This window comes from Alosa alosa, chromosome 13 (genome assembly GCF_017589495.1).
Source record: "Alosa alosa isolate M-15738 ecotype Scorff River chromosome 13, AALO_Geno_1.1, whole genome shotgun sequence".
NCBI lineage: Eukaryota > Metazoa > Chordata > Actinopteri > Clupeiformes > Clupeidae > Alosa > Alosa alosa.
Window position 1 is genome coordinate 18451271 of NC_063201.1, and position 132816 is coordinate 18584086.

Sequence of the window (132816 nt, forward strand, 5' to 3'; positions counted from 1 at the left end):
GATGCCTCTGAGCTGGAGCAGCTGCTGCCTCCTCTAAAAGAGGCCCTTTCTCTGCAGCTTGGAGTGGCTGATTGAGGGGATGCAGGGCCCCTCTCTTCCTGTCATCGGGCTAATGCGAGGACAGCTAATAGAGGACCCCTGCTCCTTACTCGCCCCTCTGCCCTCAACTCACTTTTTCACACAGCTCATTGGCATGACATAGTGCCTCTCATCATTGCTTACTCTGATCCTGCTGAAAAGCATATGCATGTTTGTCCATATTTGATCTATTTTAACTTTAATCAATTTTTCATTGAATATTTTATTTTTTAATTTTGATTGAATTACATCATTATTTTGTACATACATCATTATTTTATACATACATATTTCAAAGCTGGCTGGCTATTTCAGACATACAGGGCATCAGTATATTAAATAGACTCTCTTTTTGCCTTCCGAGCGATAGTAAATAAAATTGTGTTGAGGCATCTGTTTACATCATGTCATTCATCGCTAGATGTTCCAAGACCGTTGCAGTGTCTATGTTTCTCGGAGGAAGCGAAAGCCCTTCCAGCAATTTGTTGCATAATGGGAACTCTTGTTTATTCTATTTCATCTCTGAAATATCATGGCCTATAACATTTTCAAAGAAAAAGGGACTGATTGAATGAATCAGTAGCTGATGAAGGTTTGTAGAAAAAAAGATCAAGTCATGTGTGTGTGTGTGTGTGTGTGTGTGTGTGTGCAGCTGTTTCTGTTTGTGTGTGTGTGTGTGTGCGTGCGTGTGTGCGAGTGTGTGTGTGTGTGTGTGTGTGTGTGTGTGTGTGTGTGTGTGTGTGTGTGTGTGTGTGTGCAGCTTTTTGTGTGTGTGTATGCATGTGTGACACTGTGGTCCTGAAATGAATGAGGGTGGTGAGTTGAGGACGAAACAGTGAGAGAGGAGGCATAAAAGAGGGGCACAGCCAAGATCGAGTCCGACATGAAAGACTGACGTGTGTGGCCCCCCTCCACCTCCACTTTCCTCACCCAACAAAGACACAAAGGATGTTCGAGCAAGTGGGGACTCGTGCTGGAGATGGGCTGATTGCATGGCTTGTGACAGAGAAGCCCAGGGAGAACTACTTAATGAATAACTTTCAGGTGGCTAAGAGGATTGGACCCAGTGTTATTATGTCTGCTGAGAAACCACAACAATCTGATAAACGCTCTGATGAGAAGTCCTTCTGTGTTCAGGTTCAACAGCTGAGGCCATGCAGCAACATGCTTTATGAGTTCGAGTAAGATATGTTGACTAATATGATCTGATGTACTGTCGTTAGGTTATATATTCCTTCTAAATGATTGTCACTCATCAGTGTTAACTTATGTTTTGTATGCTTGTTTATATAGTTGTGCTAATGTAATTAAGTATTACATTAATAAGTATCTCTCAATAACTATAATTTGGAAAAAACACTGAGCATGAATACAGTATGTTGGGCACTTTAAATTGGTTATATTCACCTAAGTGAATAAAATGTATAATAAACAGTTCAAACTTCCAGATCTCCTAAAGAGTAACTGGATCACCCTGAGTCAGGCTAAAATGGATTTTCAGCTTTCTGAAGTATGAATGAGTTGTGCTAAAATCTGCATTTTTTAACCTCATAACATTTTCATGTGATTTCAACTCTAAAAGGGTATATGTAGCTATTTTTAAATGTAAAGTGTAACAGACATTAGCTCTTACCGGTACAAGAAGCTCCACAGTGGTCCCATCTCCCTAAAATGTAACCTTTTATTCATTTAAAACTCACTCACGATTATAAAAAGTATTTTAGCCCTGCTCATATTTTTCCAAGTTTCCAATTCCAAGTGGTTTCTGGTTACACGGTTAATTACAGGGCTTGTGGACTCTGTGCCTCCCCTATGTCTCTTCTACTTCCACACAGGCAATGAAGCAGAAGGAGCATCCCCTTCTCTCCCACGGCTGGTCATTCACAAATCCAAACTCCCATCTCTGGCCTGAGTGAGAGGCACAACAAACAGTGTGCTCTGAATTGAGAGAAGACTTAAAGTGATTGAATAGATTGCTTATTCCTCTGGGATCTGTGTGTTATCTGCTGTGTGGAGGTTTATTTTCCAATATCTCTGACCTCTCCGGACAAATTTGTGACTGTGAGAATGCAATTGGCTGATTTATTTGTAATTGTTTTTCCATCGGAGGGCAATTATATGTCAAGCTTTTTCAAGATCATTCAGCCATAATATTTGTCCCACCAAAAAGTATTTATTTCCAATATACGTCAGTGTTTCAGCTGCTTAGTGAATGATCTATGATACCAAATGTATACTCTTCAAACCTCACAGTTTTGGCATGCATTTCAGAGTATTGCTGGGTTGTCTTTGTCTCCCGTTGTACTAAAATTCTGTGTAACCACATTTCGCATCCTATGCAAAATACTGCAAAACACACAAAACACACATTTGATAGATGAGCATAAACACAAACCACTTTGTGACAACCAGCCAATGACCCAGTCCATTAGCTGTTCCAATCATACCCTGTAGCACCTGGAGAAAATAGAGTGTGGTGGCTTAAGTATCTGTCTGCTTTGCAATCCCCTCCTCGTCCTCCTCCTTCTCCGGCTCACCCCCAACCCCCCTCCTCCCACCCCCCTACCCCTGTCCAGTGGCTGCAATGACAGGTGGCTCCTAGGGCCTTGTGCTTGCACAGCTCAACAGCTGCACAAAGGAGCCCCACTGGGACTTTTTGGAAGGGGGTATCCTCTCAAGTGTGCCACCCCACCCTCTGCACACACACACCCCACCCCAACCCCCATCGCATAGCCCTGGCTCCTTGGCAGATGCTCTCTCTGTTCTACAGGTGGCAAACAGGCTTCAGGAATCTAGTGAGCTCAAACACATAGGAAGGACATGAAAGGACAGATCAACGTTGTTTTGGCCTATTGGCTATGTTGATTGCATTTTCAAAAAAGCAATTCAATACTCTCAATACTGTTAATGGTTGACTGTACAAAAAAAAACAGTTGGCACCCTATAAAATGATAAAATACTTAACCATCTGTTAAAGTAACCATTCGGTGTCCTTTTAAGAAAGACATTTGTCATTGCCCCAACGTTTTTACACCAAAAATGTAATGGAAGCTTATAAATATTCTGTTGAAGGTTGAATTAAAGATGATCACTGAGAAAGCTTTCAGACTGCCATAACTCTGGAGAACTAGCAGTGCCTCAAGACTCCAGCTTACTCTGGAAACAAATCAGGCCCTGATACGCTCTTGGAACAGGGCCAAATCCAATCCACTCACCCACAGACTAGACCCCCAATCCCCCAGCAACCCCCACCAGTGTCGCCTCAAAGCCCTGCCTCCCACTCACTCAGGCTTGTCTTTAATCCAGGAGACAGGAACAGTTGACTTCAGCATCTTCTGCATGCTTTGATGAGATTCCTAATTGAAGAGAGCGTGTCACCCCCTTTTGGGTCAAAGTGCAAGAGCTTTACGGTCGGATGAAAGTTCCTCTCACTCTCCTGCCGCCCCCTCTATCTGTCTTTTCTGCCTATTTATCTGTCTTTACATTTAGCACTGATAACCTTTCTAATCCCCAGGGTAAGCCTGTTCATGTGGTGAAAACATATCATTGGTTAGCTGAGAGGAAATAATGTGTTTGATATAAGCTATGTCTGTGCATTTGTGTCTATGAACACATAATTAATTGTACACAATTCATATAAGGATGTAGGCTGCCGAACTCTGGATTTCTTGAGCCATGGTAGACAGTTGTTTTACTGTTGATGTAAGACAATCTGAAACCCACACACGTAAAGATAATGACCACTGGTTGAGTCTATGAAGTCACTGACAAAAATAACATTTCCATAACACTTCATTGACTACAGCCAGGCACACAAAATCAAAGTCAAAATGGCAACACATAGGAGTAGGTAAAACTATGCATTCTTGAAACTGCGGGCCCACAACACAACAATTAAATGTAGTAGGCTTAAAATGCGGTATTCCAAAAGGGCTAGATATTCTTGATATTTGTTTTTATTACGACAAAATTACACAGCATTACAACGTGTCCAGTCTGAACAAGCAGAGCAGAGACCACAGGCAGGTTGTACCATTTCAGAGGAAAGGGCGAGTATACCCTTTTGATTTTCAGTATTTCTTTGTATTTATTTGTTTTGGTGGAAAGGTCAGTAATATTTTTATGAATTATTTTCTTCAATTATTTCACAATAATATGAACACGATATTAGTACAGGGGAAGGAATCGACAACTCTTCATGCTAACGTGACGACCCCATGATGACATATGGTATGGTCGATTGAGGAGGCCGAGTTAGGACCGTCCGTATGAGTAACATACCATCAGCTGTTGTGCCACTGAGTTAGGATCACCTCATTCCCCTGGAAGTTTTTCCGATTCCACCAACCCGTCACACCGAGGAAAACTGCCCTCGGTTACGGGAGAATTATTATCTATATCGGACATACAGTATCGTTTCCCTCCCTGTGACTACTTTTATTTAATTTGTGTATTTTGACTATCCATTTTTTTTGCAACACCGGCTATTTTCGCCCTCTTTTCATCTCCAGCGCTTTCCATTTTAGAGGCAGGGGAAGACTTGGTGTCCTGAGCAATTGGAGTGACTAAACCAAGTTTTTCCCCCTGCATTGCAAGAGGAATGAATAGCTACACGAGCTGAGAGAGAGGAGGAAGACACTACACGCGTATGGTTGAATGATCGACATGGAATGCAACAATCTGATCAACGATTTGGGAGAAAATGGGTTGCCTTCAGCTACATGTGAGTCTTTAAAACGTGTCGCATTTGATTTCACTTCGGCGTGGGGTGTCGGCGAGAGCTTTGGTTTGGTTTGGGTTTTTTGACCGGGCTCAATTGTTGGTAACCTCTTTACGCAAGAGATAGACTGCATTCACTCACGGGTGTTGTATTTCAACCAATTGAAATTACGTGGAAAATGTTACATTCTCACTCACTCACATCTGAGTTAGTTTGTTAAGTGAATGTCAAGTCATTACATTCGTCGAAGTCATCCAGGAATCGTAGACCAACCATCAACAGATGTGATAGCCTATGTCCTCACGTGGTTGGTGTTATAGCTTAGATTTCACACCATTTATATTAATTAATGGTAAAGCTTATGCGGATTTTAAACGGCTGCTGACATGGGTAGGCTGATGTTCAAGTTGTGCTACAATGTTGCAATGCTGAAAACAAGCTTTTGTGTGTGTGTGTGTGTGTGTGTGTGTGTGTGTGTGTGTGTGTGTGTGTGTGTGTGTGTGTGTGTGTGTGTGTGCGTGCGCGCGCGTGTGTGTGTGTGTATGAAGTGTTGCCCGTGCACTATGGATTAAAAAGGAAATGTTACAATGGGCCAGTGGGAACAAAACACAGCTGTGTTGGCCTGTATTATTTACAACGTTAGAGTGGATCATCATCACAGCAGGCAGCAATGAACTCCCATTGTATATGGCGTGCCACATCACTTAAAGCAAATTATTAAAATTGTGTGGTGTTTACGCATAATGCTGAGGCCACCCTTCCGCCCCCCTTCTCCACATAGGGTTTATTATCCATGTTTTGATCCCTTTGGCTGAAAGCTTCCACATCCAACCGCAACTATAGTCTATAGACTTACACATTTCATATGTCGAGTTGAGTTTAGATGAGTTGCAGCTGATCCATCAGTTTTGTCACTTGTTTACTTTTTTAGAAGATGTCATTCATAGACCATGCGCTTGATTGAGTCTGAAAACAGATGGAATGAGTAGTCGACCAGTGGCTGACCATGAGATAATCCTGGCCCCGCCTCCTCCTCGGTTCATGTTTGACATGCGGTAGGTCTGATATCGTGGTTGTTGCCCGCGGATCCACGCGTGAAAAAAAATAAAATGCTGTCATCAATATCACGTGACTAGAGCCCGAACGATATGGGATTTTAAAGACTGATACCAGTATTGATATTTGAGGATATGGTAGCCTAATTTTCATTTTTAACAAACACAATGTAAAAAATCCCTAATATTTGGCATATTAAACACGTTGGAGGTAAGGCCTAACCAAAGATTCTAGAGCGGCGCTGTTCTAAAATCTTTGGGCCTAACTATCTGGTAGCTGAGAGGCTCTGATGCAATAGATTATGAAATAATTGTTATGAAGTAATGTCTCCTTTTGGAACCTCACAATTGCCACGCCAGCCTATTTGTTATATTCTACCTCTGTGCTTATAGTGACATGTTTCAGTGTGCATCCTATTACTGTACCTCAGGCAAGACCTTCCTTTAGAGGCTATAGCCTATTTGACAATAAGCTAGAAACTGATCAAATGATGTATGTATGTCTTCTGGACCCTACTTTGCAGAAACAAACAGCACTGAGTTGTGATACTTATGGAAATGTGCATGGAGTGGTGTGGACCCAGGAGGCACTCTGGCTGCTGTACGTAGAATCAGTCATGTTCATTGCCCACCTTCCTCTCTGCGGTATCCACCATGGCTAAACACCTCTTGTTGCACTACGGGTGTTTAGAGCTAATATGACTGCATGTTTACCTGCAGTAATCAGTTAGCTGTACTACACTGCAGTTGCCAAAGATGTACTATCATCCACAAACATGGAGCACATCCTGGCATTCCCCAGCCTCTGAATTTCTAAGCTCTGAATGTGTGTCTTTGACAACATGAAAGCTTTTACAGTTGGCACAGTTAGGTGGTAGTCATGGTCACGGTTGACCAGATGCTGATATGTTATCAGAGGTTAGTCAAGTAATGCTCTTCAGAGGTCTAAGTCTGGCTTTACTGCCAAGTTTGTTTACCTTGCGCTGTTGACCAGCTTTTTCAGTAGTTGTGATGGTATCAATTGAGACAAAAGGTCGGAAAAGTCACTGACTGCTTGAAGAGATTTCCGTTTGCTTTCAAATGTACATGGCGGGGCCTTAATTTGTCTGGGCCACAGCATGCCCTCTTCAGACTGACTTTTACCGCTTTTACAAAGTCCTGTCCTGTTGAATTTAAAGCAAGTCATTCAGAAGAGGAAAAATATATCCCCAGATCACCATCTCCTCAGCACGGTGTGTGTTGACCCACACCCACGCAGCACGAGGCCTCCTCCGCCGACAACAGAAGATTGGCCTTCCTTCCTCTGGCCTGGGGGGCGACTGGGTGGGTTGTTTTGGCCCCAGGTTCCCCCTGGAGGACAACGGAACCCCACCCTGGCGGTGGGAAACATTGCGGTGGAAGCCTCCTCCTGTGATGGCACCCCACAATAAAAACACACCTACAAGGCAAGGGCAATTGGCATGATCTCACTGGACAGGAAGGTCTGACTCCAGCACTGCGCTACTGCCCAAACATTTGTGACCACGGGGAGTAAAGATTGGACAAACTCTCTTCTTACATATTTGTTAATTAGCTAGTTTCTTCCAAGGCATGCACAGTTCAATACAGTATGATCAGAATCCTCCAGCAGATGTGGGTATCGATTAGAAAAAGTACGGACCTCCTACTGCCACCTCCAATTACACTGCAAACCAACCGCTCATAAAACAAGAGCAGTTCACATGTAAGTCTGTGGAGCAGAAGCACACATATCATCCTTCTTATGATTAACAATACTGGCTAGAATGCAGCACGACCTGTACAACATGTACATGTGTCATTTTCAGAAGAGTATTGATTTGGACCATTTTTGGGCCTAGTTTTTTTCCAGTGTCATGGGATAGGCATGTTCATGCATGCAATGTTGAGTTTCACTGTGGTTGAGATCGACTGAGCAATTAACACCTTCTGATTCTCCAGTAGCTGACTCTCATAGGGGCATGTCAGCATTTTGTCATGTGATTCATTACAGTGTGACAGAACAAGAGACTCAACTCTGGGTCAAGAGAGTCAAGTTTGGGAACTTTTATTCACAAATCTCAAGTATGAGGAGGCGTGTTTGTCCAGCTCCAGAGTATTTGCAAAAATGTTCTCATTTTGGGTTTCTAAATTAATCTTTAGTATTTATTCACCAAGCCACTCTCTCTCTTTAGTTTGTGTCCTTAACATTTGACCTAACATTTGACATTTGACCATTTGTTTTGTTTCTTGTAAGAGGGCCTACTGTTCTTTGCATGCTGTTCCTGTATAAGAATGGATGCTTGGTTTTCTCTGGTCCATAGAGAAACATGAAGTGGCTAAGAATGAGCTCTTCAGACAATGGTGACAGTGACTCAGTGGCATGCTCCTTTGTCACACAGGAGAGCACAACCTCTTCTTAAAGCAGCAAGACTTTTTTTGGGTCAAAGTAGTTCAACATGTCCACTCTCCTCAAGAATAAACCTCAGCTCATGTGGTTCTAAATGGAGCAAGGCCCGATATCAAAAGAAATGGTAATCCACCGCGTGTGGGGGGTTTTGTCTTTTTAAATTCGAATTTCATCGTCTGTTTAATAATGGAGAAGATAAACCTCCGCTCTCCCGCTCCCGTTCTGAGGTTTTCTCTCAGCTTTTGTGCTGGCCGAGTGGCGCTGTCAAAATGTCCTCGTTCAGGACTTTCTGAAGAACATCTTCTAAGCCTCCTTTTGTGTGGACCTTCAGGCACAAGGCACTCGGATGTTAGTAGTTGAGTCTGGGCCACATCTGCCCCAGATCAAGGCCTAATCTGTCCATTCAGAATTAATTTGTGCTGCCATCCCCCCCTTGGCTTCTCTACCACTCTCTCCACAAGCCCATAAATCTACACTTGGTGACTGCGACCAATCAATAAAGCATTTTTTTAAAAATCTATTCACTCCACCCCCTTTTATTCTCTAGTCATCCTGCGCAAGAGGTTTGTTGAAATGAGTTCTCAGTCCTTGAAGATGAGATATGGTGGAGGGGAAAATCTGATTTGGGAAGCATAGGGATGTGTGGAATTGAATTTCATTGCTTATCAAAATGGCTTTTTCTGAAATGAATTAATATAAGAAAGTGACGTTGCCACGTGGAAACAGGAGGAGTAACTCTCCTCAGTCCATTTTGACACAGTGGAATGCTGAAGATTAGATCGGTGTACTCTGCTACTCTCTCTGCTACTTGGCTTTAAACAGAAGGCCTGTTGAAAGGTCAGTGCACAGTTTTCAGAAGGAGGGCACTTTGCAGCACAGGTGTGTTGCTAATACCAACCTTATTTATGCATGGCCCAGGTGATGATCAGAAACATCAGTAATGAGTCACACCTTTTAAACCCACCGAGGAACATGATCGCATCGGGGCCCAGCTTCAGCTTTTAGTGGAAACTGCTTATTGACTTTTCATACCAGTTTGCATTGATCAGGCCGCCTCGGTGAGATCGATACATTTGTCCTGAATAAACGGCATGATTTCCATCCTGGTGAGGCCATATTGGTGAGGGCTTTTAGCCAGACTGATGAGTGCTTTTAGCCAGACTGATGAGGGTCTTTAGCTGGACTGGTTGAGGGTCTTTAGCCGGACTGGTTAGCTGCTGGTTGTCTGGTGATTGAGCGGAGAAGTGAGTGGAGCAAGGCGCTACGTCACCTTCGCCTGTCTGAGCACGTCTGTCAGTGGGAACGTAGAACGATAGGAAACAGACTGACTGCCTGCTCTGTGTGTTTGTGTGTGTGTGGGGAGGTAGTCATGCGTGGCGGGGCGTTGTGTAACAAAGCGAAGCCTCACCACCCACCCCTGCCCAACCCTGTGATGCCCATGGAACAATATCACTCGGCTGCCTAGCTCCAGACCAAGGAGCAGTTGCGTAACCATCAGAGAATGTGAGCAAGCCTCCCTGTTTTTTTCCCCTTTTCTTTTTTTTTGGTGTGGGGTTTGAGTAAGGGGGGTCAGGGGGGTTGGTGGCAACATTAGTGGCTTTGTAAGGTGGCACTGGGCAGGAACCCAAGGTCTTCCAAGATATGCACTCCTGAAAGGCACACTGTTCCACACCGCTAATGAGTGAGAGAGGGGAGAGGGGAGAAAGAAAGATCATGGCTCTCCTACATCTAGAGAGACAGTTATCTCATGCTGTTTATGTGTGTGTGTGTGTGTGTGTGTGTGTGTGTCTCTCTGTCTCTCTGTGTGTGAAGTATGCCACCAGACTAGGCATGGGCAGTTCGCGACTGATTTGGTCAGAAAGAACGAATCCCGAAGGTGAACGACGAGAACTGATTATTTTTTAACATACAAAAATATGGTCATGTAATAAAAGATACTAACAAATAGAGCTTCATCTCCCTCGACTATATATCGCAATTGAGTCTAAAACGTGAATGAGAGTACTACAGCAGGTAGCAACCGCGTTGCCATGGGTAAACAAATGATAGGCCTGGCTTTACTTACGTGCCTCCCTGCCAGCGCTATTTGATTCTTACTGCATTCCATTCAGTATATTTATGAAAAAAGGCGCGTATGTGCTTGATATTATGCTTGATATTTACATAAATGATGTAACAGACCATATGACAACCAGATACGGCGTTCTAAAGGATATTTGACTTAAGACAACCGAGACGGTGTTCTAAAGCATATTTTGACTTAGGGAACTGAAGGGACTGAAAGAACGAATCAAACGAACGATTTGTGAAGGTGAAGGGAACTGAAAGAACTGATTCCCGGAATAGAATCATTTGGCCCATGCCTACACCAGACCTCAAGGCTATCTTGCATCTCTGGCTAGCTCAGTGTAGACAAGGTAAGGTTACTAACAGCTTGATAATGTCTAAGCCTATGTGTTCATGCGCTGAATGTTTCACTGAGTCTGTCTTCTGAGTAACAGCTGCTAAAGTGTGGAACGCACAACATTGATTCCCATATCAAAACATTCCATGAAAGAAATGAGTATTGTGGGGTTTTATGTAACGAGATTCCAGTTTGGGAATAAAGGAATCCTTCTGGAGCAATTGAATTTGGGATCAGAATAAGAAAAATATTATCAATGTCGCTACTGTGAGAAAGCGAGCTGTATAGAACTGAGAAGCTCAGAAGAGCTTTAATCTCAGAGGTCTTTATTGCGCCTCTAATCTCATTTTTTTCCTGCATGAGTTTCTCTGTTGACAACCCAAGCAAACGTTTCTGAGTAATCCAGTTATATCCATATGCAGTGTGTCAGCTTCAGAACATGTCGCTAATCAAGTAGCCTACAATTTTATTAATCAAATAGACTAAGGCTATATTATGTGACTAAATTAATCTGTTTAGCTTTAAGAGGGAAAACGTTGACATTGCAGAAAGATTACAGAAACATAAAATCCTGTCAGTCTCTTTTTGTCAGATAGTGTATTTGATATGTAAGGTGCTGCAACCAAATCCTCTGTGAATGTGCATTTATTTTTCATAAGAAAACAGTAGGCAAGATAATACTGATATTTGCTTTCTGGTTGCTCTGTCAAGCCTCTGGTGTTCCAGAAAAAGACCGACACATGAGGAGCAGGTTAGCTTTGCCTGCTTCAGAGTTCCCCATGGTCCCCTGGTGTGGCTGTGCTCTGTGATTGTGCACATGCGAGGAGAATGCGAGGGACTAGAATGCGAAGTATTCCTTTCATGAGCCGAACCCCCGTCCTGTGGTGGCCGAAAGCGACGGAAAGAACGCGGCGAGCTGCGTACGATGGAGTGGAGCGAGGAGCCTCGAGGCCCTTAGGGCTGCGCTCACATGCAGATAGCATCACGTCAGCACTGGTCTCCTATGTGGAGCCCAGATGGTGTAAATCACAAAACACCATGGAGAGATGCTCCGGCCTCTCTCTCTCTCTCTCTCTCTCTCTCTCTCTCTCTTCTCTCTCTCTCTCTCTCTCTCTCTCTTTCTCTCTCTCTCTCTTTCTTTCTCTCTTCTCTCTCTCTTCTCTCTCTCTCTCTCTTCTCTCTTTCTTTCTTTCTCTCTCTCTCCTCTCTCTCTTTCTTTCTCTCTCTCTCTCTCTCTCCTCTCTTCTCTCTCTTTCTTTCTTTCTTTCTCTCTTCTCTCTTTTCTTTCTTTTCTCCTCTTTCCTTTCTTTCTTTTCTCTCTCTCTCCTCTTTCTCTCTTTCTTTCTTTCTCTCTCTTTCTTTCTTTCTTTTTCTTTCTTTCTTTCTCTCTCCCTCCCCCTCTCTTTCTTTCATTCTCTTGCTGTCTTCCCCCACGCTCTGTCTCCTTTCTCTGAAGTAAACATAGAGGGTCAAGTTTAAAGAGCATGTATGAGGAGTAGAGAAACAGGAGGTTAAAGGGAAAGATTGGGACACAAACTAAAAAACTAAAAGAGAATACATGTCCTGTCTTGAGTAAACATAGTGCTGTTCACTGCTTTCACTGCCCTGTTAGTTTGAGCATCATTAAACTCAAGCATCACTCATTACGTGATAATTGGTTTGCAGTGTTTCAAATGCATTAATCACAGCAATGGTTCCTACATTTCAACCAAGTTACTTATCTGTTAAGATAAGCCATAAGTAATAGCTATAACCTTTGTGAGGCAAGAACATTCTGAACACGTGATTGTTCATATTCGGCGTCTGAGCAAATGTTAGTTATCATTCCAGACTTGGTTTAGCCCCAGAGCACCTTTCAAATCTGACCCTGACATCCCGTTTGGTTAATGAAGAATTATAATTTTTGCTCCATCTCTGGTCAATTCATTACGCCCTTACACCTCCAACCTACAGCGCGCAGTAAAGACTTCTGTGATATACGCTAATACATCTAATAAATTACTGACTCCTCTTGGGATTGCAGGTCAGTCAATGACAGTGACTGACTAGACTTCAGGTTTCTGTGTAGAATTCCTTATTTGATTAGTTAGTATATAAAGTGACATCCAGATGACCACCACTACTGATAATTTGGTAATCATGTGCACAACTTGCATGTCACTGTAGGACATGTCTAATTTTTGGTGAAGTACTTTCATACATAGCAATGTCTAGCCTGTTTATCCTGTAGCCGTTTTGTCCACAATTAGTTGACTGCAGCACCAGCTAGTGATTTTAATAGTTGACTAGTTCATGAAACCCCTAGTGTGTAGCTTTTCTAGGGGGGAAGGGGGTGACGGCCTAAATGTTAATTTGTTACTTAAAGAACAGTAATTATACACATTTAAGGATGGTTAGTGATCCATAACATTAGTAATTAGTCACGGCTGTTGAAGATCCCTGAAATGCGTAAGAAAAGGATTTGTGGGAAGCCCAGTTAAGCTTTCCAGGATGGACATGGTGAGTTTGCGGATTTCCAAAGCATCCTCTCAGGGCTACATTGATTCCTGTGCTCTTTTCTCTTTGAATTGAAACATGCTTAAAGATGCACAGGCCTCTTTACCTCCTAGCTCAATAAACATTTAGACACTTCCGCAAACATTTTGCCAAGCCTACCCATAAGCTGTGTCCCAGCTTGTCGCCTCACACTTGAAAAGAGAAGATAACCCACCCATTTAAAGAGGGTTTGTTTCTGTTACAGATCAGCCACAATTAAGTGCAACTGGAAAGTACGGAAGGGTGCAGTTAATTTAAGTCGATCAATACTTTAATTAAACCTCTCTTCGAGCCAATTTAATTTGTACAAATAAGAGCAATGGTGCCATATCCATTTAGACCACTAAAACGGTAGCTGGGTGCCCCAGATATGATGTGTCGGACAGCATACGGCTACTTTGGCTGTGCTGTGAGTGTTTGGGATTACACTAAAACACTTGCTGAACACTGGTGCCACATGCTGCCTCATGGCTGCCCACGCCCTCTCAAATCCTAAGAAAGCCAGAAAAGCATTCGTCAGCTGTTTTGACGGCTCCTTTCCGCCCTATAAAATCCAGTCTTTTAGGCTGTGGTGGCGTCACTCTTTTCTCTTTCTCTTTCTTTCTTTCTTTCTTTCTTTCTTTCTTTCTTTCTTTCTTTCGCTCTCTCTCTCTCTCTCTCTCTCTCCCTATTTCTACCTTTCTTGCTGTGCCTCACCCTATTTACTTCTCTTTCTCAGTGGCTCTTTCCTCTCTATCTATCCATTTGTTTGTCTCTCTCCCCCTCTCTCTCTCTCCCTCTTGCTCCCTGTCTATCGGTCTTACTCTCCTTTTCATGCTCCATCCTCTGCCATGTGTCCTCTCCCTCTGAGGTCTGTGCAGCCTCAGTGCCTGTCCGTCCCATGCTCATGTTGTCATAGCCCCGGCCTAATTTTAGGCACTGACAGCTGCACCCCCCAGTTTCCACTTTCTGGCTCACGCATGGGTTAATGAGGAAGCAGGGATTTCACGTGCCCTGCTGTCCTGGAGGCTGCTGAGCCCACAGTGCCTGGAGCCCAGAAAAAGTAGACATGGCACCAGACGTAGGCACAGTCAGCAGACCCATCGCCTGATATAGGGCCGAATGTGGTGGTGGTGGTGGCAAAGGACCGAGGCATTGTTCCTTTGTTTTGATTTTTTTACAGAATAAAGCACATACCATAATGCTAGTAAATAATCAGTTTGAGAAATCACTGCATAAGTGGTATGGCCGTCTTTTCGAATGAGCATTACCGCTTTTTAAGCCCTTGTGGCTGACAGAACTCAATCTGAAAGGTTGGGGGAAATGGCTTAGAGTGAGATTTTATACTATCCTCCTGAGAGACCCCAATTCCATCCCATTTGACACTGCAGACAAGGAGCGCACAAAAAAAGGCGGCAGCCATTTTGAATATTTGTTTTGACTCGGTGGAGTCACACTGGAGGAGCCTTTAAAAAGCTCTCAGCCGAGACTTCAACAGGGGAGTGATGACCGCAGCGCTGCAGCACTTCCGCTGGTTTGAGGAGAATAGAATGTGTGTGTGTGTGTGTTGTGTGATACCCATAATTAGACCCTGTGCTTGCTTGTGCACGGGATGTCCCACGTAGACAAACAGTGCTTTAATGAGGAGCAAGGCTAGTCTGCCTGTGCAGAAATTACACGTTAGGTGAGCAAATCACAACTGCTGTGAGAACCTGTTGTTTCCATGTGATTCTGCTGGACTGGTAAGCTTTGATCAGTTCAATGTGCAGCATTCTGAATTCCATGCCTTGTATTTGTTCAAAGCAATACGGACACATTTTCAATTTTTTGATAAGAACAACAGCAGAATGTCTGATTTATAGGAATAGTGTCGTGTTGCATTTGTGATGGGCAAATGCTGGGTGCAATGTCTTGGAATGGAATGGAATTATATTTTGGGAAAGGAGTAGAGGCCTTTTTTGGGAACTGTGGTGTAGAAAAATTGAGGAGTGCATGAAGTCTGTGATTTCACTGGCTCGGTGGCAAGTCACAGCTGCATTCAAGTCTTCCCCCAATGGCCATTTGCAGATTTATGGCTTATGGAGGCAAACATTTTTGTGTTTTGTTCCTCTGCTCAGCAGTTTACATAGAGAGGCTAGGTGAGCTCGTATAGCTACCAGCCAACCTCTGCTTGGTATATGTGTGTCAACCCTGAATAATTCATATCAGGGTCACTATAAATAGCATCAAAAGCAAAGCAAGTGTCATTGCCCTCATCTACATTTAGGTTGCGCCCCCTGTGGAACCCCGTCATGTGACATTGGAATTGTGACTCTTCAGTCTCCTTAGGAGCATGGGAAAGATTTGGAGAAGCAGGTAATGGCTGGTTTTCAGTGTCTCACGCAGAAGGAAGGCGGCTGCTGTTTGATTGCCAGGGGTGACGGTCCATTTGGTGACAAAACGCTGAGTTATGAATGGTATGCCACTGCAGGCGCTTATTCCCCTGGATCCCCTGACCTGCCCCCGCCCCCACATACATGCCCCACTCCCCGAGTCATGCTGTCATTTAGGGTGGCTGCCCATGGTGTGCATGTCATTTCCTATAGCACTCAGACTAGCATCTCATTACAGGAGAGATGGAGACCATGTGCGTGCGTTGCATGCATGAGTGAACCCTTCGAGACCTACTGCTCTCTCACATTAGCACTACATTCACATAGCACCTTTTGAAGTGCAAAGCAGTTTGTTTGTTTGTTCATTTATTTGTTTGAGTATTCATTTATTGTTAATTTAAGGAGACAGGCTCGGCATGGCAAACACTAATACTTGTCAGTCTGAATCGAATTGCCTAATGAGCCTAAAGGATAAGTCTCCCCTGATGGTTGCATGGGTTTATTACCTCCGCCAAGGAGGTTATGTTTTCAGTACAGCTTTTCTGTTTACTTGCGTTTACATTTGTTCATTGAGCAGACGTTTTTTCTCCAAAGCGACTTACAAAATGAGGATTAACATTCAAGCTACATTGCAAAGGACACTTGTTTACTTATTTGTTCGCCAGCACAAAAAGCACCTGCCAAATTTTCACTAAACTTTTTTGGAAACTTGGTGTTGGAGGAAAACCCATTACATTTTGAAGCGAATCTAACTCACGGGGCGCTTCCTAATTTTGTTCCACATTCGCTAACGCTGTGAGGCATTTGGCCCGTGTAGAAGAGTGTGCTCTCTCAGTGCTTTTTAATGATCCAGAAATGAGAGAGGCCTCGCCCACTCATCCCACAGTAGTCTCCATCCACAGGCCTACGCCTTGCCTAACGGCCCCGGCGACCAGCTCCTTCTCCTGGGAGAGAGTGAGTAGGTGGATGCCCTGAGGTGTCAGGTTGCTGGGAGAGAAAACTGCTGATGGTGGCCTCAGCTGTGCTGCTGGGTCTCTGTGAGTCAGGGCCTGTGGTCTGGAGTCACACACCAGGCATTTCACACCTCTTTCTTCTTGTCTATGCTCCAGTTCTCTCTTCTCCTGTCTCTATCTTTCTTTCTCTCCTTCTTTCTTACTCTCTCTTTCTTTCTCTTTCTTTCTTCCTTTCTTCTTTCTTTCTTTCTCGCTCTCCTGTTCTGACTTATTAGCAGATTTTGCGTCTGAACCTTTGAGTTTGCCCGTCAGCTCATCGTTCCTACAATGGAGTATATGCTGTAATGTTTTGGCACAGTGCTGCTTTGTTGAGGAGTTAATGATATCACTGTGATTCACATCCTTCTTACCAGCATGGAAAAACAAGCCTAACAACAGGCCATATTCTGATTGATGATTGGAGGTTTTGAACTTGCATCTGAACGCCCTCACATGTATGCACACACACACCCCTAACCTACCCATGCACAGTCACACACACACACTCTTCTCTTCTCTCTATCTATCTATCTCTATCTCTATCTCTATCTCTATCTCTATCTCTCTCTCTCTCTCTCACAAGGGAGGCCTAAGCATTCTCATACTCATACCCTGGCAGGCATGGCTTGGTGCGTCTCAGTCCTCCAGTGTGTCTGTGCCTCCCACGGCCCTCCCCTCTCCTCTCCTCTCCTCGCTCAGGGCGCCCCCGATGCTTACATCACCCATTCCAGGGTGACCGTCCATGTGCAGAGAGGGGTGTAGGGTGAAAAAGGGGGCGCTGGATGAGGTCATTCATCATCTCACCCCACCCCCACCCCCACCTCCTGCTCGAGCCCTGCCAAAATGAGATGCACGCCTATTCTCCCATGAGCTCCCAGTTCCTCTTCTCTTTTTGTGTCCCTCTGTTCCGCGCTCTCTCTGCCCTCTTTGATTTCACAGCCAGCCCTCTGTGTAGTTGTCTTAGCTTCCCTGTCTGTCATTTCCATTTTCATAGCGACCTGTTCTGGGTGTGTGTTTTGTGTCTTTGGTTTTAGCCCACTGTTCCCCAGCTTGGGGTGCTGTTGATGATGAGGTACGGTGGTGAGGTATGCACCTGTGCCCTTCTTTACCAGCGATACATGCAGAGCCTTGCATTTGTGCTGGTGTGACACGTGAAGGAGTAATTCTGCAGTCTTTAGTTTGGTGTTAAAGTGGAGTGGATGTGTTCAGGAGTGCTGTTGTTTGCTTGTTACATTATTCATTCCTTCATAATTGCACTTCTTCAGTAGGCAGCCCCAGAATCTAGGACATCACATGGGCCAGTGAAAAGATTAGTCCACAACAAATGCCTTGTGACTATCATGCCACAATACATAATCAACGACGAATCAACATATGTCAACGAAAGAAACTATATTGCTGCTGTTTTTTGTTTTTGCTGCTATAGGTCTTATGTAAGACATGACATAACCCAATGTTTTTTTACTTGGACTTGATATTTAATTACACTGTCTTGTTTTTATCAAATAATAATTATTGAATCTAAATTCTAATATCTACTTTTGTATAGGTACGTATATTATGTCTTCAGTTTTGATCCGTCTTGATTTGGTAGGACAACAGAGGTGTGCTTGTCTCCCTGGTGTTGTCATACCTCCATACCTCAGGTAGCCAGACAGGACGGATCACCTTGCCAGTCAGTTGTCAGTCGTGGTTGAGAACTGAAATGCCTTTCGTTCTTATGGTTGGGACACACCTGAGGAGTAGTCACTTCTCCATGCCTGATATGATCTGTGTTTTGATCCCTTTTAAACAACTCAACAACATCAAAAGGTGTGGACTGAATTGTGAAAGTCTTGATAATCAGTAAGTATTTATGGTAGCATTTAATTCTCATAGTCCAGCCCATCTACATAAATCAGTTTTACCAAATAAATACACCTAATCCTAAATTACAGTTCAGCAACATTGCAACAGATGGAAGATAGTCTAGAATGTAAAGTGTGATTGCAATGACTGAATATTTCAGAGAAGTGCTGTGACTGTTGCCCTACATTACTCACATGAGTGGCGAGAGCTCCACTGTGTTCAACAATGTTTAGTGTGGAGTTTCGGAAGTAACACTGCTTTTTGCTCAGATTTCAGCAGTCCTTTCTCTGTGGAAAATGCCTTGGGATTGTGTCTGCTCGGACAATGGCCCTCAGTGGCCCATGAGAAGGAGAGAGGGAGGAGAGAAAAAAGAAAGAGAATGAGCGCTGAATGTGAGATTTATGGCCACTAGACGCCTATTTCTGGGCCGGTCGGTCTGCCTTTCAGCACAAAGGCTGAGGTTCTGGTCTCCCAATGTCAGAAAGCTCTCAAGATGACGGTCAATCTTAAGGTTCTTTGCTCACCATAAATAGTGCTGTCTTGTGGAAGCATGCACGATGGTTTTAGTCTAAATACATGAGATGCAAAAGTTCTATACAGGAGATAACGGCAAAGTTTAATTTAGCTGACAGCACTTGGGAGCTCCATGACTTGTTGAAATTTTATATAGAGAAGTGTATGTGTTTTTCTCTCCACTTGACCCTCCATTTATATCATCTGTGTTATTGTGGCTTGTGTTGACACAAACAAACAAACAAAAACAAACAAACAAACAACCACAGACAGAGAGGAAAAAGAGGGAGAGAGATACAGACACCGTCCCAAGGTCAGCAATGGAGTGTGATCCCAACAGGCAGTCACTGCAGTCTGCAGATGTTTGCATACCGCAGATTCCTGATGCCCTCTCTGACACCCTTCAGTTGCTCAGTCTGACCCCTTTGCTCCTCTGTCTGTCTGTGTGAATTTGTTTGCTGGGCAGCCAACCAGTCACCCTCACAGATAACTAGTAAGAATATCCTCAGTAGTAGCAGCCAATGAAATAGCCCTGAGACCGACCTTGATGTAGGGTCCTCAGCTGACTAAGTATATAAGTATATATACTCTTTTGATCCCGTGAGGGAAATTTGGTCTCTGCATTTATCCCAATCCGTGAATTAGTGAAACACACTCGGCAAACAGTGAACACACAGTGAGGTGAAGCACACACTAATCCCGGTGCAGTGAGCTGCCTGCAACAACAGCGGCGCTCGGGGAACAGTGAGGAGTTAGGTGCCTTGCTCAAGGACACTGCTGTGCCTACTGGTCGGGGTTCGAACCGGCAACCCTCCGGTTACAAGTCCAAAGCGCTAACCAGTAGGCCACGGCTGCCCCTACTAGTGACTAGTGGGTGGATCCGGCTCTGATCTGGCTCTGATCCGGCTGCAGTCTGATCCGGCTACAGTCTGATCCTGGTCTGGCAGGCCTGCGCTATAAAGTAGTTCATGTCTGGGTCATCAGCATACCTGGCTCCGTAACAAGTCCCCTTTTGCCTGATCCATATAGCATCGCAAGTTATTTCTTTCTTGGAAGCACAATGTTTGGTCAGTGTGTTGTACTTTAAGTTCAGCAAATCTGCAAAGTTAGCTACAAATACCCGAGCATAGTTTTGAGGTTTTGATAACCCGCTCTGCCTTTTCTCTCTAATTCATTCTTTGTCTCTCTAATTGATGGCTCTGTCTCTCTAATTTGTTAGCTGTGCTAATTTGTTTTTTTCATATCAGCTTGCCTCCTCCATATTGTGGGACTTGATTGTCCTGATTCTCAGCACATTTCCAACGATTATGAAAACGTCACAATTGAAATATAATGATTATTTTGCTGCATTACGTTTTTGTTTTGTCTTGAGTTATAAATCCAGTAGAGTTGTTTACAGTGTTACCTGTTATATACATGATATTTTTGTCTTTGTTTTTCAGTTGAAATATATTTAAAATTCAATTTAATTCAGTTATCCCCTTAAGTTTAGAAAATGGATGATGTTTCCAAAATCATTCTGTAATCGTGTTAAAGAATCGTGATATTAATGTTGACCGTGACATGACTTTTGCCATAATCGAGCAGCCACACAAGGCACCGATGAGATTTGTCCCACTTTAGGTAATGTGTTGGCTAAAAATAAGATGTCTGTTGGTAGCATTCAAACACTACAATGCTTCTGTTGTATTGGTCTCTCCTCTATCTTAATGGCAGACAGTACCATGATGTGTTGAATGCCGCTTATGAATGTCTGGCACACGTTCAATTGCCTCGGAAGTCCTAATAATAGTCCCGAAAGAAATAAAGGAAGACCCCACCATGGTTCTCATGGACGCCAATGAGCCAAATCTAATCATTGGTTGCTAAATGCTGTGTGAAACTGAACATATCTGACCGTGTAGGTCACTGTAGGGGCTTTTACACAAAAAAAGTGTCTTTCTCGGTTTTTCTTACTGGATTTGATTCTGGAAAGCAACTTTGCTAATAATTTTACATTAGCTCTCAACTGGCACATGTCCATTAAAACAATGCAGTTATTGTGAATAAAGGTTAATTTTAAACAAATCAGGTGTGGTTTAAATGCAAACTTGGTCAACTTGCTCTCATTGATTCCCTATCTCTTGTCTCTCTAACTGCTCACAGTATATCTTAGAGTGGAAGTAGAGTGTTCATTTGGTCATAGGTCACAGTTGTGTGTCTGAGCTGTGTGTCCCAGAAAAGCTCACTGTGTGTTACTGAAGGGACACTGAAATCAGAGCAGCAAAATTGAGTCACTTTTGGACAGAAAGGTTGTTCAGGGTAGTTTTGAATTGTGTGCTATGAGGGGCGGGACTTTTTAGGGAGTATAAGAATTAAATAAGTGAGATTCTCATTACAGAATCATCATTGTAATGATGTCAATTTTACCTAAATTATTCATTTTAATTCAGAAAGCTCCTGGTCACATGTTTTATTGATGAATATTATTGAAATATATACATTTCTTTTCCTCCTCCGGTTAGCTGCTGCAGGTGAAATGCACACTGCTGTGTAGTGCATCTTCTGGGACTGGCATAAAATTGGTTCACCCTGCAGTAAGATTACACAGGTGATGAGGCAGACCTAACAAAAACAAATATTTTCTTTACATCGTTATCGGTCCTAGAGGGTAGGGTGGGCCCAAATCTCACAATCTCACTGGCATGGCACACGCCATGACTGCCAAGTATGAGTCATGAAGCCTGTATAACTGTACCCAGCCCTTCTCCTCCCCTATATTCACTTTAGTCCTCTCAGGGATAATTTGTGTTTTTGTGCGTGCACAGAGATTGTTCAGACTGCCAGGGCCACCATTATGCCTGGCCGGCAGCTGAATAGACACTCTAAGGTGTAAACGTCTCAGCTGTCTCATCTCAGCTGGAGAAACAGGATGTGGTAGTGGCCCCCTGAGGAATGCTCAAGCTATCTGGGACAGAGTGTATGTGTGTGTGATTGTGTGTTCATGTGTGTTCATGTCTCTCTCTCTCTCTCTGTGTGTGTGTATATGCAAGTGTGTGTGTGCGTGCGTGTGTGTGTATGTGTATGAGTGTGCAAGTGTGTAAGTGTGTGTGTCTGTCTATTTGTGCAAGTGTGTGTGTGTCCGTGTGCAAGTGTGTGAGTGTGAGTCTGTTGGAGCATTTGAGTGTGTGAGTGTGAGGTCAGGCCAGCAGCTTCTCACGGCCGCTCTCTCCCTCTGGATGTGCGGAGCTGTGCTCGTGTGCTGCTGTAGTGCACTGTGTTCGTTCCCTCTCAGGTGATCTTTGCTCAGTGCGTCACGAGGAACGCGCACTGTTTGCCCAAGGACTCTGGTCCAGATGAGGTTCTTATCAGCAGTGGCTGACTGGTGATCACACTGGCTCTCTCTGTAGTCCCTGTCTGTGTAACCAGATGACCGGCCATAAACTTGCCTGTGTCTGTGGAAGTGCCAGCATGTTAAACTCATCCTTGTTTACTCGATATGTCTGTGAAGTAAGACTGTTTTATTTTGTCAGCTCTGGCACTGGTTGTATTCGGTTATGTGTACTTTTTACATGGCTGCACACATTGAACTGCAGAGAGCAGCAAGTAGCATCAGAGTAGGCTGATGCAGACCGCAGTAGGGGTACAAGCAAGACTTGACTCCGATGACTCAAGCGGCCTGTCTCTCAGACAACACAGCCTGTCTGAAGTACTGCACACAATGTGTAATGCAGGCTCTGCCAAGCTTCTCTCTTTTTCCATTTGGCCAAATCAATTCTTTCCTGCCCTGTGAAATCCTGGGCCACCAGCACAAACACCCTGTTCTAGTCGCCTGCCAAGTCACTCTAGAACCACTCAATATTATCGAAATGTCTGGAGTGGAGTCATTTCCCTAAAAGTTGTTCGTCCCGGGGGGTATGTGGGTATGATACTGTACCCACTCTTACACTGGTTTCAGACTCCAGTGTAGTATGTTGTGGGAGCAAATTTCGAATAATAAGCTCCATTAACTAGACTGCAGAATAAAAGGAGTAACAGGTGAACTTTGTATTGGGTACAGTACCTGATATGTACATGAAGGGCAGCTCTGGAGCTGGCAGCAGTAGTTCAGTACAGATTTCTTGATGCATTACATAGCCTTGTGGCCACACACACACACACACACACACACAGCCAGACAGATACAATACAAATTTGAAGATGAACAGTTGGATAGAGAGATGTGAAAACCCAATTGTGCCGTTTGCCAATGACCAACAAAAAACACATGAAACTAGCTTTGCCTCACGTTTAGGGAAATCAAAGAAGGGATGAAATCATAGAGGCTTTGGTATCTTTTCTTCTCTGTTGCTGTGGCATGTTGTCTGGCAGGTTGAAATCCACACGTTGTCTTTGGCTCATTCCTCCGCTTAGTTTGTTGTCTTTTCTTTTCTTTCAGCTTCCATTATGGCACCAGAGGAGAGTTCCTCCAACATGAAGAAGGACGACAGCGATGACGTGAAGAGCCCCCAGAAAACAGAGTCGCCACTCAAAGCCCACACCCCAACAAAGATGGACGCCGAGCAGAGAGCACGTACACCCACTAAAGCGGACAGTGTCCCCAAATCTCCCATGTCCCCAGCAACACCCACACGGAGAACAAGTTCTAGCCCCAGACCCAATAAAGGTAAACCATTTTCTAGTATATGTTTTGGGCTTTTTTGCCTTTACTTGGACAGGACTGTGAAGAGTGACAGGAAGTAAGTAAGTCCCATGGGGTGGGAATCGGGAAATGACCGCGGGTCGGATTCGAACCTGGGTCCCCGTGGGCACTCGGACCCGTACATGGTACGGGCATTGTAGCCTGCTGCGCCACCAAGGTAAACCATTTTCTATGTTATTGTCAACATGAACATTAGAAAATGGTGCATGGCCAGTCGGACATCCAGTACTAGAGGTCCTGTAATCTACTTTACCGTGGGCAGCAAACACAAAGGGCATGACAAATGTGGTTACAATCACGCTGCTGGATTAGAAGGACTGGGGGTAAACAAAAGAGTCAGAAAGCCAACATGGTGCCTGGTCTCCATTTGGGTAAAATGGCTTCTGCTAGGCATTATCTGGGGGCCATTACCCCACAGGTGCAATCTCGGGCCCATTTGGGAGTCCCACAGGCATGATTACTAATACAGATCACAGGCTTTTAGGGTTGTGCGCTTTGTCTAGCAGTTCAATTAGCTTTGCATTTCTCACCACAAAGAGTTGCACAGGTGTGCTTGTGCGAGTGCCAGTGCACCTGGAATCAGATTAGTCTGATAATGCTTCCGTACGAACGGGTGCACATGATCCATTTCAGTGGTAAGTGCTGGACACTGATCTTTTTCAAGGCCCAGTGGCGTATTGGTGGTCATTATGGGAGGAGAGGTGGTGAAACACAATCAGGCATCGCATTTCAGTGTGTAGTGCCAACTTGCCAAGGCTTGTGGTAAGCCCCACGCAGTGCCACAACTAGATCACAATAACCTGCTTGTGCTGCTTGGCTGGGTGGCTGGCACATGTCACAGCTAAAAACATGTGTTCCAGGATTTGGGCCGTTAAATTCCCCTTTAGTCGTTGTTCCTCTTTATCCATTGCTTGAGGTTCTGAAATGTGTCATTGTAGTGTGAAGAAAATGGGCGTGTTTACAGATTCTAGCTACATCTAGGGAAAGGCTGAAAGCAGCCTCTGGGAAATGAATAGGGATTTACTGTATCTCAAGTATTTTGATTCAAATTGAATCGTGTTTGTTGTCAAGTTGTTGTTGAACAAGTTCTGATCCATGTCCTGATTTTCTCAACAAAAGACTTAAAGGCCAATAACATGTGGCATACCGTATTCAGTATGCAAACATGCTAACCACTGGATAACAAAGTGTATTTTGACACATAGGAAAGATAGTTAAGTCTCAGTACAGATAAAATATCTCCAATTCGTACCGAATGTTAAGCTACTGTACATGAAATTGATGAATAATCGGATGAGGGCTATGGAGGTGTGTTGTGGGGGTGAGTGGAGTTGTGCCTTGTGTCAGCCTTTAACTGACATCTGGAAGCGTTTGGCAGGGCACCACCCACACGTCTTGTGGCTAGATGCAGCCCACTCAGGACTTTAGAAAGAGAGGAAATCCCACAACGCTCAGCCTGTCATCTCCTACTGTGCCAGTCTTCCCGAGGGTGTAGGGCTAGTTGTGGTTGCTATAAAGATATGCTAACGCTTGAGTGGCAGTGAATGTCTTGGATTTCCTGATGGGGGAGAGATTGATCCCTTTCCATGAGTATTTTTTATCTTTTCTCTCTCCAATTGAAATGCAGTTCTGTCTAGACATTTCATTTGTTTTTTCTTTCTTTCTTTCTTTCTTTCTTTCTTTTTATCTTTTCTTTGATCTTTCTTTCCTTTGTTCTTTCGTTGATTCCTATCCTCTCTCAAAACTGGTTGTAACTAGGTGGTTAACTGGTTTAAACATTCACACCATGGGCCTGCAACAGACTGCCACTCCCAATTACCTCAGGAGGTACAGGCAAAATTGGATTGCACATTAATATGTCTGTACACATTACTCTTGACAGGGGTTGCCTCCAGTTCACTGTTGTGCCCTCTCCCACAGATGTACAGTTAAAGACATTGTGCAAGTCCACAGGCTTTGTGTGGTGAGCTCCTTTGTTTGGGAGTATGGTTATGATGTTATTATGGTTTGTTGTTAAAAATCGTCCAGTCCATGTGTGCTGGTTTATGCTGTGTGGATTGCAGGGTAGGGCTAAGCTAGGGTAGAGTGAGTTGTGGTGTTGGAGTGGGGGGGGGGTCTCATGTGTGCTGTGGTGCCAGGTTATGTTGATCTAGCTGGTATGCCTGTGTCTCTACTCTCTGCCCTGGTATTTGTCTGGGTTAGTTGGAGTCTTTTTCTGTCTAGCGGAGAAGGAGCCAAGTGACTCATGCAGAGGAACACAAGCTCCTCGTCTCCGACTGCCGCCCACTGGCCCACGAGACAGAGAGTTTTTAGTGCTACCAGCAATATAAATATCTCATGTCTGTTCGTAAGAGGTCAGAGGTCATTCAAAGGCCTCTCTCTCTCTCTCTCTCTCTCTCTCTCTCTCTCTCTCTCTCTCTCTCTCTCTCTCTCTCTCTCTCTGTTTCTCTCCCAGCATTGAGTTCTGCTTTCTAAAGTAGCCTTTTAGCAACTTGCACATGGGACTTGCTATGCACAGACTTTTACGGATTGAATGGATAAAGAGTAAGCTGCTTACTAAAGTGTTAGCTTGTGCTAAGATAATGACTTCAGTTATTAAGTGACGGTAATTGCAGTGGGTTAATGAACAGTGAAAAGACAAAACACTGTTGGATTCTGACCGATTTAATGCCTAAAATTGGGTTGTGCAATAATATGCAGCCCAGTTAACTTTTCTGTTGTGTTGACAGGGCCACTGAAGGGTGATTTATTAGAATTAATCAAACTGTTTTCAATCCATTTCATTTTGTTGTTGAACCAACCACAGCACTGAAGCAGTTTTTCAGAATACTTCAGGGTACTATCAGGTTCTTTTTCATCATGTTCCACTTTCTTTGCTAAGGTTAAATTTTTCCGTGATAATTGCCTCTCTGACGTGTTCTTCGCAGTCCGTAGCCCTTTGTCTGGTTCACTTATGGCCCGGACCCGGCCCAGGTCCCCAGCTGGTCTCAGTCCGAGTGGGATCTGTTCTACTGAAAATGTGCAAATGCACTAGCGAGCCACGCAGTGACCGTAAGAGAGCTGGCCAGCGAGATGAGGTGCAGATTTACTGCTGTGTGATAGAACAGCTGAGTCATCAGAGCAACGTGTGAGCGAGTGTAAACACGAGCCTGATCTCTAAACACAAGGGTGCAGCTTCTCTTTACACACATACATGCACTGAAACACACACACACACACACACACACACACACACAGATGTGTATACACATAGACATGCACGCTCTTACACACACACACACTCACAGATGTGTGCACACATAGACATGCACAGATGCACACACGCACGGATGTGCATCCACTCATATTCACAGATACACACATACACCAACACACAATGATACACACATGCACACTGCAGAATAACACACAATTAGGCCTGCAAATCATGCAGAACAGTCTCTGCTTATCCATCCAAAAGCACTCCATGTCCCAGACTTCACTTTAAATTCTTGCCATATTTGGTCTGAATGAAGTTTTAAGCCTTTTACGTATTTAATTGGAATTTGATGATCCTTCATAGAAAGTCTTTTTTAGAGGCTCTGATATGTCAGTAGAAAAAAATTAAGCTTTGAGTGCTCGTGTGCCGTAACAGAGCTGGGATTGGAAACACTCAGATCTTTTCCATCTCGGCATTTGACCAAGATCACTCCGATGAAACACTCCACCTCCCAAAGGGAAGTGGTCATTTATTCCACTTAATCCCCTTCCTCTTTGGCCCCTTGCGTATGGACGGCGGAGATGTTGAGAGTAGGGAGGTGTGACTGCGCTGTGTTGCGCTGCATGCATGCTAATGGTGTTTAGCTCCACAATCCCACCCCCGTGGCTGCCGCTGGTCGGTGGTTATTTACTGGTGGCAAATGAGCTGTGAGTCCCCCGGCGCCCTTTGTGTAAGACGAGAAGTGATGAGAGAGAGAGCCGGCCCTGTTGTGGTTGCCAGTGGACGCTGCCAGGTTCCAGGGCTTTACGAAGGCTGCAGATGTGGCCGCGGCCGAGACTGCGGCCGCACAATGACCTCTCTCATTCCATCCCATTCCATTCCGTTCACCTCTCTCTCTCTCTCTCTCTCTCTCTCTCTCTCTCTCTCTCTCTCTCTCTCTCTCTCTCTCTCTCGTTATCTTTCTTAATCACTCTCTCTGTGTTACCTTAACTCTTCCTGTCTGCATCTCTGTATCTGTATAACCAGTGGGCCACGGCTGAAGTGCCCTTGAGCAAGGCACCTAACCCCTCACTGCTCCCCGAGCGCCGCCGTTGTAGCAGGGAGCTCACTGCGCCGGGATTAGTGTGCTTCACCTCACTGTGTGTTCACTGTGTGCTGTTTGTGTTTCACTAATTCACCGATTGGGTTAAATGCAGAGACCAAATTTCCCTCACGGGATCAAAAAAGTATATATACTATACTTATACTATCTATCTTTCTCTCTCTCTCTCCCTCCCTCTCTCTCTCTCTCTCTTGTTGTCTTTCTTAATCACTCTCTCACTTCCTGTCTGTGTCTCTGTATCTGTATCTCTCTCTCTCTCTCTCTCTCTTCCTCATCCTCTTCATCTCCTCATGTGTTTCTTTCTGTCCCTCTCCCCACAGACGCGATGAAGTCTGAAGACCGACAGAAACAAGCGAAGGAGCGCCGAGAGGAGCGGGCTAAATATCTGGGTAAGCAGCAGTGGGGTGCACTCGGGAGGACGAGATCGCCCCCTCCTGGTGGGGACTGTGTGTGTGTGTATGTGTGTCGCAGCCCTTAGGCCTCACCTCCAATTAGGCTCTGTGTTATTCGAGAGGCCGCAGCCCCATGGGGGCATTGTGCGGCCCTAACAATGGTGACGGTGGGCGAAAAGAGGAATGGTTGACCTTTGCCACAGAAGCTGCCACTGGAGCTGAAAACCTCAGGGAACATGTGGAGCTCGGCGTTTTGCTGTCACTTTGCATGTGCATATCTAACCAAACCTGCCATGTGCTCTGGGTACAACTCATGTCTCTATCTGCTGTTTCTTTATGCACATGGCTGCCGATGAGGAGTGCACGTTGGTACTTACTCTCTATATGGTGGCAGTGTGAGTGTGACTTGGTGTGAGTGTGTCTCCTCCACAACAGTCCTAAGATGCACTTACTCAGCTCATATCTATGTGCCACATATAGAGATATACCAAGTGTTCAAGTGTGTGTCACCTGTGAATGATAGGACGGCTTCTTACTGTCTAGTGAACCATTACTAACCAAACACTGCAAGGCTTGTGCTTTTTGTTACTATGCCTAACAAAATGTCACCTGAAAATGGTCACAACTTAATGTCTGTGTTTTTTGCTTCAAAAGAGACATGCTTAGTAATTGCTCCAGGAATGATATCACATCACCAATACAGATCAATACCCCTGTCTGCAGCAAAGAGTTCCAGCAAAAATTGAAAATTCAAAAAGATGTGGACTCTGCCCTTTCAATGTGCACTAATTGAACAAGTGCAGTTTTATCCAAAGCCGATTTGCAAATGTTGTGGCTTCATGGGCCTGTGCACTGTTAGCAATAGCCTTTTGCTATCAGTATATGTCAGCCCATCTCTTGTTTTAGTCTAATGATGATGTCATTGAAAGCAACCACTGAGCTATTTGAGGTTAACGTCAAAAACAGACATTTCTGCTGGGCTCCCTTCTGGGAAGGGACAACCCATGGCCTGTGTGGTCCGTCTCACTGCTTGAATGTTGACTGTGCCGTGCCTCACGTGTCGAGCGATCCCCCACCCGGGGCGACTCGCCGGTGACGGTGTGCTTTGCATGATTGACACACGCTCTCTGTCTGTTCTCTCACCCCCTTCCAGACGACCGTAAGCATCTACAAGGTAAGACCCCACGCCTGTGTGTCTGGTGGTGGTGGTGGTGGTGGTGGGGGTGGTGGGGGTGGTGGTGGTGGTGGTGGTGGTGGTGGTGGTGTGTGTCTTTGGGGAATCGTTGATTCAAATTGTCTCAGATTCAAATCTCCTTTCATGCAATCCATTGCATTTTGTCACTTCTGCTACAATTCCACCGAAGGGCCCAGAATGTTCGTGGGCATTCTTAGCTCTTTGGTTCTGCTTGTCCTCCATGTTGTGGATGTGATCATTCTGTTTCCCCACTGTGGATGTGGACAGTGTGGTTCTCATCCTTGCCTGTTTCATCTTCTCTGCCAGTCAATCATTCAGTTCCTCTTTAAATTTTGTCTCTGGAAAATTACATATATGCTGTCTTGGCCAAACTGGCAAGGGTTGTTTTTCTAATAACTAATAACTTGCTTGCTTATGCCCACTCTTAAACTGTCCATGTTAAGACGTTGTGTTTCATTTAGTTTGTTAGACATTTTTAATGATGCCCTCAACTTCACCTTCTGACCTCATCCACAGTAGTTTGGCCTGGACTCAACTTCCTCTTATTGGATAAGACCTTGCACAGTGGATGTGTGCTAGTTTAAGTTAATGCTCCCCAAAAGGATTTAGAGTAATAAAATGACAGCTTTGAGGAAAGCACACCTAGGCGGGTGGACTAGGTCCTGGACGCCTGGTACTAGAGGGCTGTGTAATTAACCCTTATCACCCGGAGAGAAGAAATATTATTTTCTGATTGGCTGGTGTGGTGGATATTAATTCTGAATAACAGGACACCTATGAAGTAGATCTGGTAAAACAAAGTTTAATCACCGTTCCATATCAATGCTTATGAATGGTAACTATAACAACCATAGTAGGACGATGGTTGAGCCTGAAAGCAACAATGGAATCAACTGTAAACAAGCTAACTATGCTATCGCTGTTATAGGGCCAAAGAAAGTTGTACAACAAGTCGGCTTCTTTTCAAACGGAACCGCGTGCTATAAAGGTATGACTATTGCCTAGTGGCTACTGGGTGATGAGCGGGATAACAGCCTTCGAGGTATCCTGTTATACAGAATTAATGGACTTGGGCAAAGGCAACTCCGCTGTGCGTTGGGGAGTTCTTTGCATGTCGCCCTCGTCCATTAATTCCGTATAACAGGACACCTCGGCGGCCGTTATCCCTTGATTAAAGGTGTGGGTTTTTGAACATTCGAACATAAGATTCCGTTCTGCAACAATTCTATGTTGAATTTAATGAACCCAGTTATTCTTTAGAACGCTTTAGAACATTTTCCAACATTCCCGTCACACTGGTGTGAAGGTACACCTTTAAGGGTTAAAAGCCAGAAATTACCAGCTGCGCTCACATGGACGACTCACAGAGGCCCATAGCTGCAATACCAGTCAAGGCTCCAGACGCAAAAACAGCCGCAAATGTGCCGTGCCGATCTTAACAGTTTTAATGGCGACTGGCTGCAATTGACCTCTCCCGAGCAATGAAATTACAGTGCTGCTGTGCATAGTGTGCGTGCTTACTGTGTTTTTCTACCCGGCTCCTCTGAGAATTCATAACAGCTTGACTTCCCTCTCACTTCCATCACTTCCTTCATATTGCTTTTTTCACAGGCACAGCAAATGATTGTGTAAAGAAAGTGTTTATCAGGGTGGGGAAAACCAGTTATACTGTACAGTCACAATACAATCCAAATAACATTCTTCACATTCTTGTCCTAAATCGGCTGACCTAAATTTAATGACCAATCCTTCCAATCCTTATTTTGAAGTATTTTTCCAATGGTGCAACAGTAGCAGCAGCATCCTCAGCAGTGAGACCAGATTGGTCTTTGGTCTCCGCGCATCCTCAGTCTCTCAGGCTGCCAGTCTTCAGGGCCATGAATAGTTGATGCAGTGAGGCGCTAAGGCTGACCCAGCACATGGATTTTTAATGACTCCCGTGGATCCAGGGATCCAGCGCCTGTGGTGCAGAGTATAGGCTCACCGGGGGAAGCTGACCTGCTGTATATTCGGGGGGCATTGATGCTGCAGCAGTTGCTTAATTAAGCACCTCTTTTGCATAGCTAACTAGAGGATTTTGCATTTCAAATTCATCCACATGGCCTCTGTAGAAAACATACCTAGACCCTAACCCTACCTAATTTACAGTCGTGGCCAGAGGTTTTGGCAGTGGCAAAAATGTTATGTTTACCAAGCTACTTCAATTTTCTTGATGGCAATTCACATTGTCACTAGATTATTGTGTCGTCTACAGATGCACATTACCAGTAATTCATTGCAAAGAGCAAAGAGCTGTGATAAAAATGAACTTTAACTTGACTTGTATTTTGACATGGGCATAAATGATGAGCTAATATCATTCCAGTATAATGTTATCATCAGCACAAGGCAAAGTGTGAACACGTCAGCTGAAGTAACTCTTTATCATTCTGATTGAATTATATGAGCAGAATGATTGCTATAAAAGGAGGGAGAGTGTGTTATCATGTGTCTGCTTGTGTTAGCAGTGGTTGCCTTAAAAGAAACACATGCAGCTGAAATGCTAATAATTGATCTTCAGTATACATGTGAAAAATGTAAAAAAATAACCGAAAAACACTGAAGCAGCAAACTAAGCAAAACACAGATATTGCCACTGCTAAAACATTTGGCCATTACTGTTTAGTGGAAAAGTCAAGCAAAGTTCCTCCAAATGTCTTGAAATGAAGTTGTCCCCTACAGAGCTGTTTCATTTCACATGGCACCAGCCTGAAGTCCTTCTCACTAGGGGACCTCAATGCCCCCCACCCCCACACACCAACACACACTAAACACCTTCATCACCTCATCATCCTCAGCACAGTACCCTGTACCAGTTTTAATTGCAATCCAGGCAGATTGAATGGGCAAGAGGCATTGAATCACTTTAATTCACCAATGCCATGGGGGCAGTCAGTGTTAAGCGCGTGCATTTGGAGCCGAACAAGGAGTTTCTACCTTCTCACTTGTCATATACACAGGAAGCCTCTGAAGATTTAGCTATTTGACATATCAAAGCAGACAGTTCATTGAAGTAGACACTGGAAGTTTACGCTTTTAGGGCATTTACGTGTCAATCTAGGAAGCTTAAGATAACCTGTACAATGCCTCTTTGTATACAGTTTCAAGGAATTCCTTTTGCATTTCCAGATACTGGCAAAAAAAGAGCCTTTGTGCAGCGGATTGGCTAGAGCCTTAAAAGTACACTCCAGTATGTTCCTAAAGATGTTTGCTAAGGCCAAAGCAGTATTATCCCCAGAGAGTAAAGGGCTTATACAGAATCAGCTGGAGATAGCCTCAGTAAACTGCAGGGACCTTAGGCATAGAGGAACAACACCAATGCATCTATTTCAACAGATGTGTCTTCTATTGCATATCCTATACCTAGCATGACCAATCTGCATCATAATGTATGGGGGATTATGTCCATCAGCACAGCTGTGGGTCTGGAAATGTAGTCCCAACGGACTAAAGATAACCTTACACTAAATGGCCAACACTAAAAATGTCTGGCTGCCTATAAGTTGCTCAGGCACACATATTTCATCACAGACTGTGCTGGAAGGGGAAAGATTGTCGTCAGTACCCTATGAAACAAAGAAAGTTGGCAGAGAAGGACTGATTATGAAATATGTGTATCCTTTAGATTCTTAAACAATTTCTGTCTGTATTGCCTCCTTTCTCTCCCCCCTTTCTTTCTATTGCACAACCACAATTCATCTCTCTCTCTCTCTCTCTCTCTCTCTCTCTCTCTCTCTCTCTCTCTCTCTCTCTCTCTCTCTCTCTCTCTCTCTCTCTCTCTCTCTCTCTCTCTCTCTCTCTCTCTCTCTCTCTCTCTCTCTGTTTTCTCTGCCTGCCTGTGTCCCTGCTCTCTCCCCCCCTCCAGCGGCTAAGAAGGCCCAGTGGCTGGAGAAGGAGGAGAAGGCGCGGCAGTTGCGGGAGCAGCAGCTGGAGGAGCGCCGTCGGAGGCTGGAGGAGCAGCGCGTGAAGGCCGAGAGGAGGCGCGCCGCCCTGGAGGAGCGACAGAAGCAGAAGCTGGTGAAGAACAAGGTGAGACCTGGCTGCCACCCACACCCACATTACCGCCACCACCACCTGGGAGCACTGAGCACCAATGGGGCCGAGGAGGTGCCAAGGAGCTCTGGAGCCCCAGGCTGGCCACCTGGCCTGGTTTCTCCTCAGATATCCTACTTCACCCTCATCTGTCCTAGCAAAAAAGAAATTAGAAAAAAATTGTTCGTTTTTGAAAACTTTTTAGCTCAGATAGTAGTTAAGCGTGACCCATGTAGCAAGTACATTTAATTTACAATGACAAATGTAATTTTAAGCTAGAGGATTCTTCTTAATGTATACACTCACTCATTGCAAATGGTAAAACAAGATCTAAAATGTAGTATTCAGTATCAGTCCAAAATGTAGTCTTAGTCCAATCTGCTCAGACTGAGCACATGGTGAAATCACTAGAATAAACCTATAGAGAACTTCTTATGAAACTGTAGGAAAGTAAAGGGCTCTCTCTCTCTCTCTCTCTTTTCCTCTTTGTGATTGTGGCTTGCCTCCACTCACTCCCAGAGTTCATCTCTGAATGTCAGCCAGAGTGTTCTCAAAAGATCAAAAGATCCTCAGTGTGCACACGTCTCAGTGTCCAGAGTGTCTCTACACTGAGGTAAAGGCATTTGACAAGGAAGGATGATGAAAACAAGAAAGAAACACAAATTGTCAGAAGGGTTCGCCATGTACAAACAGTGAATTGGGAGCCAGAGAGAGACACTGACAGAGATGGGGAAAGACAGAGGAAGGGAAAAGCCATGAGAAAAGGGATGAAGTGCAGCGAGAGACAAACATAAAGAACTGCTGTGTCACCGGCAGTTCTGTTGCACACGGATGGCACCCCCCCAAGCACAGTGAGCAATGGTGTATGAAATGGGTCTGGCCCAAATGAAAGTAGGCCATGATGTACCAGCTCCCTACCTGCCAGCCTATTTTTCTCTTTGTCAGATCAATATGCAAGCCTCCTTCTCTCTCTCTCTCTCTCCCTCTCCCTCTCCCTCTCCCTCTCCCTCTCTCTCTCATTCTCTCTCTCTCTCTCTCTCTCTCTCTCTCTCTCTCTCTCTCTCTCTCTCTCTCTCTCTTCTTTTTTGTGCATACTTGAGAATGTATTCAATGCACACATAATCTCTGGGCTTTGCCTCATATATGGAGTGCTCTTTTCTCTCCTGACTGTAGTCTTTGTAGTGTGGGTTGAAGTGGGTTTTCTCTTCCCTATCCCTCAGTACAAGTTGCACATCTCCGAGAGGCTTGGGACGGACAAGTGTTATTTGTTTATGGGAGAGGATTTCAACAGGTTTGCCCGTGTGGTGTTTGCCATTTGCTTTTGGAGAAGTATGGAGCTCTCAGAGGATTTTCATGTGTCTGAGGGTTTCATGAAGTCTGCTTGTTTTTGTGGTGCCTTTTATCAGGAGAAATATGAAGCCGCCATCCATAGATCCACCAAGAAGACGTGGGCCGAGATCCGACAGCAGAGGGGATCCTGGGGCGGGGCTCTCCACGGCAACAGCCAGAAAGAGAGTGAGTACACCACAACACCAACACGCACACAGAGATAGCAGATATGTAAGCGCATCATCACACCTCTACACACAAACACTATATCATTTTGTGAATGATTTTATATGAAAGTTTCAGTCTGTGTGTGTCATGGCTGCATTTTTCACCTCAAATATGCATGGACTTATACCCGAATGCAGTGCTCATCCATTAGCCCATACATGTACTTATTTGGCACATAATATTTGCAGCTGTAGCTCCCAACTCCCAAACACACATTAAGAGCTTTTTTAAATGGTATTGTTCCATCAATAACAACAGTTACAAGCCCATTAAATTAGCACAGCTATTTCAGTGTGTTTCTACTAGTTTTACAACACATCCACTCCCAGTGGAAAATATTGCTGCTTACAACAGCCTTGTCTTTGTCTCTCAGCTCTTATTTAAAGAGAACTGAATTCTGACCTATTTCTTCTAAACCCTCTTCAGGAGAAATAAGGTATAAAGGAAAAGGAACTTGAAGTTAATTGGATTTGACATAAGGAAGACTATTTGATAGGAAATTAAATTAAGAAATGTGAGACAGTGGTCAAAAATAATACATTAATATTGGGGATGGACAGTATTGGATTGTTCAATATTCCAGTATTCGATATTTGATATCCCAGTATTTTGGAAGTCATTGTGGCCAATTTTTGATGCCTATACCGGTGTATACACATCTTATTTATTTTATTTATTTTCGGTGCTGGGATATCCTATTTCTTTTGTTGTCTTACCACATGCCAAAGCCTATTAGATACGTAAATATGCTGTCTAAACAATGGGATCAGGGTGTGTTTTCTCAGATGTCCACAGAGATATTGGTTATTCTTAGCTTGTATATTAGTTCCAGTCTATATGTAAGTAATGGAGCTGAAAAGAGAACATGGCTAGCAGACCACAGAGGAACCTCCTGTCTTGTCCCTGAGTACGAATCTTACTTTCTCTGGTCTCGTTGAGGTAGGCACTGCAAGGATGCACTGTCACAGAAGATTAAATATTGATTGTACTTCCACTAGAGGGCTCTCTAATTATGTTTTTGGTAATGACCCCATTTTCTTTCTTTCTCTCTCTCTCTCACACACACACACACACACACACACACACACACACACACACACACACACACACACACACACACACACACACACACACACACACATTCTCATACAGTCTATAAAAAGAATGAAAACATTGGTCTTATGTCCCTCAAGTAAAACATGAAAACCCTTCCTCCTTCACAGATTCTAGATTGAGGTTTGTCAGGCGTGCTATTTCTAGGTGTGTTATGTTCCCTTTTCCATAATAAGGAGGCCACAAAATAGACTTCCTTATAATATAAATACTTGGGTTTTCCATTGTTTGTGGCAGTCTTTCATTAATATCACAAGGACTTTGAACTGCCCTAGGCTATATGTTACAGATCATAAAAGCTCTGTGAGGAAAAACAAATGTTCTGTCTGCTGTTTGCCTGTACTTGTCCTTTTTCCTGGGACCTCCAGGACCAGTGTATCAAACATGTTGTGAGCCGAGTCTTTTCTCTGTGATGACTTCTGTGGGTTTTACTAGGCATCTGCTCGATGTCGGCAGTCAACCTCCCCAAACAAGTGGACTCGTCCATAAACAAGAGACTGTCCAAGTCCTCCGCCACGCTCTGGAACTCGCCCAGTCGAAGTAAGAACCCGCCCGGCACCGCAGGAGGGACCACCTCCTCCTCCTCATCACCTCCATCTGTACCCACCCGTCTGTGGAAGTTCCTCCTCCCACCCACAACTGTGGAGTCCCCTTCTCTTCAGTTGATCTGATTTTTGTTCTTCATTTCTTCATTAGTTTAGTCTTGAGTTTGTTTTCTTTTGCCTCTCTTACCCAAAACTCCAACACACACTCTCTTTGTGTTCTGATGATTTCCTCCAATCATTTTATTCCCTCCAAAAACTTTGGGCTTGATTTTAGAGTGGTTGATTTCTTAAAAATCAATGCCTTACATGATGTTTTATTCTTTCATTCTTTATTTCAACTCCATCTTGTTTTGGGGACATCGATATGTTCATACTGTGGTGTGAAGATATGGGTGTCAGTCGGTACTTCATTATTCCTTTCCTCATCTTTCATTCAAAATAACACTTCAATCCAGTCTATTTGTCTTGATTGGCCTGACTTGGTTTTCTACCTCTTTTGGTGGTGGTGGTGGGATTTTACGTTTGCATGTGCGTCTGAGTTGTGAAATGATGTAGTTCTATTTTCCAAATGTTGTGGTTTTGATGAGCAGTACTTGGGTCTATTGTGAGTGCAACTGAGTAGAAGTGGTGGATCTTTTTAGCCAATTATGTTGTTTGGGGGCATTGACATTATCATAAAATGGAGGAAGTTGAAAAGTTTCTCAGATGACCAACTTCTTAATCGTGACCTTTCCTTAACTAGGTCAGCTCTGTGTGTCTCATGATCGAGCCTCTGAGGCAGAAGGAAACTTTAGCTTCTGTTTTTTTAAAGATAAATAAAGTTTAGAAAGGCAGAATGTGCATAATGCATTCTAAAAGTCCCCCTGAGCATTGCAGAGTGGGCCAGACGACCAAGGAGACTTGTCTCTCTCTCAGTCTCTCTCTCAGTCTCTCTCTCAGTCTCTCTCTCAGTCTCTCTCTCTGTCTCTCTCTCAGTCTCTCTCTCAGTCTCTCTCTCTCTCTCTCAGTCTCTCTCTCAGTCTCTGTCTTTCCCTCTCCCCCATCTCCCTGATATCTAATTCATGTCCTTAAGAGTGTAGGCTAGAATATAGATTTGGAGATGAGAGTATGTCCATTAGTAATTCCACAGGCTTCTCTAACCGTGTTCGCTGCCTGAATTAGATTATATACAAGCTCACCAGAAATCTTCACCACATTCTTCTTTCCCATTGCTATTATATTTTTGATACTTCTCCTGTTTATTTTTTCCCTCTGGACTACGTTCAGTACAACTGACCGAGTGAGGACATTGTTGTTCCCACAAAATACTTTCCCATGTTCCGATGTTTCTGAGAAGGAAAGTAGCATATTTTTGGTGACTTCACTATTCTTTCTTCTCGCACACGTACACACACACACACATACACGTGGAAGCCCACTGAGATGTGTGTTATGAGCTGCCGCTGGCGCTTTCCCATCGAGGACTTTCATGTCTCCAGTTAGAGGACGTCATTACTCCTTTCATCTTCCAAGGGTTCTTTTTTTGTGCATTGCATTTTTAGTTTTGCTCCAGTCATATCTCATAAAAGTATTTCTGTTATATCACCATCGTCATCATCATCATCATCATCTCCTTGTGTACTCCTGAATCCTACAATTAAGGTCATTGTAGCCCCTGAGGGTCGAACGACATCACAAACAGTCTAGGCAATTTGCCAGTGCAGTGAAATCATTATCCCTATGGAAAGAGACGTGTGGTGGTGGTAGTGTTTGTGCCAATGTGGATGTTCTTGGGTTGGTAGGATGGGCACTTTTTCTGTGTTTGCCCCTCTTATTTCTGGCGGGGTGGAAACGTGAGGCAATCAGTACAGTGTACAGGAACAAGACTGGGGCAGCACGGCCCTGTGTCTGCCTGGGGTCTCATGTTGAGGTGTTGTGTCCTGCGCCTGACTCTGTTTGTCCCCTCCGCCAGGCCGTAGACGGGAGCTGAGCCCATGGGAGAGCAGCATCGTGGACCGGCTGATGACCCCAACCCTGTCCTTCCTGGCTCGCAGCCGCAGCGCAGCTAGCGTGCTGAGCAACAGCAGAGACTCACGTCAGTACCCATCAGCCACTGCTTCCACACCGCACACACTGGCAACTTTATTATTGTTTTGTTTTTTGTTTTGTTTCTATTTGGTATTGTTGCTCCATATGGAATACATTTTTGTTCTCAATATTTTCTAATTCAAATGCAAAGCAGAAATATTTTTGAAGATGATCTAGAACTATACACTACTCACAAAAATCAGGGATATTCAGCTTTCGGGTGAAATTTCAGGATGAACCTAAAATCCACTATAACCTTTACAGGTGTACTTAATGTGACCTTCTCTAAACTTTTGAATGTGCATGTCCTACAGTTCAGTGTTTCAGTACTTTCTGTACTGAAACTATACATTTCACCCAAAAGCCAGATATCCCTAACTTTTTGTGAGTAGTGTATAAATGAAACTGGACAAGGATGTATGCCCTCTTGTGGCAATGATGATGGCCTATTAAAATACATTAGTGCAAACACTGTGGTTTACTAGTCTTAGCTTAAATGGATAGTGTAGAAAAAAATACTACAGATTCCCGCGGTGAGAATATAGTTTGCTACTAGCCCGGCATGCTTGTGTTTGTGCATTGTGCATTAGCGGTGAGGTCTGGTCGGTGCGGTGTGTGTTAATGCTTCCCCTCTCCTCCCCACAGAGTCCCCCGTGTGCCCTCGCTCTGCCTCCGCCAGCCCGCTGACCCTGTGCGCCCACCGGCCGCACCACCGCTGCTCCGACCGCTGGAGGGTCACCACCAGCACCCCAGACATCGCTCAGCGCACCCCTCGACGAGACTCCACACCGGTCAGTACCGTCACCAGCCACCTCGCTCCCACAGACACGGATCACGATCGCTCATGGAAATTAATTCCCTGGCAGGGATCAATAAAGCTCAGCGTATCTTATACGGACCAATACTGACCCATCCTAACCGGTCCTATACTGTCCCATAATGAATAGTCTATAGCAAATATATGTTCAGCGATATTTACTCTCACTCCCTGAATGAGGTCTCTAGCTGTTTGTTTGATGGACATTTTGTCTGCATGACACCATTGGTGGAATGTAGTGCTTTAGCTGACTAAATTTAAAACTGAACCACATAGAGCTAGAGTCTAAATCCTGCTGATTTTAGATAAGTGAAATCTTGGATCACTGGAAATAAGAGTGGGACTCATTATTAAAATGCTGTTTTGCTTTGCATCCTCAAAGATTGATAGAAGGAAGAAGGAGAAGAAGGACAAAGAGCGAGAGAATGAGAAAGAGAAGAGTGCCCTGGCCAAAGAGAAGGTGCTGAAGAAGAGACAGTCTCTACCCGCCATGAGGATCAGGAGTGAAGCCAGGTAAGACTCTCAGTCGGACACACCACACCGCAGCTCTTGACCGATTTAAGCTGGACACTGTGACCTTCATATGTCATGGCATATTAAATCAAAATCAATTAATTGATTGAGTTTACCTTTATGGGTCATTCCGTGTAAAATCAGATAAGGTTGTTGCAGCACCGTCTTAGATTTTTCTCACATCACAAAATCACATTGTTGGGAAGCAATGTTTGGGCATTAATATCATATAAAGTATTATTCATAGGCAGCCCAAACTTTGTAGGGTGGAAGACAAACATGTTCTCAGTATGACTGAACCATTAAAAGTTTGTACCCCATTCTCATTGATTTTCTACAAGGCCCTAGATTTGGAAAAATGTGCAAAAAGAGTGACATTAAGGGTAAAGTTGTTTTTTGTACACATTTGGTATCAATAGTTTTTTTTTTTTTTCATACTACATTTTAATAATGTACCAATATTTGAGCTCGCCACATGTAATGGGGCTTGGCAATTTTAAGGCTTAAACAAAGGGAGGTTGTGTTTTTCGGTCATTTTCATAAAATGAAAATGGTATGTGGGGTAGCTAGTAGGCACTTGAAAATCTATGTGAAAGTAGCGAAAGTAGTGAAAGTACCATAGATAAATAATATAACAAACTTTTAAAGGTCCAATCATACTGATAACATGTCTGCCTTCCACCCTAAGTTTGAACAGGCTGAGAATAATACTTCTCAAGATATTAATGCCCAAACATGGTTTCCAAGATAAGGCATTTCTGAGAGTGTAAAAAGGACACAAATTCAAGGGTGAAAAAAAATTATGAAAACATTGGACTTTAGCAAACACATTTTACAAGGTCTTAGTTTTGGGACCTAAATATTAGGTAGACAAAATCTGAGACTGTGCAGCAACCATTTTTCTGGATTTTGTCTGATTTGACACGGAATGACACTTATGTATATTTGCACTGTGTAGACAATAACAATGACAGAGACACAATTACTAATTTATCATTATACAGCATAAATAAGTCATCATAATTGCAATATGCCCATTGAGGAGTTTGTTGTAGCACCAGTGATTGTGCAGTAATCGTGAAGATAGGGCCTAAATAAACACAACTAAGGAAAATACCGCCCTCTAGTGACCAAAGTGTTAACAGACTGAACAGACTCTTAACACTTGTGACCTGGACAGTCCTTTTAGGCAAGTCCCTCCACTCGGATGCCATATTGCAACGCTTTTTGGGCACTCATCGGGCATGCTATTCAGCAGAAATGCGCGTGCGCAATGCTTCACGACACCAATCTCGCTCTAACAGCGAGTTCACAACACATAATTGGCACGATGTCTTCACAACACGCCATATGATTGGCTCGATGTATTCACATGTCAACATTTTGCCGAAGAAGGGGTGGGATATGTGTAGACAACGGCCATATTGCCGTTACAAACTAGCCCCATGCATTTCTATGGAGGATTTTTTGAGTGCTTTGTCTCCACATTAGAAAGTCTCTGACCTGGATACTCCTTCAGCTACATAACTGAAAGTGTTCAAAGCTGCAAAATGGGACAAAGGTTTGTTAAAGTGAATCTAGGTCATATAGACCTCCTTAGTCCGCATAACCAGTCATTTAAGCCCACACTGAGCGAGAGAGAGAGCGATAGTCAAAGTCCTTTCAATGTCTCTGGTGTAGCCTGTCAGTTAAGGTCACAGACAGACATCCACTGGGACAGTCTAGCGGGCAAACTGTCCATCTCTTCTACTGTGTCCTTAAATCAACAGTCTAGCCTGTTGGGTAAGGCCACAGCACAAGAGACAGATAGCGTGTCCTCTTGTGTCTGGCAGACAGCTCTGAGTGCCCGGGGCAGTCTAGCTCAGGCCCAGCGAGGACGCCGGAGCACAGGGCGACAGACTTGTGGATATTTATTCACTGGAGTTTGCACTTAGCCCCCAGGCAGCTAGCATGGCTGAGAGCTGCATACTGTAGCGCCGCTGACTCAACAAAAGCCTGATGAGTGGAAGAGACAGAGAGACGTAGAGAGGGAGAGACAGAGAGCAAAAAGATGGATATAAAACATGTGTGTGTGTGTGTGTGTGTGTGTGTGTGTGTGTGTGTTAGCCTGTGTGTGGGTTAACGTATGTAAGAGTCTAGCCGAGAACCAGGAGGGGAAAAAAATGAGAAAATAAGAAGAATGTAAAAAGAGGAGTGAATCAAGTGTGTGTGTGTGTGTCTGTGAGACAGCAGGAAGGAAAAGGTGAGAGAAGTGCGTTGTGCTCGTTCTTCAGTGGAGTAGACAGTGGAAGTTTATGGTCATGGATGCTGTCCTTGAGAGCTCTGTCTGGGCATGCCCACTGCAGTAGCCCACAGCCTGGCACACAACCCTCTCAGTAGCCCTCCCGCCTGGCATCCAGATCCAACACTCGGCTCTCTTTAGCATTCAGGTCCACTTAGCATTCAGCTCACCTGCCCGATTAACTGCATCGTCCACTCCAACCGCAGGCTAGTCAGTCAATGAATAACTCTGGTCTGTTGGCAGAATAACAAACATTTGAAGCTATGGTGATGCATTTAACTGTGTGAGGGAATCATTGGATCATGCAGTGAAATCCTGTTGAAGAAGGGCCTCTGTGCTAGCTAAGGAGGACTGAGGGAACATCAGCAGCACAAAGGCATTCCTTATGACTAACTGGTGCAGAATAAACAACAGAGAATATTAAGAGAAGGTCGTAAATAAGAGGTTTATGTTTGTACACACAGGGAGATCAAATAGATGTTTTCCTTTATTCTGTGGTCACTGAAGCCAAAATGGGGTACATTTGGAGGTGGTGTATCTACACACAGTGTTTGTTGCTCTTAATTTGGTTCCTGTGGAGTGAGTGAGTCAGTGTGATCTCTCTCTTATTGTTGTTGTAAACTGTGTGAGTCATTAACCCTCTCTGCTCATGTGGTTTCTCCTCCGTCTCCTCTTCTTCCTCCTCTTCCTCCTCCTCCGTCTCCTTCTCTCCCCAGTCCCAGTCCTCTGTCGCGACGGGCGGCGTCCCCGGCCACACCCCCCCGAGGCAGGGTGTCCTCGCCCAGCCCGGCGCCATCCCCGCGGGGCTCCTCTGCCCGCGCCAGCCCCTCCACCCCTAAGGCTCGGCCCAAGCGCGCCAGCACGCCTGCCCGCGTCACCCCCCGCTCCGCCTCACCCGCCCCAATCGAGAGGGTCCGAGAGCGAGGCCGGTCCGCCACGCCCGACTCTAAGGGTAAGAGATCACACAGGGAGCCTCATCTTTCTAAGAAAATGTGAGACCCATGGGCATATTCACACATGTGTTACCTGATTCATGTCTGACAATTATTAATGCTAAAATAGATACTATGTGTATGTATATATATATACTCTACCAGTCAAAAGTTTGGAGACACTTAGAAATTTCCATTCCACTCCATTATAGACAGAATACCAGCTGAGATCAGTTGCATTGTTTTTTTTTTTTAAATCAGGGCAGCAGTTTTCAGATTACATTTATGTGCTTACATAATTGCAAAAGGGTTCTCGACTCGAAAGAAATGGCTGATCTTTAATGCAATATCTACATTGCCCATTATCAGCAATCATTCATCCAATGATGCAAAAGCACATTCTGTTTACTGATCTAATATAATTTTAAAAGGCTAACTGAAAAAACATTGGAGAACCCTTTTGCAATTATGTAAGCACATAATGCAATCTGAAAACTGCTGCCCTGAGTAAAAAAACAATGCAAATGATCTCAGCTGGTATTCGGTCTAAAGCTATTGGGCTAGCTTAGCCTATTACCACAGCTCTCAATTGGTAAGGTTCTCTGTCTGGGCTTTTCCCCACTGATCAGCAATGATGATCAGCCATTTTCTTTGATTTTTGAAAACAATCCAAGCACACTTGGATTTTAGACACAAACAGCTTACTGGTGTCTGGTGCCGATGTAATGCTCTCTCTCTCCTAAATCGTTTGTGGCCTGGCCCACTTTCTCTCCTCTGTAAGCAAATCCCGATCAAAGAAACCAGTCCAGGGAGAAAATCCGAGAGAAACTCCAACAGAAACCAGGCTGACTCAGTCTATGCCTGCCCATCTTTAAACTATTACAGCCTTTGGAGATTAGCATTTCTGCCAATTCGCCATGAAATGGAAGGCAGCCCGGTCAGTGAGTTAGGCGTTCTTCTGCTGTAAGCTGGGGACACACGAGAGCAGAAAAGAAGGAAGCACCGAGAGGGCACTGGAGACCGACTTAATTACAGCAATCCACTTTTCCACTGCCCAAACAAAGCACACACACTCACATATTTGGCAGCAATCAGTGCCCCTGGGAAACACTTTCATTTCTCAGTGTCACTGCTTTCACTAACCCCTGCCACCGTCAGTGACTGCTGATACAAATGCTTTTTCCTCAGGTGTTCTCTTCTATGAGAGAGGAGAGTGTTATATTGAGCCTGTGTGTGTGTGTGTGTGTGTGTGTGTGTGTGTGTGTGTGTGTGTGTGTGTGTGTGTGTGTGTGTGTGCGTGTGTGCACATGAGATATAAGCACAGGGAGGCGTGTGTTGGTGTATGTGAGTTAGTGATGTGAATTTAAGAGAGTAGGTTCCAGTGGCATCAGTTCCATCTTGTAGTTCCACTGCTCACTACAAACATCTCTTTGTTCCCTCACTACCCTCTCTCTACTCCTCTGTCTACTCTCCTATATTCATCTGGACTCGTTTCTCTCTCCCCTCTCTCTCTCTCTCTCTCTCTCTCTCTCTCTCTCTCTCTCTCTCTCTCTCTCTCTCTCTCTCTCTCTCTCTCCTGTCCTCTTTCGTATGATTGGTTCTGTGGTCTACCTTTCCTTCCCCAGTTCGCCTTCATGCTCGTTTTTCTGTCTTTCCTTCGTCAGGATCCTCCCCTGTTCCCTCCATCGTCGTGTCTTCCGCCCCAGTCACGCCACCCCCACCACCACCACCACCCCTGTGGCATCGTCCGCCACCACCACGCCGCCCGTTGCTCCTGGCCAATCGCAGCCAGCTCCCGCTCCGGCTGTCCCAGCATCCTCTGCTGCCCCGGCAGCGTCCGCTCCCACTCCGGCTCCGGCGGCAGCTCCAGCGGCCTCTCCGGGCAAGCCCATGGCGGGCACCAACAACCCGGAGGAGGCGTCGCGCATCCTGGCCGAGAAGAGGAGGCAGGCTCGCGAGCAGCGGGAGCGGGAGGAGCAGGAGAAACGCGAGCAGGACGAGAGGGAGAAGTCAGTACTACACACACACACACACCACGCACACACACACACACACACACCACACACACACGCACACACACACACTCACACACCCCGCAGGAAGGCTGGGATGAGGAGAGAGAGAGAGAGAGAGAGAGAGAGAGAGAGGGAGAGAGAGAGAGAGGGAAAAGAGAGAGAGAGAGTTGTAAGCAATTAGCATTGTTGTCGTTCAAGAGAGTTCTTTACTTCACACACACACACACACACACAGACACACACACACATACAGGAGTAAAAAAAATAATAATAATACCATGGAAAGAGGGGGAGAGAAAGTGAGTGAGAGAGGAAGAGGTGAAACTAAGGTAGGTAGAGTGACATTGAGCTTGTTGAAAAAGAGAAAGAGGTCAGTACTGCAGTGTTGAGAGAATGCGCAGAGCATCAGCAGGAAATGGAAGAGGAGTGGAGATGGGTAGCGAGATGAGGTGAGAGAGTATCAGTGGGCGAGCGAATGAGAGGGGCAGTTTGATTGACAGCCATGCCTCCTCGTCCTGTTAAAATGAGAGGTGTTCATGAACCAGTCTCCTATCTTTTGGCACATCACTGCTTTTTTGTTCAATGATTTAAGGTTCATTCAGCAATATAACCTGATAGACACTTGTTTTATAAGGTCATGCCTGTCACTGAGGTGTCTTTTTTTTAAAGATGATGTATTCATTTTTTTGGAAAGGGGAAAACAGAGAAGTGCCCCCTCTGAACTGTGCTGTTGAACGGATATAGGTCTAGAGCTGGCCTCCTACATATAAACATACAGATGGTCTGTTACCGGTCACTTTCCTGGACATATGCATATGGCCCGTGTGCTTGTGACTGAAGGCATGTCTAGTGAGAATCAACAGCTTCATCGTCCGGGCTTTGCTGTCTGACACCTCGTGGTTGATTTGCGATGCAGACAGGTGGCAGCTGGTGAGAGTGTGTTTTCCTCCGACCGGTGGTCCTTTGGCATTCACACTCTCAGGCTCTGCTGAGGAGGCCTGTACCCCACACAGGCTCCGACATGCACTCAGCCTCACACACACACACACATACATGCAAACATGTCTCTTGCCCAGTCAATGGAGACCCCCAACACACACACACACACACACACACACACACACACACATATGCAGACATATCTCTCGCGCCAGTCAATGAAGACCCCCCGACACGTACACACACAGAAACATCAGACATTTCTCACAACCTATAGCTGAGTAGTGTCTCCATCAGCAGTTGTGTGTGTGTGTGTGTGAGTGATCCCCTTACAGCAGGGGAAGTCCATGGCTGTTGGTGTGTGTACATGTCTGTGTTCCCCCTCAGACACACCCACACCCACACTCAAATATGCACACATGAACTCCCATAGCATAGCTCCATCTGCATTTAACGAGCTGAGAAAGACCCCCCAACCACATGCAGGAGGGATTGCCAGTCTATTGTGCCCCCACCACTCCAAACGCCATCCTGTGCCCAGCACACCCACGTGGTCACTATGTGGGCATTTATTTTTATCAGGGTGGCAGCTGAGGGATGCTGACTCCATGTCTACGTGCCCACCACCCCAAACACAAGCACGCATGCACATACACACATACACAAACACATACATCTCGGGATGGTTTCTTAGCCTTTAAAAATACATGGGCTTGACCTTGCTGATTAAAGGCGGTAAGAATGTTTCCATGACCGGTGACGACGAGAAGAGGAGAGCTGTGTTAAGGAAGAGGAGACCCTTTTTCAAAGAGGAGACGTTTACAGGACCTCCTACCCTGGGGGCCTAAAGGTTAAATGTTAATAGATTTTATGGGATACCATGCAGGGGTTGGCTGACATGGTCATCCCCTCTTGACAAGGACTCCTCTCTGATGTGGAGTTGTGGATATGGAGAGCAAAGGGTGTTTGGTTTTATTAGAGTATGTTGCTGCCCTGCCCCTGCCCCCTGGGCGCTGTGGTGTGAGAAAGGAGAAATGAACATGTTTGTTAGCCTGGGTGAACCTTGACGAACCTGTCGGCACATTTAAATTAGGAAAGAATCTCCGAAAGACGCCTGTTTCTGAATCACTAAGGTCACTTCTGAAACGATTTGGTCCGAGTTTAATGCAGCAATTTAAGTTTAATTCTGCTGCTGGTTATGCCCCTGGAAGCTGTAAAATGGGACGTTCAGACACAGGCCTCAATAAGATCCTTTGGAGACAGAATCAAATTTGCTAAAAGGTTCCTCTGGGTTTCAGGTTCATCTAGGTAAGACGTTTGTAGCAGTTAATGACTGAACTGATGTTTGAACAATGGGATTGTTCTTTACCATGTAGATACAATTTCAATGTAAGCATTACTGTAGCATGGGGAACTGGGCATATAGGTGATAATTCAAATATTAATGTGTGTGTGTCTCCAGGGTGCTCCGTGAGGAGCGCGTTGCGCGGGAGGCGGAACGGAAGGGGCGGGAGGAGGAGGCGCGGCTGATGGCCGAGCAGCAGAAGCAGCGGGACGAGGAGGAGCGCCTCCTCCAGGAGAAGGAGGCGCAGGAGAGAGCGCGCGCCGAGCAGGAGGAGAACGAGAAGCTCCAGAAGCAGGTCAGTGAGGACATCTCACACACACGCACGCACACACACACACACAAAATGCAAACTATAGCATGCACACTACAATGTGGAACAAGACTAAAATACCCAGCATGCGGAGTATCCCCAGACACTGCAGTGTGTGTGTGTGTGTGTGTGTGTGTGTGTGTGTGTGTGTGTGTGTGTGACAGTAGGACTGTGTGCTTTGAGGCGTGTAAAGGCTGAAGTGACAGGACACACCAGTTGGTTTGGGCCACACTCTGCATTCCCTCTGCGTCCTTTCAGCACACACTGTGTCTCCTATTCTCACTCTAATCTTCCCTGCCACACCTTTTACACTCTCTCTCTCCCTCTCCTCTCTCTCTCTCTCTCTCTCTCTCTCTCTCTCTCTCTCTCTCTCTCTCGCTCTCTCTCTCTGTCTGTCTGTCTGTCTGTCTGTCTGTCTCCTTATAAAACATGCATGCACACTCATTCTCTCTCTCTCTCTCTCTCTCTCTCTCTCTCTCTCTCTCTCTCTCTCTCTCTCTCTCTCTCTCTGTCTCTCTCTCTCTCTCTGTCTCTCTCTCTCTCTCTCTCTCTCTCTCTCTCTCTCTGTCTGTCTGTCTGTCTGTCTGTCTGTCTCATATAAACATGAATGCACTCTCTCTCTGTCTCATATAAACATGCATGCACACTCATTCTCTCTCTCTCTCCCTCATAAGCGCATGCACACACAGACAAATTCTCTATCTCTCTCTTTCGCTCATACACATGCATGCACACTCTCACTCCCTCTCTCTCTTTATCTCTCACACATACACACATACACACACACACACACACAGGGACAGAGACAGAGACAGACAGAAGACAGACAGACAGATAATGAGTGCCCATCTCCTGGCGAATCCATAATTTGATAGGAGCAGCAGACAGTACATGTCATCGCGCCAGTCCTCCCCTGTCTGGGACTCGGCTTGTTGTGGTTGGCCCGTCCACCGCCGCAAGGCTTTGTCCTATTACACATTAGTTGTGGATCTGACCTCATTAGGTTAATTTCCACTTTAAAACTGATTTTTCCAACTCGTCATGCCGATGCGTCATTGTTGGTTCCTCAGTATGTTTGTTCTTGCACATGTCCTCATCGTGGTTTGAGTCAGTCATTCAGCTGCGGCTTAGAGTGATGGCCTTCACTAAAATAAAGAATGGTTGGAAGTTGACATTAGGAGGAAGGTTGTATGTGTTTCTTTGGATTGGCCAGTGGCAGTGGTCATGATTCAAACCAGTCCAATGTCATAATGAAACTGAAAGCCTCTTGATCTGAGGGGAAACGGTAGGCTATTTTCAGGAAAAACTTAACATTTTCACATTTTATGGCCAGGAAGTCTAGCTGTGCTGATCTATCTCCCCCTAGTGGCAAAAAATGTAATGAACCGTTGCTTATGCAATTACTTAGTTCTGCAGTGCAGTTCATATCCTGTGTCTATAATGTATATTTTTCTGTGACATTCATCATTGTGTGTGTGTGTGTGCACTGTGTTTGTGTGTGTGTGCACTGTGTTTGTGTGTGTGTGTGACTGTGTTTGTGTGTGTGTGTGTTTGTGTGTGTGTTTGTGTGTGTACACTGTGTTCGTGTGTGTGTGTGTGTGTGTGTGTGTGTGTGTGTGTGTGTGTGTGTGCACTGTGTGTGTGTGTGTGTGTGCACTGTGTTTGTGTGTGTGTGCATTGTGTGTGTGTGTGTGTGTGTGTGTGCACTGTGTGTGTGTGTGCTTCAGAAAGAGGAGGCTGAAGCTAAGTCCAGGGAGGAGGCAGAGCGTCAGCGCCTTGAGAGGGAGAAACACTTCCAGAAGGAGGAGCAGGAGAGACTGGAGAGAAAGAAGGTGAGACAAAAGACACTACTGCATGCACACACACACACACACACACACACACACACACACACACACACACACACACACACACACGCACACACACTCGCACACAAAGCTACACCACAACCACTGCCCCCACCCCCACAGCTGGTCTGCATTTCTGCCATAACTGCCCCTATAACACACACACACACACACACACACACACATTAACACACACATACATTAACACACACATAAACACATCATAAAATGAGCACATTCACACAATCATATAATGTACATTTAAAACATTACATCCCAGTCTGGTGCATGGTGACACACACGCATGCACACACATGCACACACACACACACACACACACACACACACACACACACACACACACACAGATGTGTACACAGACACACACATGCCTCACACAGATGTGTACACCACACTGGAAACCCATCCCCTGAACAAGTAACACATCCACTCAGAGCAGGCATTCCACACATTTGGATTTGAACAAACTTAACAATAGACCCATTAACGCCCTATGCCGCTGCAAGCCTGCAGAGTATCAAAGTCCAAGTGTGCCTGTGTGCGCCGCATGCCTTGTTTACCGAGGCGTGCGGACAGCCGATCCTCCCTGAGCCGACTGGGCCAAGGCTGCACGTTGCTGGGGTTAGCGGATGAGTCACAGGCCCCTCAGCGGAGGCCTTCCTGTGGCGTGATCATGAGTCCAGACCAAAGCAGAGAGTCTGATACAGCTGCAGTTTATGTTCCACAGTGGGGAGGGAGGGATGGATGGATGGATGGATGGACAAGGGAGAGGAGGAGAGAGAGTTGGAAGGGTGGGGACAGTTGTGTGTTTGGAGATAATGTTGACAGATGTTTTCAGAAATTACCCATAATGCCTTTCCCAAAATGAGTGTACAAAATGACATAGCATTAAGTTGATTTTCCTGGTGGTTAGGTCATTTGAGGTAAAGACACTTAACAGTTAACATTTTTGAGCAGTACAGTGAACTAAGGAGTCGGTGTGTGAATGCTTAAGCAGTTGTCCCCAGGACCTCGGCCTGTCCAGATAGCCATTCCTCTCCTCTTGGACCACCACTCAAGTACTGTCTGGTTGTAGGAACAGCACATCCTCCATCACGTCTTCAATCTTCCTTTATCAGTTAGCCCTCCTTCTTTCCATCACAACAGCTCCCAGGACCCATCTCAGTAGAGACCTTTCAGGGGCCCCCAGACCCCCACACACTGGGGCCTCTGTCTGTCTACTGCAGCCATAGGAAGCTCTGCATTGGGCCTATCGGCCCCACTGATCCCCTTTTTAATTGCAGACAGCCCCAGAGGGACCCCAGGGGGAACTGGGGCGGAGGTTGGGATTGTGAGATTGTTAGTGTAGTCGGAGGGCACTGCTGTCCACTGCAGCATATAGCATAGGGATGGCTGTGGTTCCTACACGGGTGCGGCAGGGCTGGTAATGATCAGGGAGGAAGGAGTGAACACGAGAAGGACTGAAGTGGTCAAACAGAAGAGGCCTATCTGTTTGAATATTGGCTTTGTTCTGGCAGCATGGATGTGTATTTATGCCATTAACTAGGGTGTGCACCAGTATGCATCTGTTTCCGTGCATATATTATAGATTCTTTATGCGTGTGTGTGTTCTCGTGTGCCAGAGAGGTTTCGTGGGAATGAGCAGTTCATATGGAATGCGAGCACCATTCTCTCTCTTTCTTTCTCTTTCTCTCTCTCACACACACACACACACACACACACACCACAGCAGTCTGACTCACTCTCTCTGCTCCTGTTTTTATTTCACCACAGCGTCTGGAGGAGATCATGAAGAGAACACGCAAAACAGACGGCACTGGAGACAAGGTACAAACACACACACACACACACACACACACACACAGCTCTCTCACAGTGGAGAGACAAGGTACGAACACACACACACACACACACACACACACGCAAACACGCAGACATCTCTCTCACAGTGGAGAGACTAGCTTCTGCTCACACTCCCTCAGCTCTGACTGCATTGGTTCTGGTAGCAGTTTAGTCTGATGTAAACATTTCTCCTCTCCCTTCCTTTCTCGCTACCGTAGCCAAAGGACTCCAAGCCGCCCTCGCCTCCACAAGTTAACGGCAAAGACGCCATACCAGACCCCGAGAGCACCAAAGGTGAGCCACACCCTTTTGGCTACTGCCATGGGTTCAGTTGTTAAAAAACACAAATATTCCAGATGGTGTGTCCCTGTGTTCCCAGGGTGCTATTCCAGAGAGTTATTTTTAGATGAGAAATGTTGTTAAAAACGGGCGTTTCTTGTCCTGTTTTTTGAGTCCAGTTGTTTTCTTTGGCTTGATCACACCCAAGGCCAGCAAAGCTCCAGCAAGGTTCCCCTTTCTGACAAACCAGCTCAAGCCTTTCAGTGCTAGTGATTCAGCGGGCTTTCTCCCAAGCCTTAGGGGAAGAATTCTTAGGGGATCTCTCTCTTTCTCTCTCTCTCTCTCTCTCTCTCTCTCTCTTTTCTCTCCAAGTGCTTGTGCTGAGGATAATATTGCCAGTTTTACAATGAATCAGCACTGCCACTGTCCCAGATTTTTTTGACATGGAAGCATACTCTTAATGACTCATAAGGCAGAAATGCCCTGAATCATCCCCTTATGCCTCAAAATTGAAAATTGGTGTGTGTGTGTGTGTGTGAGAGAGATTGAGTGAGAAAATGTGGTTATGTGTGTGTGTGTGTGTGTGTGTGACAGAGAGAGAATGTGGTTGTGTGTGTATGGATATGCTAAAGTTTGTGGTTGCTTTGTGAGGCCAAGATGGCACGCTAGTCCCTAAGTGCTGCCATTAGAAGGAAGAGAATGGCCAGTCTTCTCTGGATCTCTCCCCTGTGTGCAGACTGTCCATCTTTATTTATGTCTCTCTGTCCTCCTCCTCCTTCTCTCTCTCTCTCCATCTCTCATTCCCCCTCAGCCCATCTTGGATGTAATTTGCATGTCAAAGCCACAATTTGCAATGAGTTTCAATCGGAAAGAACTGACGCAAAGACCAAAAATAGTGCCTATGTTCTATACACGTGAATCTCTCACCCGCGTACTCACTCAATGGTGGTTCTTAGATTACAGTAAGTTGGAACCCTTGAGCTAGAGAGAAAGGGAGAGATGAAGGCAGAAATGAGGGGGAGGGAGGGATGGAGAGAGAGACCGAGGAAGAGCGAGAGAAAGGTAGACATCCTGAAAGTGTGAAATCAAAAGAGACAAGCAGACATGAAGCAACAGTCGAGTTCAGCAGTTGCCTCCATTCAGAGTGCAGTGGTCAGGCACGCATCTTCTCTACATTGCTGTGTTCCTGTGGTGTCCTTTAGCCGTGGGCTCCAGTTTGTAGTCCAGCGTGAGGGCACTCAGCCCAGTGGTGGCCCTGAGGAAGAGAACACAAACATGGTCTCTTAGCCCGTCTATGAGCTCTGAGGAAGAGAACACACACTCGGACTCTTATGCAACCGTGGCATTTGGAGACGTCGTGGTTTGGAGGGGCTCCTTTCATTCTTCTTATTTGTTCTGAATGATGTTGGTTGTTTAGTGTTTCTTTTTCATTCATCCCTTCCTTTTATACTTTCTTTGTTTTTTTTATTTATTTATTTATTTCTCTCTCTCTATCCAAGCTGCAGCTGACTACCAGCCAAGCCCAGATGAGACTCAGCAGCAGCAGCCCCTGAGCGCTAACGACAGGTAAACAGGACATGCTCACCCTCTCGACCAATCACAATACCTTATAAAAATGGCTCTCTTAGACGTGTGTGTGTCTGTCTGTCTGTGTGTGTGTGCATGTGCCTCTGTCTGTGTGTTTGTCTGTCTGTGTGTGTGTGTCTGTCTGTGTGTCTGTCTCTCTGTGTCTCTCTCTCTCTCTCTCTCTCTCTCTCTCTCTCTCTCTCTCTCTCTCTCTCTCTCTCTCTCTCTCTCTCTCTCTCTCTGTGTGTGTTTTTATATGTGTGGGCTCATGTATGACCAGAGTAGAGTAGACCACCATGGCGAGTTTGAAAAATGGCCGGAACCCAAACTGGACGGCCCACTAATCAAGCTTTCTGCAAGCCTTTGCTTTTACCAACCCACACAGAAAACCCTGCTTACATCCTGAAACTTAAAAAGGAGAACGTTGAACAGATGTAAATATAAGTGAAGCTCAAACACTCTTGTGTGGTCCTGTGGCGATAGCCACGATATTATTGCTCTGAGACAAAGGAGTCATTCTTGTACGTAAGCTGCCACATCCAACTCCCCCGTGACACAATCCCGAGTCTCAGTGTCTAGAATCTAAATATATGGTAATAAATACGATTATATAACCACTGTTAATAACAACCTCTATTACATATGAAATAACTACACAAGAGGCTTTCTAAAGGTGGTTGCCAGTCCTTTTAAGCAGACTCCTTTGTGTTGTGCCCAAGAACATTCGATTCATAGTATTCTCAGTTCTTTATGATGCGATCAAAATTCTGAGACTAATTATTCACTGAGCCAAAAGTCAAAATTCATTACTTCCAAGTAGTGGAGCGCCTCCCCCTTTTGAATCAGATTCAAGATGCCCAGAAGTGTTTTGCAATCAGGACTCAAATGCATTGTGGGCCTGTTCCAAACCCCCCCTTCCTCAGCTCCTCGGTGGTGAACGGAGTCCAGCCTGCCAAGCACAAGAACGGCCTGTCGGGCAAAACCGAAGCCACCCACTTCGAGGAGATCATCCAGCTGTCCAATCACTGCGGCAGCAATGGTGGTGGGCGGGACAAGTCGGAGAGTGACATTCCTCACGAGCCAATCATGGCCTTTGAGAGTGGGGAGAGTTTCCTGAAGAAGGCGGGCCCAATGAAGCCTCAGCATGTTGCAGGTAATTAACATCCAAACTAGAGACTCTGAGCACCACAGTTCTTTTATACTGCTCCCCTAGAGCCACACTTTATATTGAGTATTCTGTATAGAGTATACAGTGCGTTTTGTTACAATACACTTAGTGCTCAGTTAACTAGGGTCAGGGTTAGGTGTCGTCTTAGGTTTGGTCATATGTAGAAATAATAATAAGATGAATCTACTTGTGAAGTGTATCATTGAACTCTGCAATATAAAGCGAGTCCAAATGTTGCTGTTGCATCTGGCTGCTGTTTATTTGCCTCCAGTCACTCATGACTGTGTGTGCAGCTGGTTGTGGAGTTGATCTGGCCCTGGTGTGGTAGGCGTGTGCCATATCCTTACCAGTTCCGGGCCAGCGTGCTCCCCCACGGTGTGTGGGGAGTCCAGGCCTGATGCAACTCTAAGACACTTGAGGTATGACGTTGCTGCAGTACTGGAGGGGTGGAGGAGTCGGATATGTGCCCAGAACAAATGGCTTTGAGGAGTTCATATGCAGTCAGGTTTGGACTTGGTCGTGGAGAGGCCATAAATCAGAGTTTCAGAGTGATTCCCCCAAGCCAGTTGTTTTTGGCAGACGGCCAGAGGAGAGCCATGGTGAATGCCTGTAGATCACATGCATATGTTGCAGATCAAGCAGAACCCATCACGGTACAGTACACTGCAGCAGGATGCCTTTGCTTACCCCTCGGCCTGAGCAGTGGGCCCCAACATGGAGCCCTTTCTATTGGCTTTTTCAAAAGGCAGATCTGGGAACGCTGATACAGATCTCACAGGAGTTAGTGTGTGTGTGTGTGTGTGTGTGTGTGTGTGGGGATCATCTCCACAGACTACATCACATCACGCCTCTGACTTCTCACATTAGGGGCTGGGGAGTGAGGGCGCCCGTAAAGATGGCACCCCCTGTGGCGCCGCGGGCACCAAGCTGCTCCTGGCACAGACGTCTGCCCTTCTCCTCGCCCCCACACACACACACACACACTACCCGACACTCAACAGTGGGGGGGGGGGGGGGGGGGGGGGGGGGGGGGGGGCTACGTGAGAGGCTTAATCCTAGGAGAAGGGCTGGGTGAGGGAGAGAGGGCTGCAAGCCAAGGGAAGGCAGGGGTTGAGGGACGGAGGGTGGATGGTGGGGTGTGGTGGGGTGGGCGAGAAGCTGCAAATGGGCCCTGGTGGGGTTATGGAGTGGGTTCAAGTTGTAGTGAAAGAGGAGGAGGGTCAAGAGGGCCCGGGTGAGATTGTGACTAGAGGGAGAGAGGCGGGGGGTTGAAGGGGAAGATGGCTCGTCTGGAGTTTCTGACAGCTTGGACAGCGGACCTCCGGCCTCCTCCTATGCACTGCATTTTGGGAAAGGTGGCAAGGAGACCTAACCCCAATAAGATGGCCAGCCCAGCTCGGCATAGAAACAGTATCCCACACACACGCACACACACACACACAAACATACTCTCACCCCCACATCACCTTTCATACAGCAAAGCCCTCTGCTGCCAGCATGGTCAGCATGGTAACATTACTCCCATAACACACACACACACACCTGCTCGCCTGTAGACAGCCTTCATTTCGAGTCGTAAATCACTCCCAAAGCAAACACAGAAGGGTCAGGCCTTCTTGCCCTGTCCCCCCCATAGGGTGGTTTAGCAACCCAACATTTTTACTCACACACACACACACACACACACACACACACACACACACACACACACACACACACACACACACAGATAATCCCTCTCTCTCTGTGACCGTGTATGGTGCCCTGGTAGTGTATCAAGTCTGCAACCTTATAAAAATCGCTGGTATGGAAATTATACGACGTAAACTCCATCAATGGCTCCATGGTGATTTCGATAAATATGGTAGCTGGGGGGGGGGCTCTAAGCGAATGCGAGCGATACGACGACAGGTGCTGCCGTCAGTCTGCGGAAGCGCAGCTGCGTTGGCCGCAATCGGCGTGGTGCCATTCTTTTCTCGGCCCACCTCAGAGATCTTCTTAGCGGGCCTCTCGAGTCCGGCCCCCAAAACTCCTTAAGCAGACACAGCGTTGCTGTGCTAATCTCATAATTGAACCCTGAAACGCCATAGCTTACAGCAGTTAGCATGGCTCACTGACAGAACGGTAGTAAATCGACCCAGATTCCCCGTAAACGCATGTCGATGTAACACCCAAACGGCAGCCTAAGACTGGCACATAAAAATACAGTGCCATCTTGATGAACTCTATCCATGACACAAGAAGTCACAAAGGTGATCCATGTGTACTTCACATTTTTTAAAAGGTTGAGAGAATGTGTTACACTTCAGTAATATTTGTCAGGTTATATTGCATTTTGTGTGTGTGTGTGTGTGTGTGTGTGTCAACATTGAAATGAAATTGCTAATTGCTTGTGTGAAACTGAACCAACATGTTTTTCTTTGTTTTCTGTTTGCCATCCCTGCAGAAGTGCTTTGAAGAGGGAGATGCCCCTACACAGGACCCTGACACACCCAGAGCCCTCACATCCCAACCCAGCAGAGGGACTCTCTCTCTCTTCTCTCTTGCTCTTTTCTCTTGCTTTCTCTCCTTCTTTAACCCTTTCCATTTTTTCTGTCTTCTATCTTTCTCATTCTTTATTTCTCTCTCTCACTCACTCACTCTCTCTCTCTCTCTCTCTCTCTCTCTTTCTTTCTCTCTCTCTCTCTCTCTCTCTCTCTCTCTCTCTCTCTGAAGGAGTACAGCCTACAGCACAGTACCTGTGCCAAACCACATTACTGATTTTGAAGATTGTACAAAGAGGAACAGCCACACTCATCACCACCTCCTCCCCAGACGACAAATGTCTGGGAACTGTCATTCTCATTGTGGTCTCTAAAACACTACCCCTCTCTCCAACCACTACCACCACTTGCTTCTAACACACACACACACACACACACACACACACACACACACACACACACACACACATTGTCTCGGTCAAGAGAAGCTACATACATCCACTGCTCCAGCTAACAAGAAAATGTACAGAAACTGCACCCGTGACTATTCTACTGATCAGAAGAGCTGGTGCCGCTGAGAACTCCGCACCCTTTCTCCTTCCTATGAGATTGCACCTTAAAACAGACAGCATCACCTTCTCTTAGAGAGAGACGGAGGACAAAACAGCAGGATATAGAGGGGGAGAGGAAGAAAGATTTGACATTTATAATGAAATGCTGTCAGGCTGATTCTACTGTGCTTTGAGCTGAAGAGAGGAGAGTGTTTTGGTTTCGATTCTTTTTTTTTTTTTTTTTTTCAATGTTTAGTTATTTAACTTGAAAAAGAAATGTAACTATTGGGTACAGTTGTTTGTGAATATTGTAAATGGATCTTTGTGTGCTGGACTTCAGAAGAATGCAGTCTAGGATTAAAAATGGTCTTTATATAGAGAGTACAGCTTGCAAAGGTTTTATGAAAGGGAGACTTGGGTCTGCAATACATCGTTTTATTATTCAGAAGACCTTCATCGGACTATCAATGTGGTCAAAAGAAAATGTCTTGTAATTGGCCAACATTGTTACTACTTCACATTTTCCCTTTTTTGGTATCTGTACTAGAAGCATGAATTGGTGTGATTCTCCAGCCCTTACCAAATTCATGAGCTTGCAACTTATGTCCTCTATAGAAGAAAAAAAAGTGATGGTTATTTTAAAAAAAGTGTTTTTGTTACTACTTTTTTTTTTTGGCTGTGCACTCACTAGGAAAATGATTCCATTCTCCCCTATGTTCACAAAGTGCTTTCAGAAATCCTGGTATCCCCTACCCATTAAACACACGTTACAGTATAGTCAATGGATCAGTATCTTTGCGGGAGTCTTCTTTGAAGTAGAGGTGTATTGTACACTGACTGATACCTGGGAACATTTTACGCAGCCTTTTGTCTGAATATGCAAACACTGGGATTGGTCAGATGGAATGTAAACTCTCAGATGGAGTGTTTTGTAAGAAAACACTGTTTGACTGGGCCTTAATGATTCTCTGTAAATGGCCATCACCGGGGCTTGGAAACGGAATGTATGACATTGGTCCCCTGAGCATCAGAGGGTAGTTTTATCAGAATTATGAAAATGGAAATTTTAAAGCATGACATGCCATCACTGAAATCCCACAGATTCTCAAATGTATTTGCAAAAGCAGTGTGTGTGTATATGCTATAAATATATTTTGTGTGTCGGAGGGTCTCATTAAAGTCTATTAAAAGAAGAAAAAAAGATGATATCCAGACGTCTCCTCTGATTTATCCATTTGCCATTACCAGTCTGTCCCTGGAAAACAGTCCACACGTGTATTATTCATGAGGACAAGCCACACAATTTAAACTTTTTCCAACATCTTTTTTACACTCTTGTACGTTCTAAATTGATGGTAAGTGGCCATAACTCTGTAAGCCTGTTAAAACTTGAAACGGTCAACCACATCCCTACAAGATTCTTTCAGTCTCTGGATAAAGGTTTGTGCTGAATAGCTGCACTTCACCTTGATATTTACTATTTCTTCTGCACTGTACTGTATATACCCAATGGGGAGTTGAACCCATGGCCTTGATGATGTTAGCACCTTGCTTCCCCAGTTGACGCGCAGGAGGACTTCTTCCGGCAGACACATTCCCTCCCCCCGTGTGAGCCTGAGATCAGGGGGCCAGCGTGCGGGTCCTCTGCCCCAGTGTACCCTGTTTTTAGATGGCCGTGGGGGGGATACGCCGCATTCCACTCCCGGGTCCCCCGCTGCGTCCTGGCGCTTCTGGTGGCAAAAGGGGTATTGCTGGCACCGCCCAGGAGAGAGTGGCATGCGTGAGCTGGATTTATGTCCTGCACCGATCATCACATGGGAGGCTTCACTCCTGCTGGAGATACTATCAGCTGTGTGTGTGGGTGTGTGTGTAAATCCTGAAAGTGTCGTCTTCAGTTTTATCTCTGATGCATTCCCTTTTCAATAAGCAGCCACACCTGTCACATTGATGAGCTGCGTGACATTTAATTATCGGTTCCTGACTAACCAGCAGTGCTCGATGGCACTGGGCCCTGGGCTGCTTTTGGGTCATAAACTGGGCATCTGAGAATGGGACGTCCTGTTCTGGATCCACTGCTGGACTAGTCGGTGCATCCAGAACAGCAGGGGGCAGCACCATGACACACAGGCTTCCACGCAACCACAGCAGATCCAGTTTCTCATCCCCCCACTCACCAGTTTGGTAACAGAAACTTTCTCTCCTGTCTCCTGCCAAAATACTGCAAGCAGCAAGAGTCTGACTGGAGAGAGAGAGAGAATGTAAAGTGCTGAGATAAATGTAAGTAGTAAATATGGTTTATTTTTCAGACACTTTATCCAGCTGCTGGATGAAGATCTGGGGGGAAATTGAGGGGTCTGTTACCGTTTTTGTGTTGTTGCCGTAGTGATCTGCCGCGTGAGAGAAGAGAGAGTGGGGGTGGAGGATGGTGGGACGTGGTGGAGTGCTGTGGGGTGGGGGGAGTTGGGGCTCTATTTTTAGGTGAATGTCACCAACCTGTGAGTAATAGAGGCCTGGCAATGCCAAAGTGCTGAATTAACTCACAGAGAATGGCGATTTCGAGGCGGGGGGGGGGTGTAGCAGGAAAGAGAAGTGCATTTTTTGGCGGGTAGGGTGGCATCAGGATTTACGAGGCTCTGACAAATGCTGCACAGGACAAAGGCGCCGTCAATCATAGCCTCACCTGTCACTCACACGGTCTTGGGATAACAGAAGTCATTGATAGTGCCGCTCCCCGAAACTCTATGCCTTTGGTCTGGTCCTCGTCATGCCCTCCAAGACGACTCCACAGCTCTTCCTATGGCAGCTGCTGTGTCCACGTGATCTGGCCGTAGATTACGACCTCGCTAATGTGGTGAGGTTGCTCCATAAAGACACAAATGTCATTGTGGCCACTCCAATCCAGTCCAGTCAACACAGGTGATTTAAACCCAGTGTCTTCCAGGTCAGGCCATAAATCCTATCAGCTTTTTAAGAGTGAGAGTAAAATGCCCACTGTAAATGCATCCTCGCAACATTTGAACAATGGCTTGTGACAGAATCCAACAACAGCTATATCTATTGTTAGTTATAGCCAGACCTGCATACCATCAGGTTCAAAACAGAAAAATAATTGTCACCCTTCTTCAGCTGACCCCACCTTCTCGTCATTGTTTGTTTTTTTGTTTGTTTTTTTTTGCAGTGCAGTGTGTTGGCTGTCTCCCCAGCAAAAGCCACAAAGCTCAGCCAAGAACACAACGACCCCCCTGACTCTCGTATAAATATGTAAACGGAAAAGCAAGCGTGCCGTGACGTCCATACAGCTGCCTGAGACAAAGTAAAGTGTGTGGGGCATGGTGACAGGAGGGGACTAGGAGGTCGAGACCGTGCCAGTGCAGTCATGTGGCATGCCTCTGCTGCAGGCAAGAACTCAGAAGACATCAAAGCTGTGGAAGAGGCCTTAGCGTGAACCTCTGAGCCTTTAACACTCACGTATACTTACAGACGCCTTTAACATTTATGTATACTTACAGACGCCTTTAACACTTATGTATACTTACAGACGCCTTTAACACTTACGTATACTTACAGACGCCATCACACTTACAGCCACATTCACGTGGCCGACACCCCCTTGCAGCCCAGCCCTCGTATCTCTGGCTAGAAGAACCACAACCCCCTCCTGCACACACAAACACACACTCACGCAGCTGCTATCTACCAGTGATGTGTGAGCAGGCAGCCTCTTAAGTGCTTTGTCTTCTCACTACTCCCAGATGCGGTGTTTTTCTCCTTTCTTCTGCCTCCTTGGGGTCGCCTCCGAGCACACCATGTTGTTGACTGACCATTTGTGCTGGTGATGAGACTTCCAAGGAGCCAGCCGCTAGCCTGCTAGCACTCCCACCTCTTCCTGTATTTAATAGAGGGACAGGCCCAGTGGTTCTCCTTGGGCTTGCACTTCCTTGTGTGTATAATAGAGAGATGACCCTCCTAGTGCTTTCACCTCCTCGCGCCCCGGAGAGCCCTTGGGTCAGTTTAAACCCCTGGGTTTCGGGTGTGGGTGGTGCAGCAAGGAAGAGCAGATGGATGTAGGCAGATGAATAGATAGTCAGCAGCTGGATGTTGATCTGAACGCCATGCTGCCTTCCCTGCCTTTTGTTGGGATTCGACAGGGGCACTGGGTCACTCACCCCTGGTCACTAAAGCCAAGGACATGTGCTTTGGTTTATACATCATCCCCATCATCACGCCGCTGAGATGAGGAATGTGTTGAGTGGAGTGGTGACGATCAGATGGTAATGATTGATATCCTGCAGATTGAAGTGCAGTATCTATATCTAGTGGGAAGATAGATAGATACTGCAGATATATACAGGGTCTACGGGGGCTGGCACTGCTAGAAAGGTAAACAACTATGGTTACACTTTACTTGACAGTATCAACATAAGAGTGAGAGGACACTGTCATTAACGCGTCATAAACAAGTCATAAACGTTTATGACATAACGCTTCTGTTATTAAGTTAAGACATTCGGTCATATGTTCATGACAGTGTCATGTCACTCTTATGTCGATACTGTCAAGTAAAGTGTTACCGAAACTATTTGCCAAGCAGGGAAGATTTAACAGATGGACTCTTTCAAAAAAAAAAACCTCCCCCCACACACACACACACAGGTGGAGATGATGGGTCACAAGAACAGAGACATGTCTGCAGCTGTCTTTGATCTGTTAATACTCTGTCCATGTTAAGTAAATTGACCTTAAAATAGTCCCACAAAGATGTCACTTTTTAAGGCAAACATCGCCCACAATATTTATACTAAAAAAGAGCTAGAAATAGTATGCATTAGGCCTTGCACTGGAGGTGTTTTCAGAGATGTTAGACATGAACCCTCTGCCATTAGGTTCAGGGCCACACACAGATGGCTGTCCTTTTAATGTCACCACTGTTCTCAGGGGTTTCACCGAGCTCTCCTGGAGGTTTCAGTGTTGGGTTCTACTGGAATGCTTTTTGTTTGGATCAGAGGTTGCAGAGATGTTCTTTTGAAGGACTCTGTGTGGATCCATTGTGCAGTAGCCCACTCTTTTATTACTTTTTTTCCTCTCCTAAATCTCCTGCAAATCCATAGATTTGGCACTAAGGAAATCATTACTGTAGCCAAGGGTGTGTGTGTGTGTGTGTGTGTGTGTGTGTGTGTGTGAGTGTGTGTGTGTGTGGTGAGAGAGAGAGACAGAGAGAGAGAGAGAGAGAGAGAGAGAGGGATGATTGTGCAGAAATTATTTTTAACAAAAAAGCAGTAGGTATGAGAATAGTGGTGGATAAAGAAGCGGATATTGAAGAGAGAGCTGAGCAGCTGGCCCATTAGATGTCATATTTCTGGGCATTTCCCCCAGGTGTGTAAACATGGACTCACATGCAGAGTTACAGCTGACTCCACATCTGCAGCTAAAACCACTGCCCTCCTCCCATCTCCCACGTGAGGTAGGCAACTCCAGCAACCGAACATTATGCTTGGTTAAAAAAATCGAAACCAATCATGATGTTCTGAAGGCATGATTTCAGCAATTTTCTTGTAGTTTGCTGCAGTTGTTTTTGTATGTCTGGTCCATACACACCCAAATTAATTTATAATAAAATACTCAACGTGCTGAGTGTAACCTAAATGAATATACAGTGCACTTTTAGAAATAATCTTTTTACAGTAATTGTTTCTTGAGTATGGGTATCTATCATGGTTGGTCTAGAAAGACTTCTAGAAAGACTCACAACAGAGCAACATGATGCAAAATTAACCATCATGTTTCAGCACACATGCCTTTATCATATTTCAGACTTGCTTCTCAGATTCAGCCAGTTGCACAACTCTGATTCTCCGTCGCTCTGTCGTTTTGCGTCGTCTTAATTTTGGGGTTGAGAGTGAACTTGCTTTATGACCTTGTCGCTGGTCAGTGGCACGCACGGCTTCAATTTAGCCGTCTTTGCAGTTTGGTTATTTTCAGATCATTGGCTAAGCTCGGGGTAGTGGGCCTGTTGCATGCCATGCCCGCATCACTGCTGGGATCAGCACTTTGAGCAGAGCAGTTCTAAACGGTTTTTCACCTGTTTTCCTCTTCACCCAGACAGTTATTATTACAGTGCCAGTGACATTTAGCCACCATATTTACAAAAAAGGGTGCATATTTGCTATACCATCGACTAGTTAGTGAACAGAATTGTTACGTACTTTACACACTGACCAGTTTGTAGACTTTTATAGGCCAGCTGTACAGTTTGTAGGATTGTACAGGCCAGCTGTACGTAGCTGCTATTTTGTTGAAGATTTGAGTGTGCTCATTTGGCTGTCTTCTGCAAACTCTCTTTTCCCCCATTGCTCTGTCATAGGAAGCACCTGCAGACTGTCATCATATCTGGACTCTGCAGTCTCCAGTCCTCTGCAGTGAAACATGGAGGTCCTGCAGGAACAAGACTATGACAGCTATTTGCATATTTAGGGCTTGAAGTGGAATGTGGTGGCTAGCTTTTACTTTTGTGCACACGAGTAGATATCTGAACATAATCTGAACTAATAAAAAGCATCAAATGGGACAAACGACTTGGACATTTTTCAAACTGGATTAAATAGATTATTGTGTCACTGTGAGAAGCATTGTGCTGAGAGTTGCTGGTGATGGTAGGAACTCACTGACTCTTTCTCATATGGTGGTGTGGCAGACAACCGAGTGTGCTGGCTTTCTTTCAGATCTCAACCTGAATTTAATGACTATACAAAGATCATGATAAAATCCAGATACATTTCTGTGTGTGTGTGTGTGTGTTTGCGTGTGTGTGTATGTGTGTGTGTGTGACAGAGAGAGAGAGAGAGAGAGAGAGAGAGAGAGAGAGAGACCAGCTGGCAGACATGGAGAGAGGTAATTACTGCTTTGACAACAAAATGTAACACTTACAGTCATGCCAATAAAGCTCATTGAATTGAATTGAATTAAAAAAAAAAATTGAATTGAATTGAGAGAGACCAGCCAGTAAAGGTTTAGAGAGGTGAGGTGTGTGTGTGTGTGTGTGTGTGTGTGTGTGTGTGTGTGTGTGTGTGTGTGAAGGAGGGTTGAGACAGTGACTGGACCCACCAAGCAAATGACATGCTAGTATGGACAGAGCAAATGTCAGCTAGTATGTGTGTGTGTGTGTGTAAGAGAGACAGAGAGAGAGAGGGAGGAGAGAATTATCTTAATCCTGCCCTTTACATCTGTATGGAAAATTACACCTCTTCAAGAAGCACATTCCATAAAGCACAAGTGGAAATAATGTTGTCAGTCTCCTCTTTGCTTGAAATCAGCTCTGTTCTCTACACTAACACATCACAGTGTCTTGCTGGTGAAAGTCTGAAAGTTGAGAAATGTGAATGAATATATGCCGATTCAGCAGTAGATTGCCAAAGGGATCAAGACAAACATGATTTGTGACACAGGTGCTGGTGTTAACTTAAACAGGTCCTGTAAAAAGATATACTATATAAAAACGTTCAAGTAAACTGTTTTAACTATTGTCACCGTGATGTTTACCGGGTGAAAACACGAAGGCTCACAGGTTTACTCATCAAATGTGTTGGTATAAAATAAAATGTGGAGAGTGGATATTAGTGCCTGGTTGGCGTTCCCATGTGGGTTCATGGTGGTGAGGATGTTGAAACTTGTCCTGTCGGAGTCTGACTGATATCTCCTTTAAAGTCTCTGAGTCACTGCAGCTGGGCCCCCCGGAGCTGTACATCAAGGAGTTTGTGGCACAGTGTCATTCCAGTGTGTGTGTGTGCGTGAGTGCATGTTTGTAAGTGTTTGTAAGTGTTTGTGTGTGTGTGTGTGTGTGTGTACTGTATGGTGTGTTTGTGTGTATACAAGTGTGTGAATGCTGGAGGGTGTGTCAGCACATGTGCTTGAGAATGTGTTTTTGTACTGCGTTTGTGTGTATGTGTGTGTGTGTGAGTGCGAGTGCGTACACGCATGTGTGTGTGTATGTAACTGCATGTGTGAGCCAGAGAGAGTGTGTGCAAGACTGCATCGGCGCACGCACGCCCCTGCCCCATGTATGCATGTGGCACCGTACATCCCCTGGCATAAATAACTACAATTGGCATGACCGATGTGGTCGGCCGGGATAGCAGGCGAGAAAGACCGAGCAGATGGACGCCGTGGATCCCACTCTTTCCTCAAATGTCAAACACAATAAGCAAATGGCTGCTCTTCTAAACTTCCATTTCTCCTCCTCAAGGAGCCATTGCCATAGGTGAAAGACATGGAAGCCACATGGTTAGGACATGGTAAGTGTATAGTGGTTGTACTGGAGAAATTCTAATGTGATAAGTGTGTGTGTGTGTGTGTGTCTGTGTGGGTGTATGTGTGTGTGTGTGGGTGGTACAGAGCTGCCTTTAGGAACAGTGCTGTCCTCCTGATCAAGTGCCAGTCTGTTGGAGTCGTGCCGGAGCTGGGCCTGATCAGAAGCAGGTGTTGGCCAGTCGTGAGCTGTTTTGGATGAAGTCTGCCGGGGGATTAGTCTAGTGTGGTAAGATGATTTAAAAAACAGACTGATTAGCCTCCAGGAGATAATGGATTTGATTTGGGATTTCGTCTATATTAATGTTTATGTCTTGTTTCATCCCATGTGTAGGCAATTTCTCAGATGTTTTGTGTTATTCTCATAGAATGGCACCAAACATCATAGACCAAAACAGGAAATCTTAATATTAAATAATACCTGGAAGTACATAGGATGGTAACGACCAGGCTAACTCAGGGCCCCATGCAAACCCAAATGTAATACATTTGCACAAGGAAATGCTAGATCTTGATGAAGTAATGATAGAAGATTATGATACATTGACTCACATTAAAAACAAAATATCCCATTATAATTTTACACACAATAACTTTCATGTCACACCATATAACAATTTTAGTCACAACCACAATTAATTAGTGAATAAATATGAATTTCAATACAACATTTAAAAGACCATACATATGTTTGGGAATGGGAGGGTCAGTACAACAGGACTAAGTGATTTAGATGCCTAATATCTGATTTTTTTTTTTTTTCAAAAACTTTTTTGAAACATCCTGCACTGTAAATCGTTTATTAGTCTACAGTAGCAAAATGTTGGTGAGTACATTTGTCCTATCAAAGTGAACAAATTCCTGTGATCTTCCGAGGCAGGTTGCTAGCATTACTGTCATGTTAACATCAACAAACCCAATGTGTGGTTCTATAGATCGGACAGACCTACAGTACAAGCTGAGAGAACCTTTGTCGATGACTTCTCCTACAGATTACAACCACCTCATAAATAAATCTATAGGTAACAATTGTATAGGGATATGTGTCTAACATCACTGCTGACCACTGTGTTCTGAGTGAATTGCATGTAACATGCTTTGTGTGATGATTCATGATGACATAAAGACCTGTTGGGAAAGGGTCAATCACGAAGCAATTGAAAATTGCACTTGAAAATACAACTGAAACTTCTCTGTAAAATGGTTTTGAATACTAGTACAGCACAGCATAACCTGGAGGAAGCACTATGTGATAAATAATAAAGACTGTTAAGATGTATAGATAATGGACTGCATTTTTTGACAGTATTGTTAAGTTATTAAAGAACAAATAATAAACAACAGAAAAGGCATGTCCTTTGTCTTCATCTGTTCATTTAAAAAAAAAAAATCTCCCTCCTTCTCTCTCTGTGATTTAAAGGCAGTGTTTTTTTAAATGAAGGCTTCATTGGGTTGCAGCTGGTTTCAGTTCAGTCAAATGGAAAGTTTCAGCAGTTTTGCATGTTTCAGCTCATCCTCCCCTAACCCCTCTGCTTCTCTCTGTGTGCCTCTCTTTTTATCTTTCTCGCTCTCCCTCTCAGTTTCTTTTCTCTCTATCTCCCTTTCTTTTATCCATTCTGTGAGAAGAGATGAAGTACAACTGGCTCCCTGGACTATTGTGGCATGGAAATCTCGGTGCGACGTGGCGATTGTGATCAACATGTGGTCTTCAGTGTGCAGATCAAGACTTTTCTGATAATTTATGGCACTTTTATGGCCAGTGGCCACACACTTCAAATTCCATATTCCAGTAAAGAGAAGACATCTATTTCCCATATGGATATGCTATTTATAAATGGTATTATCTGTGGTAACATAGTTTGACTATATGTTTCAACATTACATTTTTACCATTAAGTACCTGAATTGATGGACTAACCACAAGAAATGTTTGTCTTGATTTCCTAAGACTGTGGAGTGGGCTTCACAAATCAGTATTACATTGATAGTCAAAATATACCAACACCCAACCAAGCTCAAACTGTCATTACAAATTTCCCTAGAATCATTAGCTTAAGTCCCTAAGCCCTTTACTCATTGGCTAAAGGAAACCAGAGATGTCAAAAGGGCAATGGCGGATTTACATGCTTTCATCTTACGCTGCTCATCCCTCACAGATCTGAAATTCCGATACCGGTTGGGAATTTCGCATCCTCCACTTCAGAGCCTCCCGCCATCGGAATCCAGATTCATCAGCAGAGCTGCTTAAGGAGATCAGAGGAGTGGGAAACTGGACCGGCCACATGCCGCTGGTCATTATCTCCCACGGTCAGTGGAGAAAGACAAGTGAGGAGAGGGCAGCAGGGGGTGTGAGGCTCGTGGGCCCATACATGGAAGTAATGTATGTGGTCTCAATGAGACAGTACTGGAGTCCTTCCAGAAGACCTTGAACAGAGGCAGGCTTTCTCTCCATTCCTGACAAAAGGGCACAAATCGCCTTGCTACTGTTGCCAACACAAATACAGCCCAAGGAAACTGTTTACCCACAATTCCCGCAGGCACCCCTTCCATCAATCTGGAGTCTCTTAAAGAGAGAGCACTCAGAACGCTAGAGGAGGAAGATTCAGCTCAAATGACACATTAGATGACATTGGGACAGCAGGTTTCAGCAGCTGATGCTTTTACCAGACATCAGTTAAGTCTTACAAAAATCAACACATGGACGGTGCAGTGGGACTGAGGACATCTCTGACCACAGGAGAACGTGACGGCATCCCCCCGAGCCCTAGCAGCCTATTAAATTGGCCACTAAGACCCGCTTGGCTGAGACGGCGGTCTAATAAGGAGGCATGGTGCGAGCCGCGGAACAAGAGATCCAAGGCCCTACAGGCCCCGTATATTCTCAGTATGCCGCTTTTCTCCCATTTATCTGTCATCATGCTGGGGGCTCAGCTGTCTCAATCTTGCGAGCGAGAGTGTGTGTGGTGTAAGCAATGTGGTTGATCTCGTCTCCGGAACAGCCCGGCTGAAGGATGTGTTTCTCCCTGCTCCCCAGTGATTTGGCTTGAGTGCATTCTCACTCTCTCTTTTACTCACTCACTCTCTCTCTCTATTTTACTCACTCTCTCTCTCTGTCTCTCTCTCTCTCTGTGCCCACATGTCCCTCCCAATCTTTCTCCCCAACTAGCGCCAAGGCCGGCGTTCCTCAGCTTATTAAAAATAAACTCTGGTCTGGACACCCACGGCGGTAACAAGGCCTCCACTATGGGAGTCGGGTTTCAGGCCCCGCAAGCCGCCAAAAGGGCCACCGGTCTCCGCTTCTCTGATTGGACGTTCATTGGCGCGTGAAGAGAGGGCCTTCATCTCAGGCTAATTAAGATGCCAACACCTAAAACTCCTTTCTACACACACCCGCACACACCACATACACACATATGCACACACAGACACACACACAATTGTGGCCATGGTGAAAGCTTCTCTGTTTACCACAATTATACATGTTTGGGCACCTTATAAATAGTCTTCAAAACACTTACAATTTAGGCTGTATCACAGAGTAGATTCAAACACACAGACAGACACACACACACACACAATCATTAGCAGCCCATGAAAGAGCACTGTTGCACTCAACACTACCAGCAAATATGGCTAATTAAACTGATAAAAGAGTGATTTAGCTACATGCAATGCACCATGGAACACAATAACAAAAGTCATCTTAGCTAACCTATGTCACCTATAATGCAAAAGCCAGCATTTCAAATAACTCAGCCTGATAATCATTGAGATTTTTGTGCCTAATCATCGGTACACGCACACACGCACCCGCATGCAAGCACACATGCACACACACACACACACAAAATGAAAAAAAAAATATATACCCTCTCACACCCAAACTCCTTCCTTTTCCTTTTATCAACATTTATCTTCCTGTGGCTCTTTTTCCCCTCAATTAACACAGGCTCAAGCTAAAATCCAGAGGTTGTTAGCTGCCTGTGTTTTTTTGTTGTGGTGGCATTATTAATCTGATATCTCAGCTGCTTAAGGTACCTCAAATCCAGCCATACCACCAAATGATGACAAAAGTGAACACTCACCCCTGAGAGTCTGAAAATTCCCGGGCTGATAATCCTTTTAATTATACGTGGACTTTTGATCAGCTAATGTTACTCAGCTGCTTCATGGAGGAGTGGACCTATATAGGCACTATGCACCACTCCATTTTGGATTCGCTATACTGGCCGATTAACTTTACGCTGTACACAGTAGGCTATGACAGAAAATGACGTTACACTGACAAATAAATTGTTCTGCTCTAACCTGCATAGCCTTTTCTGCATTTATTTGACCATATCGTGCTTTAGGTAACGGTGTACCGCAATGGGCGGCTGGAATTAGTTATCGCAGCAGTGGAAGCTGGTCAACTTAAGTGGCAAGTGGTGGTGGACAGTTTGTCAGCAGTGGTCTGAACTAGACGGCCAAAACCTTAGCCCAGCCTGAACCCTCTGTAGCTCAGATTTTGATAGACTGTATAGCACGCTGATGAGTATAGCAGTCTAGGTCAGCCATGTAGCCTCTGACCATTTTTCAGACTAGTAACATGTTGTGCATTTGGAACCGCCTGAATTAACCAGCAATGGAGGAAAACAACATTACATTATCCCTAGAGTTAAACGAGTCTACTAAGCAAGTGATGGGAGGCATTATTTAATGCAGATTGTAGGTATATCAGGATAAGTGAGTCAGCCTACTGTGGGATAGTAATTATATTGAATCTTTTCCAAGCGGAGTCAGATTTGTTAGGCTTAACAGGGGTTCTATTCTCAGGGCCTGTCCACACGGAGACGCTTTTTAGGTTAAACGCAGAGGTTTTGCTTCGTCTTGGCCGAGCGTCCAAACGAATCCTGTAAACGCACTGCCCGAAACCGCAGTTTTCTGAAACCTGGTCCCAGAGTGGAGAAATCTGAAACCGTAGCCCGTTTGAGTTCGTTTAGACAGCGAAACTGCACATCCTGCTTGCGTATCGATGATGTCATCGCCACACCTCAGCTGCCCTGGACTTGCAATTATAGTATTGCCTAACAATACTAGTTTTCATACATGACATTACCTACGATTACACTCCGTTAAGATAAATATCACAACTGATGCTGCGCAGATAGCTTATGACTTGGTGACTGAACACTGTTTTTCCCGGTGTTTTTATGCATTCTAGCTACTGTCAGTGACGCGAGAGAACTTAAGTTATTAGGAAAGTGCGGTGTAAGTTTAGGCTACATTAATTTGTGCGTAGTGCCAGTGTCATTCATTTATTTATTTTACATGTCTTACAACATATATACATGCATTCACAGTCGAGTGAAATCAGATATAAGCATACAAAGACGCTTAGAACTCACGTTAAGCCGATGGTAGCACACTGAATGCGAATGCACGATTTGATGCAGGCAAAATTATTGACTGTTACTAACGAAGGTTTTATAGAAATATTATAAATGTGGCGACAGAATAGCCTAGAACTTGGGTAAGCCTTGCGTTTAGTAGCCTAATTGCAGTGAAGGCCAAAACTAATGTGAATCACGGACTATCCTACAACCAAAGAAAGTAAAGGTAGTAGGCCTACCTGCGTTAGCCAAATAAAGGACTGGACTGCAGCCTTCACAAACCGTAAAATAAAGTTTATTAGTTTTACAGTTGGCTACAGTTGACAGTTCACCATCAGTCCACACAAACAATTCTGGTTCCCTTGCACTAGCCATTTCGCCGTAGCCTATTCTGTCTATTTTTAAAGCGCAAGTTTTGCAAGTTTTGGTGAATTTCTGTAAAGACACAGTGCCACCTATAGGCCTGGGGTATGAAGTAACGTGTTGAGTCGTGTTGAGATGGATCCGTTTGGACACAAATATTCTTGATACGGTTCCAGGGAAGACGGAGGAAAAAAAGATCGGTTTGGTACGTGTGGACTAGGCCTCAATTGTTATATTTTCAGCAGTGTGTGGAGAGCTTTACGATTCCTTCGACCACTCAGTTCCCTCCGCGGTTTTGGGAAGTGACATCTTACACCCCACAATACACTTATGTGCCTTGACATGGCGTCACAGGCCAAACCCAGCAGTCTCCTGAGATCTTATCACAGCAGCGTGTCAGATTCTGGGATTTCAAATTTCAGAGAATAGATCCAGCTATCAATGATCTGATGATGGCTGAGCTCAGCTATGGTGAAGGGGTTGGCAGAGGAGGTGTGTTGGCATCAGAGGGTAGCCATGCCGTGGGCTGAGTGCTGTGCTGCTATGCAGTTGAATTAATCCATGCTGCATCCGTGCTGCTTCTCCAAACAGCCTGAGTGCAGCGGGTGGTGGCGGCGGCATTTCCAACAAGGACTTTGAAAAGTCAGTGTTGAACACAGGACACTCACTGACACAATAGAACTCACACAAACACCGGCACACGTAGCACAGAAGTGTTCAGGTACGCCCATGCATGCACACACACAGAGACACACACACACACACACACACTCATGCTCATATTATGCGCTACTTCAAGGCATATAAATGCCAGAAACTTCGTTTTTTGGTACGCATTTAGCTGACAGTGCTATATCTGTATAGCCTATTAAATGGATGTTAGAATCAACCAAATACCAGCTAGTTCAGCTATGTCGCAATAGCAGATTTGTGTACTATGACAATGGTTACTAAGGGCCTGTCCACACGGAGACACTTTTTAGGTTAAACGCAGAGGTTTTGCTTCGTCTTGGCTGAGCGTCCAAACGAATCCTGTAAACGCACTGCCCGAAACCGCACTTTTCTGAAACCTGGTCCCAGAGTGGAGAAATCTGAAACCGTGAGTCCGCTTGAATTCGTTTAGACAGCTTAAACCGCACATCCTGCTTATGTGATCGATGATGTCATCGCCACACCTCAGCTGCCCTGGACTTGCACTTATAGTATTGCCTAACAATACTAGTTTTCATACATGACATTACCTACGGTTACACTCCGTGAAGATAAATATCACAACTGGAAAGGCGCAGCACCGATAGCTTATGACTTGGTGGACTGAACACTGTTTTTCCCCAGTGTTTTTAATGCATTCTAGCTACTGTCAGTGACGCCGAAAGAACTTAAGTTATTAGGAAAGTGCGTGTAAGTTTAGGCTACATTAATTTGTGCGTGAGTGCCAGTGTCATTCATTTATTTTACATGTCTTACAACATATATACATGCATTCACAGTCGAAAGTGAAATCAGATATAAGCATACAAAGACGCTTAGAACTCATGTTAAGCCGATGGTAGCACACTGAATGCAAATGCGAGATTTGATGCAGGCAAACGTATTGACTGTTACTAACGGCTAGGTTTTATAGCAATATTATAAATGTGGCGACAGAATAGCCTAGAACTCGGGTAAGCCTTGCGTTTAGTAGCCTAATTGCGGTGATACCCAAAACTTATGTGAATCACGGACTATCCTACAACCAAAGAAAGTAAAGGTGATTAGTAGGCCTACCTCATGTTAGCCAAATAAAGGACGGACTGCACCCTTCACAAACCCGTAAAATAAAGTTTATTAGTTTTACAGTTGACTACAGTTGACAGTTCACCATCAGTCCACACAAACAGTTCTGGTTTCCTTTGCACTAGCCATTTAAGTCATAGCCTATTCTGTCTGTTTGTAAAGCACAAACTTTGGTCAATTTCTGTAAAGAAACAGTGCCACCTATAGGCCTGGGGTATGAAGTAACGTGTTGAGTCGTGTTGAGATGGATCCGTTTGGATGCAAATATTCTTGATGCGGTGTCAGGGAAGACGGAGGAAAAAAAGATCGGTTTCGTACGTGTGACTAGCCCTAAGGAAAGGAAATGCATGCTTTTAACCAATGCTATAAATGTTTGCTAAAATATATGAAAATGGCACGAGGATGTCAGTGAAAACAAATGCATTTCTATGGGCTTGACGTGCTGGAGATAGAACATGAATGCAAAACAGTGTTTCCAATCGTTTTCTCACTCATAATGGCAATCGATTTGTTACTTTGTCAGATGAGAGAAAAAGCAACCCAGCAGCCACTCCCTTTATCAGACAGCAGTGGTGTGTCAGAGTCACTCACAGCACAGCAGCAGGTGAACTTGAATAAGGACATGGTGTTTTTTTAGTGTTAGCTAGTTATAGACCTAGTGAATACTACTGGTCTTCTTCGATATTTGAGTCGTGCTAGGTCACTGCTCATGACATCAATATTTTATTTATAAAGTGACAGAGGAACCCCGGCCAGGTTGTTGCTCAGATAGGGGAGATTCATAGCCTGGCGGGCCATCCTATATCATTGAAATGTATAGTCTGGCATCGAACCATTCACCTCGCTTAATCCAAGGGGCGGGCAGAGAATTGTCTTTCAAACTGCCTAGGCATGCAATAGGCCAGCGCTACGACCATATCCGTATCCGGACGGCAAAACGGCAAATACATCCTTCTTCGAAAGGAACGACTTAAGTGCATTGTGTTGCTCAACTTTCAAAGAAAAGCACAAGTCCAACTTCTCCAAAGTTGACGCCAACGCCGATTCAAACAACCGCTCTTCGTTCGCCATAGCCACCTTCCTTGTTGTTCACCGTCGCCAGGACTGTCGTTATCCTGTTAAGCCCGCCTTAAGACTCTCTAACAAAATAGAGCGCTGTGATTGAATAACATCCACGGTGTTAGCCAATAGAAATCCCTATGGTTTGATACTAGACGTACAGGCTGAGCAAATTAATTTGCTGCCGCTAGGGTGCGTCTAGATTTCTAGGCTAGGAGATTCAGGGCTACAGGTACATTTGACATGGTGTTTTGACTAAATGTTTTACTGCATATGCATCAGTAGGTAATGCATCATACAAAGTTAAAGTCAGGCACTCATCATACATTATTTCTTTTTTTTTGGGGGGCTGGGTAATGTCCCCACCAAAGCTAAGACCAAACCTACGCCCTTGCCTCTCGGTGAGAAACAGCACACCCTGTTCTGTGGCTGATGGAGAGCACTAATATCCCAAAGCTTCACATCTGCTGGATGAATGATGAACATGTGTCCTGACATAGTGCCCAGTGCAGTGTCAATGAAATTATTTCAGGGAAGATCGATTATCCACTACCCGCACAATATGGGTTGCATTAACAATCAAGCTGATGTGAGCTGAGCTTTTACTACCCTAAATCGTTTCACCTTATTTAGTTTTGGAACAGCATTTTTTTTAATGTTTTTCACTAGATTTAGACAAACACTTATTTACTTTTGTACTCATTCATGTTCTAAGCACGCCAATGGCTTGAGGTGAAACACATGCAGCACTTGAAAAGCACAGGGTTCCACGAGTCCTGGCATTCATTTCAGTGGCCGCACATGGGTTTACATACATAAAATATCACATCCCTCTTTCCTTCTGTAGGAGTGTCCAATATCCTGAGACTTGGACCTGTCTTGGGCACTTCTTGCTTATTCTGAACGCATCTCAAAGCATCTGTCGGACACTGGACGGGACTGGCCATTTCATTTCAACTCACCAGAGGCAAAGCTAACAGCCTATTTTAGGTTTAATTTACTCCCGAGCTGAAGAGTGACCTGGGTTATGTACCAAAAACAAAAGGGGATTGTGCGCAGCCATGTCTGTTACATAAAGGGGGAAAAAAACAAAAGAAAATAAGAAACTGAAGAGAGAGAGAGAGAATAACCACATCTCAACTCCTGGACATGTGTTCCTCATCTGGTGCCGGATCGGACGAAAATGTTCACTTTTCACCAAGAGCAGAGACCTATACAGAGCTAATTCACACACTCACATTCACCCCACACCCCGTCTGTTAAACCTGACACACACACACAATACACAACAACTTATGAACCTGACACACACACACACACATTAAACATCCCCAACTTATGAACCTACACACTCACACGTCTCAGGGCACTGAATCTGGGCTGCAGAGTCAAGCATGCAAAGTCAATGCACATTAACAAGCTGCAAGCTCGCAGCCAAGTCCTCCAGCAGTCCACGACAGTAAATATTCTCTCCAGATCCCCACTAGAGTCAAAGAACCCCCTTGTGAAGTCAGGGCAGACCGGTGATGTCCAACTTGGATAACGTCTCTCTCCTCATTAGAGGCAAACACAAAACATCTTTCAAACAATCCAAGAACTGTTTGATTCATCTATTGCTGCTACTATTTTGGTGGTGATAACTGTACAGGCGTACCGCTAGTCTCACCGGTGAATATACTATGTCTGGCATTGGTACACTTTTAGAGATGTATAGCATATGGCTGACTTTAGTTTGGAAGGCTGTCAGCAGAGTTGGAAGTGGATGACTATTTCAGGTGGCTACGCAACAGTAAACTGGTTCATATTGGGTGAAGGCAAAAGTTCTGTTCTAAATACTTTCTCATGCCATAACTGTGTTACCAGTTTGAATTAGTGTCAGACAGGATATAAGACCGAATCTCTCTTTTCCCATATGTTGATGTCAAACACTGTCTGGTTGTAAACCTCACCAAAGTGAGGGAGTAGTTAACCCATTACAGCCTATAATAACTGTCACGATATTAGAGACTCGGGTTGCAGTTTAGTGCAGTTTATTAACATACACAACAGAAGATAACTTACTCAGGAGCTAACTGACATGCAGCTGTACATTATCCCGTGTATTCCAATACTGGCCTTGTATCACAGTGATGTCACCCAGGAGGCCATACCCGACTAATCAATCCTAGATTGATAGATAACAACTAGACATCACTACATCTCCTCTTTCCCCAAGAGAAAATAAAGAATGTTTTGTCTACCTCTATAGTTTCTCTCTAGTTTCTCTATTTCCTCAGTACTGTTTAACACACAAAACAACTTTGCATTTTTCAAAACATCACAACAATAAACATCTGTTACTCTCCTTAACTCCACCCTCGCCATTTTCCCATATTAACAGTCAAAATATTTTCTTTTCTTTTTTCTTTTCTTTTATATATATTCCTGAACTAGGACATTGGGGTAGACTGCCCTCTGTCCACAGCAACGTAGGGTTTATTCTGCCCTCAAACAGTCACTGTTCCTAGAACATAAGCCCTATTTTCAATATTCCTTTGTTGCTCTTTTCTGAACATAAGAGTCTTTTAAAGGACAATTCTGGCGCAAAATGAACCTAGGGGTTAATAACACATGTGTACCAAGTTCAACCGTTCGCTGGGATTTATTTTCATGCTAGTCGAATGTGACCAGTTTTATTGCAAACCGCTAATTAGCGTTTAACGCTAGCCTTCGGGGCACACGTACAGTAAAAAGAAATAGCTATTTCTATACCACTAACAAGGCTCAAAATAGCACCACACTTACACAGTAGCATAATGAGGGTCTCTACATGTAAACCGAAGCATTGAGAACTTCGTAAGTGTACAGGCAGTTTATTAAAAATAAACACATTACCGTTCACGTCTGGTTCACATAGCCTACAGGCAGGCGATGTGAACTAAAAATCAAACGTAATTTGCTCAATATAGGCCTATCAGAAATAATAGCTCAGATATAACATAACTTGTCTAGTGTACTTACTTAGTGGATGTCCATCTGGTCACTCTGGTATGGATCGTCGCCTCCAATTTCTTTTCGGGACATGGAACGCGTTCAGTGCTTCTCTTATGCGCTCAGTGCTTTCTTTCGGCAACAACGTTTCACGCAAGATTCACTTCACATCCCAGAGTTCTGTTTTCCCAAGGCTTTTAAAGGACAATTGACAATTGGCAGCCTGTATGTGAACCAGACGGGAACGGTAATGTGTTTCTTTTTAATAAACTGCCTGTACACTTACAAAGTTCTCAATGCTTTGGTTTACATGTAGAGACCCTCATTATGCTACCGTGTAAGTGTGGTGCTACTTTAAGCCTTGTTAGTGGTATAGAAATAGCGATTACTTTTTACTGTACGTCTGCCCCGAAGGCTAGCGTTAAACGCTAATTAGCGGTTTGCAATAAAACTGGTCACATTCGACTAGCATGAAAACAAATCCCAGCGAACGGTCGAACTTGGTACACATGTGTTATTAACCCCTAGGTTCATTTTGCCCCGGAATTGTCCTTTAAGAGGGGTTTTTTTTTCTCTAAGTATCTTTGAACCTGAGAGGGGTTTTAACCTCTCTACCACTCGAGGTCAGTCTCACAGCCCTAGGGGTTGTAGGCTGCTCAGTAGACATTGGTGGAGTGCTTATAATTGGCTGTAGCACAGGCTGGGTCTCTCCAGTTGATCCGGGAACTTCTCTGTCGTGCTGGTCTGGTGTCTCTGAGGAAGATGACTCTGGGACAACCTGAAGATGTCTTCTATTCCGACGAGTGACCGTTCTATTGTCAGTTCTGATGACATAGGATCTTGGTTAGGGAGATTTACCCAGGCCTTTGGCTGGTGTTTTCCAACCCTTCACACCATCCAGTTTAACTCTCACACTCTGGCCAGGGTGTAGATCAGGCAGAGCACAAGCTGAATGTCGGCGGTTATAGAAGAACCGATAGGCTTCTTTGGCTTTGTCGTCCCGCTGGAGCACTTGTTTATGACTGATGTGATTAGGCTGCAGTTTCTCGTCCAGCATAGGGAGTGTCGTTCTGATCTGACGTCCAGTCATGAGCTGTGCTGGACTTGCTCCGGTTGCGCTGATGGGGGTTGCACGATAGCACATCAGCGCGAGATGAGGATCTGGTTGCTTGAGGATACGCTTGGCTGTTTGTACAGCTCTCTCGGCAGCCCCATTCGCTTGAGGATAATGAGGACTAGAGGTGGTATGGATAAAACCATACTGATGTCTGAAATCCTGGAATTCAGACGATGTGACAACGTCCTCCTCTGTGTCAGACATCGTCTCTGCCCTCAGTGGATTTCTACTGAGAGTGTCAGCCACTATTAGCTGCTTCCCTGGCACATGTACGGCCTTTACATTGAAGCGCATAAGACGCATCAGCAAGCGCTGACACCTGAGTGGTGCTTTGTCCAGGTCGTACATATTGATCAATGGAACTAACAGCTTGTAATCTTTTTGTAAACAGAAACTCTCCATACCTTGCAAGTAGCGGGAAAACCGCTCACACGCCCATACTCCTGCCAGGCACTCTTTCTCTATTTGAGAATATCTTTTCTCCGTATCAGTTAATGTGCGTGAACAAAAGGCGACAGGCTTAAGCTCACCTCCATGTGCCTGTAACAGTGTGGCGCCTAGACCATAACTGCTCGCGTCGGCGCTGACGACTGTCGGGTTTGCTGGTGTCATAGTAGGCTAGTACAGGCGCTGATACTAACATCGCTTTGACTTTGGCAAACGCCTGCTCTTGTAGCCTACCCCAGATCCAAGCAGTCTCCTTCTTTAACAGCTCGGTGATAGAGTGCAGTGTGGTTGACAGGCCAGGCAAGAATTTGCCCAGGTAGTTGACTAGTCCTAGTACTTGGTGTAGCTCATTTATGTTAGTAGGACTTGGCATCTCGGAGATGGCTTTCACTTTACTGGTATCGGGCTTTATCCCATCCTGTCCAATGATGTGTCCAAAGTACTGTATCTCTGTTTTCCCAAAGTGACACTTGTCTCTGTTCAGCTTCAGACCTGAGTCTTTGATGAAGCACTGCGCTCAGACGATGGTCGTGTTCCTCCTTATTTTGTCCATAGACTAGCACATCATCCATAACGGCGACAGTTCCCTCATGGTTCTTCAACAGAGTAGGGAGTCATCTCCCGCAGTCATCTTAAGCTGACGTGATTCCGAACGGGAGACGGCAGAAACAGAACCTTCCTACTGGTGTGATGAACGTAGTCAGTTTCCTACAGCTAGCTTCTAGTGGAATTTGCCAGAATCCACTGGAGGCGTCCAATGTGGAAAAGATCCTTGCCACAACCAGCTTGGGGGCTATGTCCTCTAAGGTCGGCAAGATGAACCTCTCCCGCCTCACTGCCTCGTTAAGTTTCTTTAAATCCACACAGATTCTGACTTTACCTGTCTTTTTCATCACAGGCACCATAGGTGCACACCAGTCAGTAGGTTCAGTGACCTCTTCGATGATCCCCTCCGACTGCATGCGTTTCAGTTCTTCCTCCACTTTCGGTAGAATGGGGAAGGGCAGTCTGCGTGGAGTGGACAAGCTGTATGGGTTTGCATCTGACCTCAGTTCTATTTTAACAGGCTCACAGTTCAGTAACCCTATGTCGCCAAACACGTCTGTGTCGATCTCGTCGACTCTCAGGACTAAACCCATCTTACATGCTGCAGCTCTGCTAAGAAGGTTGTTTGCATAAGGCCCTTTTATCACAAAGATCCAGAATGTGTACTGTTGTCCCTTGTGCTCACTTGTTGCAAGAAATTTTCCAATGCAATCGATTCTGCCACCTGGACTACTAACATCAGTTCCTGTTGTCACCAGTTCGGGGCGCTGTGGCAAGCTCTGGTATGTATACTGAGATATGACGGTGATATCTGCCCCAGTGTCAATTTTAAACTTTATATTACAGCCATTCACTGGGAGCACAACATGCCACATTTCATCTGAGTCTGGCTGTTTAGTCACTGACCCCAGAAAAAATGCTCCTTGATTTTCCATTTCCACATTAGGCCCTATTGTAACTTCCTTCACCATGTTCGTTTTGCATGCAATTTCGAAATGTCCCAATTTGTTACATTTCCTGCACCTCTTACTGCGTGCAGGACATGTCTCACTATCACCATGCATTCGATTGCAACATGAGCAATTTGCTTGTTTAAACTCTGTTTCTCTGCGTGCTGAATTGCCACTGCTGTCCTCCGGTGCTCCTCTTGGAGAAACCATGTCGCTGCTTGCGTCTCACCTCGTCCACTTGCTGTCTGCCCTGTCCGCGCTCTGCATTTTTACCTGCTCAAACTGATGCGTGACTTGAATCGCCTTGGCCACCGTCAAATCCTTTTCCATTTGTAACTTTTGTGAAACTTCACTGTCCATTATGCCTATTACAATTCGATCTCTCGACTCGACTTCGACTTGTTCGTCCTTGGTGATCCCATACTCACAATGTTCGGCCAGCTCGTACAGATTTCTCACAAAGGATTCTACAGATTATTCCGCCTTCTGAGCTCTCTTATGGAAACATGCTCGCTCATGAATCACATTGCGCTTCGATCGGCACAAAATGGGCGTCGAACTTTGTGATCACTGTATCATAGTCTAACTCATCCTCCTCCTCAAGTTCAAAGGCATTATTAATGTGTTCACTGTCTCTTCCCATCGAATAAAGCAATGAATTCACCTGCAACTCCCCGCTCTCCTTATCGAGTTTCGAAGCTACTCGAAATCGGGAAAAATGTTGTCTCCATATTGGCCATGCAGCTGGCAGGGAGAAATCGAACGGCTCCGGTGGGTTGAATTTCTGCATTTTCCTCACTTGTTCGGCATTAGGTTCGTTGGTTCTGACACCATGTCACGATAGTAGAGACTCGGGTTGCAGTTTAGTGCAGTTTATTAACATACACAACAGATGATAACTTCTACTCAGGAGCTAACTGACATGCAGCTGTACATTATCCCGTGTATTCCAATACTGGCCTTATATAACATTGACATCACCCAGGAGGCCATACCCAACTAATCAATCCTAGATTGATAAATAACAACTAGACATCACTACAATAACAACCTAGCATTTTCGTGCCTGCCTTAGGCTATTAGGCTACCAAAGAAGATTGCTACCTGTGTCAATTCCATTAGCTTTTAATGTTATTTTAAATTCAGATATTAATCCAACCAATAGATTTTGAAATATAAATTGAGTGTTTAGCTTATTGTAGCTGTGACAGTCGTGGTAAAAACGATTAGCTCACTGTCAGAGGATTCACACAGCTAATCCTCCTAACACCGTGTGCGGCTGGGGACAGTTCCTCCATGTTTTATGCTATCAAGACTGGTTATAGCCAGAAGGGTAAACAACCTGGTTGAAGGATGGCTAATTACTAGCTTGGTACGACCCAACTATCTTACATAGAAATCGATGCCTGTATTTTTTTTTAAATAAACGTTTGAGGTGTTTTACCATTCAACAACACACTGTTCATTTCTCCTGTCTTGGTGAGTTCTTACTGTGCATGTGCGTGCTGTTACTTTGGTTACAAGATATATTCCTGCAAGTTTTGTAAGGAACCAATATTGCAGAGAAGGTGGTGTATGATATATGACATAACCACAATGATGCACATACAGCAAACATCACCTCACCATCCGTTAGCTACCTGTGCCCTAAATCCACTGTAAAAAGCATTTGAGGGTTTTCTAAACATATTGTAACGATTTGATAGCGACACACACAGTTGTCCAATCAAAAGGTTTATTAGCTGAGAACAAGAGCAGGGACACAGACACAGAACACAATACACAAGGGGCAGGTCAAATACACACACTACACATACAGGGGAGGACGCAGCCCCCCACACAAAAAGGATCACACTGTAAAAAGCATTTGAGGGTTTTCTAAACATATTGTAACGATTTGATAGTGACACACACAGTTGTCCAATCAAAAGGTTTATTAGCTGAGAACAAGAGCAGGGACACAGACACAGAACACAATACACAAGGGGCAGGTCAAGTACACACACACACATACAGGGGAGGACGCAGCCCCCCACACAAAAAGGATCACACATGAGGGAGAACCAAAAGGGAAACATGCTACAACAAAGATGCCAACACCACACTCAAAACCAAGGAGAAACACAGACACAAACCCCCAAACGTTCGCTCCCGTATCCCAGCATGCCCTGCGTGGGAGAACGCTATGCAATGTCTTGTGCGCCGACGTTACAATATCTTAAATTTCTCCCATCTACCTATGTTTTCACAGATCCTTGCTCCTGTGGGGTATACTACGAAGCACGTTAGACATATCTAGGCTTTGTAGACATATCGACTCTTGACAAAGCCTTGACTCAGGGGTATACGTTAAGTGATACTACGATTGCAGTTATGTGATATATTTGAAACTAGGATTTCAGCTCAGATCTGTGTGCGTTCTCGGTGTTGGGATGACTTTGGCCAATCGTCTAACATGGAGACGCACAAGACCGCCTCTATTTAAAAACAATTACTTCCGCATTCATGAGCGATAGCTTAATCTACACTGCGGTAATTTTTTGTGTCTAACCTATAACATCAAATAAATCAATTGTCATCTGTTGTTGTATGGTATGCACGTCCATAGTGGGATATTTGCACACACAGCACTATTAAAGCGCATTCGAGATCCAGAATGTTAGTAGAGGCTGAGCTCCACCTGTAAGATTTATGACAGAATCCTACATGTGAGATAACTTCGTTTTTAAGACAATTGATTGGTCAGTGTGCAGTAGATTACACGATTTGAGCTATAACTTAGCACATAACATCCTCTCGACCAGGTTTGGTTGACAGCATGAGATACCATGGTGATTTAGCGACACTAAAACAGATCCACTTTCGTGTCACAGCATAGCCTGGCTTTGAGCGCAACATACCTCGCTAACCCACTAATAGAGATTCGTAGTACACCCCACTGATATCCTGATGTATGGGTTGCATTTAATTATATGACTCCAACAGAACACCTACACAAAGGAGCTGTTAAAGTGGTGTCCTGCTACAAACAACAAGACAGCCAGCATGTAAACAAGGCCTTGTTTGTCCACTTCCTGAAGGGGCTGAAGCATGCTGGCCTTGACACCTCAGTCCTTGCTTCCATTTACAGCTGTGTTGTGGAACGCATTCTTTCATCACACATTCATTCACTGTATAGGATAACAGTTTGTCCCATGAATTACCCAGACTCAAAGAATAGCTGATAATGTAAGACTGACAAGACTAGACAATTTAATGTCAAACAACATATCACCTAATATGTTTAGCAGGATTATAGCACAATCGTACTCATTTCGATAATTTATCCATAACGTGTCAACAATGATTTATTTACCTAATCACGTATTTGTCCACGTCTTTTACTTTCAAGACTTTGAATTGTACTGAGAAATTGCACTAAATTCGCGCGATTCTAGGCTTTGTACACTATGAAGGAGTGTCGGTCAGATAAGTAGGACTATATTTTGTTCGAAACAACAAAAAACAACAAAATTATTATTTACAAAATTGACGTCGCTAACTTTCTCCATGGCTCGCTCTATGCAGCGTTTCCGCTTTCTTGTGGTTGCGTGTGTCACGTGATAGATTCTGGGACCCTAATGTGTTCGTATCGGAGTCAACCATGCGAATAGATGATGACAGCCTTCTGAACCTGCTAACCCATAACTATGAGGCTGATTACGAGTGATAACGCCCATTCAATCGAATGATAACGTTCAAAGCGGGTGGGTTGTTGTGCTGGAGCCTCATGGCGTAAGAATGAGTAGATGAATATATTAGACAGACTGGCAATTTGAATGTGTGTGTGTCGAACCAGTGGAAAAGATTGTTTCCATGTTCCATGCTCTGAGTGGCTTCAGTTATGCAAAAGGTCAAACTGCAATAAGTCAAGCATTTCAGGCTTCATCATCTCTGTGAGGCAAACAGCACCTAATTCTGGCTTCTAATTTGATCAAGGCTAACGCATTGTGTAATCTTTCTTTAGTCAACCAATGCAAAACTCCCAGTGACAATGGCATAGAGAACAGCAATGTGTGCATATGGTAACATCTCTAATAACATCTTATACATAGCAGCAAAATATGACATGGGAATGGTATTATACTATACATCTATAGATCTATACTCTCTAGTATACTCTATAGAGAGGCAGTTCATGGAGTACTTTATAGTGCCGTAAGAGGCCATAGGTAACCATGGTATTGTTTCCATGGCTGATATGATTGGTAGAGGATGGGGAAGATTTATCGGAGAGGGTGGCAACAGAATAACGTCAAATCTGGACATGAGGCTCAGGGACAGGGTCATGGAATGCTAGGGACGGGAGAGAAGGGTGATATGAGGGGGGCACAGAGGAGGGGAATCTGCCCCACGAATGACCCCGGTATCGTTTCTCACAAGGGCTTTGGCCACTTTATGAAAGGGGCATTTCAAAAGCCACCCCCGTTTGCACAGTGGTGTCAGTTTCCCGCGCAGCTTTTAAAAAGCTATTTTGAAAAAGGGAGACACTCTTCCTTTTCCACCTCCCAATGACAGTGACAGTCACCTTTCCAGTGCAATCGGGAGAGGGCAGGAGACTTGCAAGGCCGTGGAACCGATCTCTTTTGACATGCGAAGAAAAGTTTGAGTAATATCCCCTGAAAAGTATCAGACATTTGAATGTGTCTGCAAATGTGTGGATAAGTGGTTACAGCCATGTGTGGAGGCAGGTACAGTGCAGTGAGACGGCACAATACGAGAGAGAGAGAGAGAGAGAGAGACCCAGAGCGCACATGCAGCACATGTGCCTCTGGCTTTGAGGAAGTGGCTTGAGTAAGAGGGAATGGGGGAGGAAGGACTGTGGCGTTGCTGTCTAGCTTAGCATTGGACGTCACCCAAGAGCCACAAGAGTGCCTCTGGAACTAGCATCACAGACACGGAGCGAGACGAGGAGGCTGAACAGAACAGAAGGGCCATTCAAAACCCAAACCATTTTCCCTGGCAGCCTTTTGAAAGGGTGAAAACATGAGATCACACATTTTTTTCCCCCTTCTTCCCTACGACAAACTCGAAGAAGTCAGTATCTCTCTCTCTCTCTCTCTCTCTCTCTCTCTCTCAAAAAAAAAATGACGGCCAAGAGTTGTTTTATTTTCCTCCGTCCAAGACAGCAGCAGTTGTGGTCATCATACCGTACATTTTAATTGAAACCTCCAAACAGGCGCAAAACAAAACAAAAACAAAAATAATGATATACAGGCATGTCCGCTGCAACCTGACATTGGTAACCTGACTCATAGTTCAATGCAGGCTACTAGTTGGTCCCCCCTCATTCATACACTGCTGCTGTTCAACAGTGGACCTAGCCTGCTGGACCTGACTCTGCTGATCTGGTGGCTCTGTGTCGCACCAGAGGGAAACACTCTGGACGAATAAATATGCAGAGCACACTCCATTTCCCCACATATTTTGTAACACTGTTTGCCCAAACTAACTAAGCCAACAGCTAACTACCTCCTCTACATTTGCACACAGTATCTAATGGAGGGCTAGAGGCCAGACATTTTCATCTAGGCCACTGTTCTTGCTGGTTTTCTCTGACAATCAGCAGAGAACCTTGAGAAAAACTATTCTTAGCCTTCCAATCTTTTTTTTATTTTATTCGAGTTCAGCTAGTGTTTCCACATCAAACACGGGCACAGTGCTGGCAGGAGCCCTGCTGAGCTGAACTGTTGTGCTAGGAACAGCCAGACGAGGTGCTAATCACTCCAAGCAGGAAGCTATACGAGTAGACTTATTAAAGCAGCGCTCTTATATGAACGTTTGCCTTTGGAAAATAGCACAATGTGCCAGGTTACCTCCCGAGACAGAGGCAACATGAAAATTATTGTTTTAAGTAATGCTGCTTCCACATGTCTAAAGGTGAAATGAATATGGATTTTTTGGCTACGTCTGTGACAGGGTGTCCTATGCTCAGACAAGTTCTTCTTTGTTTTGTTTTTCAGTTTCTGACAAATAGTTTCACTAATGAGAACTCAAAATGCTCAAAATGGAGTGTGTGTGCGTGTGTGTGTGTTAGAGTAAAGTGTTAGCTAATATTAATGTTCAGATCCTGGAGTGGAATGTATGTATGCAGAAGCTGTGTGTGTGTTCAGCTGTTATAGATTGGACATGTGGGCACTGGCATTTGTTAAACCCACTGTGACTGACAGTACAGAGTGAGAAATGCATCCACAGCATATATGCAAATGATACCTTCTTCTTCTTTTTCTTCTCTCCCTCTCTTTATGTGTGCATGTGCTTGTGTTTATGACTGTGCAGATTTTAGGGGAGAACGATTCCTGTCATCATTTGTCTTAAAAATGTAAGATGTGCAAATACACGTCTAGACCAGCATTCAACAGTCAAAGTACCGGAGCTTCTTGAGGACGTTTTACACAGAGAGAGACAGAGTCGGAGAGAGAAAGAGGAAGACAGAAAGAAAGAGATTTCTGCACGCACAAGAGATACAGCACTGTCTCTCCGGTCCCCCTTTTTTTCCACTGACGCGTTTTAAAATGACAAATGCTTTTACTTTGACTGCACTCATCACACAAATCACACCATCCCGCCTGTTTGCGTCTGGAGCCAGCCTGCATGAGTGGTGTGAACAGATTATTCTAATTAATCGCACATTGTGTACAGACACAGATATTTTATTAAAGTTTTCCATTCAGCTAAAGGTTTTTTAAACCGTGCAACACTTTATCAAACACCTATTCATTTACAGAATTGAAAGGATCTATCAGCTAGAACATGCTGACTCTGACTTTAAAATTAACCAATTTACCAGGCCTGGTTGGATTCAGTAGTTTTGATTGCAATGGAACATAGCGCACCCAAAATAAAATTGGAGTGCAGTTACTCAAAGCGTTCCAAGGGCATTATTGAAACCAGGTCCAGCGTTCACGGTTTAGTCAGGAACATCAAATACGTTTGATGAACCATCTCTGACTCGTTCTCACTGACTATATTTTTGCATGTGTGTGTGTGTATGTGTCTGTGTTTGAGAAAGTGTGTGTACAGAGACTACAGAGTTATTTAAGTTCACTCTTCCCTCTAAAGTTGTTTGTTTAGTTCACAGATCCAAGCACTTGCTAATGTTTGGTAGGCAGCTGAATCTGTTTATGCCCCAGGCAGCACTAAGCCAATTAAAAGTGTGCCTCAGTACATGGCATTTAGGAAAATATGATCCATGTAGCAGGTCTCCAGAGTAGTGTCCCTGCAGTGCTCCGAAGAGAGAGAGAGTTCTACTAAAGGATGGTGTTTTCCAGAGTACCCATGGTGCACATTTGAAGCCTACAGGCATTACAGTCAACATGTCTATTGAACTGTCACCAAAATAAAGTCAGCCGTGCTCATAACAGTGTTTCCAAGGCAGAATACAAAGCCTATAGATGGTACAGAAATAGCACAGAGATCAAATTAGGTAGTGACAGTTTTTAGAAATGTTAAAACATTGTGATTTAGATCGACTTAAAGCAACATCAAAGAGTTTTTTGTACCTTAAAATAATGTTTCCAAAATCGTTTCAGTGGTTCATCAACTTGTAACAGGGTGAACGGCACTTCTGCATTAAACTGCGGCCCTCTATCGGCTATAACCGCTATGTAAGTTTGCCAGATCGGATAGCGGATCTGTAGTTCGATGGAATGAGACATAAGAAACTACAAATTTGACTTGCATCTGATGTCGCAATACATCGTACTTTCATAAATCGTGCAACATATTCTACCTTATCTGTGGACATCGTTATTTGCAAAGCCGGTGCTGGATAAGCAAATTGCGTGTGTGTGACAGAGGGAAAGTTCTATAGTGTTGCTTTAAGTAACAAATGTTTTCTCATTATATATATACAAACAAATAAAGAAAATGTGCTCCTGTCGGCCTATTATTGGAGCACAACACTCAGGTTTCAGATATAATTTCCAAGAAGGAAATACTGATACAATGTTATGGATGTAACTTGAGTGCCTTGCCTCTACCTTTGGGACACTTTGACACAGTCTTAAAGATGAATGAATGATATGATACACTAAAGATTTCACATGAACGTATATAGTTTATGGTTCACAATAAATTCTGACAGAGGGAAAATTTCAGAAATGAAAAAAAAAAAACTGCCTGCACTTCTGGTTCACAAAATTTGACTCCATATTTAAAGCAGCAGCGCTCATTCTTGAAGCTGGAATTTGAACTTCTTTCTTCTGTGTTTGAGGTCGGGGTCTAGCCTTATTTTATCCACCGCGTCTTTTTTGGGGTAATTTACTGCTCATCTAGCGCCACAGTCTGTAATGGCCTCTCTGGCTCTAAAGGAACTATTGCCATGCCCTGGGTAGTTTCCCAGTGACTGTGAAGGCGACAGAGTGTTTTTGTGTGAGAGAGAGGGAGAGAGAGAGGAAGAGATGGGAAGTAAAATACGTAGACAGACAGATGGAGAGGGAGGGAGAAAAAAGAAAAGGCAAATAAGAAGGCCTGACAGACTGAGAGAGAGAGAGAGAGAGAGAGAGACCAGACCGGGAACATAGAGTTCCAAAATCAGCACATGTCGCCACAAATATGATCATTGGCCTGAGCATAAACCGATCCTTATAAGCAGCCAGTCCACTGGTTTCCAGAGTTGTTGGTGACAGAGGAGAGTCCCACTAGGCCATACGATGGGATCTGGCCGTTACTTCCTTCCTTGTTTATCCCACATGTGATGATGGATGGAGGCCTAAGGGCGAGGCCCTCTGGAAGAAATGCCAACTCGCCCTCAGGTTTGTCTGCTGGTTGCATGAGTGTTTTTTCCTTCTCTTGTCTGCCATTGTGGCAAGCCTGGCTGGAAGGAGTGCCAAGCGAAGCAGAAGTGACTCATAGGTTGGTTACAAATGAAATTCCTTATGGTGCAAGTCTTGACTCGACTTTCTTGCCAGTGTCCTTTTAAAGCACATTTTATTTATAGTTTGTTTGTTGGTTTGTTTGCTTTCTGTGTAGCTTATAGGCTGTGTTTACCTTGGTAGGTTGTAAAATGCCTCTTGCTTATGAAAGGAAAGCTAATATAATTCAGCAGTGGCTTTATCTGTGTCTTTAATGAGTTTAGGACGCTGTGTATTTAGTATTAGCCTGGCTAACGCCAGACCTCATCTGGTTGTCTTATTGAGATGGGGTCTGGGAACTACACATTCATTTTCTCGTATTTGAGACGTGGTTTATGAATGGCCAGAGCCGTTTATTGGGCGCTACGAATGTCTATCAAATGCGTCCGCTTCGGTGTGTCGTCATCATCTTGCTGTCCCTCCTTCGTTCTGTGAGTAAGGCAGCATGGGTAAACCCAGGCTAATTTAGTATGTTTGTTTTCCTCAAGACAATGCTCCAATTCAGGGTTTTTAATAACTCTTTTTCCCTTTGTGTCTTATGTTGCCAGAAGTGCACTCTTTGAAGTGTTAATGCTGACTGTGAAAACTGACATTTTGATATAAAGATGCAGAGGAGATGAGGATTTGCAGCGGGATGAGCCTGCTCTGGCAACCCTTTGAAACCCAGTAGTTGTTTGCAGCTGAACTGTTGACACTTATTTGTGAATTGGCGTGCCTTGTAGTATCATTTGCTATTCTGGAGTGGAGAAAACTGGAAGGATTTTTTTTTTTATAAAGAGTATTCATCTGGTCATTTGGAATCGGCTAAAGAGCTGCTTTGATATCTGCAACTGGAACTTTTAGCTGTTGGCTGGCCATCTGATAGCATTTCGTCCAGCAGTGACAGCTGTGTGCTACTATCTGTCAGTCTCTCTTTAACATTTTATTCTTCATAAGCCTCAATTAGTACAGATATGGGGCAAACGAAACTACATCCCTTAATGTGAGTACAACCAGGCCACACATACACATGCCCAACACATGATCACTTCAAAAACTGCCATCGTTGGATACAAATTAGCAGGCAAAAAAACTCCAAGCTGTAATTAGTATGTAATTACACAGCAATGCTGCCACTATGAGAGGTGGGTGGTTTCCATGGAGTCCTCTCTGGGGGTGCTTAGTGGCACTTTGCAGAGTAGTTAGCGCTCTCATTTCTTCCGTCTTCATAGGTCGCGTGACTGTCCAGCTACCCAGGGCAAGGTCATCCCAGTTAGGGAACGGGCCCGCTGATTTGCGTGGGCTGCCCTCATATGAAGCTCTTAACTCCCCCTGTCATAAATAAAAGTGTGTCAGCCTCGCGTTATTGTGCATATTAGGTTTCTGCTAAGGAGGTGGCCTTCGGACGAGAGAGGGAAATGAAAACGATGGAGCATGTATGTGGAGAAGGAAAAGACCAACAAATAAACGTGATTTATCGGACAGCCCAAGGGCTGCATTGGTTTCAGGTGACGGGCAAAAAATGTAAAAACTTTTCTGAGGGTAAGACCTACAGAGGGGATCAGTGTTTTCCCAGAGCGCTGGACTTTTGTTGTTTCATAAGGTCATATTGGGGTTAAATCAATGGAAGTCCAACTTGCATTTAAAGAAAGAGAGACTGTAAAATAAAAACCTTTTGGGGTATCAAGACCTTGTGTTACGTCTCTAATTTTAACTGACCTTCCACTCAACAGAGAATTATGACAATGGCTTTTTCCCCAGAAATCTGACATTAACAACAATATATTTTAATGCAATGCTTTACTGTTGCTGAGCAATTTTGTGGCCTTAACACCGATATTTTCAACTAGTTTCAAATGACAGAAAGCCTTTGGGCACACTTCAATATGGATACCAAAGAAGACTGTGGGCTTTCACTGCCAACTATGTCTCGCTCACTCGCTCAAATTACTGAGCGATACGTTGGAACGCTAACCGTAAGTGACACCGTTAACAGCCTGTAATGTTGACTGACAGCAACGCAAGAGAGAGGGCCGTCCAAGGAAGGGCGGCTGAATTTGAATAGCCACTAAATTTACCCTGGGCCAAAGAGCAGGGTGCAGGCCGGGGTGGTTTCCATGCATCTGTGGGAAGATCTATGAGTGTAGAGAGAGAGAGCGACAGACAGACAGATAGATAGATAGATAGAAAGATAGATTAAAGCCTTGATCACCACAAACAGGTGAAGAGGCCCTCCTGTAATGCTTTTTTAATTGAAATATAAAAAAATCACCTAATACTTGGAATGACACTTGTTAATCCTTCTGGGATTTGGAAGATTCAGGTTCAGGGAGTTGAGGGACTCAGCTGCTCAATAAAGGCTCCTTCTTCCAGGCATTGCTCTCCTCCCGGGAGGGCTCCCCTGAGTGGGGCAGCTGTGTATAGGTCATGTTTGCCACACACTCGCCCTGTGGGCAAACTAGCAGACTGGGCAGGGAGCAGGCTTCTTCTCACAAACACCTCCTAATAGCCTAGAGGACAAGTCTGCTGGGACTGTGCCTTTTACTGTCTCTACTTTTTATTTTATTGCTTTTTACTACTTTCACCCCCACATCACTTTTAATTTTGTTCTTTAATTACTTCACTTTTAGAAATTATTCTCCTGTTGATTCTAAATGTGCTATAGGCCTAACCTACAGATAAAGTTGGCTTGACTTGACTTGAGTGCTCTCCATTGTCAATCAGCATGAGACATTGAGTGTTTATGAAACAGATGATAGGTTTAACTTTCTAGTAGTCTTCAACAACCTTTAGTGTTTATGCTAATGTATGATTACAGCATGCCACAAGAATATTACATTAGCTAAGATTAGATGGTTGACAGATGTCTGACAAATCACATCAGATGTTATTGTTATGGTTTGGCCCATGGATTAAACCAAACTGGAAAAAGAGGGAGGAAGTTCGACCCAGTTCATTTCAATTGTCGATGCTAGGCTAGCTAATTTAGCCTTATCTCTGTCTTTCTTTCTTTCCTGTTCCATCCAATCATAACCCCCACACACACACACACACACACACAAAGAAACACTCACTATCTCTGTTAGTCTCAGATCACCAATGTAAATATCACCATTACCGATACAGGCATCTGTAGCACTCCTGCCCTTCTACTGTACGTGTGAAGTGCAGCCTGTGCCAAGCCTTGTGTATCAGGTGCATCGGAGGCCATGCAGGAAAGAATAAGATTGCAGCATTAGAAAAGAGGACAGGAGATTGATTATGCAAGTTTTAATCAAAGCCAGCTACATTTTATGATGATCTGGGAACAGGGGCTGAGATAATTGTATCTGCACAAAAGCACGACCTCTGCAAAACATATGATGTGTGATCTGCTGTGAGAGCAGATTCTCAGCTAGTGTGCCTTCTGCAAAGCATTATTCACATGTTACTCAGCACAGTATGAACACTCAAGTTCTCTGTACTGCCATTGAAGCATCCCAAATACCTCTTCAGACAGGTCTGGCTGCCACTGGTGAAGCTAGGCTTTTTCATTGGGGCTGCAAAAAGAGCCAAATGAAAAGCAAACATGTTAGCCCTCGACGGAGCTCATTATGAGAACCATTTGTCATGCATGGCCCAATCTCCTGTAAGTCATTTAAAGCTGCAAGCTGACCAAGCTCAGCTCTGTTCCTGTGGCATGTTCTAGCCAGTCATTCTAGCCAGTAGTTCAGTCATTGATTTGTCATCGGGGGTCTGCATAGATGGAATGGCCAGCTGCATCGGTGTCTGGCTGAAATGAGTTACGACCCAAACTAAGCCATAAACAACACAAACCCCAATCATGTTAGGGTTGGACGTCACTCTCTCCCCAAAGTAACCCTCCGTCACCCAACCCCTGTCCCCAGCGCTGCGGCCTTCCCCCCCCACCTGTCTCATCTAGGTCCTCCAGAGGGGGGTGGTCTGGAGGTGGGGGTGTTGGCAGGAAAAAGGTCACTTGGGGCAGATAGTTGTCACACACTTTTAGCTCAAGGCTTTGCGTTAAGAAATCCTTGGCATACTGATTCATCAAATTCACATTCGCAGAACTGTCAGGAACCCCCCCCCCCAGACACACACACACACACCACTCCCAATGGAAAAGCCTCTCTTTAGCAGTAATTCCAACTGTATTAGCAGCTGTGTGTGTGTGTGTGTGTGTTCATCACTTAAAGAGGGCTGCTTTTATTAGTGTATCACAGTGCATTATTTGGGGAAGTCTATTTAGGTATGGTGTGTTGGCAGGGAGCCACAAAAAATGGTTCAGGGACCAGAGGTGGAGAGCAGGCACACTACTACCAGTGGAAACGAACACACGGGTGGAAAACAGGGGGGGGGGGTGGGGGTAGTGAGGGTCTTTGAAGCACTGAGAAAGAGAGCTTTCACTATCTTCACCCAGTGATGCAGAACTGGATTTGTTTATCTCTTGAATGCTGTCTTTTGGAATGCATACAAAGAAACCACAAATCTGTCATGCTGTTACCTCAAGCTCAAGAATGCTGAGTATGATGAAGTTTTATGATTGAACATCATGATTAGTAAAATGTTATCACAACATGGTAAATGTTGCATTTGGAAATGGACCATTATCATAGATAACAGCTGTTTATATTTTAATACTGTCGAATAACAATGATAACATCAACAAATACAGAGTTAGTATATAACATCAGTACTATTCCATAGATGGTAACTTTCCTTTTACAGTATCTCAGCTAGAGTGTGTTTTCAGTTTGTGTGTGAAAAAGTGTGCATTCAGTCTGCAGGGGAAATGAATGCGCACTCAATGTCCGCCATATTATACACTGGCCAATGCCTCAAAGAGCAGCCCGTTTGGTTCCTGGGTTTCATCCAACATGTGTTTCCAATGTGGCATGGTGCTTTGAGAAATCATGCTAGTTTCCTTTAGACCGAGTGCCATGCCACTGCTCTGTGTGCAGGCTTTCCTTTCAAATGAACACATACCGTATAGCCACCATTTTCAACTCACAGAGGTAGCGTTCATCTCCGAGTAGCCTAATTGAAACAAAATTATTGAACTTGGTTAGTCTCCATTTTAAACACTGTGCCGGTTGAATGGCATTTTGTTGCTATTTTACTGTTAAATGAATAACAATCCTTCAGTGTCAATCAGTTTACAGTAAAATACCATATTCATGCCAAAGTTTATGCTACCAAGTCTGACTGTCTGCTAGACAGTTTTAAAATAAAGAAAATTGAATGAAACAAAAACAGATCTTGGACAATGTGAGGACAATGTTTCTCATTCATAGTTCATATTCACCACCATGTAATGTCCTTGGACACCTGAGGTCTTTTCCTCCTCCCCTGCTCTATGGCCTTTCTCACATTTGGCAAACCACTTAAGCTTGCCTCTCATGCATCCTTGAATTTGTCATTTCATGGCCATCCATCACGCCTACATGTGATTTCAAAGCATGGAAATATAACTGAAACCAACTCAAACAACGGCAATGGCAAATGCCATGGTAAACACTCACTATTGACTACTGCTAATTGATGGTTAAACGGCTTCCCCTTCTTTGAAGCATGCACGTGTAGCATGGTGTAACAGGTGAGACATGTGAAAGTAGTTAATATCGGAAATACCGGTACAAAAAAACGACATCGATTTACAGCTGTATAGAATCCATTACAACCAAACCAGTCTATCTGAACAGCTTAGGGGTATGTATGGTTGTGTTTTATCACCTGTATTTCCCATTTTAAAAAATGAAGTCTGGAGAAACAGAGACTTGGCAGAACAGGCCTTGCTATCCGGTGCAAAGCGGAGGCATTTAAACTTAAGCTGTCTCTCTGACCGGTGTAGCTCTCTGGAAAAAAAAATGTGTATGTTGAGTTGGCAGGCTAGCTTCATGGGAGCATTTGCAGGTGTTTGTTACCTAGTTACCCTCCCTGCAGAGCTACATTCCCGACTCTATATGTTCTTTGGCACACTCCATCTTGAACTCACATTGATGACGAATGCTGAGGCAGTTGCCATGAGTAATGTGAAAATGACCATGAAGGAAATCAACTGCTGTGCTTCCTGTTCAAACAAACCACCAGTCATTTTAGATAGTTTTCAGATATACTAACTATACAAAGGTACAGTAAGCGGAAAATGTTTCAACGTATCAATTAATCATTTTTTAATTATTTCATATTAAAAAAATAAAGAAAACAATTTATAAATGAAATTCTGAATACTTTGAGGACACAGAGACCGACACATGTCTTGAATTTCGCCTTGGGGATCAATAAAGTATCTATCTATCTATATATCTATCTATCTATCTATGTTCATAGAGATTTGTGAAGGTTCAATGCAGTTGAATTCATGTTCTCTCATTTGTTTCCCTGAATCAGCTCAGGTTTCTCGCAACAGTACTCCTCTCTTCTGTCCACTACAAGGGACTTTTCTGACTTCTCTTCCACTACAAGTCGATGATTCTAATTATGCTCTGATAAAGACCTCTGGCGGATGCCATCTTCTAAGGTTTCCTCTGCTGTCCACCCAAGTGCTGACACAGGCCAACGCAGATGGACACTCCGCACAACCTGTGGAAACATCTAGAAGGTGCTAATATGTGTGGAACAGCTGGGAGTGGGATGCGGTGCTCTCGTTGAGGTGTCCTGAGCATCTGCTATCTGGCTTGTCCACCGAGCCCCTTCCTGGTGCTCTCGGCTGGAGGATGCAGCAGGCAGGCAGGCAGACAGTCAGACAGACAGCTGGGCTGAGAAGCAGGCACTGGGGGCGAGAGGAGTGTGAGATGTCTCGGCTGGCAACGCACTGTGATAACACACAGACAGTGACAAACGCCATTCATTAATAGATAGTTATCTCAAAAAGCTGGCATCAAAAGAACACACTACACCAAAAATATCTGATGCCTGCCATCCAAGTGTGCATAAACACCAATGTGACTAAATGTTAACCTATGACTTTAGCAGTAGACACAACTCTTCTAACAAAAGGGGTGACCATTACCACTAAACACATTCAACATGTTTTTCACTGAGAAACATTCATGTATTTGTCTTCAACAATAACTCATAAACATATCAACAGCTGTCACCAAGAAAACTGACAGCTGTGTTTACATTAAGGGGCTGCCTTTAGTGGTGACTACATTTAAATTCATGAGGATCATTTAAAATTCCTGTTATTTCTTTGAAGCATGATCTCTGTCTGGTGCTCAGGAGGGCTAACCCTATAGGTCACAGAACAGGACTCTCATTAAAAGAGAACTGTAATTGAATATGTGGACTTTTGTTGAATTGCAGCAGGTGCCAGGGACTTGTGCGTCGATGGGAAGCAACAGGACGCCACGTTTGGGTGCTGGCCATCACCCTCCGCGCCCGCTGAGATTGGCTGCTTTTATAGAGTAGCCAAGGAAGAGTTTGCTTTTCCCCTGGGGTGTCATCTGGCCAGTCTAGCATACTTTATAGAGGGGGGACACAACATGTCTCTCTTTGGAAAAAGAATCTCTTTTTAAAAATAAGTGCACTTCTCAATAGTGTGTGCCTGAGTTAATATCACAAACATTCGGTGTGGCTTTGTGGAGGACACATTTGTGTGGAAAGAATTTGACATTGCTTAGAGATCTGACGAGTGCATCAGCAGGGTATAAAAAAAGACCAGGCTCAGCTATAACGGCAGTCAATCAGACTTGATGTATCTTGGACGTATTTAACTAACAGTTAAGGCCAAAGATTCTAGGCATAGAAGTTACACCTATAGTCACCAATGGTGTGCTTTCTGTAAACCTGTTCACAACACACCACATGATTGACATGATGCATTCACATGTCGACTTTTGGCCACGGATGGGGTAGGGGGATGTGTGTAGACAACTGCCGTTTTGGCGTTACGAACTAACCCCATGCATTTGTATGGAAGAGATTTTGAGTGCTGTGTCTCCTCATTAGAAAGTCTCTGTCACAATTGCAACAAATGCTATTACATTAACCATCTGCCAATTTAGGGAACATAAAACACACTTGAAAGATAACATGTAATGTTTGCGTGTATACACTCTAAATAGTCACATGACTTGACAAGCATCAAGAATGGATTCTGTGTATTACATATAGGATGGATATAGCCATGCATGCTGAATGGATAAGCTTATTACACATTGCATACAGTATTAGCCACTGTTAGTTAATTGGCACAGTACAGACTTATTTTTTATCCCACTTGATGTTGTTGCACAATAGAGCAATAATAGTATTGGAAAGACATTGTTTCACTTTAAACAAAAGATTTCACACAAAATGACCCATCCAGTGGACGACGAATGGGACCTTTGGGATTATGTGTAAAAGTAAAACAGACCACATGAAACTGTTTCCAGATTTATTCCAAAGGGAACCTTTGTAAATAATATTAAGAAGATCTATGACACAATCTGACTAGTCTGCGTATTCAAGCAAAACTGGCTCAAATGAATGCCTCACTGTCATTTGCCAGTTCATCATACGTTTTCAAAAGGTACAGTTTATGGGCACATGTACAGGTTGCATTACAAGTTGCAAGAGAGACATGGAAAATGAGAAAACAATTTGATCCTGTATTGGCCATTATTGTAAACTGATGTAACAGCTACCAGATGGCCGGAGAGGCAGTAAAACCGCCATTGTGCAAAAGCAATTGGCACAGCAAAATGCATTCAAACAGAAAAGTCTGAAAAAAAGAAATCCTGGCCTGTTATCAGCATCCCCTTGGAAGACATGATGTCCATTGTAATGTTGGAAACCATGCTTCCTGCCAACAAGTGCCTCCTTTAACTGAAAGCTAAACACGGATCCCTGCCTTGATGCATAATGGTGTTGGGTCACAGATTGCCACCATTTGAACCAGTTGAACCACTTCTACAACAGGTTTGAGGCTTGAGCTCCAGCTCCAGCCTCAAATGGCAGTGGTCTGTCCACCACCCCCGGCTGTTTGCGTGCCTGCCCTACCCCCACCTCCCAGCCTCTCCAGCTCTGCATCCCGGTCGACACCCAACGACCTAAGCCACCATCACCTTACGCCCTGCCCCCGCCTGACGCCTCCTTGCCTGTGCCTGTTGAGGTGTCCACGACTCTGGCAGCCTTGACAGGGACATCAAGAAGGTGGTCATCCCCCAGCCCCCACCCCCACACCCCCTCAATACCAGTGCAACACTCACCTCCACCATCACTGGCTATCGTACCCTCACCATCACTGGATATTGCACCCCTCCCCCACATGGCGACCACGAACGATGAGGTGACAACGACCTCAGTCAACAGCCATCAGACACACAGATCCCAGATGCACCCTCCCCCTCACATCACATCACATCAGATCAAGTAAGAGCTCAACTAAAGAAACTTTACCTCAATAAGGCAGGGGCCTGACAGACTGTGTCCAAGGCTACTCAATGCCTGTGCTGCTGAACTGGGGGAGCCACTGAAGCACATCTTCAATTTGAGTCTACGCCTCGGACAAGTTCCAACATTGTGGAATACATCATGTCTCACCCCCGTCCCTAAGAAGCCACACCCTAGTGAGCTTAATGACTACAGACCTGTCGCTCTAACATCACATGTGATGAAGACAATGGAGCGACTGGTCTTAGGTATGCTCAGACCCCAGGTACGCCATGCACTAGACCCGTTACAGTTTGCATACCAGGAGAAAGTGGGCGTGGACGATGCCATCACTTATCTTCTACACAGGACACATTCTCACCTAGACAAGGGGAAAAGTGCTGTGATAATCATGTTCTTTGATTTCTCAAGTATGTTTAACACCATCCAACCCCTCAGACTGGGAGACAAGCTCTTGCAGATGGGTGTGGATGCTCACCTGGTAACCTGGATTACAGATTACCTGACCGAGCGACCACAGTTCGTCAGACTGAAGAACTGTCTCTCTGACACTGTGATAAGCAGTACCGGAGCACCACAGGGAACTGTGCTCTCTCCAGTCCTGTTCACCTTGTACACATCTGACTTCTGCTACAACACCGAGTCATGTCACATGCAGAAGTTTTCTGACGATACTGCAATTGTGGGGTGTATCAGGTAAAAGCAGGAGGAGGAGTACAGGAGCCTGGTGGAGGACTTTGTGCAATGGTGCAAACTCAATCACCTTCAACTCAACACTTCAAAGACCAAGGAGATGGTGGTGGATTTCTGCAGGTCTAAGCCTACTCTGCTACCAGTCTCCATTGATGGGGTCAATGTGGAGGTGGTAAGCACCTACAAGTATCTGGATCTCCACCTGGACAATAAACTGGACTGGTCAGCCAACACTGACGCACTCTACAAGAAAGGGCAGAGCAGGCTGTACTTCCTGTGGAGGCTGCGGTCCTTCAATGTGTGCAGCAAGCTCCTCAGGATGTTCTACCAGTCTGTTGTTGCCAACGTCCTCTTCTATGCAGTAGTATGCTGGGGAGGAAGCACAAATAAGAAGGATGCTGGGCGACTTGACAGGCTGGTAAGGAAAGCTGGCTCTGCAGTGGGAGCTGAACTGGAGTGCATCACTTCAATATCTGACAAAAGGACCCTGAACAAACTGATCAACATCTTAGACAATGAGTGTCATCCACTCCACAGCACTATTGTAATAAAGAAAAGCTTGATCAGCTGGAGACTTCGCTCACTGCCTTGCACAACACACAGACTGAGGAAGTCATTTGTCCCCAGGGCCATTGAACTGTTCTCCGCATAGTCTGCATGCTATATTAGCACATATGCATAACCCCTCCCTCCATGCCACAGCCGAATTGTGGCCACACTTATACCTTTTTTTATATAGTTATATATATATAGTTTTTTCTATAGTTCTTTTTATATTACCTTGCCTACTCGCTGATATGTCCATATTTATTTTATGTTGGTCTCTAGACTTTATTCTTGCACTGTTGGACTTACTCATTTGCACCATCACCATGACACTCACTCACACAGAGCACCTTACCTTACTATATGCACAGAGAATCACAGGCTCAGTCCCTGCCTCAGTCATTGCAAGCACCTCTTGATTAATCACCCACTATGTGGATACTGTTTTTAGAATTCATTTAGATTAAGTGTTATTTAGTATAATTTGTATTTTATTTAGTATATTCTTTATCTTCTACTGTCCTTATTGCTTAGTTGTGTTTTATATATTATATACTTTTAATTACTTTTTTCTGCTGTTAGTGAATGTGTGTGTGATGTCTGTATGCTACTGAGACCTTGAATTTCCCCTGGGGATCAATAAAGTATCTATCTATCTATCTATCTATCTATCTATCTATCTATCTATCTATCTATCTATCTGTCTATGTATCTATCTATCTATTTGCCAGGGCAGATATATCCCAGTATGGCAGCCATCCTTATGACTCATTATGTCCTCCTTGTCTTTTAACCAATAGGACTTGTTCTACAACATTTGTGCTGTTATTCTTACCAGATCCAAGATCAATATTGCCAGTTCACAAGGCTCACAAAGCTCACAAGGGAGTGATCACAAACATTGACTTCTCAGATAAAGTAGCCTTTATCACACTAGGTGCATGCTGCCACGGCCTACAGCAGTGTTTGAAAAAAGAATTAGTGGAACACACACCCAAACAGACATGCTTGTTAGGATGACATATATTAAACTAATGAAGAGTAGCCGCCCACTCCTTTCTCTTTAAACTATTTATTGACATTGTCTGATAAAGGCTGTCTGCAGAAACATTGGTCAACACCCAGTTGAAAGGAAAAGTAATGTGTAGTTGTTCTTCTGCAGAGGTGTTTCCCAAACTGTGTGTCATGACAGGTTCTAAGAGCCTTAAGACTTCCTCATGCGCGCCAATGGAAAAATCTATATTTAGTTATTTTTTGGTGTGAATAATAATCTAAATGGCTGAAATCTTAGGCTATGGTGGCAGACCATGAGCCATGAGTTTCCATAGTAACTATAGTGTCCCATGAGAGAGAGAGAGAGAGAGAGAGAGAGAGAGAGAGAGAGAGAGAGAGAGAGAGAGAAAACATTTGTGAAACACTGTCAGGGGGCGAAGAGATGCCTCAAACAGGTGGAGTGGATCGAGCTAAGCCAGGATTCCCTCCCTAGTAGTCAGATGGAGAAAGAGGTGTCACAGGGGTCGTCCAAAATAGCCCTCCGATGTAGGAGTGGGTGAAGAGTATCATGGCCTACTGGCTAGTTTATCAGACTGGGATGTGTGTATGAGAAGGAGAGGAAATGCTTTAGGCAAATGTGCTGGAGGAAGTGTAGATGTTAGTGGGTGTACTTTAGAAGTTATTTGGGAGTACTGTATATTGGAGAAGGAGATGTTTCTGCAGAATGCATGGGCACTTACACTAGTCAATATTCTATGGTCATCATGCACCTCAAGTTTAAGTTCAAGTAGTTTATTGTCATGTACTCATAAAAGAAATTATAAGTAATGAAATTCTTGTGCTCAAGAGCCAGCTCAACTTAAAACAATAAATAAAAAAAGTAGTAATTAAAAGTCCACCTTCACGCTAAAAACAAATTGTGGGAATGTTTTTACAGGACTTGCATAAATGTTGTTTTTAAAGCAGCTCTCTGTTAAGGAGGCATTCATCAAAATATTCGTTCAGAGGCCACAGACTGGATTACTGGATATATCTGTATAACTAAGGGCTCCTCCAAAAGCCATCCTACTCCAATGAAAGACTAGCCTGAAGATTGGCCTGTGGGTGCCTTGCCTAGTCAGACAGAAAAACTAATTCCTACACACTCCACCCCGTCGCTAGTCTGAAACAGGGTTTTATTGCAAGTGTGCAACCCCTGCAATACATCACTGAAAAGTGCTTGTCTGTTTGTACTTGAGTCAGCATTTAGGGAACCAGACAATCATGTTGTAAAGAAGTAATGAAAAATTACCCTACAGTGCAATTGTGTAACTGGACATTTATGTTATTGCTTTTTTAATTGAAGATGTCACTGTAGACTAGCCTAGAAATCTAGACGCACATCTAGATTACATTTGCTGCCAGGGCTAGTCTAGCAACTCTCCGTTGGCTTGTGAGCTCCAGAAATCGAAACTTAATCAGGCCAATGAAATCGTGTATAGAGTTGTTAGGTGGGCTTAACATAATGATTGATGGCAGAGTTGCAACGGTTTGGCTTGAATTCCCTGCTACTTGAAAACAAATAAGATGGATGTTGCTGCTGGCAAACAGTGTGACACGAGTTAAGCTTTTATTAAGTAGGCAAACGTTTGAACTAGCCAACTAGCTCCGCTGGTGGGAAACGCATGGGACTCATAGCGCTGCCGCTGTCCTATTGCGTGCAGAGGGAATTTGAAAGACAACTGATTATCCCGCCCCTCGGACTGAGCACTGCGAACGGTGAGTGTCCAGACCCTACATTTTAATGTGGGTCTGGCTCGTCAGGCTAACTGTAGACTATATTCCATTAGATTGTCACAAATGTGAGGCATAGTACAAATTACACATTAATGAATTCATTCATTCATTCATTCATTCATTCATTCATTCATTCATTCGTTCATTCTTTCCTTCATTCATTCATTCATTCATTCGTTCATTCATTCATTCAACCTTTACTTATTCTCAGAGGTTCATTGAGGGATAGTCTCCATTTTCAGTGAAGCTGAGATATGGGTCAGGGAAACTCATGGCCTTAGCTCGTACACGTCAGTCTGGTGGCAAAGTGACAACTTGCTGTCTTTCCAGTGTGTGACTGGGTTAAAGCATTGCAAATGAATGCACGTTAACTGACAAACATGGATCATTTTACAGTTCTTGTAATGAGCACTGAGATTAAATCTGACAGTGTGGAGTTACTAGTCTAACAGAGTTATTTATGTGTTGGAAGTCTTTTACCCATGGTGGCTGTCTGAAGGAGAAAGATTGAGGAACATTAATCTCTTTTACAGTATAAAGAGGAAAAAACGCACGCACATCCCGATCTAATCCTGGGTGCTGGACAAAACACTTAAGATGAGAGAGAGGGGAAAAAAGTCCGCAACACCAGTATATGCTCCACGGTAATTAAACTATAACTATAACTTTTTTTTTTATGACACCCTCTGTATGCACGCCAAGTTTTGTGGAATTCCGTTCATGGGGGCCCCAACCGGTATTTAGTGTTACTATACACCAAACTCTCTCACATTGGGAGCATATGTTCACTGGTTTATAATTATTTATTATTTCTAAATCATTATGTTGCTAAGGATATGTCGACAGTACACATTTGTGACAAAAAAGGCTGTTAGGTGTTCTTACAGGTGTTCTTACAGGTCTGAAATACTATATGGCTTCATTATGTTGGGTTTCTAGTTATAAAATGACACATTTAAAAATTAAAAAGCACGGTCTTAGGTCAAAACACCTTAACTGTGAAGGTTATAGATATTGTATCGATTATTCTGCCTTTGGCGCATCCCCGGTTGAATTAAACCATTGCAGAGCATATGTTCACTGATAATTGACCATTTATAATTATTTATTATTTCTAAATCATTATGCTGTGCTAAGGATATGTCGACAGTACACATGATTGTGACAAAAAGGCTACAGGTGTTCTTACAGGTGTTCTTACAGGTCTGAAATACTATATGGCCTAATTGGGTTTCTATTATGTTGGGTTTCTAGTTATAAAATGACACATTTAAAATCTTAGGTCAGAAGGTTGTGCCATAGATATTGTAGTCGATTATTCTGCCTTTGGCGCTCTCTCTCATCCCCGGTTGAATTAAACTGACTCATTGCGGCAGATGTGCACATCTTTGCTTGCCAAATGCAATGCTTTGATTCCATCCTAATCCTAGTCCTCCGGTCCACGACTCCGGCATGAGCAGCATGGGCAAAACCAATTTAACAGAAAAATGAATGATGGCCTATTAACTGGAGGGCCAATGAGTAATTTCAATATACTTGGATAAGCACAATGCAACCAATTTGACGTAGGCTAGCCTATCATATGCAGACCGACTTCTCGATACAAGAATGATTCAGCAACCTCTCATAACCTACAAGTTCTTGAGGACATCTGTCTTAAATAATCCAATCCAGTTTCGGTATAGCCTATTCATTGCAAATACATCTACTACTGCATTTTTTTTCTGTATGGCGAAATAAATTTTTTGTCTTCGTCAACTGAATTGATTTGGGCATGTCCCTTTAAAACTTTGGAGGAGGCTGTCAACGAAAAACTTGGGAAAGAAATTTGACCTGGGTTTTACTAGTCGCTGCTGAGCGCTGTCACACCCCCTGTCTGTCACTGAAAGGGGCTGTGTTGTCAGCTGGCAGGCACCAGCGCTGGAGAGCCATTAACTGAATGAAACATTCGCATGCGTTTTTAGTGGCTAGGTGAGGTAGCCTATCGAGTGACAGTGACGGTAATGAGATATAATCTCTTTGGGGAAAAAGGCATCTTGGCTATTCTCTATCCGAGTCCGACTGGATTGCTAGGAAATAACATTTACCGTCGCACGGTGGTTTGATAGAATTCTTTTATGTATCCTTAAAAAATGTCTGTGATTTTCTTTCATCACGCTGACCAATTAATGCAATCGATATCAAGCTAACCAACATCATTGGCATCACTAGGACGGCCGGATACTATTCCACATCTCCAGTGGAACGAGTTACACTGCAAGAACTGGGTAAGCGACAAACTTGACATTCTTCTTATAGCAAATCGAATGCTGTGCGCTGAGCGTTGCCGGTGACCGGTGAGTAGGTGTTACGCATTGTTATAACTATCACACAGTGATCAGTGACAGATCAGTTGGCAATGCATTGCAAGACATCCACACTGATAATTCAGATAGCCGTCTCCTGTCGCTCACATTCAACTTGTTGCATTTGACTCGTTTGAGACGTGTGAGGTAAGGGCATCTGGCTCTGATGGGTTTGAACCCTCATATTAACATCTCATCAGACGCTAAACTAAAGTTACAGAACAACCAAGTTGCAGACGTTTAGAATATTATGGCTCACACGTATGTGAGCTGACCTGACTCTACTGTAAAGGCAAGTGAGCATTTCATGTCACGAAATAATGCTGTATTTTTGTTTGGCAAATGTTATTTAATACTTTGTCTTGTTTAGGCCTTTGCTTAAATTTTGTTGAATGGTAGCTAAACACTGGACAATTTCTTTAGATCTAAAGACGTGAGCGAAGTGTGTAGCCGAGAAAGCTGAATTATGTTAGATTAGGCAACATCAAGACACAACGTGAATACGTTGAGTAATATTCATGAGTGTCCTCGCGATTTGAGCACACAGCGGGGTCTTCTCACACCTGGCCTGAGTGGAAAGTTGAAAATCAGTCAGTATTGCCAGGACTGTATTCGGGTTAGACACTGGGGAAATCTATTATTACAGTTTCTTGTTTGTTCCATCCATTCTGGATCATTGTGGCTGTTATTTTTGAAGTCAAGTGTAATATTTTCTTGCTATGTCTTGCTTAGTTGCGTCTCTTGAATACATCCTTTACCTAGACTGAAATGCTTTAACCAAGGTCTCAACACAGCAGCAAAGTATCAGATCAGGACGGGATCCGCAGCATTGTCAAAGGGCACTCCGAATGTGGTCCTTATAATAGCAACACAAACCACTGGTGCTGTCTTGATGCCTCATCAGGGTTTGGTTGCTTTAGGGTTACTACTGTTGCTGTGTTATTCCAACAGCTGTAGAGCAGTGAGTCATATAGGGGTAATTTGGAGGTCTGGTGGTGGCGGGGTGCAGATATTGTCCACGTTTGGTTGTGTAAAAATTCCCCAGCAAATCCTGTGCAGTTGTCTATGCACTTCACATTTGATGAAAGGGACTGCACCCTTGTTTGTTTCAAGCAAATGGCAGTGCAGAGCTTTGGCGTCCACTGCACACAATGTGCTGGGAGACATAGCAGTTTCACAGAGATAGCACCAGTGGTTCCCTGCCTGGTCATGCTAAATGAGCTAAACAGGTGAAAAGGCTTGGGCAACAGCTGTCATTTTCAGGATGCGTGTACAGCATATATCTCTCCTTCTCTCTCACACTCTCCATATGTGTGTGTGTTTGTGTGTGTGTGTATCTGTGTACTGTATGTCAGTGTGTGTTTGTGAGTTTTTGTGTGTGTGTTGTGTGCATAGATTCCAGGTAGAATTAAAGGGATGATTAGTGTCCGTGTCTGACACAGTAGTTTTTAGATGTCCAAAATCCCGATGATTAGGCCGTAGACCACACACTGCCTACCCCAAACAGCTGCCCCCAGTTCATTATTTTGGGGGTGAGGGTGGGGGAATGGCCCTGCCGCTTTGAAATCAATCTCTTTCACCCTCCCCCATGTCTTTAAGTGACCTCTCATTATATGTGAGTGAGTCAGAATGAGTTTCCTCTCCTCTCTCCCTGGCTCACATAGCTTAGCAAAGTTACTGCTGATGACCAGCAGCAGTTTGAGTGAATGGTGTCCCCTGACCTGGTTGTTGGGTCCTTTAAGGATTGCATGACTGGTTTGATTATGATGATATGTATGTGACTGCTCGTCTGTCCGTGTGTGTTTTTCTCTGTATGTGTGTGTGTGTGTGTGTGTGTGTGTGTGTGTGTGTGCACGCGTATGTGTGTGTGCGAGTATCTGGTGTGTGTTGTTTGTGTACATGTGCAAAATGTTTGTGTGTTTTGGTGTGTGTTTCAAAGCTTTCACAAACATTTATCCCCATCCTAACAGCCTGCATAATTAGTTAGCCTACCCAGCAGATGTTTTGCAGCGAGAAATGTGTCAGCCTTTTGGTTGTTTCTCTGTTTCATATGAAAGTCAGGTGGACGCGCACCTGTGGGGCCTCGTCGTTCGCAGCTCTGAGCGCTGAACACAGTGTGGCTCTCACTCTCCTCATGACTGTTCTCCCCAAGCACTGTGACAGGCTGGCCTGTCTTCTTTTCACCAAATCTTGCTTTGGACACAGTTGGCAAAACATCCCCTGGTGTGTGTATGTGTGTGTCTGTGTGTGTCTGTGTGTGTGTGTGTGTGTGTGTGTGTGTGTGTGTGTGTGTGTGTGTGTGTGTGTGTGTGTGTGTGTGTGTGTGTGTGTGTGTGTGTGTGTGTGTGTGTGCCATGGCTGAGGAGGGGATGTCTGTTCTGTTGGCCAAAAACAACAACCTTTCAAAATGAATAACGCTGGAGATTCTGCCATGCAGGATCCATTTCAGTGAGCCCTAAATAGTCTATGGAATGAAGGGAGAGACCACTACATGTTGCGAATAGATGGCCCACCGTTTTCAAATGTTGCACTTTCTGTTTAGTCTTCAATTTCCTCAACTCTAAGTACTCTCACATGCTTGTAGAGATGAAGTATAAATTATTTAAACCATATTCATCCATGGATAATATCTCCCAAATGGTTCAGAGGCAAATTTTGTATCTAGAGAAGGCGCTCACGTAAGTGAGTAATAATTGCAGCAAATCCTTCATGGACTAATGGTTTGCCTTATAAAGGAGCCAAGGAAAAGGACATGTTTGGTTTCAATTATACACTCTATTTCAGACCTTGGCATTCATTATACGGGGCCTATTATCGTTCCTATACCAGGGTGCGCAATTATCGGACAAACACTGCCCTCACAATCCAAAAGAAACTCAATGAAGCTGTTGAGCACTCGAGTTTGTTATGAGTTAAAATTATGTTTTTTTTTAATTAATAACATACTGGAATCCAGTTAGCTTTGGGGTTGTCATGTGAAGGACAGGTAATCCCCACTAGACACTCTGCTGTTCATCATGTAGTTCTATGTCCAGGTTGTGTCCCCAACAGAAACTTTCACAGTGCAATGTGGCCACTTTCCACTTGATGGACTTGAGTGGCAGCAGGGGGGAGAGAGAGGGGATGCTAACACCTACATTATCTGTTCCCTACTATAGGCTTCTGTGCATCTATTTTAGGCTGCTGTTTAGGTCTGGGCAACCCCCTCACACACACACACACACACACACCTCCCATCACTCCCTCACCCCCAGCCTCCTCCTAACATCCTTTGCTTTGCTTTGTAAGTATGAGTCCATTGCGAGAAGAGATGGAAACTCACAGAGCTTTGTTGGATACAGTGGTGAACCCCCTCCCCAACCCACATTTCATCGCCTCTAGAAATACACGGATGATAAATCTGAAGGGCCAACAAAGCACTCCTCCTCCCTTTGTCACACAGCAGCCACTGTGCCAGTTTAATAGTGGCATCACAGATACGGAACCATATTTAGGGGACACTCAGGAGACCGTGCTCTTAGCTGAGGCCTATCACAACTGAACCTCTTCCAAAGTCCTAAGATACACAAGAGATGTACTATGTCCAGCGTGTGTAAAGACACAGTACAGTAGAATAGTACAGAAGTGGTGTGAGAGTGGCTGGAGAACAACAGCTATCTCCTCTCTGCTTTCTTTGGGTTCTGCATAGTTAAAGGTCCGTGATTCGGTTTTTATAAAATGTTAAAGGTCGCTGATATTTGAGCTCCACAGCCAGTCAAATTACACCCTTTCCCTCTGTGCTCCCAGGGCACCATTAGTGACTGGCGGGGCTTGGCTGTGGCTTGGACCGAACCACTATGTTTGTTACCCCTTTTGTGGAGCCAAGCTTGTGTACAAACCCTGTGCACTGTGTAGCCTGCACTCTTAAAACGAATGTGTTTTCCATATCTGGACACAGAGATGTGTTAAAAGCAACGCAAGTTGTGTTGTTTTCAACACATTCATTTTAAGAGTATGTTGCGTACGAACACTGCGTTTTTATTTATTTATTGTTTTAGTGCAAATGCTAAACAGAAAGCCAGAGCACCATAAGGTGTAGTGTCCTGAGTTTGCCTACAATGTGTGGATCTGCGTGTGTGGACGTTCTTGAATCAAGTCTTTTGAGTGGAATCTCAGCAATAAAGAGCATACATTTATTGATCCTATGTCTAGTTCAGAGGCACTGTTCCTACATACTTAACCCCTTGCAGTGCATCTTTAAAAAAAACTCTATCTATCTATCTCTCTCTCTCTCTCTTTCTGTCTCTCACTCATGTACACCCACGCCCAATCACCTCATCAATGCCATTCTTCATTAGCTCAAAACACTCAAGTTGCCTTATAAAAAATGTTATGAAACATTTCATCCTGAATATATCTCAAATGCCAGTATGGAGAGGCATGCAGGAGGGCATGCGTGGGTTGAATACACATGGTGGGCTCATGATGCCTGTATACCTGTAGTCAGTAAATGTATTTTTGGCTTTTCAATATACTGCATACTCATCATCATAATTTGACCCTCTCATGGAAAGGTTTGCTGGATATGGCTGTTCACTGTGTGTGCTAGTCTAGGCAGATCAATTCAGTAGAAAATAAGAGGGGCCCATAACCAAAGGGTATTGAAATAATTCCTGCTTGAAACGCATGTATTCATATGACATAACTTCACTATAACATTAGGCTAAGTACGCAGCGAGATTCTGAACACATTTCTTGGAATTGTAGCATTCCACATTTCTAGGAATGTCTATGTCAATGTGCAATTGAAAGTTGGACTCACTTGATAAACAGCACAGGTTACAGTGACACCATCTCAGTTTGTTTAACCATAAATTGTCATTGCCATTGCATGCCTGTAATACCTGGCATTGCACTATGTAACTTTAGTGTAGCGCACCGTACTGTTTGACTCACTCTGGTACCCCTTTAGCATCAGTTTTTAACATGCAGGGCAGTCTGATAGACTTTCATGGAACCACTCAAATTGCTTTTTACTCACCGTTGTGGTGAAACAGCTTTTGTTCGCCCGAGGCTACTAATCCACACACACACATTTACAGTTAGCCTTGGGTGTTACAGTTAGCCTTGGGTGTTACAGTTAGCCTTGGGTGGAAGAAAAACCCACACAAAATCTGATAGGCATGTTTAATAGGTAGGTAATACTATTAGACACTATTTTAAAAAGAAAACATAAACATATCACTCTATCTGTTCATGAATTTATATGGGACAAATATACCCCACCCTCCCCCCAATGTTGACTCGGCCTTGCTACACATTTGCTACACACACACACACACACACACACACACACGCACACACAAAAGGCGCTAAATGACTACCTTGATACCAGACCCTTGAGTACAATTCTTCTAACACATGTGACTGTTGAATTGACAAAATAAAAATAAAAAACAAAGAGATAAGACAATACATAAAGCAATACATAAAGCAACAGACAATACATAAAGCAACAAAAACATGTTCGGCAGGTAGAGTTCACAACAATGATTGCCTAGCTGTTGTCCCTTGTCCAAGAGATTATCCTAGATGAGTTGCACAGTTGTATGGTCAAGGTTGACAATGTTGACAAGACCACTGAGTACAATTCATACACCGTGTTGCTTTGACAAACAGTTAACTGTAAATCAGTATCATAGCTGTTCTGCTGTAGCTGGGGCTAACATCTCGTGTGGGGAATTTAAATGAGGGAAAGTGTTTCAGATTGCTAGAATTGTTTTCACATTTGTAAAGAGCTTATTAGAAGGCTACCATTAATGATGTAAGAGAATACTTACAGAGCACTTGAAATTCTCTCTGGATTGTGTGTGTGTGTGTGTGTGTGTGTGTGTGTGTGTGTGTGTGTGTGTGTGTGTGTGTGTGTTTGTGTTTGGCAGTTTTTGAACAACTGATCTGATTTACTCTTTAAAGTCTAATACAGTCACATCCTCTTAGGTCTGTAGTAATGAAGTGTTATCAGTGGCTGGTAGATGTCTGTGAAGAGAAGCCAAGTGCAGTGACTTCTGATTGATTGCTCTTCTCTGACACATACTTGATCAGTATGCGTAGTCAGTAGCTTTAAAACTGTTGCCAAATGGTGCTTCTTTCAAGATGCTTGTGTGTAACCTAGGTCATCTGTAAGGCATCACAGCTGAGCTTGAAAAGATTGAGAATGTAGACTGGCAAAGACCTGCTGTAGCCCTAACATCTAGTCAATAGCATTACTTGACCACTTTGTAATTGACCACTTTGTCATTGTCATTATTTTATTCCCTTTATCTGTGTCCTCCTCATTGTGCTTCTGTTCATGTAAGTAATATAAATAAGGCTTTAATTAACAACAACCATTCAGAGTTGAAAGTTTGTAGATATATGGCAACTTATGTTCAGCTCACTTTCATATTATGCTATTGGTCACCGTCACATCTCAAACAACACAATGGCACTGGTGAATCTAAAAGCAGCTGTTAACACCCCAAGCTGTGACTTCATGTGAGCCAGCTGTCTCTTCCCAGTCCTCTGGAGGTGTCTGAAACCCATTCTGGTGTCTTATCTGTGTTCTAACAGGCTAATCTGAAGCGGCTCTCCTGCTGGGATGTCCAAAACCCAGAGGTCGGCGTCCAGGTCTCGCTCCCGCTCAGCGTGCCGCTCCAGGTCGCACTCATACTCCCGCTCTCGCAGCCGCTCCCCGTCACGACCCAGGAAGCGGCGTTACAGGTACCCGCGCACCTTATACGCGTCTCTGTTCTCGGCCTCGGCAAGATGACATGTGCAGGTCCTTTCTCTGGTTGATAGAAGGGCATTTCGCTGAGACAGCTGCGAACCAAATTGTGTCAGAAAAAGTTATCCACTACAATGAAGTCCACAGGATGAGTGATAACACAAACACAGGACTTTATTTTTGTGTGTGTGTGTGTGTGTGGGGGTGTCCTCCATGCAAACCCTTGGGTGTCAGAGTGTGTGATTAGTGGAGATAGGGGCCTTTTTAGCCTCTGGCTATTTTTGTCTCACGCCAGAGCATAAGGACGGACATAAACACTCCACACACACTAAACATGGCCCTGCCAGAACAGACAAATTGAAACATGATAACAGGGGCTAACTGAGTCCTGACAGGCATTCTCAAGAATGCGAATGGTCAGAAGCATCTTTTATCTGACAGTGAGGCATCTGTATTGTAGGAGATTAGTCTCAGGCCCAGGAGACCTCTAAGTTGGCATGTTCTTCATCTTAGTTTGATGTCAGACACTTCATTTAGCCAGTGCAACGTTGCCTGTCCCTCAAATAAGAGGTCCTTTACATGGTTAGAAAACTACAATATCATCTGTCATGTATTATTTGAAAAGCATATATATTCTATATGACTTATAGATTTTGACAGGGAATATGTGTGCTATAGAGGCGATTAATGTCACTTTTAATCTGTCAGTTTGGAAATAATCATTTTCTAAACTCTGTAATCACAGAGAAAGTTGATTTGATTAAAGAAATGCAATTTCTAATATCATCTGAGTAGGTATTTAATGAACTGTATTAACCATATGCCTGTTCCATGATATAAATCCGGTACCATTGTATATGGAGTGTTCTGCCTTGTTAAGGTAGAGGTGCGCACATCCAAAACGCAGGTGCAGGACAAAAGGGTCAGACAATCAAAAAACAAAATTGAATGTCCGCACACTTGCTCCCGTTTTGCTTTTTCTTTAATTTCACCAAGTGAACGTTTTCGAGCTACACGCTCTTCATCAGACTTGAAAAAGCAAAACGGGAGCAAGTGTGCGGACATTCAATTTTGGGTGTTCTGCCTTGTTAGCATAATTTGTCCAGACAGCTGTTCTTTTTTCCCTTGTTGCATAAGGTTTAATGTTAGTGGAGGGGTGTGGACTACTCCTATTAGGCAGGAATCACTTTGACTGATTTCCTCTGGTAAAGCCATGGCTTTCATTTGTGGTGTGCTGAATTTCACTTCAGTTGCACAGCTTATGCAACAGCTTGTCAAGATTCTCACTGGACTTTGTATCCAGTTGCTAGAAGTCACTGGAGTGCAGTTAATGTGAACCAGGGGTTGTGGCCACCCCGTGTCTTTATGTTTTCGCTCGTGAATGTAGACTATTGAAAACGGCCTCTGATGTGACACACACACACACACACACACACACACACACACATGCACATATAAGCTTTTGCAAGTCTCGGTGGACAACACCCAGCAACAGTGCTTTCACCTTATCTGATAGTGTGTGAATGGGAGAGGGCTGTCAGCAAGCTCAGCTGTTGAATTCCAGAGGGCTTATTTGCAAAGGAAAATTTGTTTTTGGCGTGACCACTTTCCTGTTGCTACCTTGGACAGAAAAGACCTTCCATGGGTGGTGTGAAACTAGTATAGCAGCACTTTCGTCCACGATCAGCATCAACATGGTGGGGATAAAGAGTGTCCTTGGGCTCTTTTGTGTGCCAGAGACAAACCTCATGCATAGTCATGATGGATATCGGCCCAGTGTAGCCTGCAGTCAAGATGATCTGCATTATGCTATCTTAAATCACAGAACAAGTAACCTCAAAATAGCCTGGGCTAATTATTTAACCCAAGGTAATTCAGAACATATGCACGTGAGCTCATTTCTCCATTTGGAGAGGGCATAGAAAAGCATTCCTACAAGTGCCTACAACCAAATACGGGTAGGCGCCGTCCTGGGCTAACGTCTTCTCTAATGCAATAAGATATTATGATTGGGTAGTAGAATGAGGTAAGAAGAAATAATTGAATCATCACAAATTTGTCTGGAGTGAAAAGGCCAATATAATATAATATAATATAGTATAATAATAGCATAAAAAAAGAGTCTGATAATGAATGAATTATAATGAATCCTCAAGCTGCAATACTGTCATCTGGCAACAAGTGAAAATGTGATCTGTGCTTTTAAACATAGATAAGATTCTTCCGTGTACTACTCACTAAATTGCAGCTTTTCATTGAGGTTTCTGGACAAGGCAAGCCTAGAGTAACTGGCAGACAGTGAGTCCTCCCCTCTCCGTCTTTCCCTCCCTCTCCTCTCTCTCTCTATCACTCTCCCTCTGTCTCTCTCTCTCCTTTACTCCCTGTCTGTCGGCGTCTCACTTTCTATGCTGCGCACTGGCGGTTTAGAGTAGAAATGTTTCCCATATGGCCCATGTGACTGTCTCTTTCCACTGGCTGTGCTGGAGCGCTGCATGAGAGATGCACAGTCTCTGCTGGCGTTCCCTGGGACTGTGTGCAATGCTCCCGTCTACGCTCCCATTACCTTCTCCTCGTTCAGTCCAATGAAAAAACGCACGGGGTGAGTTTGGTGTTTGCGTTTCAAGCTCCCATGCATCGGGAGCCATTTGTTTTTTTTAAGGATGATGACCGATTGACTGGTTGATCATTATGCGCTAGATTTATAGGCTTTGAGAAAATGTGGAAGTGTTTGTTTCCCTGGTTGACAGTCTGTTTTGTAAGGGAAAGATGTGTACATGCAATCTTAGTGTGGCCATTTTGGTTAAAAGTTTTTCTTTTTAGGTTGTGGATCTAAATTATCCGTTCATTTTGTATTTTATTCCGAACGCAAGTTTAACGCTGTGCTTTAGTTGATAATCAACCGGTGTCAGTGGATATAGTGGCTCTTTGGGATTTTGGAATGGAGATGGAAATTAAGTTGTTGGTTGATTAATGGTGAATGTAAATCCATTTAGGTAAAACTGAAGGAGGGATAGGAGTTTGAGGTGGGATAGCCCAGCTATATAATTCCTCTGTGATTGAGGTCTGTGTGCTTTCGATGCTCAATGACTTTTGGTGTGTGTGGTGCAGCAGAGCCACTGTGTGGCCACTTTGGATCCTGCAGGCTTCATCAGAGCCATCATGCCTGTTGCTTTTTCATTTCCTCTGCTTTCTACTTCAGTAGTGCTTCAGTAACTGCCCCCACAAAAAAAATCTATGTGCATATTCATAATAACCTGCTTGTACTGAATGTATGTCAGCACACATATTTACATATACAGTAGGTGTATATTCATTGTTGTAGTCTGCGTGTGTGTGTGTGTGTGTCTTTGTGTGTGTGTGTGTGTGTGTGTGTGTGTGTGTGTGTGTGTGTGTGTATGTCTTTGTGTGTGTCTGTGTCTGTGTCTGTGTGTGTGATTGTGTGTCTATATGTCTATAAGATTATGATGCAGAACATGATGTTATCTCCAGCCCTTTTAACTTTAGGTTTATGTATGTCTTTCATTGGTTTTGGTCTCCTCAGTTGTGCTTTCCTTTTGCCCCCCTTTTTGAAGCTCTAGGTCTCCCTCGCGCTCCAGATCCCATTCTCCGGCTCACAACCGGGAGAGGAATTACACCCGGGAGTACCAGAACAACCGGGAGTTTCGGGGCTTCCGAGGCTCTCGACGGCCCTACTTTCGCGGTCGAGGACGGGGCTACTTCCCCCGCGGCCGCTTCCAGAGAGGAGGCCGGGGCGGCAACTTCAATAACTACCGCAACAACAACAACTGGCAGAACTACCGGCAGCATCCCCAGCAGCAGCAGCAGCAGCAGCAGCAACATCAGCAGCAGCACAACAACTGCAACAGCCACAGTCCCAAGAGGGGGCGCTGTCGCTCCCCAAAGAAGCGCTCCGGCAGCCCGCCCTCACGCAGCTACTCCGATGACTCGTCCCGCCGCTCACGACACTCCTCCTCCTCCTCCTCGTCCGGGGCCTCCTCTTCCAAAAAGAGATCCGGCTCCCACGGCCACAAGAGGAGGCGCAGCAGGAGTGTGAAGGAGGACGCTGCAGCCACTGCCGCCTCCTCCTCCTCCAAGGAGACCCGGAAGGGAGCCGCCGATGGGGAGCAGGGAGTGGAGAACGCGGGAGGGCCGTCCACTGAGGCGGAGGTCGGGCCAGGGTCTGATTTGGGGGCAGGTGCAGGGGCAGGGGCAGGGGCAGGGGCAGAGGCAAGGGAGGAGGTGGGTTCTGGAGGCTGGCAGGCTGTGACAGAGACGAGTGACGCAGGTGGCCAGGGCTCGTCGCTGCCTGCCAGCCAGAAAAGCCCCTCTCCCAAAGGTTCTAATGCCACCAGCAATGGCACCCCCCTCTGGCAGGGCACTGACGGTGCAGCCCCCATAAAAAGTCCCCCTAAGAAAAGCCCCACGCCTGCCTCCACCGGATTTGGCTTCTTGTCAAAAGACAGCAGAGGAGATGACCAATCCATCTCCAGTGCATTTAGAAAGTAAGCCAAGTTTTTTTCTTCTTCCTCTCTCTCTCTCTTCCTTCTTGCTCATTTTCTCCCAATCTCTCTCTCTCTCTCTTTTTTTTTTTCTCCTTCTCTCGCTTCTCTTCCCCTCATTTCCCACTCTTTTTATGGTTCTTGGAAGAGAACGTTTCTCACGACAAAAATGTGTTTCAAATGTGTTCAAATGTGTTTTCTGTCTTGTATTAATCTCTCCCTTGCCTAAAAAAATAGCCTGCAGTGGATCGCAACGTAGATAAATATCGCTCAGAAATAGCTAGGCAGCATCAGACTGTTTACATTGCCTGAAGATGCTTACGACTGTTGGGCCAAAATAAGCATGTTTGTTAGGTGATTGTTTTTAGTTGTGTGTTTTGTGTGTTGTGTCGTGCTGTGTATTTTGACAGGATGAGAGCTGGGCTGGGCATGTCTTAACTAGCATAATCACTCCTGGGAGATAGTGGAGGCGTTTGTGTGCAGCTTGGATTAGTTACACTTCAAAGGCTTCTCCATAGCTGTTCTTGCAGCTGGGTTTGCCTTTTAAAGATCTTCACAGCACAATTATGCATTGTGTGCTGAACGGTGCTTAATAACAGTAATGTTGCTGAACAATGATTAAGAGAGACACATCATAACTCATGTCAGTGAATTTTGGTTCTTTCCAAAGCCTTTATCCAGCTGCTTTTGTTTTAAGAAGTCCATTTCAGTGTTAAGAACTTGCAGAATTTATAGGTAATTCATAGCTATATTTTATATTTTGCACCAATTTTTGCCATCAGTCCATTTTTAGTAGAGCTTTTGGAGGTATTTTCCATTTATCAGTTCATAACAGCCTCTGACCCAATTTATTTGTCAATTCCCAGGTTCCTTGAGGAACAGAAGAGCAAACAGCTCAGTGAGTTTGAGAATGGCAAGGAAGACAATACAGTCGAGGAGAACACTGACAGGAAAGAGAAGGGCAGTGGCAAGGCCACGGTTCATGTCTTTGAGAAAGGGCCCAACTTTAGCTCCAAGTTCTCGAGCCACAATGGTAAAGCAGCCAAAGAAAGGTACTCCTTTGAGGACTTCACCATTAAAGCCTCCTGCAACAACTACTCCAGGGGCCCTGCCTTTCATGGGCATAAGGAGAATGGAGAGGAGCATGATGATGATATTGATGATGATTATGATGATGATGAAAACGAGGAGGTGTTGAAATCCCAACATCAGATGACAGAGGCGGATGTCGAGGCGCCGAAGCGCAAAGGCAAGGCAGCGTTGTCGGCTCGTGAGCTCTTCGAACTGGCCTTCTTCCACGCCTCGCAGGACGCTGGTGACCTGGAGCTGCTTGAACAGCAGCTGTTCCCCAACCGCAAGCAGGAGCGGGCAGCCGCCGTGGCCGCCGCGCTGGTCCGCAGGGAGATGGCAGGGAGGCTGCAGGGAGGAGCGCTCTCCCCAGAGAAAGGCCCTAAGGCCCGGAGCAAGGACAAGGCCCCCTCCACTGTCACGGCCCCTGTCCAGACCCAGGCCCAGTCTCGGAGGCCAGCGGAGAGCTGGGGCTTGGACACACTAATGGGTATGAGGGAGAAGTCCCCGTCCAGGGTGATTGGGAAAAGGGGAATAGATGTGAGTGTGCGAATGGACTCTCTCGACGACAACATGTCAAGGTATGTTATTTTCAGTTTAATTTTATAACTTTACAATTTTATTTGTATAAATGTATATACTGAAAAACTGATTTTTCATATACAAATGAATGAATGTTATATTAGCAAAATCTTCACCTGACTGGTGTGTTATGTGCAAAGTACTAACTTTGGTTATAAAGCCAACTACATGTTCTTTAGGTATTATATATAGACTGTGAAGGCTTATTAAAACTCTGGTTGCAAACTATTTATTAATGGTTTGTACTAACAGTTTAATAATGATAACCTGCTCCCGTAGTTTTTACTGGAGAACTGGGGTGCTAACTGAAGGGGTGTTCTTGTGTTTGCCACAGCTCCAACAATGTTGTTGAGAGTGAGAGGCGTCTGGGTCGGGCCCAGCCTCAGCCTGCTAGAAAGGAGCCGGAGGTCCACTCTGCGGCCAAGCGCTCTCAGGCAGGCCACATCTGCCGCTGCTCCACCGATCTCTTCTCCCAGCACATCGTCACCATCATCCACAACGTCAAAGGTGTCCTTCAGCTTCACAAACTTCATGCCGTGCACTGCAGCAGATTATACACAAGCAGCACTGAACAACTCCAAACCACTCACACAGCTATAGACAAGGGCTAGGGCTAGGGTTAGTCTTGTAGACATGCTGATTAAAAGGATGTAGAGTAGCATTTATCCAGTAGGTTGTTGTACAAGAAAGATGAATGCCTATATTTAAATATGTGTGTGTCTGGAACACAGTTTGTGGCCAGATTTGAGGTAAGTGTTAGCCAGATAGTTATCTAACAATTGGCAAGCAATATTGCTTCTTAAGCCATGGAAATACTTTAGAAGGGATTACTATTGATATGTTCAAAAGCCATCCTTATTTATAACTGGTTTGAACTGTGTCTGTCAACACTAGTTTGTGACATAATTACTTTGATCTGTAAACTGAACACATACACTATGTGAATGCATGGCAAAATAAACAATTTCGGCTGTTTTTCTGGGCAGTTCTCACACCACAAAGCACTAGGTTCAAATGTTATCCTGAAATAACCCTATGCTCTGAGCTATAAAGTTTATAGGAAGAAGTCGTATAAAATGTGTGCGTTTAGTTTAATATGCAAAACCTTTCACAGAACACAGTCCCTGGTGGCTTTTGTTCTGCTTTTTCACACACTATTTACAAACATAATTCTGTTTAGCTGAGAATCTTGGTCTGAGGTCTACTGTCTATAGCCAAGAATGTCAGGCCACAGTTTTGTTAGTCCATGAAGAGGCATGTTGTCCAAGCCTGTCAGAATGACTGAATTCCCAGTAGTGTGTTTTTCTCTTTTGGGGGGGGCTTTGGGTTGTTTTTACAGTGCACTGGGTTAATGTTTGGCTTCCAGTGATATTTTTCTAAGATCTGCAAGCTGTCCAGATAGATGGTTATTTGCTCCATTGTAGCATCCAGTGACATACAAAATCAACTTATTTTGTGTTGAGTTAGGGATTATTGGGTAGGAACAGTAATATAAACATAGATATTTGTGGCATTGAGATGGTTTTGCCATTTTTAGATTTCATAAACTGAACAGATTCACTTCCCTTTTAAGGAATCTGTTAAGATGTGCCAGTAGTGTTATATTGGCCTTGACTCTGCTCCATGAAAAAACGTTTCATTGCTTTGAGTCAGAGCCTCATGAGCACAAAAAGGGTAAAATGAGAAAGGGCATTGAAAGCAATACTTTGGAGACTACATTTTTACAAAACCACATTTCCCTCTTGTTTCCCCCAGAAATACATAAACACACAGTATATGTGGTGGTGATCCAATAGGAACCCGATCACCGTGAGCTGTTTCTTGGGAACGCCGTGTAGTTCCACTGAAATAACACGATAGTCCCTGGGATACAAATCCCACACTGGTTCTGATCCTTTGCAATGGCCCTTCTAATGGCAAAGGTATTTAGTGAAGTCTTGAGAGCTGTCTTTAGTGCGGACCAAGTATGAGTTGGGCCACTGTAAACCTCCCCCTCTAAACTCTACCGTTGGGAGAGCCCATTCTGGGCCATCACATCAGTACAGCCCCAGGACCTCTGGTGTGAGGTTTGCAAGGTGTTACTGCTGTCAACTGCAAGGTGTAAAAAGGTGTGTTTCGCCCGCAGCACAACACTTCTCCTGCTCTGGGATGACTCTGACAGACAGATTCGCCATGTACCAGAGAAGAGCTGCAGAGAAGGAGATAATGAAGGCACGCAAAAGCCCAGAAATACACAGGTAGTTATGGAGATATGAACTTATGTTTGAGGTATTCAATCCAGCAGATGTCTGTTGTAACTTGGTGAACATACTAAGGTTAGTCCTATATTCCTTTGTTTGTTGATGTGCCTTCTTTTAAGGAAAAGACTAAAGAAACTAGAATTGCAAAATAGCAATGTATAATCTTTGGTTCTCCAGTCCAGTTTTTGTGCTAGAGAATGTAGGTGTCCTGCTTTTGATTTTAACTTAACAGTTTGTGCATTGCTTTTTTTTTCCCCAGGGAGAATTGATGTTTCTCCCAGTGCTTTTAAGAAGCACGCTCACCTGTTTGAGGAGATGAAAGACCTCGGGGAGAGCAGCTACAAGGTGACCCAACATTTTGAAATATGAAGGTTCTGTTTTGGAAAAGAATGAGAGGAATAAAGAAAAGCAAGTGAGCCAGAGCACAAGACAGAGCCAGGCAGCAGCCCTGCTCCCACACCTCTAGATGCTCCTCTCTCTCTCCCTCTCTCCCTCTCTAAGCCCTGTCTATTCTCTGTGGAGAGGTCCAAACAGTCTTAACAAATGTGCCCCAAAAACTCAAACAGATGCACATTCACTTGGTCGCATTTTTAAAGGCCCTCTCCTGGTATGGTTTGGTTGTTCTTTGAGGTAAAGCCTCAGAGAGGGAAAAAAAATAATGTTAAAACAAAAACATGAGGGTGGCAGCTGTGGATGCGAACCAAATGCTCCTGTGTGAATTCCACTCAAACGGACACTAAACAAAACACATAGTAAGTATTACTCAAAAACCTGACAAGAACAAACAACCTTGGGGTCAGACACTATCTTAGCCCTAATCTACTTTCAAGTGGTCTTGTCTTTGCCCATATCAGAGCATATTTTATGTGTTAGAGTATCTTATTGTATAAGAATGTTACAGTAGATTTTATTCTGTAAAAATAAAGTGTATTATTGATTCCAGTAATTCCACAGTATTCATGTTGCACGACTGTAAAGTTTTATGCTGCATGGGACTGAAATGCATTCAGACATCTCTCCTTTGTCCTGTGTGCTTGGTCATCTCTGACCAGGACTCTGTCCAGCCACATCATGTGTACTCAAGTGTTGTTGAAGGAGTATTATGCGTCCGACCGTCTCTGTCCGCCCATCACAAGTTCTGTCTGTCCAGGCAGCAGGGCTGCGTTTTGTATTAACCCAAAGTCTGGCCACATCGCTGTTCTTTTTGTTTCCCGCTGGCAGGCCAAAGGCAAAAAAGCCAAAGGCGACTCAATGGATCTGCGACAGGACATAGAGCGCCGGAAAAAATACTCCAGTCGCGAGACTGAGAACAAACATGAGCAAGGGAGAGACTCAGGAGAGTCCTCAGACTCAAGCCGAGAGAGATCCACAGAGAAGACATCCAAGCATCGCAGCAAACACAAGTAAGTTGAGTTAGCTCCAATCAGCTGTCATGATCCAGTCAAACGTCTCCTTAGTTTTTGCTTGCAACATAGCGACTTGTAGATAGATAGATAGATACTTTATTGATCCCCAAGGGGAAATTCAAGAACCCGCCTCAGATTTGCCCTTGAAATAAATACTTCAACTGAAGCCCATCTTCTCTCCTTTCCTCTCTTTGCCTCTCTTCTCCTTCCCCCTCCTCCTTTCTCCTGTCCTCTCCTCTGCTCTCCTGTTCCCACCAAGGAAAAGCAAGAAGAAGCGTGAACGTTCTCATTCTTCATCGTCCTCCTCGTCCTCCTCGTCCTCCTCTCATTCCAACCGGGCGAAAGACTACCCTAATGAGGGTGCAGGCCCCAAGGACAGAGGCTTCAACAAGGCCCGTCTGGGGCCCCGAGATCACGGGGGCCCCAAGGAGAGAGGACGGGGCCGTGGAGGCTTTGTAAGTCAGCCCCCGCCCAGCATTCAGTCAATTTCAATTGAATATCATTGATTCACATAGAACCATTAACAATGGACATTGTGTCAAAGCACTTTACACAGGCCTGAAGTTGATAGTATGGAAACAACCTTAAGTTAGGCAACGCTGTACAATTTTGGCCCAGTTTTAGCCCCTATTCAGTTTTGAATCAGGCCGAATTCCCATCCGATTTGTCATGCAGTTCTTGCAAGGCCCAATTTAAAGTTAAAAAGAACAATAAACGTTCCTGCTCCGGACCGGTCAGTTTGGATTCCTGCCATTTAGTTGTTGGCTGTCTTGCAAAGTCAGCAGTTCGAGTGTGCCACTTGAGCACAGTAGTGGCGACCTATTTATATAGTGTGAGTTACTATGACGTACGCAACTGATAGAATCACACAGTGTCAGTCTGGTTTAAGGCTAAGGCAGCCGCCATTTTGAATATGATCAATATCAGGCCTAGGACTGAACAAAACAATGTTAATTGCCCTATATGAATCAATACAACTGTATTATATTGAATTGAATTGGAAATGTGAAAATAAAGAGGGAGTAGAAAAGGCCAGGAAAATGAAAAATAAGACAAGAGTGATCTCTCCATTCCATTGCTCTCCTTTTCAGTGGCAGTGAAAACTGTAGATAGATAGATAGATAGATAGATAGATAGATAGATAGATAGATAGATAGATAGATACTTTATTGATCCCCAAGGGGAAATTCAAGGTGTGATTGTGTGTTGTTTTTGACCATTGCCCTTACCAGCGAAATACTTTTTCATCTGCAGCTGAACTAGGTTGAGAGCATATAGTTATATATAGTTATAGTTTAGAGGATAAAGGATATAGTGCAGCAAAAGTTGTCTGTCAGTGTCAAACTCCCTTTATGCTGAGCAGGTATGGCTCTACTCAGTCCCACTGTTGATATTCTTTTACATGTGCAGCAGCTGAGAATCAGAGGAAGGAGTTGGAACAGGGGAAATTTCCAGAACAATAGTAATGGAAGTGGCGATGGCATGGGCGCGCCGTTGCACAGACAGAATGAGGAGAGGGATCCAGAGCACACCCCCAAGAGCCGGACCTACTACCTGGTCCGTTACTTCCATTGCTCTGTTTCTACATCTGTTCAGATTTAACACAGTAGCATTGGTTTCATTGCTCATTGTTTATGTCCGGCATTACCTACTTTAGAGCATCATTATGAGTGTGGCTCTCAAGTGATTGGTCATGATTGTGTGTGTGTGTGGGGGGGGGGGGGGTGGTATGTTGAACAGACTATCCTTAGATCGTTGTAGACACCTATTGAAAAATATATGTACTTTACTGCCATAACTACTGCAAATATCAACACCACAGTACTAAAAGTGCCACATTGTTTGAAATTCCGATCAGTTTTGCTTTTCTTTGACCAACAGCTGTCTCTCTTCCAGCACGACGACAGGCAGGGAGACAGGGACAAGAGGTGGATGGAGAACCGTGGGCGCGGCCGGGGCAGTTTCGTCCGCAGCGGAGGCCGCTTCCTGTTCCGTAAGGCTGCCCCCTCCTCTGTGGCAACCACCACCTGCACCACCTCCACCAGCAACGGCAACACCAACGCCACCAATCACGCCAGCCCCAAGTGGACGCACGACAAGTTCCAGGGCAGCGCGGAGGAGGGCGAGGTGCAGGATGACGACACAGACCAGGAGCGCAAAGAGGACGCCAATGCCGGAGTGTCGGTCAGCTCTGGCCAGTGAGAAGTTAAGGGCTGGATTGGGATGGTGACCACCACCCCGTGAACTTTGACCTGGAAGCAAATCATCAAATCACCAATCATGCTTGTATTTGCTGAAGTAGTAGAGGAAGTGCTTGTTAGGGCACAGAGACAGCTTTGCTTGTGCAACTCTCACTGTAGATGAACAAACACTTGTCAACAGATGCATCAATGCCAATGATTCAGTCATAACAGGAGAGGTGCAAGACTGTTCTTTCAGAGGCCGTCAACAGGGTGGACCTACTCCAAGATCGGTTATGTGGTATCCTCTGTCCAGTTGAGTCAGCTTTAAGTAATACATTGTCTCTAAGACACTGAATAGCTGTATTCCAAAGTCCAGTGAAATTTGCTGAACTAGTCAGTTTGGAAAAGTTTTTATTGTGTATCACATGTTTTGTTGGTATTGTTGGAAGACCAGTGGAGATATCATGATTCATAACTTTTCTCTTCATTTATATATCACTTGTTTTACCAAGCACAAAACTGAGACAATAGGGTTGTGCCTCAGATAATAGATCTTTAGTATATCAGTTGTTAGCAGAATGAAAGGACAATATATATACATTAGATTTATACTATACTAAATTTACTGTAGTGAAAAAATCATGAACTTTTGCTGAATTAAATGATATATTATAACATATATGAGCTACCTTGCAATTACACTGAAAGGTACAGCAGTCTAGAGGGATTGACACAGATATCCAAACATGCTTAGAACTGTTAAATATCACAGTGAATGACAGTACATGAAGTCCTAACAAAATAAAAAGTTGAGCAAATCACGCTGGAAGTCATGCAGGCTTTGAAGGTACAGAGAGAAAGCTGCTTAAAGTTTTTGTGAAAGAGGCTAAGATAGGATCTAAGCATCGTGGCGTTCAGAGTGCTTGGGCCTCTTGTTGAGAATGGGACCAAATGAACAGAGGTCTAACCAGAGTTAACAAGTTGAGTACTAACTGTCTGCTGCAAATGGCAGTTTCTTTCTTTTTTTAAAAAAAATATTGTATTATTTCTTGTTAGGGGCTATCGAGTCATTTTAATGTGTATGTCAGTTTCCTGTGCAGATGATTATGTTCTTCTTTTGCAACGTGTTGTGTGTACGCTGGTAACCCTGTGGTGAAAACTTCCTAATATACAGTAATGTTTGGAGTACAATGTGCCTTGGTCATTTTTGTGTAGATTTCACTCATTCACATGAACTGGTGGCAAAAGTGGTAAACACAGGAAATGATTTTGGGGTGACTATTTTACTGCGCTTTGAAGATGCAAGAAATCTGGAGATATAGTTGTGACATGATGTATGTACTTATAGAGGCATTTTTAATTTCTCTTTAAAGCTTTTGCTCTTTGTCTCTTGTTAGTTTTTATATCTTCACCAGCAGTGTACACCTGTACAGTGCAACTGAGTCCACTGGGAAAGGATTTGGAAATAAATAAAATAATTCAGCAATTATTAAGAGAGGTAAATGCATAGTGGCAATATAAGTGCTGTTAAAAATGTACTTTAAACTTTAAAATCTAAAATGACTGTTGCACTAAAGTGACCTGTGTGTCATTTAGGTTCTGGGTTGCACTGTGTCTATGTATGGGATGCACATTTGGATTGACATTTTTTGTGGTTTGGGGCAAATTGTTTATAATGGTCTTGTAGTTCTTGTTTTCACTCTAGATTGTCAATTAAAACATTTGGTTTATTTAATGTGTGTTGCCTATTTAATGTGTGTTGAATCTAAACAGATTCCTTTAGTCAGACGACACTATTGAAAGGTCACATCACCCACTCTCCTCAGTAAAAGGAAGGCTCAGAAAAAGTAATCTGCTACGAGGTGAGGGGACTGGATTTAGTGTAATGGTGGTGGGTGTAAGGACCGTCAAAATATTACCAACGACGGTTACAAACAACTTGAAATACCACTCATCTTGAGTCTCTCTGAAGGGAACATGAGCAAAAAAATATATAAAGTTTAGTTCATGAAACTTTCATGTGCGCATGCAAATCTGTCATGTGCACACATGAAAGTTTCAGGTGCTCACGCAAACCTTTTGTGTGAGCACATACAAGCCTGCTGTAGGCCTATATGTAGCCCGGGGCATACTTAGTCTAGTTACATTTTTATGAACCCAGAAATATTGAGTGCCCTAATGTTTTATTGCAGAAATATTATCCATAGGACTATTGGATAGAATTCAACTTGGTTGCTAAAAGTGGCACTTTGGGCAATTTGCATAATTATCATAAGATAATTAAAGTGAGACACTACAGGTGAATATGATATTTTTTTTAAATAATAGATATCACCATGAAACTTTCTCAGTTGATTACTTATGTTCAGATGAGAAAAACATGTATTGCATGTTTTTTCTATTTTAATGTTTGAATATGCAAATAAGGCCCTATCTCATTAAATATGCGCTTATTTGCTTACAAACAAAATCAGATCGTGTGATAAAGCCAGGCTCAAAAGATTTTTTCCAAGGGAAAACACGTACACTTGGGAGTCTGAGTTGGTGAAAACCTTTAAGGAACCTGGTCAGGATGTTGACCTATTACACCATTCCAGCCTTCATCGTACCCATATGAAGAAAAGGATTGATTTTATTGAAATGGTTAGACTATAAGGCAGGTGTTAGGCAGGTGTTGCAGTGAAAAGCCCAACAAGCTCTTTAATGAAGCATAGGTGTATGCAAGCAGGCAGTCTGCCATACTTTGTAATGACACAAACTGGCCCTGAGGAGTGGGAGTCCTGGGTATTAGGCTTCAGGGGATATGTTGAGACTGGAGCTGTAGCCACAGACAGATTAAAGGCACACTATGCAGGTTTTTTAGCTTAATATGCAAGTGTTTTAGCTTCATTTACCTTCATTTACCAGCTTCAGAGTCATTGGAATGGTTATATGACTTTTTTCGGGTTAAATGGTGGCCGTCTCGCTTCCCCCTAGCAAGGCACCTAACCCCTCACTGCTCCCCGAGCGCCGCTGTTGTTGCAGGCAGCTCACTGCGCCGGGAGTATATATACACTTATACTTATACTATATGTATCGACATAAGAGTGACATTACACTAACTCTTGCCATCCAGGCAGTGGCTCCAGTTAATCTGCTTGAGCACATTGAAGGCTTGCTGCAAAGGAAACTGCAGCTGCCATGCTGTGAGTATCAGTTGCACTGACTACTGGAAGTGTGAAGGGGGTGAGGTCCGCTGCTGCAAGCCATTCAATACATAAAGATAAAGACCACGAAGATGAGACTGAAGAGAATGAGGAAACAAATGATGATGGTGAAGGCAATTGTGTGTGTGTGTGTGTGTGTGTGTGTGTGTGTGTATAGTTATTTTACAGTGTGTGTGTGTGTGTGTGTGTGCATGCTCTATACAGCTCTTGTAGTTAGTGTGTGTTTAGTGTGTGTCTGTGTGCATGCTATACAGTTCTGTCTTTTATAGTTCTAATACCCAGGACTCCCACTCCTCAGGGCCAGTTTGTGGCATTACAAAGTATGGCAGACTGCCTGCCTGCATATATGCTTAATTAAAGAGCTTGTTGGGCTTTTCACTGCAGCACCTGCCTTACAGTCTAAACACTTCAATAAAACCAATCCTTTTCTTCATGAGCACGATGAAGGCCGGAATAGTGTACTAGGTCAACACTGCCTCCTGACCAGGTTCCTTAAAGGAGAATTCCGGTGTGATATTGACCTAAAGTGTATTGAAACATGATACCGAGTGTGAACGTATGTCTCATAGCCCATCTCGGCTTGTCCCCTGCACTCCAAAAATCTGGATGCTAGTTAGCCGATGCTACCAACAGCTTTTTCAATAGTGGTGCTTCGGCATCGGGCTAGCCATGCAAATAAATCACTGTTTTACACCCATTTATGAGGCTCAATGTATCTCCACACTTCATTGGTAGACTTCCTGATAAGGGAAGGGAATTCTCCTTTAAAGGTTTTCACCAACTCAGACCCACACAAAGTGTTTTCCCTTGAAAAATATTTTGAGCCTGGCTTCATCACACAATCTGATTTTGTTTGTAAGCAAATGAGCGCATATTTAATGAGATAGGGCATCATTTGCATATTTAAACATTACAATAGAATAGAACATGCAATACATTTTTTCTCATCTTAACATAAGTAATCAACTGAGAAAGTTTCATGGTATCTATTATTTAAAAATGTTACCCTATTCACCTGTAGTGTCTCACTTTAATTAAGTAAGTAAGTATAGTATATATACTCTTTTGATCTCGTGAGGAAAATTTGGTCTCTGCATTTATCCCAATCCATGAATTAGTGAAACACACTCAGCACCCAGTGAACACAGTGAGGTGAAGCACACACTAATCCTGGCGGCGCTCGGGGAGAAGTGAGGGGTAGTTTTATGTGCTCACGGGGAACTTTCAAGTGCTCAGTCGAAACCTTCATGTGCTCACGCAAAACCTTCATGTGCAGCACATGAAAAGGTTTTGTGTGAGCACCTGAAAGTTTCACATGAGCACATGAAAAATAGTACTCTGACCCTGGTGATTGGTCTGAGGCAAATGATTAAACGACATAGTAGATGCAATTGTGATAAGGCCTTGGGTGCCTGATATAATCAGTCCATACAATACAATCAGTTCAAGTTAGAAAGTTGTGTTGTGACTGGCTTTTTTGGCCACCCGGGCAAATAATGTTAGAATGAAGAAACGTAATTTTCATCAAACAATGCAAGAGAATGTGTGCCCTGAGAATACTGTTTAAATAGGCCGCTAAATTACATAAATGCTGAAACTCGTGTGGAACGTGCGTCAGCTCATTTGTTCAGACTCAGTCTAGTGTGAATGTCATATGTCGCAACGTCAGGCGCTAAGCAAACAGAGAGAGCGCCTTTGCCCGAGCCAAAAGACTCGCCCGAAAGGAATGAGTGGCTCACCAGCATGTGATACAACGTGGCCAGCCACTCTGTATTGCCTTCCGTCGGGATGAGAACTCAGACTCTGACGTCATGACCAGTTGAACTCCTGCTCCAGATTCCTGCCCAGGCGTGCCTTACCGTGCCTTGTCCACACCGAAACCTGTCTTACCTGTCTCTCTCTCTCTGTCTGGCCCCTCCTCCTCCCTCCTTCTCTCAATCTTCCACTCCTATTCCTCTCCTCTTTTCTTCTCTACTGTCCCGGTTCTCCAGATTTGAGGCTTGTCATGACTAGCAGGGGGACAGTGTCTCTCTCTGTGTGTGTGTGTGTGTGTGTGTGTGTGTGTGTTAATATTTGATTTGAGGGAAGAGAGCAGAGAACTGGTACCATTTTGCCGTGCAGAGATGTTTTGCAACACCAAGTGCAACACATCTTTCGCTTCTTCTGCTTTTTAGCATGTGGCTTTGAGGGCGTCTGGAGGAAACTGTTGCATTTGCAAACACACACTGACAAAAAAAGTGCAGCAGCAATGGGTAAGTTCAACCAACAGGATGCAGACCAGTTTTTACTTTTGATATGAAAGTTCGTTCTTGAGACGAGACGCGTGTGTGAGTGTCAAGGAGATGGCTATCAAACTGCTAGTTCGTTAGAATATTGGTGTGTCCAGCTGCCTGTTCAACTGGTAAGGATGCCTGCTGGGACTATTATATAGGCTACAGTATTGTGTATATACTCAATAAATATAATATTGTATTTAATAAGACTAGTTTAGGTCGTTGAGATTTATTGTCACTGTTTTTGGAGTTGTGAAGGAATGTTTATCCTGATTGTCATTGTTCATTGATTCATGGCCATCTGAAGTCTCCGTGTATTTGGCCAGATACAGTTACAGTTTGTATGTATACTGTAAACTCTACTGGTAAACCTTACATACAGTATGACAGTGTTTTATGTACAGTATGGGTGAAAGCCATAGAGCCAATCTCCTTACCCCTGTTGTTGCAGTGGGTGGGGAAATTGAGGAATGTCTGTCCAGGGGCTGTCTAGATTCCAAAAAAACACATCACCTGTAGGGACATGCTGTGTCCTAAATAATGATTGACCACATTTCTTTGTGCGTATGTGTTGGCGAATAAAAGCAAATATTTGCAGATCACTAAGTTGCTGCTGCTCGACCCACTGGTTCTATTCCTCTGTGTTTATGTCTCTTGCATTTCACTTTGGAGTATCCAGTTCTATGCGTTATCAGTAGTTGTTGTGGCATAGCCTCTGCTTGCAGGGGCATGCGTTTCCTCGAAGTATTTCATGTAGTTGTTGAAGTTTAGTCTCTGAAGTAACTTCATCATTCTGCCTCAAGGAGCATAGCTTCATTGTCCAAACTCATCACCAACATTATGTTCATTTTGAAATAAAAGACAACCATAAATTCTGATTGCAAAATATGTCAAGAATTCCTGAACCAGTAGCATGAATCATTCTGACGCAGTGTGAATAGTGAATAGCACTCTACAATGAACAATTCATCTGAAGAGTTAATATGGCAGTGTAAGGGTTCCTCTTTCAGAGAGCAACAGGAGAAAAACATGCTTTCTTTCAGCTGAAGTAGTGTTATGAAGATGTCTGGCCTCTGTTGCCCTTCTGCACTATAACTAACCCCTTGACCCCTGATACGCTCCCTCTCACCTGTTTGTGTCTCCGGCCTGCCACCCCTGCCCCTCCCCAGAGGTCTTGGTGCTGATCGACTTCGAGGGGACGATGGGGGACGAGATGACGGTGCGTGCGGGAGATGTGGTGAAGAACGTCACCAAGGCCCGGGAGGACGGCTGGCTGCAGGGGGAACTCGGGGGTCAAAAAGGGATCTTTCCGGCCAACTTTGTCAAGGTCTGACCCTCCACACTTTCTGCATTGCATTGTATCATAGGATTTCGGTCAAGGCCAACCTAGGCCACCCAACTTCAGGCTCCCAATGTTTGTGTGTGTATGTTCAATATTTTTTTTTGTTTGTTTTCACACAGGAAGTGCCAGTGTATTTAATTGGAGACAGCAACAGGGAGCCAAGAAGCATGAGGAAATGTGAGTGAACGTTTAACTAGTCAATGTCACACTGAATAATTTGCTCTCTGTTTGACAACGATTACATGAGGGATCTCAAAACCAACATCCGAGCAGTTTGTTCTGTCTCTGAATCAGGCCATTCACTGTTGTGGGTTTGTCGTTGTCACTGACAAAATGACATGTCAGTAGGGGAAAGGCCCATCCCTGGCCTGTGGACACCACTCTTGAGATGTGGTCTTGAGGCGCTTGGGTTTGTGGTGGGGGACAAAAATAGCCTCCATGTGCACTGACACAACAGCATGCACACAAACAGCCAATTAATAAGGGCGCTGCCAAGCTCCATGGCCCACTGAACTTTATTTTGTTGACACCAAACTGTCCTGACAGGTGGTGCAGACAATCATTTCCTGACCTCATGGCAAACTAAACATGTTTTTAAATTATCTGTATATATCATTTACAATTGATAGTGCATTGGCCTGTCGTCAGCTATTATGATGACAGCTCTAATCCAAGAAATCTTATAATAACATACAGATTTTCCATTCCTGTTTTGTATTGACTTTTTGACTTTTTACTTGTAATGAATGACTTGTAATTGTAACGAAGTCATCATTTATCAACATGATATTATATTACACTGATACAGAATTATTTCAATGACAGGTCAATATTGTTTTATTTTTAACTTATAGCCAAAATGGTGAAGGCACCCTCTAGAAAATGTGAGGTGACATTTGCATATGCTCCAGAGCATGAGGACGAGCTTGAGCTGGTTGTTGGGGAGACTGTTGAAATCCTCAGAGAGGTAAACGCTGCTTTTACTTCATCACAATGACGAGTTTGAAACAGGTCCAATTCACTTCAAATAACCTGTACACAACCAAGGAAATACTGTAAATACCGTTGTGTTCTCTGACATCCTGTAACATACCAGATTATTTGTATTTGTACATGTACCTACATGTGTATATGCGTGCACTGAAAATGCTTTGTTTTATTTGGGCTGTGACTGCATACCAGTCATTTATCGCCTCGAAAAACCTGTTGTCACAGAGCTACTGCTTCTGTGAAGTAGCATATTTGTCTCAGTATTATCACCTTGCATACTCTTTCATGTGTTGAAACCCTCAGGAGGGTGTAATGAACATGTGTGAACTCAATTTGCTGTCAACTGTTAAATTTGTCTTTCTTATGTGTTTTTGCTTGTTTGTTTACTTGTGTTTGCTTCTTTTCGTCCAATGATATTTTATTGTCTTTCAATTCTCAGATTGAGGATGGCTGGTGGATGGGAAAGAAAAATGGCAAGATTGGAGCGTTCCCTTCAAATTTTGTCAGAGAGATTTTTGTCAGTCCAAAAGGTAAGAACTGTGTAGTTCTGAGTGAGGAGGTACCACACTCACTCACATATGCTCCATAGAACAGAGCACACAACCAGCTGAACTTGTCATTTTTGTTCGACTGAAGAAGTGTATGGTGAAGAACAATACCAAGATCTATATCACTTCAGCATAGATCATACACACCCTATTCAATACATTGCAGATTAGTCATACTTTTTGTGAGACTATCTTTTGATGATCGAATTAAAGAACATACTCAAACACATTTCATTAACACAGGCCGTATGACACAACAACATTATGTAATTTCCCATTGGAACTATCATGATCTCACCTTGTGTGTTTCTTGTGAACCTTGTGAGTTTCTTGTGAACCTGTGTAATATCCTATAGATGCCAAGGTGACGGAGGGGAAGGGCCGGCCCAAGCTCTCTGACGCCATGTTTAACAACAAAGAGGTCGGTGGAGATTAGGAAATTGGTTCATTCCTTCTATTGTCGCTGAAAGGAACATAGGGGGCAGTGACTTATGCTAA

General features: G+C 44.2%; 3 protein-coding genes across 10 annotated transcripts in view; all 3 read left to right on the forward strand.

Annotated features, from left to right (window-relative positions):
• The first annotated feature begins 4380 nt into the window (after nucleotides 1-4380).
• On the forward strand, nucleotides 4381-57279 carry map7d1a (MAP7 domain containing 1a). The gene is given in 20 exon segments (XM_048260546.1): nucleotides 4381-4801; nucleotides 23321-23548; nucleotides 28206-28274; nucleotides 29431-29451; nucleotides 33377-33540; nucleotides 34950-35058; nucleotides 36649-36753; nucleotides 38710-38832; nucleotides 39471-39616; nucleotides 40025-40155; nucleotides 43153-43388; nucleotides 45033-45097; nucleotides 45100-45377; nucleotides 47785-47962; nucleotides 49705-49809; nucleotides 51619-51672; nucleotides 51906-51981; nucleotides 53466-53532; nucleotides 54456-54685; nucleotides 57147-57279. Coding segments are annotated over 20 exon segments (2463 nt in total). The 5' UTR covers nucleotides 4381-4734; the 3' UTR covers nucleotides 57158-57279.
• A 47536-nt stretch (nucleotides 57280-104815) lies between these two features.
• thrap3a (thyroid hormone receptor associated protein 3a) lies at nucleotides 104816-125689 on the forward strand. 8 transcript variants are annotated; one of them, XM_048260756.1, is made up of 11 exons: nucleotides 104816-105161; nucleotides 111828-111977; nucleotides 115554-116483; nucleotides 117347-118129; nucleotides 118465-118637; nucleotides 120256-120367; nucleotides 120631-120715; nucleotides 121592-121773; nucleotides 122036-122231; nucleotides 123187-123333; nucleotides 123658-125689. In XM_048260756.1, the coding sequence occupies exons 2-11, from the start codon at nucleotides 111856-111858 to the stop codon at nucleotides 123976-123978; spliced, it is 3051 nt and encodes a 1016-aa protein (XP_048116713.1). In that variant the 5' UTR covers nucleotides 104816-105161; nucleotides 111828-111855; the 3' UTR covers nucleotides 123979-125689. The 8 variants fall into 8 exon arrangements, with proteins under 8 accessions (XP_048116713.1, XP_048116715.1, XP_048116720.1 ...); XM_048260758.1 differs by having other exon boundaries at nucleotides 123673-125689; XM_048260763.1 differs by having other exon boundaries at nucleotides 123688-125689.
• Nucleotides 125690-129117: 3428 nt separating this feature from the next.
• sh3d21 (SH3 domain containing 21) overlaps nucleotides 129118-132816 on the forward strand; it is a 16972-nt gene continuing 13273 nt past the window's right edge. Inside the window, exons 1-6 of the mRNA XM_048260765.1 lie at nucleotides 129118-129417; nucleotides 130608-130765; nucleotides 130900-130957; nucleotides 131635-131747; nucleotides 132210-132300; nucleotides 132675-132743. Coding sequence (XP_048116722.1) covers nucleotides 129414-129417; nucleotides 130608-130765; nucleotides 130900-130957; nucleotides 131635-131747; nucleotides 132210-132300; nucleotides 132675-132743 — 493 coding nt within the window. The 5' untranslated portion in view covers nucleotides 129118-129413. The remainder of the gene's footprint in view (nucleotides 129418-130607; nucleotides 130766-130899; nucleotides 130958-131634; nucleotides 131748-132209; nucleotides 132301-132674; nucleotides 132744-132816) is intronic.

What these genes read in the sequence shown, in the direction of transcription:
- thrap3a (XM_048260756.1), top strand. Translation starts at nt 111,856, where the DNA reads ATGTCCAAAACCCAGAGGTCGGCGTCCAGGTCTCGCTCCCGCTCAGCG. An exon ending in AAAAGCCCAGAAATACACAG is followed by an intron (nt 120,368 to 120,630) that starts GTAGTTATGGAG and finishes TTTTTCCCCAGG; the next exon opens with GAGAATTGATGTTTCTCCCA. An exon ending in TCGGGGAGAGCAGCTACAAG is followed by an intron (nt 120,716 to 121,591) that starts GTGACCCAACAT and finishes TCCCGCTGGCAG; the next exon opens with GCCAAAGGCAAAAAAGCCAA.